Source organism: Amphiura filiformis, chromosome 15 (assembly GCF_039555335.1).
Source record: "Amphiura filiformis chromosome 15, Afil_fr2py, whole genome shotgun sequence".
NCBI classification, from domain to species: domain Eukaryota; kingdom Metazoa; phylum Echinodermata; class Ophiuroidea; order Amphilepidida; family Amphiuridae; genus Amphiura; species Amphiura filiformis.
Genome location: NC_092642.1, coordinates 2,632,011 through 2,758,938, shown reverse-complemented (window position 1 = coordinate 2,758,938; position 126,928 = coordinate 2,632,011). Strand labels below are relative to the sequence as shown.

General features: G+C 37.2%; 1 protein-coding gene across 3 annotated transcripts; it reads right to left on the bottom strand.

The window, feature by feature from the left end:
* Positions 1-55,066: 55,066 nt before the first annotated feature.
* LOC140171145 (2-oxoglutarate dehydrogenase complex component E1-like) lies at positions 55,067-125,145 on the bottom strand. 3 transcript variants are annotated; one of them, XM_072194330.1, is made up of 23 exons: positions 124,148-125,145; positions 118,633-118,824; positions 99,935-100,034; positions 92,182-92,259; positions 87,110-87,210; positions 86,226-86,392; positions 83,076-83,222; positions 81,139-81,229; positions 79,657-79,836; positions 78,773-78,901; positions 75,371-75,550; positions 73,806-73,958; positions 71,892-71,994; positions 69,932-70,054; positions 69,129-69,279; positions 67,739-67,866; positions 66,485-66,663; positions 65,511-65,582; positions 64,666-64,794; positions 63,082-63,154; positions 60,819-60,988; positions 59,941-60,089; positions 55,067-59,391 (listed from the first exon to the last, which is right to left on the bottom strand). In XM_072194330.1, the coding sequence occupies exons 1-23, from the start codon at positions 124,187-124,189 to the stop codon at positions 59,292-59,294; spliced, it is 2,937 nt and encodes a 978-aa protein (XP_072050431.1). In that variant the 5' UTR covers positions 124,190-125,145; the 3' UTR covers positions 55,067-59,291. The 3 variants fall into 3 exon arrangements, with proteins under 3 accessions (XP_072050431.1, XP_072050432.1, XP_072050433.1); XM_072194331.1 differs by lacking the exon at positions 92,182-92,259; XM_072194332.1 differs by lacking the exons at positions 92,182-92,259; positions 99,935-100,034; positions 118,633-118,824; positions 124,148-125,145 and adding an exon at positions 115,666-115,905.
* Positions 125,146-126,928: the final 1,783 nt, after the last annotated feature.

The following is a 126,928-nucleotide window of genomic DNA, read 5'->3' as shown; positions in this document are numbered from 1 at the left end:
GTACCAGACAGCTATAACGTTCACGGTACTGGTTGAACTTGGCACCATTGGTCATTTGGATACTTACATAGAAAAGACAAGTTGTTAAATGTCTATGGTTTGAAGCTGTTTGAATGACACCAAATATGTAACCCTCATTCCACTCCCATCCCAATGACAAAAGGCTGAAAGTATTTTTGTTTATTAGTTTGTTTAAATGGTCGGTCTGGGCAGTTTACACTCGGGTCTTGATGAAACTAGACTCAAGTTAATTGCTTAAGCCAAACTAAAATGCACATGCTGACCTATACTAAATGAAAAGCAACTGGCCTGAAATTTTGAGAAGAAATAAAGATCTAGGAAGAGCAAGCCACTTGACAAAGAAATCTTACCTTATTGTACTATATATCACTTCAAGAACATAATAAATACTACAAAAGTCAAACTTCGATAAAGTGACAGTTCATGACAGTCCTTATAAATTTCACAATCATTAGTCCATAATGTTATTCCAAACTGTTGTATATAAATCCACTTATATCCAAGAAAATTGTCATTATTTGAACATGAATTCTGTAATGAATCAGTTCTGCAGCACTAATATTTTATACTAGTCTAGTTACGATCCAATTTTATTTCCATAGCAGACTTTCATATAAGCCAAAAATCACAGCAAGTATACTTCACAAAGCCAAGTGTCCTGTCTGAGTGTAGCACAGAGAATTACATACAACCGACCCAACGCTAACAATCGCTAATCTCCAACAGAAAAGTTTGATCAAAACACAGTACGCCAGTGACGCTGCCTTGTGACTCGTCATGCTATAATTGGATCATGATGCCTGGACCGGGGCAGCAGTTAGTTACGAGTTTTAACCGGTGGTGGCTAGGCTTGGGCAGGATAGCCATGTACCATGGACAGGAAGCTTTAACTTTACACCCCAGCCTTGTTAATACTAACCGCACTCATAATGATTCAGTATGGGTACACTACGCTCAGGGACATTCCCTGGAAGTGAACACATCAATGGATGAAGGAAGCATGTGGTTGGCTTCAGGTGTTAGAAAATTGAAAAATTGCAGATATTTCTAGAACTACCTTCAGGGCTCGAAAAATGTTAATTTCCCGGGAAGCTAGCTAAATTTCCCACAATTTATAGCATGTTTTTATATACAAAAAGACACAATTTCCTCCAAATACCAGAATTTCCTCCAAACACCAACATTTCCTGGGAATGAGCTTCCCCAATTCCCCACTTTTTCGAGCCATGACTACCTTAGACATCACAAAAAGTCATTAATATCAACTATAGGGCCTAATCTCTACTGATTTGCGTAGCCAGTCATCAATATCATCTATAAGGCCTACTACTTTCCACTCAGTGGCGAAGCCATACTTTTCAGGCGGGGCAAGACATGTTGATGAAAATAGTCAAAAATGAGCTAAAAAGTACATTATTCATTCATTCATTTCATTCGGCTGCGAAGCAGGCGACTACAAAGTTTCTCCATGTACTACGATTTGAAGCCAAAGTGGTAAAAAAAATGGCATCTGGCAGTAAAAAGTTGTCAAAGTCCCCAACAGTTTTTGCACATAAGACAAGTAGAATTTTCTTTGCCTTCAAGGTCTTCTATTACCATGCAAAAGGGTGTAAAGAGCACATATCTTCTGCATAGTTTATCTTCCTGCATCCTCAGGATATGTCCCAGGAATCGTAATTGTCGTGACTTGACAGATTTGATAAGACTAAGAGGCTCAGTGTTGGTGATTGTATAGATACTTTCATTACTGACATGGTCAGTGCGCTTGATGTTCAGCATTATTCTGTAAGATGATGTACCAAAAGCGTTGATCTTATTTTCCATGTCAGTAGATAAATTGATGCGGATCACAGAAGTACATAGTGATGCACATTGATGTGATCTTGCCTAAAGTGGCAAGTTTTCCGTGATTTAAAACACTTGAATTCCGCAATTTTCCGCGGGTGGTTTTAAATACTAAATTACTGATGAAATCTTCCACACGGAAGATGAAACGTCTAAAACGTGAGTAAATTTATGGACTTGAACAACATAATCTGATATTTAATTTAATTGTATCAGTCCTGATGAACTTATTCAAAGACTAAATTCTGTGATTTTCTGTGATGTAATTTCAATTCCGTGTTCACATTCTGTGATTAAAAATCACATTTCACAAATCGAAATTAAACATAAGTGTATGTCTAGTCACCAATTTACAAAAGCAGTTACTTGCATTATATTTTTAGTTGTTTTAAGGTTGATATCTTTGAAGACAGACTTCATTTTCATCATTTGTACCTCATATTTTCATTATTTTTTGTTCATTTTTATTTTTCTCAAGGAAAAACATGTTTTCTGTGAATTTCTGTGTTTTCCGGTTTTTTTCTTGAATTCCGTAGATATTTCTGTTTTTCCATGACACAGAAAGTGGGTATGGAGTGTTTTGTTTCTAAGATCTGTGACCCTGTTGACGCTTGACTGAAGAAGTGCGTCACACGCTGCGACTTCTGCGTAATTGAGGGCATAATGTCTAACGCATGACATGCAGAACGGCAGTACCCACAAGATGGCAGATCCGAGGAAAAGGCTGATAGCCTCTATTTTATTAAATATTCTTTCCTACTTTTAACAGCCTATATTCTATAATAAATCCCACTGAAATTAAACTTACATTCAAATGATATGACATACAACAGTTGAACCCTTCTTTATTTCAAAATCAGTCTCAGTGACAAATGATTCAGTTGCCTGACACTCTTGCTACAAGGGGAACCTATCATCCATGAGGGAAAATGTTGGCTTTTTCTTTCCTGTTGGGAAGTTACTAAAAACAAAGTTTTTACATAGGGAGGTACATTCACTGATACAGTGGCGTGCGCAGCACATTGAAAGTGGGGGGGGGGCAGGTTGTTCAGTTCCCCCAAATGGAGTCTGATTAGGAGTGTAAATGAGCGGAATGACTGATTTCCCCAGAATTTCCCCCAAATGACCAACAAATGTGGGGGGCATGTGCCCCCCTTTGCGCACGCCACTGCACTGATATATGGACAAGACATTAAGGTACTGTGCAGATCAAAATGACACGGTTCTTTCAAACATGCCACAAAATCATACAATAACTTGAAGCAATAATATCACATTTGCTCACAGCAAGGCCCTCAATTTTTCCCTCCTTTTTTGGCAAGATTGTCATGCCCAATGGTCTATATGTAAAATACCCTGAGAAAGACTAAACCTGAAGTTCTTTAATTACAGTAAAATTTCCAAAATTTCAGTTGACTCTGACATTGAATCTGCAAGAAAAGTTATATACACAAACATGGTGAAGTCCCGGGTGAAGTCCCAGATAAAAAATCTCAACTTTTTTGGAGTAAGTTGGGGAGATGTGGCTGTGGATCAGGAAAAGCCTCTTTAAGTTCCAATGTTCATTCCAAATTAGTTCCTTTAGAGCTCTTTAGACTCCTAATTCCACTAGACCTTGTTCATTCCAAATGCATTCCTTTTAGACACCTTGTTCATTCATAACCAATTCCTTTAGATATTTCGTTCATTCCCAATCATTCCAATTCAGTTCCTGCAGACCTGCCCAGTCATTACAAATCAGGTCTTTACGCCTGCTTTTTCTTTCAAGTCAGTTTCCTAAGTACTACTGTCAAAATTGGTGCTATACCCCTACAAAAACTTGACTGCCACCCCCTGCGAGTTTCATTCGCAATCATTCCCAGTAGCCTAGGTCATCATGACCTTCAGAATGTCATATCTAATGATCCCTTTCTCTACAGGTCCATGTGTTATTGCATTTGTCATAAGATTACGTAAATGAAGACCCAAAAGGATTTCTTTCTAAGAATGGCTGAACACTGGATGTTGCATCACTGGCTGTTGAATGATGTAAACAAGACATCAAAACTTAAAGGAAAGTTTATGCTCATGTCTTATGGCTTCTTATGATCATGTACGCATAAGTTAGCAGCTGAGGGCAGGTAGTGGTGGGGTGGTCAGTCCCTTCAGTCAGAACCCCAGCCCTCCTGCTCACTCCCATCTTCTCTCATGAACTGTCTGTATGCCAACAAGATTAGACCATATGATTAGACTTCATAAGAATCAGGACTAGACTTGTATTCTTATGCATAAGAATAAGAATCATAAGATACATGCTAAGACTATGCCAAATCTTTTTTATTTCACACATCACTGCCGAATTGAACTATATCCCGGAACATTTAATTAAGCCTGAAAGAAAACATACCTCTATGAGACGTCGCCAAAAATATATGTGACACGATCTGGTCCATGGGGGCCAAAGGAGACATTTTTGAAAATTGAGTTACTGTAATTATTACATTATACATACAATAGGCTATCATTTACTGAATACACCAAAGGTCTAGTATACTTGGTTCTAAAGTTATGAAGTTTTTAGATGTCTATTTTCTTATGTATTTTATTGTTTTTAACTACATATTTGTACCAATATTTCAGTTTCAAATTTGCCACCTTTGGCCCCCATGGACCAGATCGTGTCACATATAAATCCTCTTTGCGCACCCACTACCCTCTGTGGGTGACCTCATCTGAGGAGTTGCAGAGTATCATAGATTAATAAACACACAGATTGGAATTTTCCATGCCTGTGCCCTCTAACCGTATTCAAATTCAGCTGATGCCGGTACAGCATTCACACCTGGCAACATCGCTCATCTTACGTGTGAAGTTTCTTTTGTGTACGCTTGCGCTATTTGCGCTATTTTTGAGTTTGTTCATGCGGTACCTGACATTGATCCTCATAGGCAATATGCCATGATTCCATGGTATGCAGAGTATCAATGTCAAAAACTCTGCCATGTTTAATTTGCATGTATGTGTCACTCATGGAGGCAAAATAATGTACCTCCTGATTTACTTGATAGGTACCTGGCAAACTTTGATGAACAGAGTGTACTTCTTTGCATTCTGTGTGCGTCTATTGGATTTTGCCGATAATGTTTAAGCTTAAAGACACCAATTACTTATAAATATTAGTTTATAATTTCCCACCAAAACGTGATCCTAACATTCCTACATTGTATGTGCACTCCTCGTAAGTTAATTATCAAATCCAAGGATGCTTGTTTTGTTATGTTGTCACTTTGACGTAAAAATAATGGCGATTTGAGGCATTGCCTAGCAACGCACTTTTAACAAGCTCCTTCAAGACAGGTGATGGATAACAAATGACCATTATCAATTAGTGATTACATAACATTACATATTACTTCCAAACAATTCAATCATTTCATGAGGTAATACATAGGAAACGTTTCCTATTAAGCCTATTGTGATGTCATGAATTTAACTATTCTACGTTTATAGGACCTTTGGACATCCAACATATCGATTTGAACATACTATTGGTCTGGAGAGGAGGCATCTCTGTAGACCATAAATCTATATGACCTTCAACCAGCAACGATCAGCCAAGCACAAAAAGTTGTTTAACGCATCAAGTGTAATGTGCAAGCAGGAGGAATAATTTGGTATTATTCTTGATTTAATTTGTTTAACATAGGCCTACTGTTTCTACTGGGACCGTTACTGTATATTCCTCTCATTACCCATCAACAGCCTTGCTAAGTAGAAACACACTCTTCATCACAATAGAAACAAGCATGCAAAAACACTATATACAGTCCTTAGAGTTTTACATATTTTCACAGATATCATAATTTCCCACACATGACTTGCTTAATTTGATCATATCAAAATATGATTTGAGTTCTGTAACAGCTCAAACCTGAATCATAATAATGTCAAAATGAATCGTGTAAAGGTGCTAAATGTTAAGTTTTGTCATAACCACATCACCAAGTCAGTTTAATATGTGACTCCTCGCCACAACTGAGCCCGGATGTCGCCAATCATCATTTTTGAGATATTCAACCAAAATATTCTGCTTGAAATTAGCTTTAAAATGATGTATATCATGTCTATAGTACTTGACATTTAAGTAGTGAAAATCAATAAAACAGTCAATAAATCCTTTCTTTCCTATTGTTTATTGTTAAGTTCGATGGAGCATATCTCAATAGTGGCACTGGCGACATCCGGGCTCAGTTGTGGCGAGGAGTCACATATGTTATATTAAGTTAAGGTAATCAATTGTGACACATACAGATAGTTGATTTGTGGTAGGCACACCCAACTTGTGTTGCCAAATTGCACCCTAGTCTGGTCTTTGTAAAAATTCTTTTTTTTTTTTTGGTGGGGTGGGGTTGTTGTTCATGTTCAGTGGCTTATCAGGATCAGTTGTCTGAGAGAGCAAAGACAATGATAATTCCTGGTGGGCATCATTTTTGGTCATGTGTTACTATTACAAGTGTGTGTGAAGCATACAAATTTTTGCACACTATTTTGTAATTGACCACTTTGCTGCTGTTGGTGGCGTTTGGCTCCAATTATACCAGAGTTAGCTAAGCGGAAAACTGAAAGCGAGGCCAAAGATGTAAATTACATACTACCATTTGTGCAAAGTTAATTTGCCAAGTAACTATAAGGACTATCTAAGCTGATACTTGGTGCATATTTAATACAAGTACAATTGGCCCTAAGAAAGCGACTCAGTTCTTGAGTTCGAGAGCTATGATGTTTGAAATCAGCCCTTGCCTGATCTCTCTGACAAGGAAAAACAACAGGTTGACTATCATTATTTTTTACGACTGGCCATCAAAGTCCATGACGTCTGGGAAGTTTCTGGGAAGTCAAACTCTCCAATGCAAAATCATGCTAGAGTTTTTAGACAGAAAACAGATTAAAATGGTGCATAAAATTATTAAACCTCTCACATCTGTAGAACAAAAAAAAGAGGAATAAATTATGAAATCTGTTATTATCTCATCATTTTTCCAATCCTGTATAAGGCCTTGATGTAATATCCAGAAACAATGATCCACTGATGATTCACATTCATGTCCTATATACATCATGACCATGATTACAATGCAAAATCACATTAACAAGATGTACCTGTAGTGTTCAACCGGCCTAGTTGTTGCCACTAGCACCTGTACCTGATCATTGCTTAACAAACCACTAATCCTACTGCCACCATGCAGGCTAGTCTTAATGGTAGCCAACAGACCCCCATCATCAGCCACCATGCTGAGTGTGTGTCATGAAAGGCATGCTCTATCTATGATTTCTCAAAGAGGTTTTTAAGAGTTTCCATTTTAGTGAATTAAAGCCATATTATAACATTTGCTGAAAAGAACGCAATTCTGGTTTTTACACGATTGTAATGTACTTAGTCAATAAAGATACTCTGCAAAAATCAAGACTTTAGGTGCTGTAGTTTTGTCAAAATCTGTGATTTTGAATAAAACGATGGAACCGGCGTTTTATTATTACGATGGAAATATTAGTCGAACACGTATGCACAGTACGTACAGTACACGGCGTGCGGGATACCGGATACACATACACACACACCCGAGGATCGTACCGTAATACAACCGCGGGAGTAACATGCATAGGCGCTAGTAGTAAATTCAATTTTCTATGCTTTACCTCACTTGTTCGGCTCAAAATTAAAAGGGACATATCTGACAGTAAAAGCTAACATTTTATGGAAAATAAATACTAATCCATTTTTACAGAAATGTTATAATATGGCTTTAACTCAAAATTACATTTGTTTCCTCTTCCTTTGTGCACATATGGCCTTTAACAAGGACCCTTACAACCAGAATAAGAAGTACTCATGTTGTGAGACACAGCTCACACTGGCAGTGTCACAGACTCCTCCTCCAGTGGGAACAGGTGCATGTCCAGGCTTCAGACCCAGGTTTACGCAGAAAACGTGAAAAATAAGTTTATTTTGGGCACATTTCAGCAGTCCCCTGGGTATGCTTACAGAGATCCCATGCACTTAGCATGCTTAGTACCACTCAAAAAGCTTGAAACGTGTGAAAAAATTATGAAATAGTGCTACTGGGCTTAGCTAGGATTTCGCAAGTACCCGTCATATTCACCAAAATTGCCTGTCTCATATTTAACCCTCAAAACCAGACCTCTGCATCTTCTGGGGGTTCAGTCAGTTCAAATAGCTATTTCTTATAGCCTTGATTTACTTGTCTGATCTGGTTTTGAGTTCACAGAACTTATTCAAGCATTGATTGAACAAATTCATCAGGATCGGTAGAGTAAACTAGTAACCAAAGTTTGTAGTATCTGATCCAGATATAATGCACTTACTGTGTATGTTTCAGCAACCACTGTTGCCTTTGTCAACATTTGATGAGGAGTGACTGCAATCTATTGACAACTCTAGTGTTGGTTGTCAATAGATTGCAGTCACTCCTCATCAAGTGTTGACAAAGGCAACAGTGGTTGCTGAAACATACACAGTAAGTGCATTATATCTGGATCAGATACTACGAACTTTGGTTACTAGTTATTCAAGCATTATTTTCAGACTTGAGCATATGTCACAGGCATTAATGTTGCCTGTCCCAGAAGCAAACTGCCTGTCCAAAATCACGGCTTGATAGCGCATCAATTTGTATTAAAAAGTCTCAAAATAAGTCTGAAAGTAAATAAAAGTGCAGAAATTGGGACTTTAAAAAAGCAGGAATTCAGGCAAAAGAAGAACAATTAAGTGGCATCTTTGAATTACTTGCAGGCCCCCGGGGTTGACAATTCCTGGGCATGCCTATGGGTAAGGTGAGAGATCACAGTGAAGATATGGTACAGAATGGCAAATGTTTGATTGAGAATGAAGGACATGCACCTGCTGCAGAAGGCTAAAGGTGTAGGCCTAAGTAAAAGAGTGTAGGCCTAAGTAAAAGAGTTTTTCTAGCTTTATGACTTACAGCGTGTTTATACTGATCACCTCTCTGCGTACCGCGAATTCACCTCCACCCGCATTTTAATCCTCTCCCCTTCACAGGGTCATTTCTACTGCCCTGTAAATGCAGGGTAACAATTCACTACCGTATTTAGTGGGGAAGGCGTAAGTCCAGAAAATATTTTTCATGACCTTCAAGTTCAAGGTCAGATTTGAATGCTTATGCTGTATTGCAGTATGCTCAATTCCTGTGTCACCCACCAAGATCTGTTTCTACTGAGAATGTTACCACAAATTCACCACTATTAACCACCTCAAAAGGTGGTTGATGGATTCACTTGCATCACCCTGTATTCCCCTTCACCCTATCTGTTTCTACTGGAGCTGTTACCGTGTATTCCTCGCATCACCCTGCATTCACTCGAACTCACCCGCAACCGCTTGCTCAGTAGAAGCACGCTGTTAGAGAAGCTCCAAACGAAAATAGTAAGAAAGAAAATTCTGTCTGGGTTGATTTTGTCTTCATGTTGAATTAGGACATTAATCATCTCTGCTAATTATTACATAAGTGCAATTTTGATTCATTTCAAGGTAGTCTGAGTAAAATTTCTGCTGGTATATCTGAGTGAATGTTCTTAGTCATCCAGTAGTTTCAAACAGAGTTTTGGAATTAAATCTAATACTGGAACTTACTTTTTGCAACTTTAATCAATACATGCCTTAAGTGAAGATAATATTTCATACACATCATATTCATCATCATCTTTGTCATAGAGTCATAAATCAGTCTTATTATAGACAATGATTAAGGTATGCCTGCCAGTGTCTCTCTCAATCTGTGCTAAGTGATTGGAGATGTCAATTCCTCACAGATCATGATGTGGAAGCCATGGTTATCCTTGGAGGATGTGCCAGTGGCTGGGGTAAAATCATATATGATTGTTATCATCAGCAGGGTTTTATTTTCATCCCAAATATAGCAAATGATTAAGAGGTGGTTATCACAATGCCCCTTGTTGATGATTGGAGGTATATCGTACGATTTACATCATTATTAGGCCTAAAAAAATAGTTTTTATTGCCCATAAGCCCTGGAGTACTAGAATTTGAAAGTGACATACCTGTGCCTACAGGAATACAGCACTAGGGATCTATCGGTATAGGATTATTTTGGAAAATAATGGGGTCATTCAGTGTGGACCCAAGAAAATGGGGGGTCATTTAGAATGGGCCACTAAAATTGGGTGCCATTGACAGTGAAATATAGCTTTCTGGGCAAAAATGTGCACAATTTTGTGAAAATTTTAAAATTTCAAATGGCGTCCCCCATTCAGGTAACCTCATTTGAAATTCACACTCCCTGTGTGGAAGGTCATGTCTTCCATGGGGAGGGGGTGTATGGGATTCAACTGGAATAGCTCAATATTTTGTACCAGAAAGGAGTGATCTTTGAATGTGTTTGGTACAAAACTCATACCCAACAACTTGAGGTAACTTTTCAATGAAGAATATTGAACTGTGGCTACCACTGGGAATGAGACTGTAAGCCATTTTGTAATTCTAAAAGCTTCTAATCACAAATGCTCAGAACTTTGATTCAATTTGTTACAATGATGGCCATGTGAATGAGCTGTGATTCTTCAGGAATTTTACTTTTCATTTTCTATATTCATTAAGGGATCTAAAATGAGCGTTTATTGCATTTCGACAGTATTTTTTGTGGGACATGAGAGCACCTCAGACCTATCAGAATTGCATTCTGAATACTGAAGCATGTCTTTCTGATATCAAATAATTTTCATTTTTGAAAAAATCACAATATAATACAAATTTTATGACAAATTATAAAAATTTGATATTTTTCAAATTTTTGATATATAACAGTCCTCAGTAAATTATATAAATCTAATGATATATTCTTAAAGTGTATGTAGCAGGAAGGAAAAGCCGATGGTCAATTGAAAATTTTGACATTTCATATTGAAGAAATAAATTTTTAACAAAAAAAAACCTAATTTTTTTTGGTGTTTTGGGAAAAAAAATCCATATCTTCAATCTGAAAAAAGGTCAAAATTTTCAATTGATCGTAAACTTTTCATCCCACCTACATACACTTTAAGTATAAATCATCAGATTTATAAAGTTTACTTCAAGTACTGTTAAATATCAAAAATATCAATTTTAATGATTTGCCATAAAATGTGTATTAAATTGCAATTTCAAAAATCAAAATTATTTGATATCAGAATGACATTCTTCAGATTCAGAATGCAATTCGATATGTCTGATGTGCTCTAATGTCCCAAAATAAATACTGTCCAAACATTCATACCCCAGCCCTTAACATGATCAATAATGTTAACAGCTTTAACCTGGCTCAACCAATTTTTAATTTGTTAAAGCCCTAACCTTATGCAAGACATCTAGACCAAACAATATTTGAAGCATTTTTTATAATGTGCAGTGTTCACCGCAATTGAAATAATGTGCATGTTCCATGGTGTTTAATCTCCCATCAATATTACCTCAAATGCACAATGTTCTGAGATCTATTGAGATTGCAAAAGTACTTAGTATGACTTATAACATGACTGGTAAAGTTTAATATACAAATGTGTTAAAAACCACATCAGCTCAGCTGGTAGATAGTGATGAAAGATGAATAAAACCTTACGAGTAAAATCATAATCATCATTATATAGCTCACAATCACTGGCATCATTTATCATGGTTACCGGTGTCACTTTGAAGCCAAATATAGAAAATGATTGGGTCATCACTGTGGGTTAGAGATTGTATCTGAATTCTTGATAGCAAAGATATTTCTGTGCATTCTGGTAACCTGTGCACATGTCGCTCCCGGGGGGGTACTCAAGTTTGGTTTTGGTAGGGACGTGCCGCTGAGAATTTGAAAGTGGACCCATAAATATACCAATTTTTCAAGAAATTTGGACCCATTGATATACCAAAAGTCAAAATTTTCGGCCGAATTTAACCCAAATTGTCTTAGTTTTACAAATTTTCCCAAAATTTTGGGAACATTTGAAAATTTTCGCTAGATTAAGGAAAAATTGGGCTATTTTCCGAGCAGATTTTTAAAAAAGGACCCATTCATATACCAAAATATGCTTTGAAAAAGGGGTCATTGATATACCAAGAGGCTGAAAATGCTACCCATATTTACTGCACGTCCCGTATGGTCATTTGTACTGAGTACCCCGGGATGTCGCTGTTGAAAAGATAATTGTAAGCTATTGTATACTCAGGTTGAAATCATGCTGGTTGGATTTGCTAATCATTATGTTCATCACTGTAATATATGTGACATGATCAAGGGGAATGAGTCACATGTCGGCCCTGGTCAAAAATGAGTTTTACGCCTGTTTCTAAAGAGGACATTTAGAGCTTTCAGAAACTGAAAACCCCGTGTTGATACGACTTTTCTTTGTGAAGTTACGTCAATTTATCAATCGCTGAAAACAATATAAAACAAAAGAATTTGAAAACTTTCTTTGCCAATATCTCAAAATCAATATTAGCGACATCCGACTCATTTCCCTTGATCGTGTCACATATGAGGTGATAAAACTGTGGTTATTTTTACGTGATTGCAGCTAAAATTTTAAAATCTAGTTGACTCCAAAAATTTGTTTTTTAAGGTTAAAATGACCAGATATGAGGTTAATTAATAACTCTCAGAAGTAGGCCTACTTTAACTTTTTCATTTGGGGGGGCAAACAGGGGGCAAGGGTTCAAAATGGGGGGCTCCAGCCCCCCCTGCCCCCCGCTGGTTACGCCACTGTCCAAAGTGATCGTTGTCACTGCCTTATTTAAGCCCTTAATTCAATTAGATGCATAATTATCCACATTTGGCTCAAATGGATGAGATGATTTGTCATAATAGATCAATGGTATACAACTGTTGCAGCTTGAAGGATTACCGAGTGAAGTGTGATGTGAGCATGATGTGGGACCTGCAATAAAATACACCACAAGATCCCATCAGGGACCCTGAAGAGAGTTCTGATGGACCTTGCATTGAAGCTGATCTATTTTTTCGTTCATAATAAAATAAATAAATAAATTTTGGATTTATATAGTGCCTTTTTCCAGATCTTAGAGGATTCAAAGCGCTGTAATTTTGCTGCCATGGTGCATCATCACAATCAGATCGCATCAACTAGGCCACGGCGGGTTGCAGCGCAAACCTATCCGCACTTAGATTGTAACATCTACCAATTTTCTGTGCAGCTCCCCAAATTCGATTGGGTGGAGGAATTTTTTTTCTTGATAACCAAACAACTAATCAACAATTTTTGAAAGCAGGAGGAAACCGGAGACCCTGAAGAAAACCAGCGAGAGCGAGTATGGAATCGGGATAAAACCAAGTGCACATACAGTTGTTGGGCATGGCCAGGGCTTGAACCCGGGACCTCGGTGGTGCAAGGCGAGGGGACTACCAAGGGAACTATCGCTGCACCAACCAGTTCATGAGCTATGTTGCATCTAATTGTAGTAACCTGTTCTAACACTGAAAGAAAGGGAATGCAATCCAATAAGAAATTTGCTCATTACAAGTCACACACACTGTAACTTGTTAATCCCAGCAAATGAGGATCCAAGATTTTCCAACTGAGGACAGTCAACTTGGACCTATCTAAATGAGGACTTTGCATACCTGAAAGAGCACTAAACCATGGACCCACTTGTGGACCCACTTGAAGCCTTAACACTCGGGTGAGACCTGACCCTATGTCGACAAACATGACATGGACTTATATGTATTTGTACATAGTTTGGAATACGCTGGTAGGGACAGGGAACTGTGCACATCTTCAGCTGCTGAGTGTCCTTGGTTATCAAGTTATTTTTCACCATACACACTAAAAACTACGGGGTTATATTTTCCGTGGTCATTTTGAATTGACCACGTTTGGGGTTATTTTGACCCTTCAAGGGGTTGTACTGTTTTAATTTGACCACATTCACGAGGTCATTTTAGCAATGGCGAACGTGGTAAAAAACTTAGTGGTCATTTTGCCGATACCGTCGCGCATTGATATCAGTTTCAATCTTCCGCTTTGAAAATCTCAATTCATAGATGAGTTTAAACATGAGCTGCAATTAATGTTTTTTGATTAATAAATAAAACTAATTTTTTGACCGAAGTTACCCAATTTGTCAACTTTATAATGACTTGCATTTCGGAACTATTTGCACACACGGTGTGCATCGGCTTCCCATGTGACATCAGCGCCATATTTGTTCTGATTGTGCAGCTCAGCGGATTGTCGTGTGTACTTGTCTGCATGATGGAATATGAAAAGTTACTTGAAAAGTGAGACTGCAAGGATGCATAGACCCTTGTCTATGCACGCAAATTCATTCCAATTTCATGCTGTCGTGGCCGGGTGTCTTGGCTGCAGTTGTTATAAGCTTATATCATGTAAGCTTATAATGCGTGACCTGTCATAGGCGATGACTGACTGCGTGTGAGTGTGATACACAGATGCATTTTGCAGTTTGCTGTTTATGTAATGTTTGCTCTGTGCAGAAACACACTTACAGCATGACGATATTCAAAAATCCAAACAACCCCTAAATGTGGTTATTGAGTAACCCTATTATAAACAACCCTTTCAAATGGGTCATTTCATTTGACCCCGAAATGAGGTCATTAAGTAACCCAATAAGGCAACCCTTTTGAAGGGGTCATTTCATTTGACCCCGAAATGTGGTAATATTTTGACCCCAATGGGGTTATTATTTGACCCAAACACGTAGTCATTGTAATGACCCCGACCAATGGGGTCAAAATGACCCCGTTAGTGGTATGGTGTTTAGTTGATAACTATGCTGGGGTCAAAAATGACCCCGTTTGGGTCATTTTTTGACCCCGTAGTTTTAAGTGTGTAGACCCTCATTTGCATGTTTTTACAAATGCATCTCCACACACAAGAGTGACTCAAACCAAGAAAGCAGAACATGTCAACAGCATACAGAACTGACCAACCTGTTGTGACTTATCTTCAAACCAATCATGACTACAAGACAAGTTGGCACGCCTCCGACATTTGGAGGTGTCATATTTGATACATTCCAAGGGAACGTACATCACCTCCTTCATCTAAAGTGAGTCATATGACTTACGTCTTTGTGGTCAACAATCCAGTCTCAACATAGGAAGTCAATGCCAAATTACTTATCAATTGACAACGACCAAATGATGCACTCACCTTGTAGCTATTATTCTTGGTGTGATTTTCGTTCAAGTTATGGCATTTGTCATGATTGTCTTTTTAGGCAGTTTTGGCAGAGGCCAAGACAGTATAAAGCTTGCAGCAATTTTTACAGCAATTGTGTAAAACCCCTTCAAGTCTGGGGTTTCACACCAGTCATTTGTCTCAGAAAGAATAATATATTGCCAACTTACAAATCACATGGGCACTATTACCCTTCTTACAATGCTCCTTATTGGTTACTTACATGATGTAATCATCTGAGTAACCAATTAAAATTGAGTTTTTAGATCTCAAATATCCTTCAGTCCTGCTAACCATTCTTATCTCTGATTGACTCAATACATGATGTAGCCCTCTTTGAAACCAATCAAAGTACTTCTAAGATGTCGATAATTTGGCTTAGTGCCTATGGCAATAAACACTAACCAACTAGTGATCTCATGATTTTGGTGTCTGCCTTTGGTGTACGTTTACTTACAAAAATAAAAGAAGATGATAATATTCTGATAACACTAACCAACTAGTGATCTCATGATTTTGGTGTCTGCCTTTGGTGTACGTTTACTTAAAAAAATAAAAGAAGATGATAATATTCTGATAAGCAATCAAGTTATAGCTCAATTGGTAATTAGGCATTTGACTTTTGGGTTTATGCCTGAATGTATAGTGCACTATATAATAAACCACTCCACTTGTTTAATTTGATAGGCATTCAAAGAAACGTTTTTTGACAGATCATTTCTCTTAATGCACCAATGCATGAATATGTGTCCCAAAAGGGGTTTCTCCATGAGGATTGATTTTCTAAAGGGTAGAGACCCTTTGGAGAAATAAAAACTGTACTAAACAGAAAACTGATGAGGACACTAGATGTTCAGACAAACACTTTTATCACAGATCATTTCTATCAAGTACAAATGTATAAGGCATTCAGACAAACACTTTTATCACAGATCATTTTTCTTATGTATAAATATATCTATATATGAGGCATTCAGAGAAACCCTTTTTTTTTAAATTCCAACAGATCATTTCTCTTAATGCACCAATGTATGACTGTTACTAATTCTAAAAGCTTATACACCTACTGTGAGGATGGTGTCCCAAAAGGGTTTTCATCACAAGGGTTGATTTTCAAAAGGGCAGAGACCCTTCAGAGAAATGTGTAAACTGCGGAACGAAACACTCATCTCCATGCCAACTTGCCAAGACATAGAGTCCTTGTAGAATATGGATCCATTTCCTGCTGCAATCAGGGCAATTGGACACATTTCTCCTAGGTGTGTGGGTTAAGGTGATTATGACTGACATCTACCCACAACCACAAGTTAACAGATATAGGAAGTGTATGCCTGTCAAATTACCAATCAATTAACAATTTGGCAAATGACATGATGGAGCAATGCTCACAGATCAAAGTGTACATCTCTTTTTCATTGCCATTTGGTCCAGACTCTCCCAGCTGTATAAATTGCTGTGGAGGTGCACAACTTCTCCTGCACAATAATATACAAATATTGACTGCTATGAGGGGCATGGTTAAGATTATAGGCCCAAGGTGATCTCAAAACCATGCTATGACCCTAGATCACCTTGGGCCTATAATCTTAACCATGCCCCTCATAGCAGTCAATATTTGTATTCTATGGGTAATTGCGCCCTTTAAGCTCTTTTTCATTCCGAAGACCTCCATCAATTTCTATTTTTTGTTCTGGAGACGCACAATTTGATCTCAATTTTCATCTAAATACACTAAAATTAGCTTCAAATTTGAGATCCAAACATTATTTGCAAGAAAATTTTGGAAATGTTCGCCAGAAGGGTACTGAACTAGTTAGTTCTGGAGACCCCATTCTATTTCCCCAAACTCCAGTCCAGAGCCCGGATTTTTGAATCAGGGCAGCACTTGCCAATGGACTATTCTAGGTGATATCAATACATCCTCTATGGTTGACATAACCTTAATCTCCCAAACAGGGGTGTAGATTGCAAATGGAATCAATTATTCAGGTAACCCCATTTGAAATTCCTACTCCCTGTGTTGAAGATTAAGATCATGTCTTCCATAGGGTGTGTATGGATTTCAACTGGATTTAGCAGTACCTACTGCTGGACTCACCTGGTAGGCCTGGGTTGGATTTAACAATTGGTTTTCTAAGCTGGGTGCTTCTCCAAACCTTCATCCAATGGAATGTGGCTTACAAGATAGTGTTCATGAGGCATGCAATGGTCACCTTCAAATAGAAGAAAAGAAATATAATTAATAAAATGATTAACTCTAATTTTCTTTTTAATTGCAAGTGGTATCTGGTTATTGTTCTTCTCTCATTCAAAAATGATAAAAGAAATAAACTATAACTAAATGAAATACAAAAGGTTAAGTGACATTGGATGTTATCAAATTGGACATTTTTGGATCTATGACCTCAGCTTACCCCTTACAAATTAATATTTTATGTCATCGGAAAGTGTGGGTTGAGTCATGCACATAATCAAAACAAACAATTCAGCGAAATTCAATCATTTGCAGAAGAAATGTGGAATTTTGCCCATTCCTAATATCCTGCAATAAACATGTAGTTATTAATGTGGTAAGAAACTTCTTACTCCTCATTTGTTTTCATTTAAAATACAAGCTTGTTTCGCGCTATCGTTGACGTACGTACATTGTATGGACACGGCATTCCAACTATATGATGTATAATAATGTATAGGTACGTGTATAACGTGAGCATGTGGCAACAACATTCTGCACTGTTTCATGTGGATACATCTGAAAAATACTATATTCTATCCCTTTGTAAAATCTGCTGTAGGACAATGGGACCATTATAATCATAATTTGAACCCTCTTTCTTCAACAACAACAAAAAAAGGTTTTCCCGGGAGGTTTTCAAGAACAAAGTTCTCACCAATCAGGCATTTTTGCCTCATTGAAACGACCAACCTGAATACACACATACTTGGGGAATGGAACTGTAGACTAGAAAAAAAAGGAGAAAAAAGTGAAAAGAAAAAATTGTATAACAATTCAATTGCAGGTGATGATGACACATTGAACATGACTTTTGAATTCTGTTTTTAGTCTTAATCTTGTCAACTCAACAGAAAACTTCACCTTTTACCGTCTGACGTCAATTCCTAAGTACAATACCTCTGTGTAACCGCAAAAACCTTCAAAATGTTGCCAAAAATGCCTCATCGCACCTTAAAAACCATGCCTCCAAGTGTGATTCTCACGTAGCTTGCTAAAACATATAAGACTCCAGGGAGAGACTAGTCATAGAGTTGTTCACAAAGTTTCTGGGGGTGCATGTCTTCTCTGTTTTTCATCTTGCTTGGTATTAAAGGAGCATTCAATGATTTGATATCACAGACCTAGGCTTTGTTTCCACTTTCCAAATGTGTGGGGGTGCGTTTGTAAATGCCTCCAAACGAGGACCTACATATGGATACACACCATAAAACGAGGACACACCTCCAAACAAGGACGTCCTCGCTGTTACTATGACCAGGATGACGTAAATGATGCAAATATGCATATAAGATAGCATATAAGATAGGTCCCCCATAGGGAGTATAGGACCGGCACAGTTGGATAGTAAGTTGTCTGGTGTGTCTGTGTGAGGTCCACGGTGTGTCGATTAAAAACAGGTGTTTGAGTTCTCGGTTAGATCCTCGGTAAGTCGAGGTCCTCGTTTGGAGGTATTTACAAACAGGTGTGTGTGTGGGGGGGGGGGTATTTGTGGGGGTATATTTGAGGATGTGTGCATTTACCAGAGGTTTTCAATTCCAGTGATCTATCTAGAACTAGTTTTGACTTACTTACCAGTGATACCATTCCTGTGATTTGTTTTAACAACAACTAGAATTTATATTGATTAAAGTGAGATATACTTTAAAAGATCCCATATAGCTTTGGGAAAATGTCAAAAGGTAAAGTCTTATTCAGATTCCCTTTTACAAATTAAGCGTACTGCTAGCCGTCCAGCGCGTATTATTTGCACAAGGTCCAATGCACACGCTTGACGTCGAGCGCGTATACGCGATGGTTAAGCTGTCGAATGAAATCTGAATAAGACTTTATTTGATCATGGCCACTGCAAAAGAGGGAGAAACATTATAAGGATCTCTCCTTTGAATCGCATAAATATAACACAAGGTATATACTGTTCACCATTGAAGTGTTACATGTAATGGTCGAACATCACTATGTCAATCAAGATCACTTTTGCGTCCTGAACCATGATCAAAATGATCGCCACACAAAGTCTGCAAAATATATTAACAGCACTATTCAAAAGGCATGTGATCCTGTCACCAGATGATAATGTTACCACTTCGCTAGTGACTTCTAAAAGGAAGAGGCTAGTCCACAATCCAGCATTAAATCTATTATTTTATTTACACAAAGTTCAAAACTTGCCATAATGGACCTTTAATGGAAGTAGCGCAAGCCGTGAAGGTTGTTAAACACACGTGCATAGAGTTAGACAAAAATGACAATATATTCTTATCATCACTATAATATATATGATAAAAACCACAATATGTCCTAATATAACATGAGTCATGTAGATGTGATAGTTAGCTTGTGAGCATGCAGGGCGTGCAGGTAAATCATGGCATAATAGATAACATCTATCAGGTAAGGCAAGGGCGTCCAACCTTTTGGATGCGATGGATGTCTTTGAGCTTCATTGTCAGGCTCTCACCTCCCATCTATACAATAAGCACGTTGATTGAATTAGAGTGCATTTTGTACAGGCACAAGTCCACAAGCCTCAGCACACTTCTACAGGATTGTGCTGATCACTATAGGCCAAGACACACCATTCCATATAAACCATTTAGTATCTCTCTTTCAGGTAACGCCAAGCAGCACTACTGTAGTCGTCATCTTCACCAGAGTACACCATCTAGCTTGATCCAATGCCAAGGGTGTTGCCTCATGCATTCCAAAACCAGCTTTATCTCATTAGTCCAAGATGTTGATGGATGTCGCCTTCCATGCCTGCCTTACATAGCTCCTTGCAAAAGTTGTTTCTCTACTCGTTCGTATTTTCTGATAATATGGCCAAAGTATTATAGCTTTATCTCCATTATGCTATTTCTGATGGTTAAATGTATACCTATCTTATCTAGGATCCAAGGGTTTGTTTCCGCCGGTCGAGTTTTGATTTCATCCCTTACACACACATTCCTATTTCCACTTTACACCTACACGCACCCCCATTACCACTTTCAAATATCTTATAATCAGCCGATATGTTCATCCCGGGATGTTCATATCGGACATATAAAAATGAATAACATGGAATTGCATGGTAGCAGCAGAAGAACCTCTTAAATGCTCATGTACTGCATCTTATCAAAACTTGTCTTCAATCAATTAGGCTAATTAATAACAATAATTAGGAATTATTACAATTAATTGCTAGCTCAGTGAGAAGAAACAGATACCTCCTGCATTAGGCTGCCACCACCTTGTATTATTACGAATATACAAACATAATGAAAACACCAAAGGCCTAGCATACTTGGTTCTAAAGTTTTGTGATATTTGTTTGTTTACCCAGGTTGGTCCGTGAGGGAAACAGGGGGGAGGGCAACGTGCTCCGGGCGCCTCCCTTAGGGGGGCACCAAATTGACCAATTCAGCATCGATTCTGTGCCCCTCCAAGCGATGAAGCACAAAATCAATTGAAAGACCGATATTCAACTTCTAGTAACCAAAATTAATTAGTGGTAGGTCTTATTTGTCCAAACTTTTGCGCGCAATTGTTTCAAGAATTGCCAGCATCTAAGATATTCTGGGGGGGGGGGGCAATTTTGTTTCTTGCCCCGGCGCTACCAACCCTAGTTACACCACTGGCGTAAAGTGTGAAAATAAACGTAGCACAAAAATTTCAACCTTACAGTAGGCATTTTGCACCCAACCCCTTCATGTGAACCACTGTGGCATTTATGATCATGTTACTCTGCATGATGGCAACAAAATCACTTAATTGGTTTGGTGCATGAATTCAAATTATTTGATTTTATGGCCATATTTGGGTGCACATAACAGACTATATTTTGCTATTTTTGGTAAATTAATGATGTTTTGCAGAATTTGTCTGCCATTATAGTCTGCAGTTTTGTAACAGGTAGAAACGTGTCTGTACCTCAGAGGGCTATTTAAGTTGAAATCCATACACCCCCTATGGAAGACATGACCTTAATCTCCCACACAGGGCCAGGGAGTGTGAATTTTTTACCTGAAGCTACCTGAATGGGAGATTCCATTCGAAATCTACACCCCCTGTGTGTAAGATTAAGGTCATAAAATAAATAAATAAATGTAGATATTTATATAGCACTTTATGCCATAAACAGCCTCAAAGCGCTTTACATTTATTCCGCCGTCATTAGATTATGCCGGATCCATGTTTGCTGCCTAGAAATGGCGCAGGGTTCATCAGTTCAACGACTGTGACTACCCCTAACAGCTTCCCATTTCACCTGGGTGGAATGAGGCAAGCGAGGCAAAGCGCCTTGCCCAAGTGCGCAACACGGTGGTGGGACTGGGACTCGAACCCACGCACGTCGAGCAAGCTCTCGGATTATGAGTCCAAGGCCGTAACTACTGAGTCACCGTGTCCTCAAAATGATTTCCATAGGGGTGCATGGATTGCTACTGGAATAGCCTAATTTCAGCAATATCTCAAAGTTCTTTTGTGTGAAATAAAAGTAAATTGAGCTAAGAACAGGAGAAATGGGACTCATGTGCAACAAAAAGGGAAATCTGCCATTATTTGATTACAAATTGTGTACTGCAATCAAGTAATGTACATTGGTGTCTCTGTAAGCCTGAAATATCACATTGCAAAAACAGTGTCCATGTCCACTGGCGTGTCCAGGATCTGTTCCTGCGGGAAAGGGGGGGGGGGGGCTCAAAGGGGCTTAATGGCTAAAATCGCCAAAAAACAGCTAATTTTACATGATTTTTAGCAAAGTGTGTGGGGCTTCAGCCCTCAAAGCACCCCCCTGGACACGCCACTGGTGTCTAGAGATCAAATAATGTTTTAAGGCGGAAAAGTGAAAGCCCCCCTCCCCTGTGCAAAGTCTAGGCAGCCCCTTGCCTCCCCCTTTTAAAGTTGCCTTCCCCTTGTCCCCTTTGCTACCCCCCCCCCCATGAAAAAGTCCTGGCTATGTCACTGTTTGTCAACATGTTTCAAACCTATTTAATATCAGATTTAGTTGTACAAGTCCAGAATTTTACTCACGTTTTAGACGTTTCATCTTCCGCGTGCGGAAAATTTCATCAGTAATGCGCCGATACAGCTGCTGCATCACCTCTGGTCCTCCTACTCTCATCCCCAGGGTGTAGGCACATATTCTTTGAGTCATGTATACGATCAGCTACTGCAAACAACTACACACCCTGGGGATGAGAGTATGAGGACCAGATGTGATGCAGCGGCATTACTGCTGAAATCTTCCGCACGGAAGATGAAACGTCTAAAACGTGAGTAAAATTCTGGACTTGTACAACTAAATCTGATATTAAATTTAACTATATCAGTCCTGATGAACTTATTCAAAGAGATGTTTCAAACCTAGACACACTAGGCATCAAATTCCTGAAAATGTTTAGCATTTAAACTTGTTTACAAATTGAGGACAAGGTGGTATCTACTCTTTATTCCAGAAAAATACACCACTTAATTTTTGTATTAATAAAAAATATCATGTTTTGCCGAATGAAAATGTGGGGGGGGCAAGAATTTTTCACCGGGGGGAGGGGGCATCATCCCTCTCCTTGGCTATGTCACTGTCAGTTTATCATGCAAAGATGGTGGAATCTGCCCTCCCCGGTTGTATTTGTTACTTATTTCACATTCTAAAATGTTATTGATGATGGAGCAAGACTATGCAGCAAGTAAGACTTTGAAGAGTTTGGATCATGAGGTTCTGTCATGGAAGAAGAATAGAGCACGAAGTGCGATGGAATTGCAACTCCGATCGTTGATGTGAGGTCAGAGACGTCAACACTTGCAACATGTGGACGTAGGTGGCAGCATCATTTTTCTTTAATTAGCATAAGTCTCCACAGCACTACGCATATTTTTTACGTAGCTTTTAGTACTATCGTGGTGGCAGCAGCATTTTTCTTTACTTTTTCCAATATGGCGCCGCCCGTGAATCAATTTGGTGCCTGTTGTCGACGCCATCGGACGCCATTTCAGCGCAGGATAATACACAGGGAAAGCCGACACTGTCGCCACCTTTTTGTATTGCGCTAGTATATGAGTTGCAACGGCCTGGTTCTGTTACCTCAAATACAAGGGCATTTGTAACTACAAAGCTTTTATTATTCATGATCAACCACTACCCTTGGGTTCTCAGTGCCTTACTGGTTCCATTTCCATATCCCTTATACATTCAAATGATGGTAAAAAAGGAAGGGGTTCAGCCTGTCAGTCAAATTCAGACCTAAATGGTTGTTTTGAAATTACAATCCAGACTCAACATGAAGTTTCATCTAGATGGACATGATAAAAATAATCCCAGAAGCTTATATCTGTAAGAAACAGACCAGGGAAAATAGGTTGTCATTTCCAAGAACAAACAGTCTTCAACGCAAAAGATTTACAACTTGCCTAAATACCATCTTGGTCACGCTTCGTAAATTTCACACGGAAACAGACTGACAAAACATCCTCCACTGGGATAGCCTACAACTACATCCGTCTAGCCAGTCGCATATAGGCATCAAGTAACCACCAATCCCTTCTCTTAGTTAGCTCGTAAATCTTACTCAATTCACGCCCGGCATCCTGATACTGCCCCGTCGTAACAAAAGGAAGTATAGGATAAAATAGGTTGGAATGAGGGCAGGCAACTTTGGAATAAATGATGCCTACAAGGCAAACAATAACATTTTGGTTTTTAAACAATTGTACTCTATTTGGGTCTTTTTTTAATCTAGTAAAATTTTTATTATCATGCAAAAAATAATGAATAAACAAAAAAACAAAAGACTGACCAAAAACATTTAAAAGTATATTTAAAAAATGCAAAATCAATAGAAATTAACTCAGTGCTGCACAAACTTATATTTTTTCAATATAATCTTGACCAAAATAAATTTTAAAAAAATGCATTTTGGTTTTGCCTTAGAATACTAATCCTTGACATACTGGCTGTCCACCAAATTCTCATATTTCATCTTAAGGATTTCAAACTTAAAAACAGAAGATTTGGCAAAAACCTAGCTTCCCTACAAAAATCCGACTGACCTAGATTTTGCATTTGGCAATATTTTGTTTGTTTGATGGATGCATGTAAAATCAACTGCTTTTTATGTGGGAAAATTGAAAATTGATTGATTTTGACCGAGTAGAGCAACTGAATTTTTTCAGATTTAGATGCTTTTTATGGTAATTTACAACAAAAACAATGCCTGACTGTCCGACCGTAGCGGAAAGGTCCAACTGTCTGTAGAACACGTTTTTTCATTGTTTTTCATCATCCATATTATTGTACACTTCCTTTTGCTCTCCTAATAGTTAGGATGATAGGTCTAGCTGCTGGACTTAGGCAATATAGTAGGTCTACATCCTGCCTGGCTTAAGTTTGCACCCTTAAGCAAGAAATGTCTATATAATGGTCCTAGGAACACATGGTAGCACAGTAACCATGGTAACATAGGTACATAATGGTCAGATTCTAAGAATGAATCATGGTGGATGCAATGAGTGATGTCATATTAAAGGGGGATACAATGATCAGTCAAATGCCAAACGACACTTTCTCTCACACCTGCCAGTCCACCACTTTTATAATGAGTTTGTTTATACCGATACGAGTACCTTCATCACTAGCAAACTTGTGGCAAATATATAAGCTACAACAGTAGATTCGTCAACAGGTAAGTCCCAGCATCACCCATCATTAAGGGCCGATTGTTCCATTAAGGGGGTACTACACCCCTGCCCAATTTTGTGCCTATTTTTGCATTTTTCTGAAAAATTATAGCACATTGGGGACAAGTAAGATATGCATATTATAGGAGCAAGGACTGCAACTACTGCACTGGAAATTTTATTTCAGCACAGACAACAGTTGTGGAGTTACAGTCAAAAATGAGGAAACCAATATTTGATCAATAAATCAATAACTACTTGCTTTGAGTTGCTGAATTTTCAGTACAGTAGTTGTAGTCCTTGCCCCTATAATATACATATCTTACTTGTCACCAATGTGCTATAATTTTTGAGAAAAATGCAAAAATAGGCACAAATTGGTCAGGGTGTAGTACTATAAGAGCAACAGATATTTTACGGTCTTTCCTGTAAACATGAAGAAACGCAATGCTGCCGTGATTTGTTAGACCTGCGTGCACAATCAAACCTCATGAATATGTGAGAATTCTAAGCAAATAGTCTGTAGTGGTCTGTGATTATAACTTATCCCTGCAATTATTAACTTTATGTGAAGACTGAAGGTTTCAGTTGCAACGTTGGTTTGTCCGTCAAAAATAGGTATGTCTGGTTGACCAGATTTAAATCAAATCTTAATTTCAACATACCCAGATGAATGAGAGTCTACACAGTTTGTATGTCAAGACACTATCTCTGATCTAGGTAGGATTTTTTCTTCAGTTGTCCCTAGATAGGAAAGAAGAACAAAAACCAAGAAAATCTGCATTATACGTTGCTATCAAAGTTTTAAAAAAATGAGCTGCTGGAAACTGCTAGAATATCCATGCACAACAAAGCCTGTTTAGTAAAATTGACCATTTTTAGTTCAGTAGCCTTAGTTTTCCATCCCAGTAAAATCTTGCTAAGTCTTGCTTATAATTTATATCAAGTACATCTTTAATATACAGTCCAGTCTCCCTTATCTGGACCTCTTTGATTCAGATCTCTATCAGGCTGATTTTTGATCTCCAGAAGAAAATACATTTTCAATAGTATGACACCTTATTTTTATGCTTTGAGGTATTGGACAGACAGACCTATCATTATCTTCATTTTCAGTGTTATTTTCCCATATGAAACAATTTCTTGTTGTCCCAAGTTCAACACTAATCACTATGGACATTCAATACAGAATTAAATATAACTCACGTATCCCAAATTTTGCCTAAATCCTGCCAACTTTTGCTTGGTCAAGTCATGGCTGGAAAAGAGGTTGCATTCAAACAGCAGCAAACAATCAATGCAACCTTAGAAACATTAATTACTTGTAATTATACCTCAATGAAAGATGATTAGAAAGGACACCTACTCTCTTTGTTATGCATTATTCAAGATGTAAGGATTTATTATTTTGTTACGTAAATAATGTCATTGAAAGAATTTTGTTCAACTTGGTGATTTAATGTATCAGGTTAACAACCCTTTTAGCAGCTGACGTCATATTCTTACAAATAAAGACAGTGTCAATGCTTTATGCTATGATCAGCTCGTATAGGCAAGAATTATTTGTTTTTTGTTATTACGCGCATCAATAATGTCCCAACTTGTGCCTGTGTAAGTGCATCTTAGTCAAGGAATACACAAAGCATGGTTCGCGTAGGTTGTGCGATGTACGCTATTCTAAATCAATCCATGATGTTGTGAGTCCCGCCGATTATGAGCTGATCAAAGTATAATAAGGGGGTATATTTTGCATGATGCTCAAATGCATCAATACGCATAATACTTTATTTCACCTCGAGTTTATGCACTGCTGGTAACCACAAGCGTGCCGACACGTGTGCTGACAAACTGGTCTTGTACGCATATATATACACATGAAACGCAACTGGAAATGAACTGCAATTCTGCTTCAATTGAGCCTTCATATTGAACATTTTTTCAACTAATGTAGAAGTTCAAAGAGTGTCCACCAAATGCCTTCATTTAGTGCTCATTTTGTAAAATTTCCAAAAACTGAATGGGGGACACATCCACCCTCAGACACCCCCACTTTCACATTTGCATTGTTTAATTATTAGCACATTGTATGCTTGTTACAAAAAAAGGGAAATTCTGGATTTTGATGGATTTGTTGAGGCCAGGAAAATCTCTATAAATGGAAGCCTACTGCAACAGACCATGTCATTGAGGATATTATTACAGCATGGTGTTAAATTAGGAAATACTGGCATGGAGCAGACTTGAGCAGAGATCCTGTTTTGTCTTAAAACCATGTCAAATTGCAAAAGTGAAGGATAAGTCATTAAAATTACAATTAGGTCTTTTGGAAATGAACAAAAACATGATGATTATATTAGGCTGGCGGGTAAGCATCATTAATTGAGTCCTGTTTATCAGGGACAGTCTGTGAAGCTCAGTGTTAGAGCACTCGCCCGACAAGCGAGAGGTCTGGGGTTCAAGTCCCCGCACAGGCAGGTATGTCCGGAGTTTTTTCTCTGTTATATCTGCCTATGCATGTTATGTTTCCATTTGTAACTTCACGTTTAATTGTGCTAGTGTGCGATGTGTAATTCTTCTTTCCCTTGTACAAAAAACAAGGACAACAGCAGTATTGACATAGCTAAAAGAGATATTACAGTTTCATGTAAAATGTCTCATTTTATCTTTAATACAAGGCTTTTGGCTTAACCACTAGCAGGCTTCGTTTTTTAACCAGGGATATATCATAAGACTATCATATCCCTGTTTTAAACAACAGCAGAGCCATTCCATGTCAACTCCAGGGATGTGCACCGCAGCACCTCTTCAATTTTTTTCTTTTTCTGTGTGGTGGTAGATATTAATGAGAAAGTACAATCCTGAAAATTTGAGCTTCATACTCCATTTCATTTTCCCGTGGCATCAATTTGAAATTTAGGGGGGTCAGCGTAAAAAATATGTCGATGGGACTCGATGACTTTGCTTTAAAAAGATCAGTTAGGTTTGCCTACTCACATATATGTCATTCAAACCACATCAACAAAATGAGCATAATGAACACATGGAAAAAATGAATGCTCAACTTCAAGCGGTTTTGGAGATATGGCTTGTCAAAATTTGGCCCAGGTCCCCACTTTTTGCTCTCTCAAGTTGCGTTGTTGAATTAAAAGCGTTTTGGAACACTCATATTTGACTTTGCAAAAAAGATATTATGCTGAAAAAGTACTAAACTGGGGTGACTTTTACCCAGAAAAACAGAATCTGGCCTCAGAAACAGTGCATCTTATCTACTTATGGGTCTCTCAAAACCTTGTTTGGTTTTGTCAAAATCTTATTTGTCAAAAACGAAACAAAAAGAGGTTTTGAGAGACCCATACCTTCTTCAGTAGATAAGATACAATGTTTCTGAGTCAAGATTCTGCTTCTCTGGGTAAAATTCACCCTAGGTGATACTTTTCAGTTAATGTCTTTTTCGCAAAGTCAAAATATGAGTGTTCCAAAACGCTACTGATTCAACGACGCAACTTGAGAGAGCAAAAGGTGGGGGTCTGGGCCAAATTTTGACAAGCCATATCTCCAAAACCGCTTGGAGTTGAGCATTCATTTTTTTCCATGTGTTCATTTATGCTCATAGAGGTATGCTAGAAATGATTTTCAGCCAAATTTGAGTGGATGACCACTGACCAATGCAACCAACACATTTTGTTGATGTGGTTGGAATGACATATATGTGAGTAGGCAAACCTAACTGATGTTTTTAAAGCAAAGTCATCGAGTCCCAAAGCCAATATCTCTCAGAAATGTTGTTCAAGTACATATTTTCAACATACCTGAAGTTGATGGTGGGGCAAAATGTCTGATATTGGTTTTCAGGGGGGTCAAAATGTACAAAAAATGTACAATTGGAGTTTTGCATGGGTAATATCTCAGCTAAAAGTATTCTAATAGGCTCAATATGGGATAAGAGTAATGTCCTACCAAAGGGCTCTGACTGGCAAAAAAATGGACAAAAAATTATTTTTACCTTTGGAGTTCTGACCCCCCGAAGTTGGTCCTGGATGGACGAAGTTGCATTTTGAGGGCCCTATATCTTTTAAAGTAAAGGGGTCATAAGTTTTCTGATGCCAGATTTGAATTCTACACAAAAAAGTACCCCAGGATATATACTTTTCAAAGTTGTTGGGGTTCCTTTATACATTATGGACCTCCAAACATCGTCTTTCAAGCGTTGTGACACATTTTTACGCTGACCCCCTAAATTTCAAATTGATGCCACGGGAAAACGAAATAGAGTATGAAGCTCAAATTTGCAGGATTTTACTTTCTCATTAATATCTACCACCACACAGAAAAAGAAAAAAAATGAAGAGGTGCTGCGGTGCACATCCCTGGAGTTGACATGGAATGGCTCAGCAGGCTTTGTTAGCACATATACATTGTATTCAACCAAAGATCTTATACAATGAGATAAGACACTCCATACAATTAACTAGGCAAAATGTGACTCTTGCACTGTCCTCACATCGTTAATGTGAGGACAGTGCAAGAGTCACATTTTGCCTAGTCTCGGACCAGACTGTGGTTATGAACGACGAGTGTCAGAACCACATAATTAACTGGTTGTGTTGGAGACTAGCACGAGAGTCACATTTTCTGTCCTCCGGAGTGTCGCGGACTTGATTCAACTAATAAAGATACAAAAAAATTGAATTCTGGTGACTTATACGATATTCTGAATGAGCAAATTGCTGAATGTGCCTTTAAATTGGCCCTGACCATGAGACCATATTGTACAATTAAATTCCTTTAATTGCATAATCCATGGTTAAGGATGGCTTAATTTTGAAGTAAATTGGTTCACATAGTACTTTATGTCCAAGTCTCTTGGTTAGCGCTAATTGAGTTTGCGGCATGGGTATTATGATTGACTTCCTGTACATTGCTTCAATATATATAGGATGATTTCAACCCAGTAGTTTTCACAACCTTACCTTAACACTTGATCATAACCCTAAACCCTAATCTTAACACTTGATCATAACCATAAACCCTTGCACTAATATCTTAAAATACTGCTATAAAAGTGTAATTTTAGTACAAGTAATATTTCACAATGTGCTGATTTTGAATTACTTGAGTTTTCTCTACATAACAGAATTTCGAAAATTAATGTTACGCAAAAATTTCCACTTATTCTCAGAGCATTAGACACCCACATGGGGATTCCAATTGATCTTGATACAGTCAATTAATGCGTTTTGTTTTAATTATCATGTTGTTCAGTTGCTAGGTTTAAATTGAAGAAGGGGCCCTCTTAAACATCCAGTCGACAGGTCAAACCCGCAAAGTCCATCAAAGTTGTTTTAAGGACAATTTGCCACTTTCCTACCCTAATCCAAAAACTATGATCTACTTTTAATTGATGCAAAGAGAGTCTTGGTCAGCCCTAATTAAGTTTTCAACATGCTTACTACAACATCCTGCAAACAGTGCCCTACAACAGGTCAGCGATAGATCAAGTTTAAAGTGAATCAATTTCTTGTCTGGATTTTCACCCTTCAGGCTATTTTCTAAATTTCAGTTATTAAAAGGTCTATAGGGTATCTCACTTGAGCTCCACCTCACTGCATAAGGCCACAAAAAGAACAAATTTCTACGGGCAGATGGTCCGTCAGGGATTTTTAAATTAATTTTTTCTGGAAGAGGCTAAATGACCCTAAAAAATCAAAAGCTTTTATGAAAATTCTGAAAATCTGTTTTGCAAAAATATTATTGCAAACATGTTTTCTGATTTTTTTCTTCAAAAACGTCAATCCACTTTGACCAAAAAAACGTAGCTAAAAAAAAGCAAAATGCAAAATCTGGGTACCTGCCCTCCGAAATTTGCATTATAATACAATAAAACAGATGATAGGTATGAATGGTTGTGGAATCCAACTAGAGACCTGTCCCTCTGTCACTTAGAACTCTTCCATTTCAATTATTATACCATTCCAGTTGAGTTTATTTGATAGGGGCTATAACTTACATTCACATTTTTGGGTAAATCCCATAAGTCCTGCTAGTGCTAGGGTGAAGCGTACTTAGTATCATCATCCTGCTATGTTTCTGTAATTTTGAGAACAAAGAACAAAATATGGTTCAAGCATGCATCAGTTATGTAATCACCCTAATTATTATTTATTTTTCCCTTTAATTTATCGCATGATCATTTGTTTGGTGAATAAATATCTTTAAATGCATGCTTGAATCAAAATAACTTATCGTAGCAGGCTGACGATATAGGCCATCTCATTTGTTCATATTATTATTTTGATAAAATACAATCACCAAATGTTCTAGTATGTATGAATGGGGTTTCTGTCTTGGGCATCATGCAATCATGCCCACAATTCTATTAATGAACCCTCAATTAAAGTACAAATGAGCTATTAAATAGCTTCATATATATTAAAACAGTCCAAGAATTCATAATTGAATTGACACTTCAAACTGACTGTGACTTCCTATTGGCATTTTGGTAACATTTCATATAATCAAATTAGTTGCAAGTTAACATTTTGATTGTTATACTAGGGGGGGGGGGATCCACATGGTGTACTAATCCACATCAATGTGGTCTATTTTTTAGATCAATGTGGACTTCCCAGCAAACACAAAAATGTTTTTAAAACATTTTAAACAAGTTTAATATATTTTGGGCTTTGGTTTAGGTAAAAACGGTTTAATAACATTAAATGTTGGGTTATATAAAGGTCATGAAATGTTTTAAAACGTTTTGTATGAAAACACACTAAAACAATTGGCAGGCTTTGAGTTTTTAAAAATTGAGGAGTGTGATAAATAGCACTCCTCAAACTTGTGAGGAGTGCTATATTATGAATGACGAGTGTGATTATGATTAAATGTGACGTAAGTTTAAAGATTAAGGAGTGTGATTGCACTCGCACTCCTCAAAACTCAAAGCCTGACCAATATTTTTTAAATGTTATCAAAATGTTATTGTAAACTATATTTTGCAAATATTTTTGGCCAAATATTTTGTCAACACTTAAATAACATTATGTTAAAATATTTGCAGTAGGTTATAAAAAATGTTTTTGAATGTTATGAAAACGTTTTATATCATTTACATACCCTTTATGTACATGACATAATCTGACATTTCAATGTTTTCTGACAACCTTTTATAACCTTTTGCGACTGATGTTGAAAACGTTTTGTGTTTGCTGGGTTAGTACGCTTTGGGACTGTCCAATCATTGATGTTCATGGTGCAAACTTCATACAAAAATAATAGCTTCTTACTTTAGAGCATGAGTTCATCCAAATAAGTGTTGTCATTTGAGTAACAATTATGCTGAAAAGGGAGCCCTTCTAAGCTAAACATATATGTCACCTCCAATATTAAAGTGCCCCCCCCATGCATTCACAGCGCAGTGCAGAATTGCTTTTCACCTGTTTCAAAGCAAATAAGGCTATTCCAGTTCAAATCCATCCAACCCCCGATATAACCTTAAACACAGGGAATGCAAATGGGGTTCACTGAATTGGTCACAGACCCACGGTGACTCCATTTGAAATCTTCACCCCTTGCGAAGTAGATTAAGGTCATGTTTTCCATAGGGGGTATATGGATTTCAATTGAAATAGGTGACCGCGGCAATCCGGGTACTTATTTTACATGACGCTACAGTGGCTTCACTTACACTTTTCAACCCACAATAGATCATGGAGCAGAGCGACTAGTTGAAGACTTGTAGCAGAGCTGACTCAGATTGTTTACATTCTGTTTTGACCTTAAATCGAGCAAATTTCTGGCCCGATTTCGGTAAAATAAAGGTTTTAACCTTTAAAAGTATTTAAAAATACTTGGCGAAAATTGCATTTTAAGTGAAGCTGAACGCATGAACATTTAGAGGAGAGTCTTTATTTTTGTTGTTGGCTGGAGGCCCCATGTCGAAAAGTTATAGAAATGGTAGTATTTTGAAAAGGGACAAACTACAGAAAACTACAAATTTTACTTCTGAATCCGATTTGTTGTCAACGGAGGTCAACGGCTTGTGACATCATTCCGGGGTCACCTATAGCCCAACGCTAGCCATGAAAGTCCACTCTGATGCGCATTAATGCGAATCATCTGTATCGTGTGACCTCAAGTTCTATAACACTTAAAAAGCCTCCTTGTGATGGATATGTTCCTGTTAAACTAGTTAAACTGTTGGTCTATTGCTAACATATCACAATCAAATTGACACATTTAAAAATGAAACCATATCAAGCACGTATCAACTCACTTGTCTCAGACGTACACTTGGGAAGATTGATTTGATTTTAAAGGGGTACTCAGCAATTTGATGCAAAAATAGTTTGCCTCATTGCCGATGGGACTAGTTGGGGTATTGACTGAATTAAATACATTGCAGTTTGAATGTACCGTACTGACTCGAGTATATAGTCCCACCCCATTTTTGGGGAACCTTTTTCAAAATTGGGGGGTGCGACTTTACTCGAAGGTGGGACTATACTCACGTCAGTACGGTAATTGGAAAAGTTCAAGATTAAATCCAGACTTGTACTCCCCATGTATGGTATATTCAAAATTGGGTTTACGAACCATGAGAGTGTAGCATTATATTCAGAGGGGATGTATTAAGTACACTGCAAGATTCTCATCTGTGTGACGCCGATGTCACATCAATGTCACTCCATCGGAAACTACACCTCGGTTTTCCATATCGCCGGTCCGAAATAGCCGGGTAGCCAGCCTCCTAGGTTTCTACAGAGTGACTTTGCGGCGCGGTGACTCCGCAGGAGAGTCACACCGGTGTGACTACGCGACTGGGCCTGCCGGTGCTCAGTACCGGCGTTTTGGGTTGCCGGTTTTGCTTTTATTGCCATATTTTTTATATTCTCTTGATTTATTCAAATAATATTCTTTATTTCTTGCTTTTTTTAGGGGATTAGGGAGGGGGAAATTGCAAACTGGACTTTAAAAATAAGGGAAATATTAGATGAATAAAATAAATTTGTTAGTAAAAGAAATGAACATGATCAGTAAACAAAGTATAATTCAATAAACTAATATGATGAATAAAATACATTTTTGTTAATTGGTGGTTATTTGAATAGCTAAATAATTACAAAATTAAGAAATAAATAAACAGGAAGAAACCAATAAACAAAGAATGGAAGAAACAAAGAAACACTTCAAAAGAAAACAACTTGACAAAAATTGCAAATAAAGAAGTTAAAAGTAGGAATATTATAAGAAGCATGTAGGCCTATTGATGAATTAAAATATTAAATGCGTAAAATAAATAAATAATTATAACAATAATAATTCATTACAAGCATTAATATTTGCGTGATAAAAAATAAGACACAATTTCAAACTGCAATAGGACCTATATTGATGTGACACCGATTTATAGGAATAATTTGATAACGTAAAAAAATCAACATGAAAAACAAATCAAACTAATAGGCCTATAAAAACACCATTTTGAAAAACGGAAAAAGAAAATAGCACAAGCCAAAGTTTTGCATAAACTTACGGCAGTAAAAGTATAAATTTGCAGTAGACCTTTCAAGAAAGTGACAAGAAGCAAAACAAAATGCATGCTAGGCCTATAAATCAATTTTAAATATAACAGAAAAATTCTTGCTTCAAAATAAGTAAAGTTTTGGCAAATCAAAATGTATAAATTGAAAATGCTAGGCCTATAATAGGCATACTTAGCGAAGGCCTTTTTAAAAACACAATTCGTTTTAAATAAAAAAAGTTTCAATAGGCCTATACGTTATCATGCAAAATATGAAAAAATAGGCCTAATTTGATAGCAAAACATGTCATCTAACCACTGAAGTAAGCAAAGCAATGATAGGCCTATAAGTTTTGTGGGAAAACAAGCAAACAAATAAACAAAATAAAAACGTTTGAAATGAAACAAACAAATAAACCAAGAACAAGAACTGCAAATAAAACACACACAGTTGATGAGATTATTAAACAGGCAGCACGAAAAGAATTAAAATATTATAAAAGAGAACAATAAATAAATGCAAAAGCACGATAAAAAAAACAAAGACTGCAGTAGAACCACAGACCCATTGCACATGCATCAATCAATTAATTATAAAACCAACTCATTCCATTTATGAGCGTACATACAAGCAGTAAACAAGCATGATACGCGTATTTGTCATCATCAGCGCGTATTTGGTAGATATACGCGCGCGTCCCCAGAGTGTTCGAACTCATAACAGGGTTCGGTCAACGACCTTTCGGCAGCGTAGTCACCTTGAAGTTCGCCGACTGGGCACCGAGCAGGCGACGCATGGGGCACTGGATACGGAAGTCACTTTGATGTGACTACAAGATGTGGACCACTGTCAGAATCTAGTCGCTGGTGTACATCATGAGTCGCCGATGCGGCATCGAGCAGGTAACACATCGGAGGCTAGCAGTTGTACTCACTACGTGATGACACTGCTGCATAGTACCCTACTGCCTTGTTTCCGATGTAGTCACTCTCCTGTAGTGACTCTGTCGGCCACCAGAGGGTAGGTTATTCTGGAGTGACGGCGGTAGTGACTTCAGAGTTCCAGTGCGATGTAGTCACTCTGCCGCCAGGAATTTTGCAGTGTACTTGTATTTTGAAGTGGATGTAAGGGTAGATTTTTACGCGCATACATGTACATCGGTTAGGATGTCAAGAACTTCAATTATCACAGGGACTGTCTTTTAGAATTTGCAGGAGAACACGAAATAGCTCTTCGGTTCATGAGAGGCCGTCGGTAGAAAGAAGGTGTTGGCGAAAAATAATTTGGGTGATCAATGGACTCATATTTTACTTTGCTTATGCACGGTGCACGATGATGAAAGAAAGAATGAAAAATTGTATAAAAATCCTTTTTTTTTTTTTTTGCTCTTCACTTTTTCAAACCATTGAAAAAAATTTGGGGCAACAATTTACAACTTCTGTTGGCAAAAAATATTTCCGTCGGTACATTTACAAGTTGTGCCCCCTCGGTTCCAAAATTCTGGCTATACCCACTGCCTTTAAACATTTCACAAGCAAATTAACACATTAAAACTGAAACAAGTTGACTATGTATATCACAATGTACCTCTCAAGTGTATACACGTGAAGGATTAGTTCCTGTTAAACTAGTTATATGTTGGCATATTGGGAATAGTCCACAAGATTAATCTCAAAATATCTGAAACTTGCTCACTCTGCACATAGGCTGGCTTACACATCGTCATTTTTGTAATTTTGAGAACAAAGTACAAACTATGGCTCAAGCATGCATCTAAACATATTTATTCACCAATTTTTGCACAATAACAAATGATAATGATACAAATGAAAGGGAATAATCCGAAATAATTAGGGTGATTACATAACTGATGCATCCTTGAACCACATTTTGTTCTTGGTTATCAAAATTACAAAAAATGACTTAGGCAATTAGCGTAGCAGGCTGACGATATGTCATATGCTATTAGTGTTAGTTCATTATTCAAAGAGCTGGATTGCAGCTGACATTCCTTTATCTATCGATAAAAAGCTAACTAACTACCTGACTGACTGACCAAACGACTGCCTGCCAAATTAATCAATCATCCAAATAATCCAACTAAACAACAACAAATCAAGCAAACAACAAATAAATGATAAGGGCAAGGAGCATAAAGTAACTGCCTCAAATAATCACAACTCGTCTTTGTGACAGTTTCTATGTTATAAAAGGTTTTACACAGAGACACGGTGGCCTAGCGTTACAGGCTCCGACTTAAAATCGGAGGGTTGTGAGTTCGAGCCCCCAGGTTGGTGCTATCCTGTTGTGCTCTTGAACAAGGACCTATAACCTTTGTCTTTCTACACCCAGGAGTAGAAATGGGTATTGAAACCTTGTGTTATCTGCAAAACCCAACTTATGCACAAGCACAAATACATGGGAGAGCATGCATCTTTTTTCACAAATACTATCAGAACTTTTGAACCAACTAATTGATGAAGTTCGGGAGCCCATAAAATGAAAATCTACACTTTAGGGCTTCTTTTGATGTATAAAATAGCATCCTTGGATCAACCACAGTCACACAATCGTGCGCTGAAAGTATTACTTTGAGTATTCTTTCAATGGAGAGCAATGGCAATTTGAAAGATTTGTGCATGCTTTAGCTATGACCGGCATTTTCGCAAGGCAGAACTCATGAACTAAAGGTCACATGAACTTCGAGAGTGCTGAAAATAAAGCATGAAATCATGCAGATTGCTGTGATACAAGACTTATCCTCATTGGTCCAATATTTCCGACGCAAAATGGAGTTAAGAATGACAACCCAATCACAGTTTTCCATTATGCAGTTGTGCTTCAGTGTACACAGTACTATCCCGTGTCTACTCATATTACAAGGTCAGTTCTCTCTTCCACTACATGCGGCAAAAAGACTAACTAAAGAAAAAAGGGCGGGGGAAGAATAATTATCAATGAAAAAGGGCGAAAAATTATGGAAAATTACAGAAACTATACCTTTTTGACTGTCAACAGGGCAACACCTGTAGGCGGTGAGGGTAATTAGTGGGGGTGTAACACCTATAAAATTTTACTTGAAAAATTTTTTTGAAAATATTTTTAGCTCCTACCCCCACACTTTTTAGATTTTCGAGAGCTGTCCTGGCTGGAAGAAAATTGGGTCAACCTTTTCGGGCTGTTGCTGCAAGGGGCGGCAAAATTAACATTTTCTTTAGCCCCCCGGGGTTGGAGCGGCCACAGTACGCCACTGCACTACACACAACATAGTGGTCTGATTTTCTGTCTGATATAGGCCAAAAGTTTTCAATATGGAAGGTAAAAACAGACTCAATGTACAGGAGGAGTGCTAGTGACAAAACCAGAGTCTTGCCCAAATGCCAAGAAAAATAGATGGAACTTTGGCCTATGAGCATTGCTCCAGCATGACTTTACCTTTACATTACACAGAAGCATTTTACATGATGCTGGGATCAAGTAAAAATTTCTAGGAGAGGCAAAACTGCTAAGTTGCCTATGGCCTTCTCCTAACTATAGTGGAAATTTCAATTGCATGAACGGATCCTGACATAGCGTGATAATTATTTTTTAACACGGAAGCGAATCCAACCATGCCAATACACTTGTGATTGGTTAGTATTGTATCCAAGGTCGTGCGTTCGCATTGTAGTTTGAAATACGGGATATACGATCGCGGTTTGGTTCGAGTACAGCTGTTAAAAGCTGTGTTCATTCAATTGAAATTCCCACTATAGAATGGCTTAATTTGGAAAATGGTGTATGAAGCATGCAAAAACCTGTCAATAAAGTGCTAAGGCCTCAAAAGTGAGGTTAATTTGGAATAGAAATAGACTTAGAAGGAAATATGAAAACCACAAATTCTATTAAACTTGTTATCCTGCTATTTTGGCGCATCCTCTTTCTAAAAGTTAAAGCAAAACAAATAAAACAATTGATAAAAGGGGTGGAAGCAACCAACAACACTTCCAAAGTAAATTTGAAAGTATTTAGGCTTATTGACTGGGTGTGCCTCTGGCCTTTGTCTAACTAGAATGGCCTAATTTGGAGCATGCAAAAACCAGTCATTTAAGTGCTAATATGGGCTCCATAGAAATAGACTTAAAAGGAAATAGGAAAACCACAAATATTTATCCTGCTATTTTGGCGCATCCTCTTTCTAAAAGTTAAAACAAAACAAATAAAACAATTGATAAAAGGGGTGGAAGCAACCAACAACACTTCCACCAAAGTAAATTTGAAAGTATTTAGACTTATTGACTGGGTGTGCCTCTGACCTTTGTCTAACTAGAATGGCCTAATTTGGAGCATGCACAAACCAGTCATTTAAGTGCTAATATGGGCTCCATAGAAATAGACTTAAAAGGAAATAGGAAAACCACAAATATTTATCCTGCTATTTTGGCGCATCCTCTTTCTAAAAGTTAAAACAAAACAAATAAAACAATTGACAAAAGGGGAATAAGCAACCAACAACACTTCCAAAGTAATTTTGAAAGTATTTAGGCTTATTGACTGGGTGTGCCCACCAAATACAATTTGTTGTGAGCTTTTGAAATTACATTTGTAGAGGAATAAAAAACTCATTACTGTATTGAGTTTGAGATTGTCATGATATAAAAGTTCCTCTGTATTGAGTTAAAAGTTCAGTCTTCATAGCAGGAAAACTTCTTTCCCGAAGGCACCATACCAGCAATGCCTAGAAAAGTTGCTATTTGCTTTGAAAAAAGACATATTTTTTCAACAATTTCTGTTTCCAAAAGTTTAAACCGACTTTCAGCACAAAATTTCCCTTACCTTGAATTTTCGATGTGTGACACACATCTTCATCAGAAGAAGTCCTAAGATGTTGTGATGTCAGTTTAAACTGCTGGAAATTGTTTATTACCATCACGTATGAACTTACATTTGAATAATTTCTGTGATTCCTTTTGTCCGATCAGCACCAGATCAATTGATCTTCCTTTTTATGCGCTATTAATCAATCAAGGGCCGTATGGATTTTGATTGACTGTAACATCAGACGCATAAACTAGTCTTTTTAATTCTGTGTTTAATTATACCTACCAGAGTTGACACCTTAACACTACATAATTTAAACAGCAAAAGGCAGCAGCTATTGTATTTATGACTTTCTTGTACTCACATGACGACTTACTACCAACCAATTATTCAGTCATTAAAATAGTACCCCAGCTAGGTAACTCACCTGTTCCAAACAGCTAGCGGAAATATTGGCTACGACATATGGTACTGGATCCGTGTCTATTGTACCCAATAATAGATCACAGATATATAAATACACCTTATAATGGTGTTATATATTCTTCATCATAGGCTCACAATGGAGATCCTGGTATGGGCACTTTGACATCAGCCTGTAAGGATAACGTGGATATATAAATACATTTTTATGAGGTCAAGTTTGGTATTTTTACATGTTAGCATATAGAACCACAATTCTTAGTCAGTGGGAGTGGTCTATTAGTAGACACATAATTGGATTGGACAATCGCATGATTTTGGGTGTTGTCTATCAGGCGGTAGACGACCCCACGTCATCATGAGTGTTGATAACGCGTAACACGCTCATAGAGGTCTTGCGCGTATGTATCGCGTTGTATGCAGAGATGCAGTGCGGAGTACTCGCACGCGCTAGCAGTACGCGCAACAAAAGATGTGAAGTTGTAAACAAGTTTCGTTCATTTTAGAAAAGGGGGAGTTTTTATGACGGTAACTTAATTTTTCCTTTAAACAATATTTTACAGTTATTAAAATAATATTTAGCTGACTAAGAATGAGAATAAACGATAGGAATTTTTATTTTGCCTATCCTCTACCTATGATAGACGACAGGTAGGTCCAATATTTTTATTGCAGTGGATGCCGGCTGCACTACTCAAAATATTGGACCTGCCTGTCGTCTATCACACGGTAGAGGATAGGCAAAATAAAAATTCCTATCGTTTATTCTCTAATTCTGGATGGCCTTGAAAGCTCTGAAATATACAGTAAACATATAGCAAAATAATGTGTATTTGGGCTGGAAACACAAATTTTTAAAATGATTTTGTCCGTCCATGACCCACAAGCAAATATACGTGAGAATCCCTGTTCTACACTAACATGCTAATAACCTGCGTTGATTTCTTAAAAGATCTGCAATGAGAGTCAAAATGTACTTTGGTTGCAAAGTTATAAAGAGCTTTTACAATACCAATTTTCTTATGTATTAATTGTATTTTATTGTTTCTTTATTCTATTTTGCCTGTGTCCTAATATCACAATCACTACTTTTCATCACCTCCCTTTTACAAGCTGGTAAAAACATTTGAAAAAACAACAATTAACAACAATTTCTAAGAAAGTCTAGCAAATTGCAGACAGAAAGCTACCCAAAAGGTGAGCTATTTTAGAGAAACAAGATTCGTTTAATATAACAATTTCTAAGGAAAAATATTGAAATATTTGCATATTTTTGGCTTTTTAATAGGAAAATCAGAATGCATTTTGTGTTCCCAGTCTGTGCTACATTTGCAAACTCATTCCCATTCTTATCAAAAACAATGTTACTAATTTTACAAATAGTTTGCTAAAATGACAATTCATCTTAGGTACAACACTGACTGTCATAGCACAAGTGGAATGCAATGTGATCTATTTCATCTTAGGTACAACATGACTGTCATAGCACAAGTGGAATGCAATGTGATCTATTTCATCTTAGGTACAACATGACTGTCATAGCACAAGTGGAATGCAATGTGATCTATTTCATCTTAGGTACAACATGACTGTCATAGCACAAGTGGAATGCAATGTGATCTATTTCATCTTAGGTACAACATGACTGTCATAGCACAAGTGGAATGCAATGTGATCTATTTCATCTTAGGTACAACATGACTGTCATAGCACAAGTGGAATGCAATGTGATCTATTTCATCTTAGGTACAACATGACTGTCATAGCACAAGTGGAATGCAATGTGATCTATTTCATCTTAGGTACAACATGACTGTCATAGCACAAGTGGAATGCAATGTGATCTATTTCATCTTAGGTACAATATGACTGTCATAGCACAAGTGGAATGCAATGTGATCTATTTCATCTTAGGTACAACATTGACTGTCATAGCACAAGTGGAATGCAATGTGATCTATTTCATCTTAGGTACAACATGACTGTCATAGCACAAGTGGAATGCAATGTGATCTATTTCATCTTAGGTACAACATGACTGTCATAGCACAAGTGGAATGCAATGTGATCTATTTCATCTTAGGTACAACATGACTGTCATAGCACAAGTGGAATGCAATGTGATCTATTTCATCTTAGGTACAACATGACTGCCATAGCACAAGTGGAATGCAATGTGATCTATTTCATCTTAGGTACAACATGACTGTCATAGCACAAGTGGAATGCAATGTGATCTATTTCATCTTAGGTACAATATGACTGTCATAGCACAAGTGGAATGCAATGTGATCTATTTCATCTTAGGTACAACATGACTGTCATAGCACAAGTGGAATGCAATGTGATCTATTTCATCTTAGGTACAACATGACTGTCATAGCACAAGTGGAATGCAATGTGATCTATTTCATCTTAGGTACAACATGACTGTCATAGCACAAGTGGAATGCAATGTGATCTATTTCATCTTAGGTACAACATGACTGTCATAGCACAAGTGGAATGCAATGTGATCTATTTCATCTTAGGTACAATGCAATGACTGTCATAGCACAAGTGGAATGCAATGTGATCTATTTCATCTTAGGTACAACATTGACTGTCATAGCACAAGTGGAATGCAATGTGATCTATTTCATCTTAGGTACAACATGACTGTCATATCACAAGTGGAATGCAATGTGATCTATTTCATCTTAGGTACAACATGACTGTCATAGCACAAGTGGAATGCAATGTGATCTATTTCATCTTAGGTACAACATGACTGTCATAGCACAAGTGGAATGCAATGTGATCTATTTCATCTTAGGTACAACATGACTGTCATAGCACAAGTGGAATGCAATGTGATCTATTTCATCTTAGGTACAATATGACTGTCATAGCACAAGTGGAATGCAATGTGATCTATTTCATCTTAGGTACAACATGACTGTCATAGCACAAGTGGAATGCAATGTGATCTATTTCATCTTAGGTACAACATGACTGTCATAGCACAAGTGGAATGCAATGTGATCTATTTCATCTTAGGTACAACATGACTGTCATAGCACAAGTGGAATGCAATGTGATCTATTTCATCTTAGGTACAATATGACTGTCATATCACAAGTGGAATGCAATGTGATCTATTTCATCTTAGGTACAATATGACTGTCATATCACAAGTGGAATGCAATGTGATCTATTTCATCTTAGGTACAATATGACTGTCATAGCACAAGTGGAATGCAATGTGATCTATTTCATCTTAGGTACAATATGACTGTCATATCACAAGTGGAATGCAATGTGATCTATTTCATCTTAGGTACAACATGACTGTCATAGCACAAGTGGAATGCAATGTGATCTATTTCATCTTAGGTACAATATGACTGTCATAGCACAAGTGGAATGCAATGTGATCTATTTCATCTTAGGTACAATATGACTGTCATAGCACAAGTGCAATGCAATGTGATCTATTTCATCTTAGGTACAACATGACTGTCATAGCACAAGTGGAATGCAATGTGATCTATTTCATCTTAGGTACAATATGACTGTCATAGCACAAGTGGAATGCAATGTGATCTATTTCATCTTAGGTACAATATGACTGTCATAGCACAAGTGCAATGCAATGTGATCTATTTCATCTTAGGTACAACATGACTGTCATAGCACAAGTGGAATGCAATGTGATCTATTTCATCTTAGGTACAATATGACTGTCATAGCACAAGTGGAATGCAATGTGATCTATTTCATCTTAGGTACAATATGACTGTCATAGCACAAGTGGAATGCAATGTGATCTATTTCATCTTAGGTACAACATTGACTGTCATAGCACAAGTGGAATGCAATGTGATCTATTTCATCTTAGGTACAACATTGACTGTCATAGCACAAGTGGAATGCAATGTGATCTATTTCATCTTAGGTACAACATTGACTGTCATAGCACAAGTGGAATGCAATGTGATCTATTTCATCTTAGGTACAATATGACTGTCATAGCACAAGTGGAATGCAATGTGATCTATTTCATCTTAGGTACAATATGACTGTCATAGCACAAGTGGAATGCAATGTGATCTATTTCATCTTAGGTACAACATTGACTGTCATAGCACAAGTGGAATGCAATGTGATCTATTTCATCTTAGGTACAATATGACTGTCATAGCACAAGTGGAATGCAATGTGATCTATTTCATCTTAGGTACAATATTGACTGTCATAGCACAAGTGGAATGCAATGTGATCTATTTCATCTTAGGTACAACATTGACTGTCATAGCACAAGTGGAATGCAATGTGATCTATTTCATCTTAGGTACAATATGACTGTCATATCACAAGTGGAATGCAATGTGATCTATTTCATCTTAGGTACAATATGACTGTCATAGCACAAGTGGAATGCAATGTGATCTATTTCATCTTAGGTACAACATTGACTGTCATAGCACAAGTGGAATGCAATGTGATCTATTTCATCTTAGGTACAATATGACTGTCATAGCACAAGTGGAATGCAATGTGATCTATTTCATCTTAGGTACAATATTGACTGTCATAGCACAAGTGGAATGCAATGTGATCTATTTCATCTTAGGTACAACATTGACTGTCATAGCACAAGTGGAATGCAATGTGATCTATTTCATCTTAGGTACAATATGACTGTCATATCACAAGTGGAATGCAATGTGATCTATTTCATCTTAGGTACAATATGACTGTCATATCACAAGTGGAATGCAATGTGATCTATTTCATCTTAGGTACAACATGACTGTCATAGCACAAGTGGAATGCAATGTGATCTATTTCATCTTAGGTACAACATTGACTGTCATAGCACAAGTGGAATGCAATGTGATCTATTTCATCTTAGGTACAACATGACTGTCATATCACAAGTGGAATGCAATGTGATCTATTTCATCTTAGGTACAACATGACTGTCATAGCACAAGTGGAATGCAATGTGATCTATTTCATCTTAGGTACAACATTGACTGTCATAGCACAAGTGGAATGCAATGTGATCTATTTCATCTTAGGTACAACATTGACTGTCATAGCACAAGTGGAATGCAATGTGATCTATTTCATCTTAGGTACAACATTGACTGTCATAGCACAAGTGGAATGCAATGTGATCTATTTCATCTTAGGTACAACATTGACTGTCATATCACAAGTGGAATGCAATGTGATCTATTTCATCTTAGGTACAACATTGACTGTCATATCACAAGTGGAATGCAATGTGATCTATTTCATCTTAGGTACAACATTGACTGTCATAGCACAAGTGGAATGCAATGTGATCTATTTCATCTTAGGTACAACATTGACTGTCATATCACAAGTGGAATGCAATGTGATCTATTTCATCTTAGGTACAATATGACTGTCATATCACAAGTGGAATGCAATGTGATCTATTTCATCTTAGGTACAACATTGACTGTCATAGCACAAGTGGAATGCAATGTGATCTATTTCATCTTAGGTACAACATGACTGTCATAGCACAAGTGGAATGCAATGTGATCTATTTCATCTTAGGTACAATATGACTGTCATAGCACAAGTGGAATGCAATGTGATCTATTTCATCTTAGGTACAATATGACTGTCATAGCACAAGTGGAATGCAATGTGATCTATTTCATCTTAGGTACAATATGACTGTCATAGCACAAGTGGAATGCAATGTGATCTATTTCATCTTAGGTACAACATTGACTGTCATAGCACAAGTGGAATGCAATGTGATCTATTTCATCTTAGGTACAATATGACTGTCATAGCACAAGTGGAATGCAATGTGATCTATTTCATCTTAGGTACAACATTGACTGTCATATCACAAGTGGAATGCAATGTGATCTATTTCATCTTAGGTACAATATGACTGTCATAGCACAAGTGGAATGCAATGTGATCTATTTCATCTTAGGTACAATATGACTGTCATAGCACAAGTGGAATGCAATGTGATCTATTTCATCTTAGGTACAACATTGACTGTCATAGCACAAGTGGAATGCAATGTGATCTATTTCATCTTAGGTACAATATGACTGTCATAGCACAAGTGGAATGCAATGTGATCTATTTCATCTTAGGTACAACATTGACTGTCATAGCACAAGTGGAATGCAATGTGATCTATTTCATCTTAGGTACAATATGACTGTCATAGCACAAGTGGAATGCAATGTGATCTATTTCATCTTAGGTACAATATGACTGTCATAGCACAAGTGGAATGCAATGTGATCTATTTCATCTTAGGTACACATTGACTGTCATAGCACAAGTGGAATGCAATGTGATCTATTTCATCTTAGGTACAATATGACTGTCATAGCACAAGTGGAATGCAATGTGATCTATTTCAGTCAAGAACATAATCTACAGAATTAGTTTATCTCAAACTGATCTAATGTAAAGTTGAATGCAAAATGTCATCTTATGTACAGGCTTTATCCTAGCAAATTATGCATGTGTTCATAGGAACTTTGAAATCCTAAGTTTGGGGTTACTTTAAAGCCATAATGTATGATCCAATAACATAAAATTGGTTCATTTTGTTTAAACCTGATATTTGGTATATGTAACATGATCAAGGGGAATGAGTTGGATGTTGCTTATATTGTTTTTGAGATATTGGCAAAAACAAATTCCTTTGTTTTATATTGTTTTCAGCCATTGATAAATTGCTCATAACTCCGTAACCAGATGTCCGATTTTGATGGGGTTTGCATCAAAATGTAGCATTTGTAAACTGCCAGAAAATGATGTAAAAAACTTCTTATTGAAAATTGCTGACATGTGACTCATTCCCCTTGATCATGTCACATATTTGTAATATTTACACTTGTTCCAATTTACACCTAATTGGATTCAGCCAAATTCATTGCACTTGTAGGATAACAGAGCAATATTGAATTAATGTCTTAATAAGATATTAAACCCTCATAGAACAAGATGTTTTGTTCATTTTACCTCATTATTTTGGCTCAAAATGACCAGAAAACCTTCCTACCAGTTTTTACTAATATTATTTCATAATTTTGGCAAAGAATAACGTAATTAAAATTTGACCGAAATCATAGAGTATGGCTTTAACTTCAGTGTCCTCAAACAAATGATCATGTGCCCTCATTTGGGTAATTGTTTCTTGCTCCATCTGTTGAAATAATTTGAGTGGTCTTTTCCTTTGACTGGAAATAAGATTACTTGATTACCTCCGGCCGCAGTCTTAACCAGGTACTCACTGCTGGGGGTGGGGGTGTGGATACTTGTGACTGGGATGTACGACTCAAGCTTTCGAACCCATAACCATTTTAATTTGAGCAAAAATAGGAACCAATATCTAACAACTTTCTGAAAATAGTGCCTCATATCCAAGTAACATGTTTTTCACACCGTAGCGGAGAAAATTTAAAAAGAAGACCCATATCTAAGAATTATTTTCTTCAAAACATAGACCCATATCTAATGATTTATTGTGAAAACCTTACCAGTTGGAGCAGTACATCCCCTTATGCCGTTACTATGTGAGTACCCCCCCCCCCCCCTTGAGCTCACTGGCTGATTCCTTTAAATGGAAAAGGGGCACTACACTTGGACACTGCTGGTAACTTTTTATAAGTTACTATAAAACTTAAAAATTTCAATTAAATGAACACAGCTTTCAACAGCTGTATTCGATCCAACCGTGATCGGATATCGCATATTTCAAACTACAACACAAACGCACAACCTTGAACACAATAATTGAAATACTAACCAATCATGAGTAAGTTGGCATAGTTGGATTCACTTCTGCATTAAGCACACAGTTGAACACGCTGGCGTACATCGCGCAGTGTGCGCAAAAAATTGTCAACCTATGTCAGGCTGTGTTCATTCAATTGAAATTTCTAGTATAGCTGGCAAATCTTTTGGGGAAATTTTGACGACTGCCCTTAACCTTGAAGTATGATGTTCTCATGTGAAAGTGACTTTGTAATATATGAGAATCCAAGTACATGCGATTTGATCTGAATACAAGTAAGCAATCATCAGGGGAGTCATTGACAGTATTCAATGTCTAGACATCACTGAGCTAGCTAGATGCTGATTCAATCACAACTCTCTCCCTTACTCTCTCTCTCTCTTACTTGATCTCCCTTGCTCTTTAAGTCCATATACTTCATTAACACAGCATTATATATAATGCAGCCATGGATCCAGGGTGGTCAAAGTACGGGGCGGAGGGAGCTGATTTTGCCAAAATATGGGTGCGGCACGCCCCAAAACACCCCTGGATCTGCTAACGATGTTACCATGCTTTTTTATATCGCAGCTAAAAAAAGTCTGGACTCTTTAAATTTGCATCTTTAAACTTGAGCATTGCACTGGTCAGTTGGCACATGCTATTGGCACAATAAATTGCAGAACACAAACTAGCACGCACTTGAAATCTCAAGTTTGCTAGGTGTGCATATAGCAACACGCAAATGACCTTTCCATTGATGAAATTTTTCATTGCATAGGCATTCAAATCTGGATAAAATTTCATCGCACACCATGATATCTCAACAGAGAATACATCAGGCATAACGCAACTCAACTATTCTTTGCTTCATCTCAAGCTCAGTAGTGATGTCAATGCTTTTTCGCAGTTGCGTACCGACAAACCACCCTTGTAAGTGTGGGTGTACACTCTGTTCGATTAACACACACGATTAGATACTGCGCCCAGCGAAATACGCACCTTGAGGCCACCCAATATATATCTCCTTCGCACTTGCCCTCTCTCTGACATGATTTTTCAAACCTCCTATCATCGTTCTTATGTCACAAATGTCACACGATCTGGTCCATGGGGGCCAAAGGCGGCAAATTTGAAACTGAGATAAAGGTAAAAATATGGCGTAAAAAAAGCTATAAATACGTAAGAAAATAGACATCAAAAAACTTCATAACTTTAGAACCAAGTATGCTAGACCTTTGGTGTTTTCAGTAAATGATAGCCTATTGCATGTATAATGTAATAATTACAGTAACTCAATTTTCAAAAATGCCTCCTTTGGCCCTCATGGACCAGATTGTGTCACAAATACAAAAATACACACGGAAACTTGACTTACATAGAAACTTGCAATTTACCTGGTATCCTGAAAAGCTATTGAACTCTGTCTTGTCTTCTGATACTCCTGCTCTATAATTATCTTGATAGATTGACGGTTGCTAATCACAAGATCTTCTGGTTACAGTCAAATTTTCCTGTGACAGAAATGGATTGGTCGATGTTCCACTGTCCTAAACCAATCAGCATCTGAAGACAAAGAGGATGAGTTACTGATTAAGCCAAGAAAATCTTGTGCCTTAGCTGTAAACAATTGGTTTGGTACAAACATGCCTAGTCCCCTATTCAATGTGATGTCAATCAGTTGAAAACCCTGCAAATAGTAATGAAAATGTCCTTGCATGTAAAAATCAATGCAAAAAGGAATGCCTATGACTCACTCTGACACAATATTTTGTGACTTTTTCTTTTAAGTTCATGTTTTTTTAAAAATGATATCAAATTCAAAACAGTATGCCACCCATTCAATCAAGTTATATTAAAGACAATGTTACAAAGAAATGTGCTATTCCGGTTGAAGTCCATACACCCCTATGACAGACATGACCATAATCTTACACTTGAAATATGAATTTCAACTGGAATAGCTCAATGTTTTTGATAAAATATGTTCAAGGAAACTTGTGACTAAAGATTTTTTGTACAAAATATTCTGCATAACTGATCAACAAGCATAAATCATGCATGGGTAGTAGAACTTATATTTGAGAGTAAGCACGGCTAGGTCATGACCCACCCTCAGACCCGCCATAAGCAGAGCAAGTGAAGCAAGCAGAGCATCACACATGTTGCTTGGGCTGGCCTGCCCATTAAGAGCCATCTGGGTGTACTCTGAATCCCCCATTCCCACCTTAACAGCTCTTAACACTGGTTGAACACATACCCACATAATGAGGTCCACTAATTTTAGTACATTTGTTGACTGAAGTTTATTGACCTGTGGTACTGAATATTATACCATTTTTGGGCCCATAGTCAGTGTTCTAAATACAAGGCTCAGGCCAAAAGCCCATTAAATCACTGTGTTCAAAAAACAGGCCTCAGACCAAAGCCCATTAAATCACTGTGGGCCAACCAATACACATGCCACCCTGTAGGCCCACAGGGCCTGTGATATTTATTTTGTCATCAAAGTAAGCAAAACGAACTCAATGCCGACTTGAACATCAATCCATGACATTGCCTGTTCTTGATTTGTGAGTTTGAAGATTCGTATTGCGGCCACCTGCACAGGTACACCATCGCCATGGTACCTGACTGGTGCACACAAAGTACCTACATAGTACCAATGTTGCTACTGCACAGGACTCACCAGTAGTGGTACTGCACTGGTACTCCCCTGGTACTACACAGTACTAGCCAAATAGCGACAGTGTACCTGTGCAGGCTGCTTCAATAGGAATCTTTGTAGTGTAAGTATCACAAATGTGGACATCACAAATCACAAATGTGTACGGTAACATTAAAATTTTATAATTTTAGTTCTTTGATCATTAATAATGGCCCATATAGATTTCAAACCAAAGAGAATGAATGGCAATTGAAAAATTTTCCTTATTTCAGTACTTCTCATAATGAAATATCCAAACAGATTCTAACCTTGAGGAGCTCCAGCTGTATAACATCCTCGCCCGAATACCAGACAGCAGCTTGACAAGGTGACACACGAACTTGAAAACTTACAGGCCTCTTCTTGATTGATATACCTTGAAAATCAAATCAAAATTAATTGAAATAATTAGCAATAAACTTGGCCTAACCTTTATTACACTAATCACACCCACTATTACCAGGTAAATGGCATATCTTAATCAGTTGCTATGGTGATTTGATATACAAGTTCTATGCTTTGGGAATGTTTATCTCAAAGCCAAACTACAGACCCCACCCCACCAGTTTAAATATTATTGCTTCCTCTGAAACTATTGAATTTGATTTGAATCTATAGAATATCCAAAATCAAATTCATCTGGAAATAATGGAGAGAAAATGTGACATGACCAAGGGAAATGACTCAAATGTTCAATATTGGTTTTTTTATCAGTTACTAGTCCTTCAAATATGCTACAGTTTGATGCAAACTCCACGCAAATTTTACTGCTCATTACACCAAGTTATATGTAACTTTATCATTTTCATTTGCTGAAGTGAAACAATACAAAACAAATTTGAGCACCTGTTTTGTCAAGAACTCAGAAATAAAATATTAGTTACATTAAGACTCGTACGTCTCCCTTCATCGTGTCACATATAAGTTGCAATACTGCAAGTCCTGTTCATATATTTGAGTCTGATTACCTTGGCTACTAAATTTGACTTTATGTTAATCACACACCCAGCAACCAAGAACTATATGGGCTATACCAGTTGAAATCCATACACCCCCTGAAAGAAGACATGACCTTAATCTTCCAAACAGAGAGTGTGAATTTCAAATGGGGTTATCTAGAAGATTAAGGTCATGTCTTCCATATAGGGCCTGGGGTATATGGATTTCAACTGGAATGAATATGCCAAGGGTACACAGAACAAATGAGCACAGAGGGATGTACCACAAACATCGGTTCAAATGTGACACGATCTGGTCCATGGGGGGCCAAAGGCGGCAAATTTGAAACTGAGATAAAGGTCAAAATATGGAGTAAAAAAACAATAAAATACATAAAACAATAGGCATCAAAAAACTTCATAACTTTACAACCAAGTATGCTAGACCTTTGGCGTTTACAGTAAATGATAGCCTATTGTATGTATGATATAATAATCACAGTAACTCAATTTTCAAAAATGCCTCCTTTGGCCTCCATGGACCAGATTGTGTCATAAATGCAAATTTTAAAAGCTATATGGATGCAGTCTTCTCAGATGAACCTCTTTCCCAGCAAACACAAAAATGTTTTTTAAAACAAGCATGTTATAAACACGTTTTGGTTTTGATCGAAACATGTTAATACACTACAGCAACATTTTAAGAATATTGTCAAAATGTTGACAAAATATTTGTTGGCAAATACATTTGCAAATATTTTGTCAACATTCAATAACATCATGTCAGAATGTATTGCATCAAGTTTACAAAAATATTTTCTGTATGTTATTAAAATGTTTTATACCCTTTAAATATCCCGACATTTAATATATTTGGAATAATTCTGGTATAATAACAAAAATATAGGGTGTGCAGGGTAAACAAGAATTGTATTGAAAACACATGGTGCACAGGGTAAACCAGAATTGTACCAAACATTTTCGTAAAATGTTTGGTGTTGGCTGGGTATTTACCTTAATCAGCTCAAGATGAATGTCCAAGATTTTATTATATCATTGTTATAAAAGTGTTAAGAATAACACTCTAGCAAAGATCAGAGTACTGATATGACTGTCATGCCCCTTGGATTGTAAGCGGCTGGTTGTCCGGTCAGCCTTGGGTTATTAATTAGTTATATCCTTTTCCTTGTCTCTCAATCCACTAAAAACAGCTGAAACTTGTCACTTGTTTCTTTTTCTTCCTTGGCCTACTGGAGGGAAAGAATACACTATGTGCTTGTCATTTGCCTCTAAATACTGTGCATTATTATTTCATGATCCCCCTACTACTCATGTACTATGTAGGTCATTTGGGAGTTGATACAAGTTAAGCATATCGGAAAATTTGAATTTGTGGTAGAGGACAAAATGTGTATGGGTGTGACAGATGTACTTTGTTTTGTAAAATGCATCCCTTGGTATCTTCTCTTTAGCTTACATATTTTACTTTTGACTTGATGACTTGATGAAACTGGTAATTAAGTGAATCTAACATTTTCAAATTTGCAAAAAACTGAAAGAGAATTTCTCCTTTTTTATAGGTACATGTTGTATTTATGGTTCATTCAGAGAGTTTAGTGGAGGATTTTGGAATTAAAATAAGTTCCAAATTGGTTCAAATTCAACATTCATTCCCATATGTGACTCAATCCGATTCAATCCGATCAAATTTAGCAATAATAAAATTGAGATATAGGTAAAAATAAGGAGCAAAAATGCAAATGGACAAGTATATAAAAAGTTGATATCTTTGCAACTATGTATTGCCAGGGATTGTCATCTCAAGTCTGCTTTGTTAATGACAAGCAGACTTATAGGGTGGAAGACAGGCCCGTAACCAGGATTTTCTTTCTTTTCAGAAGGCACCAAGTCAACAATGCCTAGAAAAGTAACTGTTGCTTTTTGACTTGTAAAAAGTACGTACTTGTTCCCCATTTTCTGCAATTCCTTTTCCCTGATCGGCACCAGATGAAACAACCTTCCTGTCATCCAAACAAGGGTTGTATGGAATTTGATTGACAGTAACATCAGATGCAAACTAGTATTTTTAATTCTTTTGGAGCAGACTGAAGAAATCAAAATTTCAGAAACAAGGATGACAAATCATGTGCATAACACAACTAACTAAAGTCTATATACCTCCAGTCACCGGCACTAGCTTTGAAGTTCAGCGTGTGCTGCGTTGGCTTAGAGTTCTTTCTTGCGTGTATATACGCGCCACTTTGATCGAGTGCGTAAAAATATGTGCACGCACCAAGTAATGCCAAAGCTAACGTAGAACAAGCTGAACTGAACTTCAAAGCTAGTGCCGCTGACTGGAGCTGGAGGTAGATATATGGAAAATATTAGCCTTTGGGTCATGAGATAGGAAATATGGACTCCCAATCTCAAATGCCACTGAGGCTTGCTTGGTTGCTGTTAGACATTTCTTGTGTTCACTGTGCAAGTGCACCTCCAATGACAGATACATAATTCGAGTAATTTGGAAAGACCCATTTTGTTCCCCTGTTTTCTGTCATGAATTCACGTTGCAACAAGGTGAGGCCAAGCCAATACAGACTTTATCAAAAACATTTCCAGTAAGGAGGATTAGGTCAGGGGTGATTGCAACCACCACACCTGTCCCCTGTGAAGAACGTTTTTAATACCAATTTGTACACATCCTGTAAGTGGGCGGCATTTTGTGGTATTAGATCTGCCGGATCCACACCACATATACATCCCACTATACATTACTGTGTAAAATGGCAGCATTTCATATGCAATCTTCTCAGATACACTCCCCAAATTAAAGGATCAAAAAATTTCATTCAATATTTTTCAAAAACAAAATTATCTTTCAAGTGCCAGATGAAACAGTCATGACGAGACTTTTTAGTGTTTAGTAGCTCATGGACAAGGCTACATAATATAAAAAGAAATTTCGATTAGGTACAAGTATGGTCAAGAAAATCTGGATGAATTTTTTGATCCTTTAATTACTTTGAGGTGTATAAAGCGACTGGTTGCTTCAAATGGAAATTTTTAAGGCCAAAATCTAGGATTCTAGGTAGTCATAAAGGATGGAAAAAAATAAATGGTGAAGGCCTACATTTTTGCACACAACCCATTGGTTAAATAAGGTTGATATTTTTGCCAAGTCCTAAATCCACTTTACTATTAGTGAACAAATTTGCATCTCTAAAAGACTCAAAATGTTCCAAAAAATGCAACAGAGAAGGTCATTTCAACTCAAATACGGTAGTCATGGAATAGGCTCTTATTTATGACTTTATAACAAATTTGTGCCATAACACACAAAGTTTCCCACAATAACATTTCCTCAATTTGACCCAGACAACTGCTGCCATTTCATGTCGTTTGCTAGGTTATTTAAAGCCATATTGTAACATTTCCATAAAAAATAGATTAGTATATCTTGTCCATAAAATGTATGCTATTACTGTCAGATATGCCCCCTTTTAATTTTGAACCAAGCAACTGAGATAAAGCAAAGAAAATTAGAATTTACTACCAGTACCAACAATGTCACCAATGCATGTCAATCCGTTGGTCCTGCCCTGGCACGGTCCTTTGATGTGTGAATGGCCGTCCCACCCACCATGTACATACTGTGTTATAACATCACATACATGTTCAACTAACATTTCCATAGTAATTATTAAACAACGGTTCCTGCGCTTTATTCAAAACTACAGCACCTGAAGTCTTAATTTTCGCAGGGTATGTTAGTTTAATAAAATACATTACAACTGTCCAAAAAAAACAACTGAATTTTCAAAAATATTGAGGACATCCTCCTCAGCAAATGTTACAATATGGCTTTAATATTTAGTGGTGTAGACTCTGCTTTGCATGACACAGAATACAAATGACACAATATTATTGTACTCTCCTCATCCTCCGTTATAATCCAATTTTATTCATTCATATATTCTCATTCATTCACACACCTCAAATTTCAAATATCATAAAATACTTTGAAGGTGAGTAACTATGGTAACGACTGTACACATATTTGGTATTCCTTAGCGATGACATCAAAATTTGGAAGTTCCACATGTATTAACATGTATTAATACGCCAAATTTGGCAACCTTGCCTTTGGTTGCCGCTTCAGTTTTATGTTAATTCAACACATTTGCATTATACACACAAAGAAATCCTAAATTCACATTACAGTGCTAACATCTAAAACAATCCTTACTGTTTTGATTTCAAAATAGGGACAATTTATGCTAATATCTCCCAAGTGATCGTCTACCAATTATGATCAAAACAAGGTATACATGCAAGCATGCACAGCAAGCTAATTTGTCTCACAATTAGTTACCTGTTTATATGTACAGCATACATAGGAGTGCATGTTATTTTGAGGATTACAATATCATGGGACGAAAAATTCGGCAGTCCTTCATTCCCTATTTTCTTTCCATTCTTACCAAGTGGCTCCAAATCCAATTTCAACAATAACCTAATATATACAGCTTTTTCATGTTTCAAACGCCATCAATAATCTTTACCACTTTTTCTCATCATTGTAACTTTGCAACTTTGAAATCCGACTGTCGACATCCTTTGGACGATAGCTGTGATCATGTATTGTTAAACACCTAAATCTCACTAGCTACAAAACTAAAGTTACGGCTAGTCTCAATTTATTTGTATTCAACTTGGCTAAAATAATCAAACTTTACTTTTTGACACAGATAGGCAGGAAAATATTGCTATGATGAGAACTGCTATGTATACTAAAAGCACCACAGAGCAGAAGATTTGGCAATATTGACATGATAGTACATGTACTATTTGCATCAAGGACTCTTTGCAGCATAAACTTAACATACAACTTAGATCCAATAGGTTTTACATAATACAACCACATGGTGGCAGTCTGCTACTACTAAGGCTCTTTGCAGCATAAACTGACCATAGGATTTAGATCCAATAGATTTTCATAATCTAACCACAGGGTGGCAGTCTACAACTACTAGAATACAACTCTATATCTTCTGTTCACCTGCTGTGGAACAAATGTAAAGATTGATGAAGCCATGTGAAAATAACTAGTATTGTTAGGGATGCAATGTTTTAAGTATACGCCTAGAAAACAATGTTATTTCAACCCTTTTCAGGTTTTTATTACCGAGATGGCCGGAAGGGGAATCAGAATTGTAATAGAACTAGTAACATTTGAAAGCCTTCATCAATATGTCCCTTCACATAATAGCATACTCAAACAACCTCCTGTTCTTACCGGCCAACAAGCACTAGAAAGAGAATTTTAAGTGCATGTATATCTGGTTTTCTAACATGCAATTACCACTGTCTTTTTTTATTTGCAACACGAATGGATCATACAATCAATTGGTGATCAACACCTTGTTCTAATCTCATATAAGATTAAGAACTCCTTGACGATTTACCATAAAAGTACTTAAAAACTCCATCTTTCCACACAGTTTGTTGTTTAAATAAAATATTACAGATTTTCACTCAAACATAGATTGGCATATATCCATTTTGAGTAAGAAAATTGACGTCAGTTTTGTGAATTTATGATTTTTACACATAGGGGTGCAATAACAAATTCTTTTGCAACAGTTCAACATGAACATTTGATTTTGCAACATTGCATGTGTTTGTGCAAACTTAATGGAATTGTGTGAAATTTAGCAATTGAAATTAAGTATTCAAAATGAATATGCTCTGTCACCACTTTCATTCCTTTTCAATAAATCGATTATAACCAAAGAACCAAAATTTCACAAATATACAACTTAATCAATAAACATTTAAAACAATGCTTTTTTTCACTATACAATGAAATTAAACTAAAATTTCTGTGGAAGAAGAAGAAAACATACAATAAATATTTCAACAGAATAAAGTGGTTAAAATTTGATAAAATAATACTAGTATTCATTTATCCTGAATAAATAAATTTCAACAAAAATTTCACTCTTTTTAAAGCAACGACAGTGACACTACAAATGGACTTTGTTCATAAATGTTTGATTTTTTTCTTTCAGTATATAGTATTGAAACAATCAAGATATACAATTTCTCATATGCAGCATGTTGACACAATTTTCAATAATACTCTTTTCTTAATTGAAGTCACTCCATTTGTTTACATGTACATTGTCCTTGTTATTCGCCAGCGAAGTGGTTACGTAACTCCCTGGTAACTGGATCACGCACCTTTTGGAATTGATAGTGTATGTCATTGTGTTGCGATCATTTCGATCGTGGTCCAAAACTCAGAATCGTGATCCAGTTGGCATAGTGATAAATGGATTACACATAACACTTCGCTGGCGAATAGGCAGCAGATCAAATTTTTTCATAGTGTTTCTTTCGTACATTGAGGCCTACCACTAAAACAAGTTTGTTGTCAAATTTGATGTTATATTGCTTCAGTGCTGTCGGATATTTAAAAAGCAATAACGTGTATAACAATGTCCCATAGAATAGTCCATACTGCCGGAATTGATGGTACACCACTTAATACCACTTTTGTGTTTACACCATTATTAAGATACAGTCCACCTGAGTTAATGCAGATTAGGTTAGGTTTACATGCCAATTATATATATTCTGTGTTAAATGAAACGTATCTCGGATAATGAATATCATTATGGTAATACGAAAAGCACAAGCTTTCTTCTGATTAATCATAAGGTAAAGTGTGCGATGAGGCTTTTGATCGGGTCAACCACCAGTAAGCTTGCTCACAGGGCAAAACACAACAGATCTGAAACTGTCCGAACATGAAATACTAACGTCTAGAACCGAACAATACAGAGAAACAGATAAAGGTGACTCAAGACATTCCGCCATTTTTGTTAAGGCATAGGAGGAAAATTTGGGGGTGTTCATATCTTGCCAGGATTGCATTATGAACTAAACGCTGCTTGGCGCAGCACTTGTAGACTCGGTGTAATGTGTGATGCATTGACTGCACCAAGGAGTAGCACAAGCGTGTATATATCATAAAATTTGACACAGAATTTATTTTTGTTGTTTCAGTGTGCTGTCTGAAAGGACCTGAATACCTCCAAATTTTCCTCCGGGCTGGTGGTGTTATTATACATGGTGTCTGAATTCACCTTCTCAATTCCACTACACAGGCAGCAGCCCACATTGTATAATTTTTACTGAATGCATCTGTTTTTTCAGTTTACACTTACTTGTGCTTTTGAGGTCCTACGTCACCCTACACAATTCTGGGAACTGCACTTTTCTCTTTTCATATTGTTCAAAGTATTATTTAAGATTTCAGTTCAAAGGGCACATTTGTTGTTTTTAAATTACTACATTATTTTAAATCACAAAGAAATTTGAACCGGGAAGCAAGCACAAAACTTGTGCTGGGAAGCAAGCAAAATTCCATCTTAAAAACTTGATATTAAACCCATCTTCACTATGTGGTGATCAATATCTACTTCTGCCTGACAGATATATCCCATTCTTTTTTATCAAATTTCACATAAAAAACTTTATTTGTTTCTCATAAGTGCCTGCATCCATCATTTGAAATTGTCAAAACCTCCATTGCCCATACATTTATTTCACAAATTGCCCAGAGTTGCAAAATTGAATTGTTGTGACTATATTTAATTACATGTATTAAAATACTTTCTGACAAACCAAACGAAAATCCCAGACTTAATAAAGTACACAAAAAAACATTCTGCATATTTGCAAACAAACTCCCAAAATGTCTGTGAAATCAACTCTCTTTTAGTATAGGTTTGGAGGCTAGAGATAGGGTAGGTACTTAAGGCACAAAATAAGTTTATCCGCTGAAGTCAACTTATTTTGCTACATTTCACAACATTGTCACAGCAGCAAATCTGTTGCATTCATTTCTTAAACGTCACCAGGACATGAACACAATGTGATATATTTATACATGTGTGAAGAAGAAAAAAGAAATTTAGTGACTCAATTTCACATATTAACGAATCTTATGGAAATCCTAACAATATCGGACTATCAAATACAACATTGTTGCCTATGTATCTTTCACAAAATCAAATAGAATTTTAACACTGAATTAAATTGTCAAGTTCATCTGGGCTGATCCTTTATTGATTGATGTCTACAGTGCCATGGCTTGGTCCATGAGTGCTCTGAACTCCTTGTTATGTTTACTCTTGTTGCCGGTGGCTGTTGAAGCAGACACTTGTCTTCCAGCATACCTAAACACAAACAGATGAGAATAGTTATTAAATGATCGAACCAATGAAGAAAAATTAATTTGTGTACATCGTGGAACATTCAACTACGCTTGTTACTTTGCGACTAATCATGCTAATACACGAGTGTACAACGCTACTCTACACATCCATATTGGCGATCTCTGCGAGGTTATCTGCATACAACAGCTTACTACGCACAGCTACGCAAAGAGTATATTCCACGATGTAGACAAATTAAATAATTTTTCTATAGCAAGAAATAGCAAATAAAAGAGAGAGAAAGAGTGAAAGAAAGACAAAAGAATGAACGAGTTGAAAAGAAAGAAAAAAAGAAAGGGGAGGGGAAGAGAGGGGAGGGGAGGAGAGGAGAGGAGAGGAGAGGAGAGGAGAGGAGAGGAGAGGAGAGGAGAGGAGAGGAGGAGAGGAGAGGAGAGGAGAGGACATCAAGAGTTCAAATGCAAGCCTGGTTGAGGGTTAGGGTTCCAATTAAGATGGGATGGTATCCCCCATTCTGTCATTTTGAATTGACAAGGTCAAAGGTCAACTTACCCACATGGCTTGCCGGTGGCAGTCTGCATTCGGGTCTGCATGAACGCATAACCCCCTTGGTTCTTGTGTTCCTCCTGGGCGTACACAATCTTAGCATTAGGGTACCTCTTGGCTTCGGTGATTACTAGGTCATATGGGAAGGGGAACATCTGTGGAGAAAGAAAGTATATGTGTAAAATGATATAGTTATAGTGGTGTGCGCCCATAGTGTATTCAGTAAGGGAGACCGACTGTGATAGCAATTTAATGCAAATTAAACCTGACATGTGATTAAAAATGTAATTCAAATAAATAAATGTATTGCTTGTAAAACAAAATGTGTAACAATATAAAAATCTTTTGAACAATTTTGTCATTCATTTTTAGCTTGTGAATATCGCCTTTTTTATTTCTCAAATAAGAAGCAAAATTAGATAAAACTGCTTGACAACAAAATGTGCAGCCAACAGGAAACTTCTTTTCTTCAGCCTTTAATCAACATTTTTTCTTCAATTCTCAACTTTAAAACATCTACTCCAGTTGAAATCCATACGCCCCTATGGAAGACATGACAATAACCTCCCACACAGGGAGTGTAGATTTCAAATGGAGTCACCCTTTCAGGTAACCTCATTTGAAATTCTCACTCCTTGTCAGTGTTTACTCAGAGGCCGTATGTCTCAATTTTGGCCCAGTGAAAATTATTTTTGGCGCAAACAAATTTGCAATACTGTATTACAATTAACCAATTTGGGGAATTACTGAGACAAAATTGGGCCAATTTGGGAAGAAAATGTTTCATTTGGCGCACCCAATTTCCAGAGAGAGTAAACACTGCTCCTTGTGTGGAAGATTAAGGACATGTCTTCCATATATTAGGGGGTAAAATCCCAACTTACCTGCTCTATCCTGGCAATAGCAATCTGATCATCCAAGTCTCTTTCGTTCCTCTCCTTCAACAGTTCATAGTAGACTTTGCCAGTGCAGAAGATCAACTTCTTCACATTCTCAGCATTGTTGTGGGCGGGGCTGCCCTTCGTCTCATGGTACATACGATGGAAAAAGGTACCTGTAGTATGCAAATATATTTAAGTTTATTGAAAACTCTCATTGGATATGAAATTACACAATAACATTACAAAATATAGAAAGCAACGGTTCCCAAACTGTTGGTCGTGGCCCTTTGACTTCGAAGAATTTTTTATTTTTTTAAATTCATTTTCGTGCATGAAATCGTATTAGTCATGTAACCCCATTTTGGTATTAAAATTACAAATAAAGTTATTCTGACAGCCGGTCAGCAATATAACTTGACAATCAAGGCTCCAGCTAGCCTGTAAAAGCTCTGCGTCCGATCGGACTCACAACTGTAAAACCTGGTCGATAAGTTTTAGGTTAAAGGTCAATAACTCGTTTACTGATTGGTCCATGTTACTAAAATATTCTTTATGCAGATGAAGGTTCAGAAAATAATAAAAATATTAATGTTATTTCATGGGAAGTAAATTGAGTAATTAAGCTTAGACTTGATTTTGATTTCCACTCTGATGCAGGGCATTGATGCAGCTTGCTCAACAGTGCGTCCAACAATAGAGGCCGTCAGCGTGACGTCATATGCCGCCATCTTGTGGGTACACACTGCGATGGTCGTTCGATCTCCATGAGTGAACAGCAAAATCACCGCATCGCCCTGCGTGTTGTGTCTGATGCATGAACACGCAGATCGTTTGTACCCACAAGATGGCAAAAGGCTGACGGCCTCTATAGAAAATTGTGTCCTGAACGCACCTTAGCGGGAGCCTTGTTGACAATTATGCCCCCCTCCCTTTTGGAAATTTTACCCGATACCCCACTGGTAAGTTCAGACAAGTAACAGCATTTGTATAATGCTGTGGGTCAATAAAATAAGGAAATTCACACATTGAATATTGATAACTATGTAATTATTCTTAGCTAGAATCAATCATAATATGTGTACATCCATATCAAAATGATGCACTTGTCGGCTGCTACATGTGTCTCATTTCACACAAAAGCTAGGAATAAATACCAGACTCATCTCAAGTGGAGGTCACTTCAAATCATCCCCAAGTCACATGATTTAGGAATATGTTCTCTGTATTCCTAAATCAAGTGACTTGAGGTGATATGAGGGGACCTCCACTTGAAATGAGTCTGGTATTTATTACTAGGTATTATGTAAAATGAGATGCATGTAGCAGCCGACAAGTGCATCGTTTTGATATGGATGTACACATATAGTGATGGCACCCAATACTTTTAAGTTTTTTGTGCCAAATTTAGCCATCTTCAATATCTTTTAAAACAAAATTCTGGAAATACAGGAAATAGTTGCAAACATGAATTAAAGTTTTAACTTCAACACTACACTATTTTTTGCTCACCTGGAACGTTTTCACTAGTCCGACTAGCGTCTTCAGCAGATGGTGATGCTGTGTTGATATCTTGTCTACAATCGGGATATCTCTCACTGATGACATCATATGATTGACAGAATGACGTCATAGGATGTTACGATGTAGCGCCGCCCCCTGGGCATCAGCAAGTTATCCCAGATAGGTTCTATTTCTAGTCCTTGGTCACGATTTAGTCTTGGTCATTCTGTCAATCATATGACGTCATCAGTGAGAGATATCCCGATTGTAGACAAGATATCAACACAGCATCACCATCTGCTGAAGACGCTAGTCGGACTAGTGAAAACGTTCCAGGTGAGCGAAAAATAGTGTAGTGTTGAAGTTAAAACTTTAATTCATTTTATCTACTACTACATATGAATATCCACTCGTATAGTTGCAAACATGTTTTCATATTGCATTTTTTAAACTTGGGATTCAATAATGCATACGCTGAGATGCGTCCATTGCACTGGATCAACATTTAGCACAAGTGCATTATTGTGTCCAATCTGGCGAGCAACAAGCGATCTGCATTTATTAACTTATTTCAACCACGAAAAAGAGTATACAAAATACAAACAAATTTCGGAAATTTTGATTCAAGGAAAATGAAGCAATAAGTGCAATCATACAAAATTTAGGCACTCCATGTATTATTCTGGGGCATGCGGCCCCTGTCCCCTCTGGCTATGCCCCTGCCCCTCCCCCTCCCAGCCATAAGTATAAATGTTGTTTTCCTCACCTTCAGTGAACTCATCAAATGACGACTTGGCTTCAGGAAGTCGCAAAAGACTCTTTGGTGTGAAAATGATCAGCTGTGAGGGAAAAAAGAAAAAAAGGATATCAAATAATATGGTTAAAGTTAAGGGGATAAACCTGTGTTCACAGGTAGCAGCGCCCATCTCTCTGTTGAAGCAATTGGTCCAGACTACTCTAAGAAATGTTCCTGCGGGGGTATTGCTACACCTCCACAGCAAGTCTATTACCTTCATGGCATTGAATAAAGCCGGTACCCATTTGTACAAATGGGTGAAGTGAGACAATAGAGCCTTGCCTATGTGATCAACACTTTGACGCCATAAAGGACACTCGTGTACAATACCATTTTTTTTGTTCCAAGTCACTCCTTGGAAAATAAAAGCTAATAAACAAACAAGGATGTTAGTAGGCCTGAAGACTGTAAACTACCACTTATCATTTCATGAATATGAATTTCAACATAACATTAAATTACACTTTGCTCATGAGTGACATGTTCCCAAATCCCACCTTTACAAATCGGTACTCTATGGGGAATACAATACGTCCAAACATTGCATCATAGAGCTGGAAGTAAAATTACTGTTATTATGAGTCAACTTATCCCAAATAAGTGCAATACCAATATTTTCAAGCAGACATTTTTTAACCGTGTATACAACTCCTGGAACAACCTCCCTGCTGACGTTAGGAACGTTCAAATTTTCAAATATTTCAAATCCGAGCTCATAAATTACTACATCTCAAATTCACCTGTCAGTATCCATAAATAACTTCATCGGGATTGTTCATAATTCACAATTTGCAAATGTCTCTTCTGTGCATGTCCAGGAATACTTCGGTATGGAGGTCTTAGGGGCATGTCTCAGTGGCGTTTCGTGCTGCACCGTGGTACTTTCTCAAATTGATGCCACCAACATCAAGTTCCAGCAGGAATCGGATGAGGAGTGTGAGAGTTGATCAGTCAATTTGATATGGTGCTACGGTGTGGTGCGGAGCGTCATTGGGGTGTGTAGGGGATCTTTGTGCCGAGGTGTTCTTGGATTTATACGGGGGAACATTTGCAAATTGTGAACTTATCAGTTTACCTACTTATTTCACTAATGCTTATTGAATTATGCGATGTCTTTACCCTATATTTGGCAACTCAATTTTAGTATTATATTGTATTTTTAATGTATTTTATAGTGTTTTTTAAAAATGTGTTTATAATTATGTACTGTGTAACTTTAGTTCTTTTATTTTGGTGTTCATCAACCAAGTACTTTGTATCTTTGTTGTAAGCTATAGCATATTTAGCGTAACACAGTCAAATGAAAATTAATTCCCCAAATGATTAGACTAAGTCCCGATCTGACCCGATTGAGGTTATAACCATAGTTCCCTCCATTCCTACAATGCAAAGTTTGCTCAAGCAGACAGTCATAAACAAACATAGCACATATATATGAGACTAGCAAGTGTTGCACAGAAAGTGCAGTGAGCCTGGAAAACATTTTTTGATCAAGATGATGCAATCCGTCATTGACAGCTAAGAAAGTGAAAAAAATTATTTTAGTGGACTTACAGGTTTTCTGAATGGCAGCTTGATCTGACGCCTTAGCACATGGAAGAAGTTGGCAGGGGTACTGCAGTTGACAATCTGCCAGTTGCACGCCTCCAGCTGATCAATGACAAATGTCTGCGCATCAATGTCCTGGGGAAAAAAAATTGAAACAATGCAATGCATAATTAGAATATTTTATACCCGTAACAGTGGCGATCAGTCACAGATTGATAATGTTTGTTTCAAGCAGTGAAATATTGCTAATTCTTGAACACTTATTGGTTCTAAGTTGTGTGATATGACACAATATAACACGGTTCAGAGCGTGCGAGTCGACGCGATACATGTATGCACTATTTTAACCAATCGGAGGTGCATAGCAAATTATCTCATATAATGATGTCGTCCGTGTTATATGAGACGATAGATGCATGACAGCGGCTAAAAACAATACCTTTATTCTCCAATTTTCAAATGAGGATTGTGTTAGCATTAGGGTTATTGTTACGGATAAGTTAGGGTTTAGGTAATGTTAGAATTAGAGTTATGGTTAGGTTTTGGGTTAGGGCTCAAATTAGAGCTTAGGTTATAGGTTAGGGGAAGGTTTAGGGTTAGGGTTAGGATTTATTACTACGTTATTGGGTTTTCGGACTACTGAACATCAGACTATCAACTGTAACCGATGCTGTGTATGTTCCGATAGAGGTGAGGTCCTAATTGGCTTATTAAATCAATATCAGTACCTCATTTGTTGACCAAGCGCATAGGATCACATGACCCTGGTGTGACCGGTATACACCGGATGTACTTCTGCAAGTGCAATGGGAACTGTATATATGATAAACACTTATTTCTCCAATACTTACTGGTAAAGCATCTGGGTCATCATTGCACATCTGTAAAAAGCGTTCAGGTCTGGCGCTAGAATGCTCTGGACCCTGATGAAGAAGAAGAAATGAAAATAAACTTTAATCACTGGTACATTATGTCATCATCTATTGGCCGCAGCCAAAGGGATTAGACCCAAAGAAAGCAGACTCGGCTATGTTTGCATGTCGCTCATGGATGGCAAAATAGTGTACCTCCAGATTATGAATATGCAAGCCAACTTGTTGCAAATATTCCTACTTAGATTAATAAAATAAATTATTAATATCGAGCAACATGGAACATTTACATATTTTGGACCATCCACTACAAAAAAATATGGGTAGCCAAATTGTTCTCAAAATGTGCTTTACAATGACATATTACATGTCCATGTTGCTTCTTTGCAAGGTAGTAAAAAACCAGTAAAAGAGTTGAGAAATCTTTTGTTTTCTATTGTATTTTGAGAAGTTCAATGGACCATATCTTAAAACAAGCTGTGCTAATATTACAGCCCATTGGTGATGGATGATCATATTTGTTAATATCATGGTAATTTATTTATTAAGAGAAATTAGTTTTCACCACAGAATTAGAGAAGGAGAACCGGGACTCCCTATACCGCCACATACAATTGAGCCGTTAGCTATATGGGGAGAAAATTGGGGGTATTCTGGTCCTTGCAGACGGTGTGTGGAGACGAACAAAAACAATGCTGCATCTCTTAGTACTCGCGTGCAGATCCCATCAAGTGTGTCTCTCAAATGCGCTCATCATTCATGTCACGCTTGCATGACAACGAATGCCTAGAGCGCAATCTGATTGCCTCAAACGCATGCCTGTATCAAGGTGACAGTCAAGTCCTGGTTCTCATTAATTCTGTTTGTTTTCACATATTTGTGGAATCAGGAATGGAGTCATCTGTATCCCATATGTATTTGATGTGCAATGAATGCAGTGTCTTAATCCTTACCATTCCTTCATATCCATGTGGTAGTAACACTACAACTCCTGTCTGTCTGTGCCACTTAGTCTCTCCCGCAGACATGAAGTTGTCAATGATGCACTGAGCTGTGTTGGCAAAGTCTCCAAACTGAGCCTCCCACAGGCACAGGGCAAATGGACTCTGCTGGGAGAAGCCAAGCTCAAAACCTGTTAACAAAAAAGATGGATGATATCAACAAATCAATATTTATTGCGAGTTTGCGGCATTATTGAACAGAGGTGGTGAATTAGTTTTTACTCAAAATTGATCAATCATAATAACCCTAACCCTGTCAGGTTGGTTTGGGTGGGGTGCCCTATGTGTTGCCCGACCCAGGCCCATTCCAGGGGAGGTACCCAGGGTGTGGGACTTGAAAAATGAAACGGGGCTCTGCACTGCAGGTGTGTTCAGGGGAACTCATGCATGATTTACCCTGGGGAGGAGGTAGGGGAAGGAGGGATGCTACTGTTCAGTCAGCTGATGTGTGGCGACCAGTGCCTCAAAGTTGTCTCTCCCAGTGAATTCCCTTCAGACAAAGCTTGCTAGTGCTATACAAAGTGTGCATAGAATCGGTAACTATAATATGTAATAGAATAGGAAGTATCAAAACCAATTAGATACTTTTCACTGACCTGACAGTTTCGAGTGTCATGGGCGACATTCTTCTTCAGAGTGAGCTATTTTCACACATCTTCTCCAACGAATTTTGGCCTGTAGAGGGCGCACTACTTGCGGAGATGATTGGGTCATAGATGTGACTTAGAAAATGGGCCCCTCGTCTCTGTTCATCACTTGCAGGGATTAGTAGTGCACCCTCTACAGGCCAAAATTCGTCGGAGAAGATGTGTGGAAATAGCGCACTCTGAAAAAGAATGTCGCCCGTGACACTCGAAACTGTCAGGTCAGTGAAAGTATCCAATTGGTTTCGAAAAATGAACGTTGTATTCTGATTTTCTGCAAACCTGATGAATTTATTTACAGACCAATAATATGTGATGTTTGGTTGTTGTTGTTGTTTTTTCGATCTGGCAGCGGTCACTTGGAAAGAGCCTAAAATGATTTAGATGCACTTATTCAATCATATGGACAAAACATGGACTTCTGCAGTCGACCCGAACAAAAATACACACGATTAGCTTAATTTTGATACATGAAGCAACGTAATATTTTACATGTGGTGTTTTGATACAGTCACAAACAGGGGTCTACGAAAGTTGCCCATCCATTTGTCCTGATCCTTACCTAGTACAGCATATTCTGAGAGAGAACTGTTGGTGACAGTGTAAGTAGCTTGTGCACCAAAGATGTTGTTGAGTGGTCTAAACGTCTTCTTGTCCGTCTTCTGGTCATGCAGTACATGATGACGATGGCTGTACAACATAAATACAAGATAATTAATTAAGCATTTGGTGATATGTTAGGGGGGGGCTGATATTTTCTTCATAAGAACGAGATTACAACTTAAGTTGTCTGATATACTAAATTAGGGGTGGTTAAAAAAATTATCACTAAAATGGGTGGGTCATGAAGCTTCCTTTTTCATATAAATTTGAAAATGGGTAATTTAAATAAAACTCAAAGCTTTAACAGGCGCACTGGCACTGGGTCGTATCAGTGCATATCTCCAATAGATGCCACCTGCACTCCAGTAAAACTTGTGTGAAGCAATTCTATACAAGTACTCGGTAAGCTGTTCCCTTTTTTGCATCCCATGGTGTATAGTCCCTTTGCACAGTCATTTCACTATGAGGTTCATCTGGCAAAATATGTGTCGTTTCCATGTACGACTTTCATGCGCATGCTTCCATTTTCCCTTATACCTTGTGTGGAAGAAATATGCAGGACGTTGCTTTGATACATTCGATTGCACAAAATTGTTTTGCCTAAACTGATTATGGGTTATGACATATTGGCCTGAAATTACTATAATAACATTAATTTGGATTCACACCAGAAGCCAAACAGAACTCCATTTGAATCCAGACACTAGACTAAATTCCTTGTTGTCTACTCTGCGCATGTATTTATATTATGCTTGCAGTGACAACTGAAAACTTACCGCTCGTATTGTGTCAGACTCATGAAAATATTCTCACACAAATTTAGTTGTGCGCCATAGCGCGACTGCTTATCGGCACCCGTGTACGACACCGTTGTGACAAGATCTAAAGTTCTAAAAATACCGTAAACGTTCGCCTAATGGCGCTATGGACTCCCTTGACATAACTGCAATGTTAGACATAAACCTCCCATAAAAATCCCACCAACAAATATGGGCACATACCCTTAATTATTGTTAGGATTGTTAGAGGAGGGAGTTCTTTATTTGTACATGAAATTTATCCCCAAGGCAAAGGAGCCCAGGGGCGCCATTAGGCGAACGTTTACGGTATGTGCTCAAAAACAAACAGTCAAAAGATCAACTTCAACACAACTGTGTAGTCTCAGACAACCAGATTCTGGTGGTAAAGTCTGACACTTTTGTAACGCATACATTTCTCAGTCGTAAACACAGAAAGTTGACGAATGAGGGCGGCGTGCAGTCTACCAGATACCAAGCACAAAGCACAACAAATTGGCATTCTGATTGAAACATGGTATAGTGCTGTGTTGGTATTATGCAATAACTTACCTGAATGTGCCCCTCTCAACATCCTGCCCGCTCAACCTGACATGAATTCCTTCTTTTAGTAGAGAACCAAAGGCAAACGCCTCCCCCAGGGCCCAGTCTGCTTCCCGCTTATTCACCATGTCCATACGTCCTCGCAGGATACGGACCAAACCTTTTGAAGGAAAGAAACAGAAACCAACATGATATGATCACAAATCATTTTAATTGGACAGCCAACCAATAAATAAGATACTTCAACCTGCTATGCAATTTACTCCCCAATCCAAATGAAAGGAGGGGGATCCAATATCATCTCCTGTGATTTCCACCTTGGGTGAACGACCTTGACCCTACTCTCCATTTGTGGAGTTTCATGCCATTATTTCAATCTTTAATGACATGAACCAAATCTGTATATCGGTTCTACAGTCTGTCCACATAGAAGTACAAAGTAACTAGACCTCGGAAACTGGAGGTATGAGAATAATAATTTCAGTCCAATGCGTTTGTAAATGCTTCTTTGGCGTGCCTACTGCTGCATGATTTCTATATGCCGAGCGCACCACACTCTTTACGCGTCACAGTTTTTAGCAAGCAGTGCGTGTGACGCAAAGCATCGACCCACGATGGCACAGATTTGGTTTGTACTTCTATGTGGATAGACTGTGTGCATTTTGACAAATTAAGTACAAAGCATCACAGCCCGTGACCATACATGTCACATGACAGTCATAAGGTTTAAAAGTTTTTTTCTTTATTTAAAGAAAAGGTTCTTTCTTTATTCAGTCAATCGTTTCACTCTTTTCTCTCCACATTCAACGTACCACCATGGATTTTGTAATCCTCAGGTGGAGTAGAGAACTTCTCTCCAATCAATTTCAGTGTAGTCTCCTCCACACCTGTGCTTGGGTAAGTCATCTGTACAGGTTTCACTCCTTCAAAGAAATCTGTTGAAAACAACCATACACACATTTATATTAGTTACTGACTACTTTGGCCCAAGACACATCTAATAAACCATTTAGCATCATTCAGGGACACAGAACCCTAATCAGTCTACATATAGAACAACCATCGCAGCCAGGATCAGCTCCCTGAATTTTGTACAGGTAGATTGGGACAATACAGTTGGAGGGCCATTCAACTTTGACGCGCTATTATTAAACTGTACGCTATGAATACGCACACAACGAAAATTTAAATTTGCTTGGTTTTGGTTGCAGTTTTAAAAGCTTCCAAAATTCGCTCTACAACTCCTAATAGCTATATATTTTATATATAACTAGAAGAAAGGCTTTCAACATTCCATATATGTTCACAAAAAATACCGTAACTTTGCAAGGACTATGATATGGGCACATAAATACAAATTTTTGTCATGAATTGAGATTTAAGAGTAACAAACACTGCGTTATTTTAAAAATGGTGCGAGTTCATAAATCAGGAATTTGCATATGATTAGAAACAAGGCTTATTATCCTCATATTAAAAAATCAAGATTTTTGGTTGGTTAAGACAAAAACCTGCCGGGATGAAAAGGGTATTTTACAAGACGGAAAAATACCAGTATTCAGTAGGCCATGCGACAACAACATTGAGAAGGTTCATGCGAGCAGTGTTACACTGCTTGCAGCGTATTTCACTGAACGCAGATGAATGGCGCGCTTAGGCGCAACAAAGTCGCTGCAGCGTGTACTCGTTCATGGTGTCAAGTCACGCGGTATTGTTATGAAGTTGTTTACTTAATTTTAAATCGATGGGCCTAATCTGGGTAACCAATTTAAACAATTATAACAACTTAGAATTTTAAGTTCAAAATTTGGGACAAAGACTAATCGATAGATAAAGGTTGTAATTACTTGTCTGGCTAAAAATTAGAATGATTAAAGCGTTAAGACAGAAAATATCCGGGTTAGAAGTCCTTAGCAGCGAAAATAAATTTGAAGGTAAAGCAAAATCAAAAATCACTTAATTCTAACGACAAAAGTAGACAAAATGGAAATCAAGTAGAGAATCGTGAAGATATTTTCAATACAAGTTATTTGTAAATTGCCCAAGATGATTGGCTACACATAAATACGATACATTTCAAATCGAAATTTTCATGAGGAAAGGTAAAAAAGCATACCCAAGAGTGCGTATGCGTTCATTTTTGCAAAGGTCGCGTACTTTAATAATTTGACCTTTAACGGAAAACGCGCATGATGGCCCTCCGACTGAATAAGCAGTAAGTTCTGTCCAGGGAAGCCCTGATATGGTAAAATTAAAAAGTCTTTCCATTTTCAAGTTTCATAACTTCACTCATAAATTGAATGAGAAAAAAATTAAAGACAGTGCACATTTCTAACTTCATATCAACCAAAATGTTCAATATTCTGTATGAGATTACAGATTCCATTCCCAATGGTGGCAACTTCAGACTTCCACTCTGTCATGGTTTATTTAGAATTGCACATAATCCAACTCTCAAATCAGAAACCTTTTATATTTATAGCAGGGCCAGTAAGGCAATCAGCCTTTTCGAGATATGGCGGTCACAATAGGATGGCGCTGCACGAATTAGGTAAAGTCTTTTGAATTTGCCATGTCCTACCCAGATTGAAGACTTCCCTTTTTTGTGTATGCCATACTTCCAAAAGGTTAATGAAGCCAAATTTGTTTCATCTTTTTATCGACAATCAATGCTTGCCCAATCCTTACTATTTTTGAAATATGAATTATAGGACTTTTGTTAATTGTGAAACATTGAAATTTGTTGGAGTAAGTTGATGGGAGATATTTTACCTGGCCATGGTGAATCTAACCAATCAGATGACTTGAAACTGGTGACGGTTTTTGCTTTTGCATACGCATCCTCCAAGATATTATGATAGCTGGTCTGCTCCTCCTGTATTGATAGAATGGTATAAAACCACAAATATCATATTATAGGACACTAACCTCTATTGTCTGTCCAAATAACTTAGACACCCGGTTTTTAGGATATATTTCGAAAAGTTCTCACATTGGCAAAAAGTCATGAAAGAAAAGTGGCTAAACACGATCAGACCTAACAGAAATTATTAGTAAAGCAATAAAAAAATATTCTTCCTTGTCTACTTTTATTCAATTTTGACCAATTTACAGCAAGATATCTGGGTCCAGCCGAATATTCCTAATGACTTGAAACTTTTGATGGGATAATCTATTTACTGTAAGGGGTGTTTGAACATTGTAATCATGCATATTGATCAGTGATTCCTCCCTTTTTTCTTTTATCCTTTTCCTATTTCGCTATAATGGCGGTCTACTCAAATGCATTCAACAAAAGCACGTTTGCAATCTACATGAGAGGTCGTCCACACGATAACAAAATACACTACGATCAAATAGGTTGATGACAATATTTGATTGAATGGACTACACTGTGCCATGATTTGGTGAAGGACACCGGTTCAAATCCTTTGTTTGGAGCCAATCAATAATTTCATGCACAACCTCTATAACTCAAAAGATGTCACAGTTGGTGCATTATAACAAATGATAGGGCAAGTTACTATGCGTCTGGAGTGTATTGTGAACTATACTCCTCACCAATAACATCAGAACATTCATATGGCATACAATTTGTATTTTCTTAGAATTGTGCCATGCCAAGCCAAAAGCATGCACAGAAGAAGATTCATATACCAAGCCGAATTGTTGTAATTGGTTGAGGGACAGCTGGGATCACTGATTTAATACACTAAGAATAAATATATGCCAAATTAGAAACACTGTCTGCATTTTATGACCTGAATTATATTTTTCATTTTTATGAAATGTTTTTGGTGAGGAGTATAATTAATTTACTATTCATCCATTCACTATCCAAAATCACCATACCTACAAATCTGTATAATGAGACCTTCCAAAATAATGGTACCCAACTTCTACCGGATTATTTTTAAAGTGTTGAGAAAAACCTTCCAATTTCAATAGAATTTCTGGTAAACTCTCACTCAATGCTTTGGAAACACAAAAATCCCGTTAGGTCTCTGCGTAATGTTAACACTTGTCTTTCATGACTTTCTTTGAAAGTGTATATTTTTTCAAATAAGTAACAAAAACTGGGTGTCTAAGTTAATTGGACAGACAATAGTTAGAAATTTAAGCTGAATTTCATAAGACCACTTTGGGCCTATGAACTTTTATTTTGTTTTAAAAAAATAGCCCAATTTCGATCAAGGTGTGCCTGTGCTCTTAGTTGGCCAGTCTGAGCACCAAAGTGAAGAGCCATGATTTGGTATGACCACATTTTTGACATCTTCACGGATAATGAAGAAATTTGGAATTTGACCCAAAAAAATGGAACTACCACCATGGGGAAAAATGTATCATAATCTTTGATACCTGTATTATGATGTAGTGATAGCCAGATTTCATGAAATAATTGTGCATTTTTGTATTATAGCCCTTTGTGATAAAAAAGTAAGCCCTAAATAATTACTTACAGACATAGGAAGTCATTGACAATGTTGGGTCCCAAAATTTGGGGAAATTCAGGAGGACCAAATTTGCTCATAGCTATACTCATTTTTGCCCTACATACATGATTCACCCCTAATTTTTTAAGTTAAACAATTCACTTTTAATGAAAACAATTTCGATTAAATAAAATCCCACTCCAAATTGATCTTGCCTACCAAGATTGCAGGCAGGGTTCTAGCGAATTCTTACCTGGAAATCTGACACATCTAGCACTCCTTCATTGATCTTCTCCTCTGCATATATGTCCAGGAGTGCCTTGTGCTTGCCGATCTTCTGGTACATAAGAGGTTGAGTGAACATGGGCATGTCCATCTCATTATGGCCGTTTCTACGGTAACACACCTGTATTATACACCAACAGGGAAAATAGTTATGGATGACAGTATTATTGTTGTTATTATTAGTAGAAGTAGTAGTATATTATTATTATTATTATTATTGTTACACATTTATAAAGCGTATAAACATAAAGAACATCTCAATGCCCTAACAAGCAAATTAAGGAATATTTGTGTGTCAAACACAGAATTAGAGAAGGAGAACCGGGACTCCCTATACTGCCACATACAATTTTGCCACCAGCTATGGGGAGAAAATTGGGGGTATTCGGGTTCTTGTCGACGGTGCGCGGAGACGAACGACAACAATTCTGCGTCTCATCTGAAGCGTCTTATTACTCGCGAGCAGGTCGCATCAAGTGCGTCTCTCAAATGCGCCCTTCATCCATGTCGCACTTGCATGACAACAAATGCCCCGAGTGCATTCCGAGTGAAACCGAATACCCCCAATTTTTGCTCCATGCCTGTATCAAGATGGCGGTCGAGTCCCGATTCTCTGTCTTTAATTCTGTGGTGTCAAACTAAATATAACCCAGTGTCAAACTTTCCCTTCTTGACTTGGCTACAAGACAAATTAGTTGAACTTTTTTTTATTATATGTATTGCCATGTCGCGTATGTGCAATGCATTGATGAAACAAAACAGGCCAGATGGTGTGAAACTTACCAAACATATGCAGGGGCTGATAACACTCATGATCCTATTATAGACAACACATGCTTACAACTGACACTGAGCTTCAAACAGGTTACACACCTACCATATTAGTTCCATTAACTGCCCAGGGCGCTTATGGCCCGCATTAACTAAATCATTTTGGTTGGCCACTTATTTTTTACATTGCTTAGGCCAACAAGATTTAAAGAAGGCCCCCAAAAAAATCATCATCAGTGTGTCATGTTTCAGACCATGATTCAGATTTGCACGGGCAGTTAATAAACTAATATCAGTTTGCTTGTTGTAAAGTCACTGGGTGGGCGGCAGTTAATAAACTAATATCAGTTTGCTTGTTGTAAAGTCACTGGGTGGGCGCTTATAGGGGCATGGGCGGTTAATGGAATGAATACGGCACTTCATAAGTGATCAATAAACTAATATCAGTTTGCTTGTTGTAAAGTCACTGGGTGGGCGCTTATAGGGGCATGGGCGGTTAATGGAATGAATACGGTACTTCATAAGTGATCAAAATACTTTGTTCCAAGGTGTGGAATGAATGTTTAAATTACATGGGACACCAAATGACCTGTGGTTTCACTTCTTATGCAAAGATATTTTAATTCTGATATATTTCATGCATACAGCTTTTTGTTTTTTGCTTGTTTGTTACAGCTGGAAATTCTTCAACACTGGTCATAACAATATAATGTTTCAATAAAACATTTGTACAAAATCTGGATGCAAAATTGTACAACTTACCAAATCAATGACAACATCTTTATGGAACTTGCAGCGCCACTCTGAGGCTACCTTGCACACGTACATGACTGCCTCCGGATCGTCTGCATTCACATGGAAAATTGGTGCGTTGACAACACGGGCAACGTCGGTACAGTACATCGACGAACGCGAGTGACGTGGATCGGTGGTGAACCCAATCTGTAATGCCATAAAAAAGATCATACCAACATTTCAGCAAACTAATAATGGCTTCTGAATAAGTCCTTTGTTATGAACAGTGGAAAACGCATATCTGATACCATTCAAATTTGGTCTCGGCTAAAAGATGCAGAGGTTCATTATTTTCGTTTGTGTCAGGCGGCGGATGACATGATCGAGCCGGCAACTCGTGGAACCGCCCGGCCGTATGGCATTTTCCATATACTCGGTTAGTTTTGTGGGGTTCATTATCGAACCCCAACGGTTTTAGCTTGTATTTATATTATTTATCAACATAGGCCTATTTGTTTGTGATATTTCAAGCGTTTTAAATTTTCAAAATAATCCCATTCAATTACACGGTTGACGATGAAAATTTACTGAATTTAGGGAATGCACGTCATACACCACCTGGTTTGTGTGTGACAATCAATATGGCAGATTTTCCATCATATTTGTGGAGTTGGATTTCTGGTGTATATCTACAGTATAACACAAAAGGGATACTTTATACAGGGATTAAAATTTGTATCAGGAATAAAATGTATTTGAAATTCTGAATCCCCGTCTTTAATTACATTTACATAATGTTACTATGTATACGTAGCTGTGTATAATGAAAACAGTGACTTTGATTTCCAGATAAGACACACACACATGAATTTAAACACAAACTGTGTGTACTCTATAAATCCACCATCAACCCCAAATAAATGATTACTGTATAAGTGGTAATTTCGCGAGGGTTTTATTTTCGCGAATTTCGCGATTAGAGCTCCAACCGCGAAAATAACACCTCGCGAATATATACAATAATGTATTATAAGTATAGGGAAGGACTGGGCAATCACGAAAATAACATTTGCAAAAAATGTGTCTCTCACTCCAAATCGCGAAAATAACTGTACGCAAAAATTACCACTTATACGGTACCATTCCTGCTTTGCAACAACATACAGCTGTTTGAACTGTGCAACACGGATGAGGCTACTGAATGTAGTGTAACCTGTGTTACACATGACTGACTCACACACACACAAATAAAGAGGTGTATAACAGTTGTTTTCATTTAAAATTAAACCCTAATAATAAATCTTGCTAGCACTGTGTAAACAAGCAGACAGGTTTGGCTGATGCAATCACAACCAAAAATAGAACTTCTCTGGATTCAAGAAAAAAACAGCACTATGGGGGGGGGGGGGGGTAAAAATGAAAAAAAAAAGCACAATCCTAATCCTTTAATTTTAACTACAATCACTCAACGAAAAAAGTCCTTGGGAACGCTTAGCACACTCTGTCGAAATTCGTGCAGAATTTCTTATGTTCATGGAAATGACGTATATTGTGTTTGGGAAGAATCATGACATCTACAACAATGATTTACCCTTCCCCTCTCCCCATCAAGCAATGTTGGAACCGGGGTTGGAACACATTGGGGAACCGCTGAAGACATTGGCGTTTCTCAACATTGCACGGGGAGAGGGGGGTGACAGTTTTCCGTTATTTACATAAGCGTGCCCAAGACTTTTTTTCGCTGATTGTAGTAATAAAAGTCAAATCTTTAGATCAATGAGAATTTTTGGGAAAATGTGGCAAAAATTGTACGTTTTCATACAATTGCAATCAAAAAATTTAAAGACTTGACACAAGTCAAATCCTTCAAAATCTTAAGTATACGCCAAAATATTACCATTTTAATATCAAAATCATACTGTTTTATGTAATTTGTAATATAGTTTGTTATAAAATAGAATAGAAAATGTTTGCTAAAGACTTGAGTGCAGGAGGCTGAAATCAGACTTTGTACAAGTCTTTAGAAAAAAACAAAGCCAAAATGCATATTTTTGGTCCTTATTTCAAAAAATTATCCAAATATTAACATTGTAGACGTTTATTGGTGCTTATTTCCAATTAAATCTGTCAGGATTGAGCTGTTTTATTAGGTTGTCAGTGTGACATCAATTTTAGTCATCTTGTACCTCAATATAACTACCTTCAAGTATAAAAGAAATCACATAACCTATGAGTACACAGATTTGCACCAGTTTTTACCCACAAGATGGCAAAAGGCTGACTGCCTCTATTCTTTTGCTGTCATTTTTGCCATCAAATTCAAGGTTTATGGTCATCAAGGTACCTGTTTACACTTAAATGTGAGCTGACAAAGGACAAGGTCAGAAAGGATAAGGTCAGCTACAAATAAAGTAATAGGTAATGGGGCTACACATCCTGCACAAGAACAAACAAACATAATGCGGAACAGTTTTTATATTTTTTGTTATTCCAAGAACTGCTATACCCCATGATAAAGTCAAGAGACCAGTGGAATGCTAGACTTATGTGCAATCAGGTATTTACAAAAAATTAAAACATGTTTTTACATGTGAAAATTTCAAAGCAAAAATTTGGTAAAATTTTGGGCAAGGCTTGGGTATCGAGCAGCTGGTTTTTGTACCCGGGTATCACAATTTTCGAGCCGGACTTCATTTCCCAGGTATTACTCCCAGCCTTACCGAGTGCTGATTTTCTGATTTTAATTTGATTTATTTTCTAAGACAGATGGGGTATGGGAAAAAAGAGATAGAGGGATGCAAATTGATGTACCAATTCACAAATTCGATCACAGTAATGAATAGCTGCTCTATGTATGTAATCTACTTATGGTCCAGGAGCATGTTCAAAGGTCAAAATCTCACATGTGCACCATAAATTGGCCATTAGATCAGCAGAGCTATTTTTAAGATATGGACCACTGCATCTCTGTTTAAGCAACAGAAACTATAATTTTAATTGAAGGTTATGCGAGGTCGTATTGAAATTACAAAATCAAGTGCCACAGAATGGCAATCTTTTAACCTAATGGGTATTGCCTTTTTTACAGTGCTTCAGATTGGTTAACAACATGATATAATCATCTGAGTAACCAATCAAAATAGAGCTTTTGGATCTCTTAGCACACTTAAAACCCTGCAAGTACAGGTATAGATCGGCTAACATATATCCTCACTTTAAATCACTTCATTGTGGGAAATTGAACCAGAATGTTAGAGAATACCAAACAAATCCCAACTCTAATCCTAACCCTAATCCTACCCTAACTCTTACCCTAAATCTTAATCCTAACCCGAACTCTAATCCTATTAGTATTTTGTGCTCTCTTACACTAAGGATAAACCTCAACTTGTGAGTCACTTTTACGTTGATAGTCACAAAAAAGCTTACCTGGTTGTTCACAACAATGTGTATGGTACCATGCGTAGTGTAATCGGGCAGATCTGACAAATGGAACGTCTCGTAGACGACACCCTGGCCAGAGAACGCTGCGTCACCGTGCATCAAGATGCTCATCACCTGCAGAGTGAAACAAGAGATGGTGTTTTCGTAATTTTAAAAAGCAAAAATGCAATTCAAAATTCAACACCAGTTGTGTTGCGCTTTATTTTAAGTATGTATCAATTGATGGAACAATGTGAATCATATTGTTTGGGATGTGTTTTGGTATCGTATCCCTAACCGTACCGTGTACTACAAAATACTACTTGATATATGCGCTGTTCGTGCGTGCATCCCACATGGTGTGATGACGCAATTGCCCTAAGTGATATATAGGCACGGTTTCGCTGGCCAGCGAAGCCCAAGACCGTGGCAAGGTGTCGCCGACCGTGTGCTTGGCATGCGAGGGGTCTTGGGTTCGAATCTCACCCAGAGCAAACAGCTTCTTTCTTTTCTATCTTTATTCCTTCCCTCTTTCCCTTCCCGTCGCCAAAAAGCCCTGAGGCTGTTAACGTTAGTGGTATCTTATGCATACAGCTGCTTACTAATATACTATTGGATGCCACATGTGAAATAATCTTTTCTCATAGAGTCTTTTAGACGTTTTCTCTTACAAGCCAACTGATCTTTGAAAGTTGTTCCATTAATTCTTGTCCTCGTTTACAAGTTGCCCTTTCTCCCCATTTTACCAATCAAATAAACAATCAACAAATTGGTCGATCTATCAACTAATCAATCTATCAACTAATCAATCAATGAACCAATCAATCCATCAAATTATCGATCAAATAACAAAATAATCAACCAAATAATCAATCCATCAATCTCCTTACCTGTCTTCCAGAGGGATCCCCAAGGTAGAACTGTTCTGCTCTGGTCTTGCCCTGTACAATGGGGTCAACGGCCTCAAGATGGGATGGGTTGGCACAGATAGTCAAATGTACCATCTTCTTGTTCACCTTGTTCTCTCTGGTGATTGATGCACCCAAGTGATACTTCACATCACATGAGCCCTGCAAAAAATAACATACAATCCAGAAAAATGACCTTAAAGTTGACAAAATAACTTTCCGAGATATTCCTGATTTGAAATCTTTATTTTATACCCTTTAATAATCATCATACCACATGTTAAGATGGCTCCTTGCATTGGTTTTCAAAAATCAATATTAATTTTATCCTCAATTTCTTTTGTTTTCTATTGAATTTTGTCATGTTTAATGGACTGTGTCTTCTATAGTGCCCTGGCAACTTGATGATATTTTGTGGACCAGGCCACATAGAGAGACATCATTAACCCCCATGGGCTGAATTATTAGTCTCTAAGAACAATTTTGATTGGTTACAAAGAGAGTGTATCATATTTTTGTTTTGTAAATAACCAATCAAAAATGCTGTAAGAAAGAGAATTTAATGGTGGTAAACTATAGGTGGACCATTCAGTCACTGAAGCTTTTACATGTTATCTTGAATCAGTTTATCAGGACTAAAAGGATGCCACCTGAGCCACTACTGGGGAAATAAATAATTCTCAGACACATTGGTACGGCTGCTATCATTGAATTTGGAAACTTGGGATTCAACATCGCGTTACGTGGTTGGTCAATTACACAGACTGGCCATGTGTACATTAAAGCATCATCCGTTTGTGGTGTGCACCCATTGCGTTCTAATGTACATGCTCTGCCCACAGAATTAGAGAAAGAGAACCGGGACTCCCTATACCACCACGTACAATCGCGCCGTCAGCTATGGGGAGAAAATTGGGGGTATTCGGGTCCTTGCCGGCGGTGCACGGAGACGAACAAAAACAATTCTGCGTCTCGTCTGAAGCGTCTTGGTATTCGCATGCAGGTCGCATCAAGTGCATCTCTCAAATGCGCCTAACATCCATGTTGCGCGCTTGGATGACAACGAATGCCTCGAGCGCATTCCGAGGGAAACCGAATACCCCCAGTTTTTGCTCCATGCCTGTATCAAGATGGCGATCGAGTCCCAATTATCCTTCTCTATTTCGGTGGCTCTGCCCGAAAATTAATTATACACCTATCTTTGTGGAATCCTGATTTAATGTAATAACAACAGGTGTGTGCAGTGCAAATATTCAATTTTGAATCATCGCATGTTGAGAGCCGGCCGTTTTTATTCGTTTTTAAGGTCATTATGAGTTTGTTTTAAATAAAACCATGTGATTCGTGCTTGGCGCAAGGCACAATGTTGTGATTGCCGGAGACATCCTTTAATTGCTAAGAGAATTAAAAATATTCTATCATGTAATTAACCAACCAGAGGCAAGTGTAACTTTCCATACTTACATCATCATCTGGTTTTACAGAGGAGTCAAACTGAGCAAAGATCTCATGAAGCTCCTTCCTGGCAACGTTAGCAAGCACATTCAGACGACCCCTGATGTAAACATACAAATCAATACAATCAATTATTAATCAAGTCAATCATTACTTGTCAATCATAAAATTTAATTACAATTTGGTCAATTCACAATAAGATGCGCCTCCAGCAGTTGCTAAAGTTTGTTCTGCTTATAATAGGCAAAATGAATAAGACTCACAACACCGTATTGATATAGAATGGTGCACTTTGGCGCAGCACTTACGCTAGTTGCGTTACCAGCACACGCTTATATGAATTTACACGAGGGTGAGTTGGGACTTAATTGACGTGCAATAACAAAAACCGAATAATTTTTGCTGAAACAAACTTTAGGGGGAGGACAAATATGCAGTACATCATGGGAAAAAGTTGACATCCAAAGCCCGCATAATACGAATACTACATAGGAACATAATGTCATTGTTTGTGTAAATGTCAATATAATTATGTTATATGCAATTGCACACTTAATTTTGGTAAATCAATTTTCTATCGATTGATGACACAGAATCCTACATGGAATTCTTTTCAACATAATTATTATTATCAAACTAGCATGAAAATCCAATGGTGACTAGAATGGCGATGTCAACCCTGGAGGTCAAAAATGGGACTGAGAATCGCGAGAAATAGCCATGTATCTATCATTAAAATGCATAGATCACATCATATTTTGTAAAAGCAGAATAAATGTCATCATAATCATAAATGCCATAATTCAGGAGTATTCATGCCACAGATACCCCTATTTCACATTTCATCACATAATTTCTACATACAAATTTAATTAAAAAACATCACTGCTTCCTGGATATTACGGCTTGTAAACCTAGTTTTCACAAAAGCAAGGGTGACATTTAACAGGCTACTTCTTTCTAAAAGGTGAGCCCTGGCAAAAAAGCTGTTCATTTCACCCATGTTTAAAAGGTTTGACCATATCATCATAGGTTTGTTGATTGGACGCGACTAACACTCTTTCTAAAGTTTCAAATCCTTTGATTCAAATACTCATGATACATGCAGTCAATTTCATGTGCCCATGAATCATTGACACCACAATGTTTTCATTCCAGGAACACTTCAAAATAAATTTCACCATGGAAACATTAAGTGTATTCATTCAAGAGGCTAAATGTTTCACTACTTAGGATTCCACTTAATTTCTCAATTTGACATATAATATTAGACCTGCACCCAAACAGGGAACAAGTCAAGTGATGGTAAAAAAAATGCATTCAAATTCCAAACAAATTGATTTTAATATTGGTTGAGCTAAACAAAATTACGCATACTGTAAAAATGGTTATTTTCGCACATAATTTTTGCACTTTGCTGATTTCGAACTACTTCACCTGTCTTTACTAGATTTTAGTTTTCGTACATAAAAAACTATACATAAGAGTATTTTTGTGCATTTGTTTTGTAATTTTGCAGCAGTGCATTGAGTGTGAAAATGGAGGAAATGTTTCAATTTTTTACAATATGAAATTTAAAGTATTTGATTGTATGTATTTGATGTTGTACAGTGCTTTCACAGACCCACATCTTGCACTTATAAAATGTTATTTTTATGAGCTTATTATTTTCGCAAATTTCACGCGTGAAACATGCATTTGCGAAAAAAACAACACGCACAAATATATTTTCTATATAACGTTAAAATTATACTTGACATAAATTCAGCAAAATTAACCACTAATATGAGTTTATTATTTCCGCAAATTTCTAGCGAGGAACGTGCATGTGTGAAAATAACAATATGCACAAATATATTTTCTATATAACGTTAAAATTATACTTGACATAAATTCAGCAAAATTAACAACTAACACAATTCCAAATAACCTCAGAAGTCACTCACCTGTGAGGCATCCCCATGTTGAAATCTTTCACACCAAGACTGCTGCACACGTCAATGATGTACTTAAGGGCTGGAATCAGCACCTCGCAGCCCTCCAGGCCAAATCGTTTCTCCGCTGGGTACTTTCTGGCCAAGAACTCCTCAAACCTGACAGAAAAGTGGAAAAAGGGTTGCCATAAGATTCTAATTGTGGTGTTGTATTGTGCCCTTGAGCACCCTTTGAAATTGCACACTGGGAGAACAGGTATGCAGCCAGCATGCAGATTCCATGCTAGTAAGACAGGGACATTCACTGATTGATATTGGTCTGTTCTTTCATGAAATATTTCCTTCTTCTTCTTCTTCTTTGTGATACTGCACAACGTCCCTTATGGAACTAGCTCAATGTTGAACCTTGCATGGTTTCTTTATTATCCTATGTTAAATTATCTGACATATTTGTTCATCCGTATTCAAATCACTGAAAGAACTACTCCTGATTCTAGAAAAATACAACACTATTTTTTTTTTGATTCAAAAAATATTATCCTGTTTTGCCAATTGAAACATAGATAAGACAAAAAAAAAAAAAGAAAGTCTGTCTCAGACACCCGCGCGCATTGCTATGTGAACTCCAATTAACGCTTAGCTTTTTTACCAAATGTGTCTGAGACTTCTTTTTCTTTTGGCCTTAATCGTAATCCTTTAGTTAGTTGTAACTGGCAAGTTAAATTTTAATGTTTGGCCAATTTTTGGAAATAGTCATTTTACACAGGTTTGGCATCATTGATATATGATATTGGCATCCGTCAGTCTTCGCAGACTATGGAGTAGCGCCGTCTGAGGTAGTTGGAAAGCATCGTCTTGTGTGGCTGAATAGACCAATGCGAGACTTGCAGATTTTGTTGCAGACCTGGCATCTGAAGACTGATGCATCTGGTAGGGTTGGTTTGAATGCTTCACACTGACTGGCTTTGCGCCTTGCTCGTTTTTCATCAGCAGCTTTCTGGATAACGTCTTCTCCCCTTTTCAGGCCGTCAGAGAGATGTTGCCTCCAAGTTTTTCTGTCACTAGCAGCAGATTCCCAGGTGACCCAGTCCATGTCAAGTGCTTTCAAGTCACGCTTACAGACATCCTTGAAGCGGAGTAGTGGTCGACCCTTTCTTCTGTGTCCTGAAGATAGCTCTCCGTAGAGGAGATCCTTGGGAATGCGACCATCTTCCATTCGACTGACATGTCCTAGCCATCGAAGGCGACGTTGACGTAGTAGCGTATACATTGATGGGATACCCGCCTTAGACATGACTTCATTGTTTGTGACCTTGTCTTTCCAGGAGATTCCAAGAATGCGGCGAGACATCTCAGGTGAAATACTTGAAGCTTCCGTTCTTGTGGAGAGTAGGTTGTCCATGATTCACTACCATAGAGGAGCGTGCTGATTACACATGCCTTGTAGACCGCCATCTTTGTTGTATTGGTGAGCTGCTTGTTCTCCCATACTTTCTTAGATAACCTGAGAGAGTAGAGGCCGCCTTGCCGATCCTTTTGTTGAGCTCAGCGTCCAGAGATAGATTGTCTGTGGCAGTAGAGCCTAGATAGGTGAATTGGTGAACTACCTCAAGTTGCTGATCACTGATGTGGATTGATGGTGGAGCTATAGTGCCCTGTCCCATGACTTGAGTCTTCTTCAGACTTATGGTTAGGCTGAAGAGGTCGCAAGCTGATGCGAAATGATCCATCAGTTCCTGTAGCTCAACTTCAGAGTGGGCAGCTATCGCAGCATCATCAGCGAATAGCATGTCTCTAATCAGCACTTCCCTTATCTTGGTCTTGGCCTTCAGGCGTGCAATGTTAAAGAGTTTACCGTCAGATCGTGAGTGGTACACTCCCTCTGTGGTTGACTTGAAGGCGTGCTTGAGTAGCAGTGCAAAGAAAATGCCAAACAGTGTTGGTGCGAGTACACAGCCTTGTTTTACTCCACTTTTGACACCAAATTCTTCAGACATTGAGCCATCGAACTGAACAGTACTCATCATCCCATCATGGAAAGAACGAATTATGCTGAGTAGTTTAGGTGGACAGCCAATCAGAGGAAGCATCTTGAATAGACCGTCCCTGCTAACAAGATCAAACGCTTTAGTCAAATCAATGAATGCCAGGTAAAGGGGTTTTTGCTGCTCTCTGCATTTTTCTTGCAGTTGCCGTAGCGAGAAGATCATGTCAATTGTTGATCTCTTGGAGCGGAACCCGCACTGTGACTCTGGATATATTCTGTCAGCCAGCTTTTGTAGACGCAGTAGAACTATGCGAGCAAACAGCTTCCCGACTGTGCTAAGCAATGAGATGCCCCGGTAGTTGTTGCAGTCACAGCGATCTCCTTTGTTCTTGTAGATTGTGACGATGTTAGCATCTCTCATATCTTGTGGCAAACTCCCCTCTTCCCAGCACTGACAAAGAAGCTTGTGGAGTGGTTCTAACAAAGTGGCCTTTCCGCATTTGATGACTTCTGCAGGTATGCAGTCCTTGCCTGGGGCCTTGCCTGATGGTAACTTGTCTAATGCTTTGTCCAATTCTTCGATGGTTGGAAGATCATCCAGGTGGGGCATCACTGGGAGACGTTCGATAGCGTCTCACTGCAGCCAACAACATTCTGCACATATTCATATCAATTAGATTGCTCTCAGTTTAGTGTGCACCAAATTATGATCACTCAAACTAGTGAGAATTTTCCTTTTTTTAGACGTTTCTTAAAACCATATACGTAAACATTCCGGTCAAGAGCAGCCCTCCAATTAAAACCACACAATGGGTAATGAATCAAATCCTATAAATCACTCTCATAATTAAAGCTGGAGTACAATGAACATAATCCTCTCTCCATTGACAGTGACTGGGTACATTGTTAGGCACCTGCTAAGGTCAGCAACTTGTATGCAAGACATAAAAATGGTCATCTGTGCAAACCACCATGGGCTATTCCAGTTGAAATCCATATACCCCTGTTGGGTGCAGCACTTACACAAGTAGCGCTTTGCGTAACGTGTGTCACTGACGAGTGGTTATGTGAATTCACGCTCTATTACGATACGTACGCATATCACCTGGTTTTCCAAACGTTTCCGACGTTGATTTGAAAAGGTCTACTAGTATATGACAAATAGTGATACATACTTATGTGAACGTAGCAATCTCTCCAGAATCAGTCTCTTGTCCATCCTGGTGAAACCGTACTTCTGATCTGCTGGCCAAGGTATCTCAAACTTCTCCCGGATCCAGTCACACTGTTTACGATCCACAATGTGCATGTACTCTATGCCCATCGTGTTACAGTATACCTCCTGCAGTAACAAAAACTTAATTCATTAGGTTTGTAGAAACTCATGATACATTTCATCTTGTCAAAACCAAATATTATTTACTGACCTGACAGTTTCAACAATCTTGGGTGAGGCCATCTTCGAGTGATGTTTTTTGATCCAACTTCTGTACACCAACAGAGGGCGCACTAGCACCCAGAAGCGAATCGTATACATGACTAAGAGACGAGGGGGCAAATAATCTCAGTAATGTTTGGTTTTGCGAGATGAAATGCATAATTATTACATGTCAAAAACATTGGGCATAGTTCAAAAGCCATTGGGCTCACACAAATTATGTCACCGTTGGCTTTCTGATTCAACTATTTATAAGACACTATCAGCGATTCACAGCGGTTTGTGTTAAAATGATGTCAAAATGTTGTAAAAAAAATGTCAGAAATCAATTTTGCTAAATATTTTGCCAACAGTTAATTAAAATTATAATAGAATGTTTTTTGGGAAGTTTTTAGAAATGCTTTTGAATGTTATTATAACATTTTATGTCCTTTATATACCCTTCTATATAACCCTAACATTTGAAAAGTTTTCTAGCAACCTGCTGGGAAGTCATGTTAAAAATATTCTTATCTATACATCTTTGTTATCATTATGTGAACACACCATGATGTAGGCAATACAATGATACATCACCATCGCTTTAATACAAATATATTCCCCATCACCCACTCTACATACCTCAAGGCGTTTGACAATGTCTTTCAGCGGCAGAGCATCTACGTCACCCCCGATGCAAGTTGTTCGAGGAAGCGTGAATGTTCTCTCCATGTCCTTCTCATCTGTGGATTTAATAATGGGGACAGGAAGACGCCTGAGTACCATTGCAAATAGCATTCATGTGTTTTAAACACATGATTAAAGCAAAGCAGTAGCACTGCAAATCACATGCTAAATCATTAATCAAATCAAACTCAACTATAAAATTATCAGAAGTCAAAGAGTAAAAAGGTGAAAACGTCCAAATATCTTAAATTATTTCTACATAAATTTGAATACGAGATGGCATATATAAAACCAAACATTTGTTATTTTTGAGTACTTTTTAAAAACTCAAATCTTATCCAGAGGTTGGAATAATTTACGTTTTAAGTTTTTACCATGTAACTTTTATTGACACCACAATTGACAGCATATATCAAGCAAAACATCTTTGAAAAAAAGCACAAAGTGCATGAATAAACAAATTACAATTTATTTTGGTCTTTGAGACATCAAATTATTAATCCGTTCAAACTAGCAATCCATACAAGCAGTGAAGTATTCAAAAAAACCTTTTATACTTCCATGCATGACTGGCTGATAAGTTTTAAAAGACTAATGAAAAAATCTACTTCACAAACAAACAAGAGAAAGATATTTACAGTTTGGCAGTAAATAAAGGCAATGAAAAACAAAGCATATTTTAAGGGAAAATATTCAAATATTCACTGTCTGATACTTGTATAATTCTATTTTTTTCCAAAAGAATAATAGGTTCATGTAAACAGATGAGCCGCAAGCGAATATTTGGTGTATTTGGATAGCGGAAAATATCATGACGCATGACTTCAAATTTAAACAATCAAATTCATTAATTAACCATTATGTTATGTACCCACATGAATTCAAACTTCCATGACGCACAAAAATATATGTGACAGTGATACACCAAGATTGAATGGGTTATTGGGTTATGATAAGGTAACCTAATACCCACAAATTGTTTGGTTAAGTTTGTTATCAAACATTATATCATATAATATAAATATAGCCTATAATATAGTCAGTAAAACCATTGTAAATAAGTATCAGTACACCCATTTCTGAGTTCATGTCCTTAATATACGTACCTGAAACCATGTTATGTAATATGAAACCTCCGACCAACTACATTTACATTATAATTAATTAATAAAAACAAGTACCAATCAGAGAGGGAGTTTTCTGAGTGAGAAAGGCTGGTGTGATGAAATTAAATAATATAGTAACAAATGTGAAGAAAACATCTGAAATTATACATGTGAATAGAAAAAATGCACATGCAAAGTTTATTTCAATATTTAGAAAAACTAATTAACATGAAGTTAACTAAGTGTCAAAGACATCACAGACTATATTAAATTCAAAGACAACTGATTAAGAAAGTCTGCATCTTGATCAAGTCAATTAAGAGCCTGAACAAAATGGTATCAAAACTATATTTCTGTAGAAAATGATGAATGAATTAGCTCCACCCCAGAAGTGTTAATCCAACAACATAAGACAACTTGATTAAAAAAACCCTTCCCAACACGCTCTGTCCCTGTTCAGTGCCATCTGACCCACCCCTTCCCCTAAGAAAGCCAAAAACAGGGGTCATACAGCCTGTTGCAACTTGGGACTCCTATTTGAAGGTGTCACAGTCTGAAAGAACTGTGCCATGAGCTCAAGCATAGTCTTGCCAAAGCAGGCTTTTTTGGCAGGAAAATCACACACACCCGCACATACAATTATGTATGGTTGTAGCACCATTGCTTCCCCCGTAACTTATGATTTCTAGTTACCACTCCAGAGTGTTGATCATATATGGATGCACCACCCCACAAACCCACCCCAAACAAGTATACCATGATCAGGGGCATACCCAAAAATCTTCAACCCATACACAAGTCACAAGGAAGGGGTGGTGGCAGAAATGTGCCCAAAATATGCAGATTTTTTATGTTTTCAGTATAAACCTAGTATGTTTTTGGTGTAAACCTGGGATGCTTGACCCCACAAAGCCACCCCCCACTCGGGACGCACCTGAATATGTACAAATAAACTTTTCCTAGACAGGGTTGAATTGTCTTCAGAGATACAATAAAATATGGGGCAAAATAACACCTCAATCAAATTCAAATGCTTTAAAATAATGTTATTGAAATGCATTAACTTTTAAATTGTTATGTTTGAAAAATATATACCATATTCCTCCCAATATTGTATTTTATATAATTATGGTATTTGTATATATATATTTAAAACAAAATTTTGAACAAACACTTCAATGGCAGCATCATAAAACAATTCAGTTTTGCTTTTTGTTTATACTTCATTTCATTTGAAAAGACGAGAATTGCAGAAAAGCTTAAATGGATCACAGAAGGATTTGCAAGAGAAGTTGCCACAGCAACACATAATTTAAAATACAACTTGAGCTACAATTCCATTTACTTCATTATAATATATCTTTCTCCAAAGAGACAGACAATTTTACAAATATAAATTTCTACATAGATGGTGGTAATTTTTTTTTTATCCGAGGTCAATTGAAAACTCGGCAAAACCTCAATGCCAAATCAAAATTATAATAAAACCCGTAATCACAAAACAGTCAGTAAGCATCCAGAGTTTGCTTAAAATGCCATGGATTCCCAAACTGTGCTCATTCAAATTGCATGATTCAAATCGGCAAAAGTGCTACTTTATTCTGATAGAGAAAATTCAAATTGAAGGTGACAATCCAAATCACTTTCAGAGAACTGAAAATTGTAGTTGGCCTTGTCAGCAGCTAACACAGTATGTTTGCATTTGCTATGCCATTTATACAAGCACGATTTGCAAGCTCTTAGAAATTATCACAAAAAGGTGTGCCGTTATTGTAAGTCGGTGGCTATAATTCAAGCAGTTTGGCACCATCTATTCCAAAAAATACAAATTTATCCAACATGTTCTATGAAAAATGCACAAAAATGATATTTCCCATTTTCCAATAAAACAAACCTTAATAATAGTGCCCCTCTTGAATTGAATGCCATTACTATGCATTTTCTCTGAAGAAAATTACGCTGAACTTCATAAAAAGATTTTTGCTTAAAATGATTTTCTGTGTATTTGATTTTCAACACGATGCAAATTTATTACTGTAACGACCATGCTGCTTTATTGAAACATAAAAAGTGAAATTATTCTAACATGTTTATAAATATCTCTCAACTGCGGGATCTTTGCTTACGATTTTGTGTGTATTTGGCACTAAACTATGCAAATTTATTACTGTAAATCAACCAACCATGCTGCTTTATTGAAAAATAAAAAAGTGTGAAATTAATCTTACATGTTTATAAATGAAAGGGATTTTCTGCATCAACGTTTGTGACTATATAAATATAATTATTAGTTATAAAGCTCATGCTACAAATAACAGTGCAGCTATGACAGAAAGTAATCACAGCTTTCAAATCAGACTATGGGAAATATGTACATTTTGTAAGTGCATTACAATCCGTTATAGTTAGCTGTGCATCAGTTTCTAGCTGTGTCTACCGTTACAGAAAGATGCACACAAAAAATCAACAGTGAAATAAATGTTAGCCTTCTTAATAAACTTAGGGCTGTCAATCAGTAGTTTGTATAATTTAGACTGACCATTGATCAGCGTATTAACTGACCAGGCCATTTGTTACACTGGTCATTTACATGAATGTTAATTAACAACCAAATTAAGCAACTTGTCAAAGTTATGTTTATGACGAAAATAATTTACCGTTTCTATGATTATTAATGTTTGAAGATGCAGCTTGTGTTTATGATAAATTCTAAAATATGTTGGTTAAGATTGGTTTTAAGAGATTAAGCTTTAATGCATCACAGACCATCCATAGAAGGGTGGCTACTAATGGAGTAAATACAGTCTGGATGCACTGGATTTCATACAGGAGATTTACCAGCGATATGATCCCGGGATATGATTGAGGAAGTACTATGGATTTATAGAGAGAAATCCATCAAAATTTACAATGACTAGAGTCAAGACTACACGCTCACATAAATTCAAAAATTTCAAAAGCGCAATTTACATAGGTACAGCGCCTAGCAGTTGGGCGCATTTGGGAAAATGTGTCCCTAAAAGCGCCCAATTAGGGTAAATTTTGGTGCATTTTGTGAAAAATTGGTATACTAATGGGTGGCAAAACAGCCAAAAGTAGGTATAGAGAAAGTCAGCATCCGAAATCCTGCGTGGCACATCCCAGCAATTTTGTTTCGAAGCCCCCCCCCCCCCGGGTGTGTACGCCATTCTACATGTATATCAATCCACGATGTTATGAGTCCTGTCTTTTACGAGCTGATCAGAGTATAAGGTCTAATGACAAGGATATAATTTTTACATAGATGGGTCATAGCACTCATGTCACTCCCGAAGCACATAAACAAAATATGTGACCCATCATATCAAAACTAACAACAATTTTTATGAAAATACAGAAAATAATAAGGAATCTGAATGAGGTGTTACATAAAAGCAGCTCTTCCACCTTGTTTGGAAATCTAAACTTTTATTTTTGACAACTGCTTAATTCAATGCGTAGGATTAACAGTAGGGCACATCTTACTGTAAGCACATTCAAATGGGGTATTTTCCACTTTTTCAAATGCTTCAGGACCACTTTGGGAAAATGACAGCCCTAAGACATGGATTGAGTTTTGAGGCATACAAGTATAATCGCACGCCATAGCCTAGATTACACTGCTTGCAATTAAAGCATGATTTACAGAGTTTAACAGTGCTTATGAAAAAAAAAATGCATAGGAGAGTGATTTGAAGCGCTTCTAGTAGCAGCCCCCTAAATATCCTCAGGAGTGTTACATGTAACAAACTTGGAATTTATATAAAACTCAATCCCTGTAATCATTGAACACACACACACACCAACATCCAAACCATATCATCCAATAATAAATAACATGGTCAGCGGCAGCAGTCAGCAGGTTCTGCAGCAGATGGTCAGCAATGATCATCAGCAACTCACCCAAACCACTGCCTTGATCGTTACTTAGGAGTAGGATGGCGGAGGCATGTTGATCTTCTAGCCCGTGTTTTAACTCATCTGGGACAAGTTACAAGAAATCATGTTTTAACAATGTACACACTAGTTAGATAGTACTCAACATGATAATTATTACACACCAACCTAATTCTTGTGATTGGTCAAATTGCAATCACCAGCATTGTACAAAATATTTTAGTCTAGCCATAAACCCCATGGGCACTACTGCCTTTCTTACAGTGCTGCTGATTGGTTGGATTATATGATATAATCATCTGAGTAACCAATTAGATCTCTTTTTAAAGTAATGTTAAGTTAAGTTACTTCAAATATTCTTACCATATCTCTGATTGGCTGAATACATGATGTAACCCTCTTTGTAACCAATCAAGATGGTTCTTACAGACCGGGACAATTCGGTAAAAGCTTTAAAGCTAGCTAGCCACTTCCCACAAAGTTGACAAATTGACTGCAATTTCATCAATCACAAATAGCTTATTATTATACCATAATCAAGAAATGTTCTTTTTTTATTTGTTACATGTAGTTGTTGGTTTTTATTTAATGTCCGTCTTTCCCTAGATCTGTGTGTCACAGTCTGCAAAACATTGTTCCATCTCTCACACACGTTTCATTTAATTTTAGTAAGCAATCTAATGTGTCCCATGCATTTCTACCCAACATTGTTTCACATTTAAGTGAAAAGCTTAGCTTTTGTTCTTGTTAAGTCAAAAGTTCATATATATGGTGGCTCACTTGGCAAGACGCATAACGGAAGGGTATTCTGAAAAAAATCCTGCACTTTGGTTTTTAGATACTAAACGAATATTAAATAACCTACACCTAATATAATAAAAAGTACTATTTAACAAGGATTTTTTGCCAGGGGTTAATTTTGGCGGTTAAGACAACCACAAATTTAAAACCCCACAAAAATATTAATCAACTCATAGGCTGCAATATTTAGTTCTTCGAGTGCAAAAAATTTACCTAACCAAACATAAATGTTGTATGTATTTGTACATACATGGCTTTTCTGATTATATCATATTTTCTACCCACTTTTAATTATTTTGCGACATGATCATAAAATTCATAGAATAATGGATCCCGCACTTTTACAGCCAAGAAATTCCGGTTTCAACTAGTCCCAGCCACACACAGGCTTATCAAATTGCTATATTTTACCGGTATTATTCATGACCATGTGGGGATTGGCAAGCTTTTCTTTGTAATTAATAACTTCCCCAATATCGGGCTTGCAGAAAAATCTGAAAATCTATCCAGTAATAAGTCATCCCTCATTTGACACATTTCTAAACTATTTCATTGACTGTCTATGTGGGTGTCTTATACTTGACCTCTTAAATTATAATTACATGAGTTCAAAAATAGTTCACAGCTAACTGAGGGCACGTGAAACATTCTGAAAACCCATGATCTAACTCTTGCATGTTCAGTTCTATTTGAAAATAGTCAACAGTAAAAAACATGACCAAATCCAGATAAAGAACTCTCATGAACGTGACAATGTGACAAATCAATGCAGTTAGTGAGCACATGAGATAGTGGACACTGGACAGTCTATGACAGAACTTCTCAAATTATGTCAATTATTGCATCGTGTATCTCCCAAGATTTCTTTCCTGTGGGTTATTAATTTCCTTGTTTCTCAGAAAGAAAATTACTATGACAATTTAAAATTGGATGAAGTCCAACTATTTATTGTTATGATTCTGTGAATCTTCCCATGTTTTGACCTTACAACTTGTTAGTAATAAATAGTATTATGTTGTGCAATCTAAAACTATGTAAATGGTATAGCTGTGTTTGATTCATGTGTAGATATGATAAAGACTATGCAAGAGTAAAGATGGAAGATTTTCCTGTTCAAAGAGAGAAGACCCTTTTCTTGTACAAGAGAAGATCCATCTCTAGTCCAAGGGAATACTCTTCCCTAGTCCCAGGTAAGAGCTATCTCTGGTCTAAAAAAAAGAACCTTCTCATGTCTAACAAGAGATCATTCCCAGGTCCAAGATAAGAACCTTCTCAGTTCTAAGAAAAGAACCATCTCTAGTCTAGAGAAGAGTATTCTGTATAGAAAACCCATCTCTGGTACATGTAATAAGTTCTCTGGTCTAAAGAGTAGACAACTGAAATGAAAGGAGATCATACATTTCCTCAGTGACCAACATAATAACTCCCCCACAGCCCAATTATCAATCAGTCATACCTTTACTTGACTACCACACTACCATTGCATGGCAAATCATTTTATTTTTCCTCTACATCAAAAGCCATGTTGATTAAAATAAAGACAGTCAAATACTGTACTTACATAAGGTTTTTACACCTAAACATCTATTTTAAGGACAAAATAACTTGTTTCTGTTTGTTTGAACTCTACCTGATGACGTAGGCCTACTCACAGAGAAACCCTGGATTCTCTTTGCTGGAAGCCATAAAAATTGGTTGTTTTTGGTAGCCAATCTAGACAAGGTTCATTTGAGCGTGCCATTGTCTAGCTACAGCGTCCGATTTATCCAGTATCGCATGGCAAAATGCTACACACTTTTGAATACTTGCGAGGCAATTCTACAAACGTGCAGCATAAAACTGCGATGCAAAAAACTCATGTGATCAAAAGGTTTCAATGACAACCTTTAAGTGGAAAACTACAGAAATACACTTTATCAAAATTTGTTTTCCAAATAATGCTCACAAAATCAACAAAAACAACCAATTTATAGCACCCAGGAATAATTTGTGCACACACCCAATGATCACTGAAAAACTGCTATGCAAAATTGATAAACTGCTGTACACAAAACAAGAAGTGCATAGCAGTTTTTGCGATGCAAAAGACATGCTGGAAATCGAACGCTGTCTAGCTAACTGATGATATTGTATGAAATGTTTCTCTCATGGATTCCCACTGCTGGACGCCTTTCCAATATAATCCATGTAGTTTACTTGCATGTCATACATAAAATGCCATGTTACTGGTATCAATGGCCTATCACTTGAGTGCATTCTCTTTTGTACTCCTATACTCATATCAGAACCTGTATGAATCTGTACTTCTTTCCCCAGTAGTTGAGTCAAAGTCAAAAGAAATACATAAAAGATAATCCAAACTCCCTATACCATCATGTATATAATGACACCGCCAGCCATGGATGCTGGAGAACATTTTGGGGGCATTTAGGTTTTTGCAGACAGCACATGAAACGAACATGATAAATCTGCCTTTTGTTGTGAACTTTTTCGAAACAATCAATGCATTGTGCTTTGGACAAATCGCAAATAATTTTTCCTTCGTACCTGAACAAAGATGACATGGGAGTCCCAATTTTACTTGTTTTTTTTATTTCTTTTATTTGCACTCATAAATTCCTACTCCTAAAGAGGCTGGCGTGGCCACCCATCAAAATGGATCTTCCTTTTATTTCAGTTCATCTACATGTCTTTGCTAATGAATATATTTTAGATAACAAAACATGACATTTAAATAGACACACACAGTATCCAGGGCATCAGAGTTGAAATATATTGCATAACATTTTCATGGTTCAAATAATAAGACTGTAATAACAGAGAATATCTTTTATGTACATTGTAAAAACTACAATACAATCTCATAATTGTTTTGTTTCAAATCTGTAACATTGTTTTGCTATGCTATACCAGCTTCAAATATGCCCTGAACAAATCATAATGAAGTTATTATACAGATTACAAAATGTGCGTATACATGTACACCTGGCACAAAACTAAAAGTAACTACTAAGTTGTTCAATTAAACAAAAATCTGAAATATACATTTTGTTACGGAAGATGTCGTCTGTAATTTGACACCTCATTTGTGAAAGTTAAGCAAAAAATATGTATATCGGGACAGAAAGGTTGTTATCATCCTAATTAAAAATTTAACTTTCTGAGATTTTTGGTAGGATGACACATACCGCATGTAAAATGATTGTTATGCATGAATAAACAACATTGAATGCACACTCTCTGTGCGACATTATACCCACTGCCTAGTGACTATCCATATTAGAGTCTATGGCATTAAACTGCAACTTTTGATTTGGAAGATTACAAACTTTCTAGCCCAATATCTCTTGTCATTTCTTGGTCCATTTTCACAAATGAGGTGCCAAATTAAAGAAGACATGCATCTTCCGTAACTAAATGCATATGGCTGACTTTTTTTCAGGAGCAATGGCGGCTTATAAAACCGAGTACTCATTGTTTATGCCTGGTGTACGAGAAGTGATATATTGTTACATTCTGTGAGAAGAAGTGATATTGTTAAATTCTGTGAGGAAAAGACAGAATAGAGGACATAAATAGAGATGATAAAAGAACAAGGTTAGTATGAAAGTGCAGTGAACTATTTGTATTCATCTCAGTCCACAAAAGGTAGAATTATAGCAGCTCTATCTAATAAGTGCAGTGACATATATCTAAATAGTAATCACTAATAGTATTAGTTGTGATTCAAATACAGCAAACAGCTGCAATCACCAAAAGGATTTAGTTATATTAGGCATAGATGATCACTGTGAAAAGTATGATACTATTTCTGTGAAAGAAATCTGAAGAATTAGTAATGCAGTGGTTGATAAATGATACATAGGCTGTGAAAGGAAATACAAGTTGTCAGTGTAATCAAAGTTGACAGAGACAACAACAACAACAACAACAACAACAACAACAACAACAACAAATAAACAAACAAACAAAGGCACTGTACAATATACACCACAAAGTACATGATTATATAATGTAGACTACGAGAACTTGGAAGGGGACCTGGAGATTTCATCAGTAATCAAACTTTTATTTTTAAATGACGTGATTGATTTTATTTTTGTAACTTTATTTTTCAAACAGCCATTCCAGCGGAATTTGTTCACCGTTGTTGCAAATAGAGATTAGTTTTTGCATGAAACCACAGATCTGCGATGGAACTGATTTAAATGCACAATGAATTTTGTAGACAGAATAGACATCTGATACCAGATTTGGTCCAATCAGGCTAAAGTCAGCAATAATGAAACTGAGATATAGGCAAAAATAAGCAGATAAAAACAATTAAAAAAACCTAAGGAAATGGTTGTATGACGTATTCACTACAACGGCGAGCGTAGACCTCATTAAATCACAGGAACAGGAAAAACAAGGGTAGTCTTTTTTTCCCCAAATGTTCACAGTGAGGTTCTGGGGTAGGGACAGCCATATAACATATCACAATATGTTGGCATGTTTATCACTCTTCTCAAGCAAATCAGTCGAAAGTCAGATATATATTGATTTTCAGATAGGCCCTATAGCATATTGTTTTGGAAACACTTCAATGTTCATATCTTTAGAACTAAATATTCAATTTCAACCGGGTTTTATGCAAAATGCAGCTGCGCAAATGCTTATACACTCATGTAAAAAACAGAAAACGGAATATGTCTTACTTCAGACTGATTTTGCTTGATCACACCACATTTTAAAGACTAAAAATTGGCATGGCTTTCACTCATTTGGCTAATTTTAGTTAATATTAAAAGTGCTTTAAAAAATTCAAAACTGCCAAAATTTATGTTCTACTGGCCCTACTACTGACATGTACTATTACCATATCTGATCATGAGTTATCAGAATATGCAGGTAAGGCGATAAAAAAAACCCTATTCTATGGGTGGGCGGACCTTTCAAGTAGGTGCATGTTCTCACCATTGATGGTTTGGTGGACTGTCATGAAACATGATGGATGTAAGCGTGATCCTAAAAATGCCTTTCACTCAAACTAATTACAAGACCTCTTCTACATCGAAGCTGGCTTTCCCTTTTAAAGGGAATTTTTATTTTAGTAAATGACTCTAAAAATCACAAAAACCTGTAAAAAATGCTTGCATTTTTTCAGTCAAAATAGATCCAAGCACTTTTTGCCCCCCAATGGCTGATTTTACAGGCACATAATACAGCAAATTAAACAAAAAAAAATCCCAAAACGGACATACTTGGGTCGGTTGAGCCCATAGTACAGGGAGGTTTTTTCATCACCTAAGTATGGATTTGGGGGGGTATATTTCCATCTGTGAATTATTTGCCTAACAACTCCTTGGATCCAGGCCATCAACAAATGAATGTATGTGACATGTATGTTGTGTTATTGTGAAGCATTGCCATGACAATGCCCTCACATTTATTGGCGACCTACTTTTACTTTAATAGGCCTACCATAGGCTCTGTATTCTGATTATTGATTGTGTATGTTAGTCAAGATATATTTCCAAACAATAAATTTGGAATGTAGGCCTATATAAGAACATTTAATAAGATTAACCTAGTTTTAATGTTGCTTTTAACTCTTTTGAATGAATGAATAATGTTATTATATATATGCCCAGGTGTATATAAGGCCTACATGACAAAAACTATTGTGTGTTCTGTTAAAACCTAGTTCTTTTATGTTTTAACATAGTTCTATTATGTATTCGCAGACCAGCCGTTTGTCTGAAGGCCGGGGTCATTAGTTTCAAAAGGGTTTAGCGGATTTTAAGGTTAGGATTAGGGTTAAGGTTAGCATTAGAGTTAGTGTTTTAAAAGTCAGACTCCACAGATTCAGACTCCCCATCGCAGCGTGATGCGATGCTTTTAAAACATTGCATGCGCTTTGAAATTAAATGTACATTTTAATTTCATCACACGATGCTGTGACGTTTTAAAAGCATGTGGGGTCTGCATGTGGAGATTGATTCAGATGTCAGGGATAGTGTTATAGGGAAAGTGTTATGGTCAGAGTTAAGATTAGAGTAAGGGCTGTGTTTAGGAATACCTTAGGGCCAAAAACCATGGTTCAACAATATGGTTAACCATGGTTAAACCGCACATTTTGACCATTGTTTAATCATACCAACCGTACCTAATAAGGCAGGGGCTTGATTTGGATGTGCGTAGCGATTCACACTGGATGACTTTCTTTTTTCTTTTCTTTTTTTCGATTTGTAATTTTTTCATCAATCTGGAGAATCCCTAGACCTAGCTAGAACCAAATACTAGTATCATTTGTGGTTGATTTTTTAAAAATTAATAAATAAAATCACCATCAAATTAGACTTTTTGTAAATTGTGTTCACTTCATAATCTATTCAAGATTTAAAATACATATGTCCTGTATCCATGTGTTCAATTCAATTAACTCTAATAGACACAAAGAAAAAAGTTTATTTGCTGTTAAATAAAGAGGCATTTCATGATCCACAGAGTCATCCCCAACTTTTCCTAAAATCATCCCAGGGCTCTCACATGTTTTCTCAATTTCCCTAGCAACCACAAATTTCTTCATTCTTAATGTCATCCTGACCCTCTTTCAGCTGGAGAACATTTAGGGGTTCAATGACCTATTCAAAACCACAATGACTGGCTCCCAACATTACATGTGGATTATTTTCAAAAGAAACTAAAATTGAATTTTGGGTTCGGTAGGATTTCTTTTTTAGAAAGAATACACAAGACACACATAAAGCGAAAAACAAACATAAAACATACATGCATTACAAGAGTTTTGGTGCAGTGCAATTGAATGTTTAAAGTGAATTGAAGTGAAGTGAAGTGAAGTGAGTTCGGCCACCATGCACTAGCTATACTATATGAAAGCAGGGTGCGAAAAACAAAACACAAAATTAATGGGAATGAAAATCGGATATATGAAACTGGAAAAAAAAAATCTTACCCAAACTGGTATATTTTTCGATGGTCATTTCTTCAGGCATTGCATGATCTGATTGTATAATTCCAAGCGGATCCGTACTAGCCACCTCATGACCCCGACACTGCATTGTTATCAATACAAACCGTGGCAGGGTCAGCGGAGTGTTTTTCATTCAGGGGTTTTGTATTTTGTGATGACAGGCGGTGTGAAGCATACGTACGGACAAACATAAGCACGCACGCACGTCAAAGCAGGTGGAGGTTGCAGGCACATGAGGGAATGTAAAAGAAATAAGCAGAAAAAGTCAATTTCTTATGGATTCTAGTACTACAATAAAGCATCTAGATGCACCATCTACCAAAGCTATTGGAATCATTTCCTTCTTTTAACCTTAAGGCGGGTCAGAGGGGAATATGACCTAGCGGTGTTTGCACTCAAATATTGAGACAAATAAAGCTGACATACGAGAGGAATGGTATGGGTTCTATATTATTGGCCAAAAGTCAAAAACCGCAAGACCTGGCAAATTTGTTGCTTACAACAAGAGCTTTTGCTATGCCATGGATTGGAGAGGAGAAAGATTGTGATTGCAATCAAAGAGTAGAGTTAGGATTAAGGTTAGGGTTAGGGATATGTTAGTAGTAGGATATTTCTAGTACAGTGGGTGCTGGTCGGATTAGTGTTGGGCTTGGCTCTGCCCTTGACTGAACAATCACACTATTTTTAGTACCTGTTAAGTTGTGCACAGTGCTCAAAGGTACAACTTGTGCTTCGGACATTTAAACAACATTTCATAGGTGATCCCTGGAAATTTATAATAAAAACTTCCCATAAAGTAATTACCCCCATCATTACAAGATAATAACTCAAAATCTATACATCCCATTTTAAAACTGAAATAATAAAAAGAAACCCAGTTTACCCAGTTTTGTTCTACAAATTTTGATGCCTCATTTGCATCAATAACCCAAAATTTGTTGCCATGGTGACCATTTGATTGAAAAGGATGCAGCTTCAAAACTTGCACCTAAACCCATTGAAAATGTTGCTTTTGATGTTACACTTACAGTGCTTGGTTGTCACTGGTCACCACAGGCCAATATGATGTAGAATGTATGGGTACCACACAGGAGAGAGAAAACAGAGAGCATACCACCAGTCAAAGTCCTCGTGTATTGTATACGGTGAGTTCTCGCATATTCATGAGGGCCGATTGTTCGATCGTGCCATGTCAAACAATCACGCCAGCGCTGCATGCCTTCGCGTATATGATAGACCATGAAAATACGCGGTAATTGCGTAGCAGTCTCGCTTGTCGCATTTCATGGAACAATCGGCCCTCATTATCGGATGATGCGGAGACTTCGACTGGTGGTACAGGCTCTGTTTTCTCTCTCCTCTGTGATGGGTACACTCAGAGAAGATTTATAGGCGATCCCATGATACTAGTTCCAAGTGAAACATCGGGGTACTTGAGAACCAGTCTACTAGAAATTTCAATTGAATGAACACAGCTGTCAACAGCGTGGGGATTCTCTGCATACACTGTGTGATGAACGCCTGCGTGTGCGTAACATGAAAGTGAATCAAACCTTGCCAACTCACTCATGATTGGTTAGTATTTTCAGTATTGTATCCATAGTCGTGCGTTCACGTTGTACTTTGAAATACCCGACATACGAAATCGGCCGCATCACGTACAGCTGCTGGCAGCTGTGTCCATTAAATTGAATTTTTTCCTTTTAATATACCGATTTCTTGTACTTTCAGACTTTTATTCCTCATTCAAATGTGGGTCGATAGCAACAAAAAAGAGCTCATGAACAGGGTACCGATGTTCTTTTCAGGGATCATCTCAAAATGCTTATCGACCCAAGTTTTGGACATATTTTGAGTGTTTGAAAATCGCGTCTTTGGAACGGGAATCAACAGTGAAGAATTATGTGACACTCTGTGATTACTAGACTGGTTCTCAAGTACCCGGATGTTTCAGTAGTATCGTGGGACTGCTTATAAATCTTCTCTGGGGTACACTGGCTTGAATTGCTTTTCGCTGCCAATGATTCTGCATCTTTTGCATTCAAAGAGTCAATATGGCTACAAATTTCGACCATGGATACAATAATGAAAATACTAACCAATCACGAGTGAGTTGGCAAGGTTTGATTCACTTCCACGTTACGCACACGCGGGCGTTCATCACACAGTGTACGCAGAGAACCACCACGCTGTTGACAGCTGTGTTCATTCAATTGAAATTTCTAGTAGACTGGTTCTCAAGTACCCAGATGTTTCACTAGTATCATGGGATTGCCTATAAATCTTCTCTGATCCAGACATGCACAATTTGCAGTACTTAACTGGTAACTGTGATTCTTTTTGCTATTTCAATTTAAAAATTTGATACAAAGATTTTGAGTTTTTGTCTCGTAAATAAAGGGAGTAATTATATTTTGTGATGTGTTTACTTTTTAAAAATCTACCAAACTTCTGTCACATTACAATGTACTTTTTCAATATTAGTTTACACTTTCCTCTTGAATCTGAAAAATAAAATGGTCATTGCAATATTGTGTCTTCTCCATATTTTAAAAGCAGTTTTCACATCATATTTATGATGCTACGCTGGCATGCAATGCTAGGCAAGGGAAACTCAAACAACATAGCAAACATTAATAATGATACATGGATCCTATTTGAAAGCAAACCTGTTTATTGACACTTTCAGATTATTACTTCAAAAATCATGCATGCCAAATTAAATGACAAAGGCTATTAAATCTCCTACATAAGAAAAAGGCACTGATTAAAAAGCGAGAGAGAAACATAGTGCGCAGAAAATGAAAATGTCAGCAATAATGTACCGCGCATTGAGCATTGAATGTTTACCAGCTGTGAACATGGTGATGTCAAGTCTAGGCATGCACAATGTTGGTCAGGAACGACTGGACTTAAAATCAAGATTTCTGACCGGTTTTGATCATTTTGCAGATCTCTGCAAATGCTTGTACATGTACTTGGCTAAATACCGTACAATGGACATGTTATTGTAAATCCAAGAAAGAGTGAACACTAAGTGCATATACAACGGCATATATATGACATGTCAGAAATTTTGATCATCGTGCGTATCTCTGCATATGCTTGTACTTGGCTAAATACCGTACAATGGACATGTTATTGTAAATCCAAGAAAGAGTGAACACTAAGTGCATATACAACGGCAATATGACATGTCACAAAAGACGGGTCAGAAATTTTGACTTGTGAGGTCAAAAACCTGATGCGAGAGTCACTGTGCATTCATTGACAATAACACATGCAAAGAAAAAGAGTATTAAATTAATTACATTGCAATATCCTGAAACAAAAATATTATGGTTATTACGACATTATCATTTACATAACATGACATAACAGCTTTTAGAGACAAATCTGATAGTACATGTTGTACCGGATGGTTATGTAAAAAAATCTAGATACAATCTACACCAAAATATCCTGTTCAACATGCGGACTAGCCACGTGAATTGCTTGGTTGGTTTGAATTTTTTTTTTCTGGAAGCTAAATGACCCTAAAAAATGACATTAAAAATATCCATAAAAGCTTGAAAATCTGGAGAAAAAAAAACTAAAATTCTTTTGCAAACATATTTTAACGTATCTAATTTCATCATACGGCTAAAAAATATCCCCAAAATGCAAAATCTAGATTGATCGGGCCGGCTGTAAAACATGGCGCCTTTTTTGTTGCCTACAATTATTTTTTAATCGGGACATCACCATTTGGCACAAGTTTGCCGTCCTCAGCAGCACTGAATGCAGTGAGTTCAACGCCCAGCAACAGAAGTGCTGGTAACAAGCTTTTGTTCATTAATTTCGCCATTCCATTCTAAATGTAAACATCTGGATCATAAATAATATCCATATTTCATACGCACATCACTAACACTTCCATCATCCCACCATCCTTATCCTCAACGGATTATCAATCCACACACTCAAAGACCTCATCAAACCAGCAGAGATAATACTTCCCTGGGATGCATTGATTTATAAATGTAAGGAGCTTATTATTGAACTATAAGCTAAGCAGCGACTTCATAAACAGCGTAATGCGATATCAATGCAGCAGTCATTACAAGGTAATGGTCAGAGCCTTGAAAATAAACAAAATTTATCTGGATAGTGCATACATAAAAATTAACATTTGCATGATACAATCATCATGTAATTATGTGGTTTTTTTCCCTCTTTTTTTTCACCATTGTGGGATAGCAGTCTTCCTGTGTAACTGCCTGCGTCGAATTGTACTATTCCAGATGAAATCCATTACACCCCATATGGAAGACACAATCTTAATCTCCCACAAAGGGAGTGTAGATTTCAAATGGAGTCACACATTTAGGTAATCCCATTTAAAATTCACACTCCCTGTTTGGGAGATTAAGATCATGTTTTTCAAAGGGGGTGTATGGATTTCAGTTGGAATGCCCATTGATAGTGACCAGACAGCAAGCAAGTTCAATATACTTATATCAGCATACAGTAGGAAATAAACTCATGACAGCGAAACAATGTGCTCTGAAATTGTTTCATTTCTTTGGTCAAATAAATCAATATCACACTATCAAAGAATATTGTACTCGCTATCAATCAGTCTGTGTTATCCTATTCAGCATTGAAGAAGCGCAATATGTCATTGTAAGTTAAAACGAATGCAATAGTCATAGAGGGTACTAAACGACCTTTCTCTCGTCTTCTCATTGAGCATCCATTAGGGTAAAAATGCATCGGGACACAGTGCAAGTACGTTATGAATGCACACACGTTTTATACATGCAATTCCTGGAACAAATTAAAAGCCGATTGTGATGATCATGATGATAAAGCAGGTCTCCATCTTTTCTAATCTTCAGGATCGTGCTCAGAACATTGCAACATTGTCAGCATTCATAAGCCCAGCAATTTATTCTTCTACATCAGAGGTTGCTACTGAATTTGGATAATTTGGATGCTTTACGTCATCATGCTTTGTATAATTATTACATTGATGTAAATCATCATCAGATCATTACCCACCCATCATCATCAAATGTCATCCTCCTCCTCCTCAAAGACCCAATATTGATTACACCCTGTTTACACAGAGCATGAAGACGAGTTTAGTCAAATTTGAATTTGACTTCATTTGTGCATAAATAGGGTCGCCACGTTTTGAACTCGACTTCAGAAGTCAACTTCAAATGATGACCCACAGCAACAAAGTCGACATTTGCAATGTACACAAACACATAATCAGAAGTCGAGTTCATATGATTATTGAAGCATTGTGAGTGACCAACATGATCAGTACATGTAACTAACCACTAAGTTATCTCACTTTTGGTATTACAGGCAATGCGTCAAGTAAACATCGTCAAAATAATATTGTTTTTGCCAAAAGCAGCTCATTTTACATGCACACAGCCATTTCCACATGGTTTTGTACAAAATGAACGGAATGCCCAAAAGTTGATTCGTATTTGCGATCGAACAATCAAGAGAGGGAATAAAAGTCGAATTCGCTTTTTTTTATAAACAATCATGTTTAAGTTGACTATGTTCTCTGCTTAGTGTAAACACCCCGTCAGAAAATAATTTATGCTAATCCTTGGTCGCAATATGAATTTGATGTCAAATTTGAAGTTGACTTCTCTCTGTGTAAACAGGGTCTCTAAACTAAGTGATGTCACCGGAAAAGGTTCTATCACATATGAAATTCACAACAACTCGGCACAAATATATTTGGCTGTGTTATGTTGTATCTCCCTGGCATTGACACAAGTTACGATAACAACACGAAGTTCAAAGTCCATGCTCAATGTGTTGTTGTGTACATTGTACATGAGCCTACCAATTAATTGTAAGGACAAACAAGAGGATAGGCATTCCGAATATTGTCTTATGGAATTTTCCACACTAAATAAACCATAAATAAATTCATTACTATGACCCCGTTTACACAGAGCCTGAAGTCGACTTTAGTCGACTTTGAACTCGACTTCATTTGTGTGTAAACAGGGTCGTCTCATTTTGAATTCGACTTCAGAAGTCGACTTCGAATGATGACCCAGAGCAACATTTATCGAATTCAAAGTCGACTTCAAAGTCGACTTTTGCAGTGTAAACGAACACGTAATTAGAAGTTGATTTCATGATGGTAATTTGAAACATGAGCAAGTGATGGCATAAAATTTTAATTCACAATTGGTTTTGAAGTCGACTACCGTGTAAACACCCCGTCAAGAAATAATGTATGCTAATCCTTAGTCGCAATCTGAATTCGATGTCGCAATTGAAGTCGACTTCTCTCTGTGTAAACGGGGTCTATGATCATGGTCTTCTATTAAAAATCTCTTTACACATGCTAAATTTAGATGCTGTTTTGACAATGCACTTCAACATATTTTCATTTCAGATCTCTTCAAAGTATCAGTTGTTTATGCACCAGATCATGACTAAAGCCCTTTTACAAACAAAACCTCCCACATGACCAACGGCTCTTTCGCATGACCTATTATCAATAACTTCTTTCATGCTGTACGTCAATGTATTGAGTATTAACACATGGGCTTTACGTGCAGTTCCCTAGGATTGATTGCAGATAGAACCAGGGATGGCACCCCTTTTTTCCGAATAGCTCTGAATTTAATGTGGGACAGGGATGACTCTTCCTGTACTCATGTACACGGGACCACATGACTCCCGAACCACAAGATGCCGCACATACACTACCTGCCCATGCTAAGCAGTATAAGTTGGTAAAAAGAAATTCTACAATTATATTCTCGCAAGTAACTGAACATAATCGCAAGATTCCCATCCTTACAGGCACATACTGGGAGAGGAAGAGAATTCTCATCTCTGGCAGACTCAAGGCTTGAACCCTCTACATATCATTTTCTCCTGGCCGATAATGCAGTGCCGTAGACCACTTGTCCTTCTCACCTCACCACGCCCAACTGAAACATTCTTTTCATTTTCCACCTGAGAGCAACAATGTTATATGATTAATGGCTGCCTGAATAAGACCAAAACAATTGGTATTATTTTGCCCCATTTATTTCTTAAAGAAAATCTTGCTGCTACATGCTGTTGAAATGCAAATTTTTGAGGACCATAAATTTTAGCCCTATGTGAGCTCTGCACAGCTTTATCATGAAAATGAAAACATGCAAAGTGTTCTTGTCTAGGATATTCAAAATTGTAAATGTTAAATTAGGCAAAATAATTCAAAATCGGCAAAGAGCCAAAATTACACAAATAAATTTACCACCTTTGCATTAGCCTGCATTTTATACCTGAAAATTTTATGGAAAAACTTGAGCTTCATATTAATTTCAGTCAATAGGACCATTTTATGCTAGCGGTATCCAGTTTTCACAAAAATTACAATTAAGAGCATTTTATTACAGAGAGTCACAAACAGGATGTTCTGAAAATAGAGAATTGACTTGTCACTTTGGAATTCTGAATATTGAGATGGAATGTCTTCCTCAACATTAAAAAATAAAAATATTTGATTTTTAAAAATGTGAATCAACTCTTTATTTCAACTGGAATGTTCCGCTTTTCAACTGTACCCATCAAAGGTGTTGAAGCAGAACAAGCCAGGAAGCGCCTCTCTGTCACTGTGTTTACATTATTATTGCACAGTCATTATTAAATGTGCTCTATTTCATCAAATCCCTTTTCCTAATTGAAAAAAATGCAATAAATATCGACATTTCTTATTGTTTTAAAACCACCTGGTCCCATTTTTTAAACTATAATATAATTTGTTAAAAAAAATATTAAGTCCATCTCATCAGATGATTTCGTTTAAATATTTTGGTTAGAATTTGTGACTGAAACACATTACTGAAAAACATTATCTCGAATTGTGTGAAATTTTTGAAATTCTATAAATTATCATGTGACAGTGTCATTGAATTTTTTCTTATTATTTTTAATTTTACCAAACAAAATAACACATCCATATTGGATATAATCATTTGTATCCCCGTTTGTATCATTATCATGCAAGCACAGGAATGATACCCGGCCACAATCAGGAAATAAAATATGCCAGCAATTTTGGGATATATAGCAAATGGATAGGAACCATTCATTTCACACTTTACACTGCAAAGGCTCAGGCTACTTGTGTAAGTTTAGCCAAACATTTATCAATAGTCAAAGCGCTTTTGAATTCATTAACAGCTTTTAAAGGGGCAAGTTTACAATAGCCTGTGAGAGAGCATTTTGTATTGAGTATGTATTTACACAAGGATGCAATATATTGTACACTTGGGTGTTACCCTGCTTGCCTTGTAGTCACGTTTCAGTAGGTACTAGTGATTTCAAACAAGTAAATTCTGCATCTAAGAATTATATAGGTACGTACATACAGTGTATGAGATTGTTGCCATCTACATTAAGTGTTGGTACAATCCGGTTATCACTATGTAAACTGTATCATATATTTGAATCCCGAACCTCAATCAAAATGATCCACACAAAGTTTACCGCTTGCATGTACTATGATTAGGCCTGTGATCCAGGGAGTTGCGTAACTAAAAATCTTATCAAAATGCCAGCATTTATAAAATAATGGAGGGAAAAATAACGAAAACTTTTATTTTGACACATGTTATTGACATTAACTCAAGAACCGCAAGGGCTTTGATAGGACCTGGTATCCCTGAGCTATGTTTACATCTATCCAGTAACTACAATTCAAGTAGCATGTATACACATTAATTTGATTAGATTCACCTGATTTCTCCACAGCACTGATGTACACTACTAACAATGGAACATTCTTCTTACATAAATACCAGTTAATTTGTGCACCTTTGTGCATGGCAGTGTGGCCAAATATACATTTAGATGTATAAATGGAGGTATATAGGATTTTTTGTGTGGGGTGGATCTTGAAAAAGTGGACTTTTTTCGGGGGCTATTTTATGAAAAGTGCACCTTCCCAAGATTTGGAATTGTTTGGGGGACTTGTTTTTAATACTTTTGCAAATTGGGGTTGCAGTTACCCCCCACCCTTCATACAAGGCTGGATGCATGTATAATATGTTTTGACTGCAAACCCCTTGCATTGCTGCCCCCCCCCCCTCTTTATAATTTTCACAAAATATGACATGTTATCCGACCTATCTTTGGACACTCCAGACAGAACATTTCAGGAATTAAATTATCAGATTCCCGCAAATTATGGACACCACATTTAAAAAAGACATCGCAGTGCCACTCGCAAATGGATATATTGCTTTTGAAATGTATGGTTTTCAATGTATATGTATATGTATTCACCAAGGTTTCATTATCATTGAGGTATAGGACTTTTTATATACGTATTCCACTGTTGTATTTTTATGCATGTGACTTAAAATCATACACGCTATACATGTATCGGCAGTATCTTCAATTGTAAGCATTACTACATTGTACTCCATGTATGAAACATACTAAAATGTGCTCTACGCTATACTGTTGAAGTTGGGTATGTTTTAAATATATGTACGCCATCTTGGATTCTACAGCGATCCCAGACAGCGATCAATACAAAATGGCACATAATGTATCGAGACATCTGGAATAGGCCAGACAAAATATTGCTCTCTAATGAATCATTCTTTTCATGATTTGTAAAGTCACACAAAGACTGTTGCTGGCTTCACATGAATTGCTCATTATGCATTAAAAGGGGACACCTTGTTCACTAGACAGTTTTCATATTATAATTACTTTATTAACTCCTGAAACGTTGCCTTTGACATGACATTTTATGAGATTTATACACAATTTAGAATTGTGGATGTTCGTTAATTAGTTGGCTGGTTAGATTATGAGTCTGTTTCAAGTAAGATTTTATTTGAATACATTATTTTTACTTCATAATCTTAATAATTTTCCAGGGATTGAGTTTTAAGGCGTGCGAGTGCGATTCGCACGCGCCGCACGCCTGAAAATACGCCGAGGTGCGATTTTTAGCACACCTAAAAAAAAAAAAAAAAAAAAAAAAAAAATTTTTTTTTTTTTTTTTTTTAAGTTTTTTATTTTTATTTAGAAAAATTATAAAGATTTTAAAAATTATAAATTCATGTTCAAAATAGGCAAATTTATAATTGATGTTCACATTACAACCTATTTATGAAGTAAAGAAGCATACAAAACAAATGCATTTTAAAATCATTCATAGATTATTATGTGAACATAATTTACAAATTTGCCTATTTTAAACAAGAATTTATAATTTTTAAAATCTTTTGTAATTTTTTTTTTTAAATTAAAACAAATTCCAGGGACATTCTAAAGTTCCAGGGACATTCTAGGGACATTCTAAATCCAAAAAAACTAATTAAAAAAAAAAAATTACAAATGACACTAGCAATAAGTCCAAAGTCCAGGGACATCTATGCAGTATACACCATTCATTACCCCAGAGCTTTTACCATGGCCATTTAAAAAAAGTACATGTATGTTGTCACAATTGTTTTAGCTGAAAATGAAATCATAGTCATACACCAGTTTTGAAAAAAGCACACCTTGGTTTATTTAGGTGTGCGATTTGCAGCACACCTAAAAGCACACCTCGGGTTATCCAGGGGTGCGATTTACAGCACACCTGTCACATTGCAAAACTCAATGCCTGATTTTCTCTAGCTCTCATTCTTCTTTCCATCTTTCATTCAAGGGTAAAAATAAGCGTGCTCTCAGGCTCTATTTGTCCACCGGTTTAGCTTTAAATATTAAAGCTCCCTGTGAGTGTCTTCTATAACCCGGACAGGGAGCTGCTTTTAACCTGAAGCTGAAAGTAGCAATTTAACTGTCTCCTGGTCAATATATTGCCGCTCATATTTGCATGCATCAGAATACATGTAGCAGAGTAAGCAAAGTAAGATTTTTAATACTTGATTATTTGTGGAATAATAATGTACAACTCTTGATTGGTCTCAAGTAGCCGCAGGTTCACACAAAATCCACCTCAATCCTCTTGTTTACAAGTACCCTTGCTTTCATTCTTCATATTCCCCTTAAGTTAAATCTATAATTGTCCTATCCTAGTATTTTGTTTCTTCTCACTATTGTTCTTTCTTGATCAATTGTAGGCCCTATGTCTATTATATATACAACTTAATTGTATTTCTGTATATGACTTAATTGTATGTCTGTATGTCTAGCTGTAGGTTTATTTTGCTTTATGTGCCATGAGTGTCTATTTATGTGGGGGGGGGGGGGCTATTATTATCATTATTTTTAAGGTTTCTTTTTGTTTCTTACTTTCCTGTCTCCTACCATATTTCCTTTAAAAGTAAGTTCCTTCATTAATTTCCCCTCTGTTACCCCATCATACCCGCAGCAAGCAGCTGATACCATTTCCTGAATCACCAAAATATTGATCCCACACATCAATATACCTTCCTGCAGACTTCCTCTACTTTCTTTATCTATCTTTGTATCATCTTCTTCCATTCCCTACTTCACACCCAAAAATCCAGGATTTCAAAGATGGTCAAATATGATCAATGTATCAATGCTATAATCGCCATTCGGAGCCTAATCAATTTGTGTTGTCAGTTTGACATTCGCTACAACATAAATCATGTGTCATTAATCGTGTGTCATCTTAATTTTATTTTCACACAGCATGTTGTTAGGTAACCAATTCCACATGCTCTGCTTTCGTTTCTGTGGCATCTTTACTTCTGTATTACCTTTTTACTTGTAACAATTGTGTTGTGATGAAACTCAATCTGAATTTGAAATTTGGCGATTTGTACCTAAAGTACTAGGCTGATTATCTAGTGGAGGTTTGCACCACTCAGCTCTGCCCAAGTCTTGTGTTTCTATAGTGCAGCCTATAATACATGTATGTAGATTTTGTTTTCCGTGTAAGTCCAATACTACTTGTTTGTTGCTCCTTTTCCTTTATTAGTAAGATACATGTCTACCAGCCGACCCTCCAAACTAATCGATACCATTTCCTATATCAGGTAACATTGATTGTCAACATCAATACACCTTTGCGGGAGACAGACTACATAGACTGCTAACTCAACTGATATTATGGATGAGCTCGAAAGGAGGGTCAAGTTATCAAAAGCTAATAACGTTCAGGCCTCAAATGTACCTTTCCCCAAACAGACATGAGTAGTCGGCTTAAATATTCGCTAGATATTTCACAGTTCATTTCGTGGTTGGATTTTTTACATTTCATTAACTTCAACTGACATCTGACACAGATGTCTTCTTTCCCAGTATTTATGCGATAGACCCAACATTGCATCAATTCCTTTTAATGTCATTAACGGCACAGTGCATCCTTCAACACACAACGTCAAGGTTTTCCTCAAATCTATGTTATTGTTATAAATCACATTCACTGAAAATAGAAACTTGCGACTTTGCCGAACCATGTCTGTTTATTTCCTGTTTCAGAAGTGGCATACAATTTTCATCTTGAAGGATATGTTGATCTATAAAATTGACTTTCATTAGTTATAGTCAACTCAATTATACATTAATTAATATATCCCTACTAAAATGAAATATTTCATTAAAAATTACAGTATGCAAATATTACTAGTGCTTTGGCACATAGAACATAATATTTCTGAATGTATTTTAGAAACAGTAATATTCTAAAGTCAACATTTGACTTTAAAACTTGCAATAAAAATTTCACATCTGTGAAAATTCAACCAACTAAATGAGGCCAGTTGTGCCTACGTGCAAATATATTTCGCTTCAAGAAATGACGTACAATATCACCTAAGTGCAGCTAGACTTGAGCAAAGACCCGCCCTTACTACATGTAGCTGCATAGTGGGCAGTGTAGAGACTTTGCTCTTGAGACTTGCACCTGACATTTTCACTGGTATGCCATGATGTAAACAGAGTCGCAAGATATTAACGTATACTAGTCCAGAGAATTCTACATGCTTCTGGGACTGATCCTATGATAAAAGCACACTGCAAGTCAAATTAATTTACTGTACATACTCCGTGTATCTTGCATAATATTTGTAGAGCTTTCTGAGAGTGACAGAGTTACACAATCTGCTGTTTAGTTATCTATTTATTTATACTTATTTCGAGAAACATGATAAAAAGACAGCTATTTATATTTTGCCTGATTGAAATATGTAAATTTGGTGCTACTTCAGATAAGGTACCATCTAAATTTGCATTGCAAAGCGTATGCAGGCATTTTAGTTTTAGTAAATTCCTCTCAGCCAATTCTATTCCTAGATCGGAATGGACACAATAGGTTTTTTTAAAAGAAACTCATCAGCAGCCATTGTAGTAGAGGTTTTGATTTGCTGCATTATTGTATTCATTTGATCTATTTTGGTTATTTCTCAGTCATCAGCTACATTTTGCTGTTCTTAATCTTAAATATTTTAGGCTGTTTTATCACACAAACCATCTCAGCGTGCATGCATTATTGAGCCCAATTCTCTCTCAACAAGTGATAGGCATCAATTTATTAAGCTAATGGTTTACTCTGATGGTTACTCCTTTGGTTTCATTTCCTACATTGTATGATTGTACATGCATCTAATTTTAAAGAGTCACACATCAATGACTGCTTTCATGTGAAATGTTTTAATCAAAAATAAATGAAGCACACAAAAAATCTACAATAGATTTCTTCATGATCACACAGATTCTCAGCGAGATACTTTAAAAATGAAATTTTTTGCAGAATATTAATTTTCACGAGCCAACCTAATAAATAAAAATGCAAAAATTTGTTCTAATCTTATCTTATGTAACTTGAAGTTGTAAGAACATTTAAAATTGCAAATTTAAAGTTAAGCAAAGTAGCTGAACATCGGCAAAGCTTGAAACATTTCGCCTGCAAAAATTACCATTTTTACAGTACCATTTTTACAGTAATGTGATCTATACCCACATGTCATCAAGATCATGGTTTATGTGTTGGACATGTGGTGATGCAGTCACGTAGCTACTGCTTCCAGGAAGTAAAAGGTTGTTTTAACTTGTTTTGATGTCCAGGGTGCACTACTAAATAAATGTCCCATTGAAATACACATGAAAATACAAGAAAGTAAGATTGTCTTTCTACCTCATGTAACAATAATTTTAATATTTTGATAGAACCGATGTCTTAAATAACGATTAAATTTTTATTTAAGTTTGACCAAGTTAAACAAGTTAAAAAAAAAAAAAGTCGAATTTGAGAGATACGAACCCCTGAACAACGCCATCCTGAATTTCAGCTGACACTCACGCCTCCTTACCAGTTCCAGTTATGATATTGTTCTGAGAGCCTATCACCCATGCACATTCGATTTGGAACATTTTCTGAACAGATATGTAATGTTGAGCTCCTATTCTATTGTTTTTATCAAAACAACCAAGAGTCACTCAAATTCGGTTCCCTCAGGACGCCGATATATTTCGCATCTAGGCGCTATTTTTACTGGGACTAAAAAGGGTTAAACCAAATGTAGAAGAATTTAGTGTAGTGCACCCTTCAGTACAAACCCAAATGATTTCATGGAAGCACAGTTCAATAACCTGAGTTAACCTCGACTCATCAGACAAATCCCTAATTTTTGAAGTCATCGCTCTTTTTCAGGTCCTCGCTATATTCTCAGCTCTATCATGTACAAAACTCCCTCGGTCCACCACCACCATGTTCCTCATTTTGGTCGCGATTAAAACAGTCAGTATTTTCCAAATAAAATTAAAAGTGCTGGTATTTAATTTTGAAAAGGCTATAATAATATTAAAATTACTAATTGCAACTTAAAAGGGCATTTTGTGATCCACACTCCTTAGCATCACCCCCCCACCACTTTTCTCAAAAAAAGTTGAGATTTTTATACCACTAGAAACCTCTGGCTACATAATGTTCATGTACAAAAAATTTCTTGCAGATTAATTTGTTTAGCAATGATATCATGAAATTTGAATTACATTCTGCTACACCAGAACGAAACTTTTTGTGGTACTGTGCGGTATCCTTCAGAATCTCCTAATTGGAAAAAAATGGCCTCCTCCTTTCTTCAAGCACTGTTGAAAAAGACCGAAAACTACTTACAATGCTATTTTTACATCGAAGAAAAAAAGAGGAAAAACCTACCTCCCTCATCAATTCATTATCCTCTGGACAGGACGAGAACCAAAACATTACGGCCTTATGCAATACCAATATAACATCCTGATTCCTGAGGTTAGGTTTACATGTATGTATCATTATCAACAACATAAATAGAGTACTGTGACCATCGTATGACCCCATGTACAAATTAAACCTTCCTTTCAATCATGGGACAAATGACAATGAAACACTTTTGGTACAATGTACACATTTGTTTCTGCGCCTACATGTAACTCAAAAACTGCTTTGGAAAACAACAATATTTTTCCTTACTCCAACCAACACGTTGTGAAGTATCGCTACTTGTCAAGTTGTCAACATGTATTGATCTACATGAAGGGTTCGTTCACAAAACAAAGTGACCCACCCATTTAGGCATTTGATACACACAAATGTAAGTTTACATACATGTACTTGTTTTATCTTACATATTTCTTCAGAAATAATTGATTTTTTAAAATAAATGACATTTTGTGATTTTCTCATCCACCATTTTCTAGCAACTTTATTCCAGCTTTCTCAGTTATTTCAAAAATCTCCCTCTCTGAATGACTTTTTTTGTGTGTGAAATTATGTTTACCAAAATTGTAAAACATTGGATCCAGACTTGGAAACTGTCCCTTTGGTAACACTGCAATATCCAGGGGTCCACTCAGGCGATGTGATGCGCTCAAGCTGTCCACAAACCAAAAATACACAATCAAAACTTAGTAAATTGTGGTAAAGTGCATCACATCATAAGAATTTCATAATTGACACTTTGACTGGAATCCCAATAGGTGTATTTATCAACCTGACATGGAATCAATAGGTTATTCGTTTTTCCTTACACCTAACATCTAATTGCTCCTTCAACCAGGGACGTGACAATTCCCTAATTGAACATATTATAAGTCCTTTGTGTTACCTGTTAAGAGATCATGAAGAAGTAAACATATTTTTCTGGTTGCACTAACATAGCAATGTATCAAATTGCTTGCGCAAGCCTAATCCTGCAGAGCATACACATGATACGTATACTGTAGGGGTGTTTTTGTGGCATGTTTGCGGCGCAACTGTGTAATAGAACAAGTGGGATATATCTGCGACAATTTTTTAGGAGGGCTAAAATTGCAAATATTCATCCCATTTGACCGACTTTCAGACGCTTGGAGTGCCTGAACATTTGCTAAATTAATATTATCCCTTTAAATGCTAAAATGGACCAAAATTTGCTTCATTTTGGGCTCAAACTTGCAAAAAGGTTGAAGGAAAGAACATCACAAATGTTGGTCAATTTTTCCTGGTATTCCAAGCAGGGGGGAGAAGAACCCCCTTTCCCTAGTCGGTATGCCACGGAAGTAAGGTGAAACTATGTCCATGTCGCCTATTCTTGACAACATTCACATGCTTCAGTGATTCAGCAATTCACTGCCAAGTTACAGAAGCAGAGGCAACTCATTTAAAGCACAACTTTAGCCTACATTTTGTACTTGACAGAAATGAGGTTCAGGAAAATATGCGGGAAAAGTGGGAAAAAATATTTAATGAATTTGTATGCCTTTATTGTAAGCTCTGCTTTGTATGGGTCATGAACTAACAGCTCCACACATTGAAAACAATTATCACTTTTTTTCTTATAATTTACATAAAGTCAAGTCAAATTTCGACTGAACAAAATCTATTCACAACATACATGTAGCCAACATGTATGTACAAAAGAGTTATAATTTCATCCTGATTTTGAATGCAAGCAAGTAGACCTACATACACTAGACGCTCTACTCTACGGCTGATTACAAATGTGTGACTGGACTCATAAATTAAGGGCAACTTATTTTTAATTACTCAAGTATCTAGCATAGAGGCTACTGTCGTACTAATTGATATCCGTGTACAGGAAATGTGGCCCTTGAAAAATAACGCGACAATGGGCTATTCCACTTGAAACCATATACCCCTATGGATGAGAATCTTAATCTTTCACACAGGGAGTGTAGATTTCAAATGGAGTTACCTGAATGGGTGACTACATTTGAAATTCACACTCCCTGTGTGGGAGATTAAGATCATGTCTTCCATAGGGGTGTATGGATTTCAACTGGAATAGCCCAATGGTCAAGGCTGAATACCTGTGTACAAAAATAGCTTGATCTGAATACCAGAAATGCACATGACCCAAATCACGTAGGACAAGTACTGTAAGCACCATTCCAAATTCTTTCACGTTTTCGGAATTGTCACAAGGCCAAAACTAGTTTTCAAGATCCCTTTTTTTGTCACAAGGCCAAAACTGGTTGTTGTGTTATTATTTTCAAAGGATTTTTGTTTTTCCTACAGTACCTGCTTATAATTAAAAGAGGTTTAGAGGTTTAAGCAAAATTAATGTATTTCAGCTCCACTCATTTTATGAAATTCCTTGTTTACATACATGTATGTATTTTTTAAATGTCACCTAAACTGTGAATGAAGCCCAATGTGAAGCTCAAGGATAGCTAAAGCAATCCCTAAATTCTTTGTTTAGAATCACAAAAAGTGTCTGTTATTATGTTTTAAGATTTGTCTTTTACAAACACAGAAACTTATTTGACAGTTGAACCATGCTCTGTTAGATATGTGTAGCAACACAACCCGGTCAGCACTATGTGTAATGATGTCGCTATGAAAACTGAAAGAAAAAAAACTTTAATGTTGAGTACATGTCTACAATAAGGATGCATCACATACTCCTGCATTCCCAATTCTACCCTCACACTTAGGGAGGGAAGAATTGGACAATTGCTTCTTAGCATGTTTCTACTGAGCAGGGCGATGCGAGGCATATGCGGCAACCCTCTAGAAACAGTTGACCTTACCGTCAACCACCTTTTGAGCTGGTAATACACAGGTTAAGTAGAAACGACCCTGGTGGTGACACACGAGCAATCAAAATCTGAACTTAAAGCAGCTTGAAGGTTACAAAAAAGTTTTTCTATACCTCCGCGCTCCCAAATATGTGGGTAGTGAGCTGTTACCCCACATTTGCAGCACGACAGAAACGACTCAGCTGACGATGAGAGGATTAAAAATGCAGATGATTATAGCAGAGACACACAAACAATTTATGAAGTTATTACTTTGTATATTTTTAAGAATTAATTGTATCATGTAGATTTTGTATAATTGTATTAAGAGTAAGACTGACTGGGAATTGCACGCAGCACATGGGTAACCCAGAATTTGATAAGTCAAGCATGAACTTTTTTAAATGAAAAGGAGTCTACTTCTGGTAAATATCACACTTTACGCAAAAATACACTTGGTGGCTAGGGGCAAATACGCCATCAACCCTGTATGAAAAAATTCCTTTAAAAGGGAGTGGTCATGCCATATGGACATTGATAATATTGATGTCATCCAGTTTGGACTTGAGCAACAAGGCACAGCATCAGAGTGGTAGCTTGGCGGTATAACTTAGTACAAACATAGGCAAGGTGTCCGGTGAGGAAAAATAAAACAAAAATGTGAAAATATAATGAAAACTGGTACCAAAGAATACAAAATTTGTCTTGCAATTGACGATACAGACCTGATAGGCTCTGATAATTGTCTGTACAGCTAAGTGGTCTTCAATCACCATCCTGTCCAATGGAATTTGTTTGGTTACAGCGCCCTCTATCTTCTCAGTGACTGGGTACATGGACTTCGTCTCTGGAGGTCTTGTATAGGCCTGCCCAGGTACAATGTCTTTCTCCAAGTTGCTGAAGAATGTCTGCCATGACTGAAATGAAACCACATTGCAAGAAGTATGTTCAGTTTGTTGAAACTATAATAAATTATATTATAAAGCATTGACAAAGATGAACCATTACATTGCATTCAATGGGTAATGATGGTAATGGGAGACTTTAATTTCCCCCACCCATATAACATACATGCGTCATATTCAATCAAAACTTGTACAAATCGCATCTACATAACATATTTATTTTATCAATGAGGCAACATCAACGGCCAAAAAGGAACAGGGTCACCAGGACCCTGAGAGCAAGTTCAGAAGTATGTTACTGCATGGAAGCGGCCATTGACCCTGTCATCGCGTATCCAGGAACTACCGGTCGCTTAGGCGCACTTGAATGCGCCACATACGCGTTATTGATCGCGTAGGACGCTTGTGCTGGCGACGTGTTCGTTAGCACCCCAGCGACCTCCCGTGTGACTGTTGCCGTTAGCACCCCATGACAGCTCCCATACATGTGTCAATTTGTGATTCGCAGGATCTTATTTTTCAAGCTCTGTGGCGTGCAAATTTGGCTGGTCCGATTTTTAGAGTGGGGGACCTGGGGTCACATACAAGATTTGATGTATTTGGTCTTAATGTACTCTTTATTTCTTCACCCTGCATAAGCAGTGCTTACACACTGATTTGTCTATTGTGGACATGAGCGGGGGCACCACCCCACCCGCATTGTGTATTCTAGCCACATACTTTAAAGTACTATGTCACTTTTGAATTTCGCAAATTATATTTAGAGATTACTGCCCAAAGCTCATGAGCCCAAACTAGAGAGAAAAATAAGTTTGGAACCTTTTGGAAGGGTGTTGAACTTATATATAGAGAGGCTTTCTTATAACATACCTTTAAGCTATAAGATTAGAAAGCAGAATCTGACATTTCATTTTGAACTGTTAAAAAGGGCATTTCGTGATCCACAGCATCATCACCCGATTCACACCATTTTTCTCAAAAAAAGTTGAGATCTTTATACCACTGGAAACCTCTGGCTACATAATGTTTACGGTACCAAATATTTCTTGCAGATTAATTCGTTTTAATAGCAAAAATATCGTCAATTTTGAATTTCGTTCTGGTATACCAGAACGAAATTACATAGTGGCCTATGAAGCAAGTGTAATACACATAATCATGCATATTTCGCAATCGCAAAATTGGAATCAACTGAAATTTTGGGAATAAGCTTTTTTCGTGGATATCTACTGAAAAATGTCATAATAGGTAGATGCTAGGATCATGAAATCCTCCTTTAAGTATGATTTACTGCTCTTAAAATAATGAGCTGGTCTACTCTCACTCTCACTATTTATTTAAAATTTTATTGTATTCTTGCCAATGGGGTAGCCCCGAGGGGGGGGGGTACTCAGTACAAATGACCATACGGGACGTGCCGCAAACATGGGTAGCATTTTCAGCCTTCTGGTATATCAATGACCCCTTTTTCAAAGCCTATTTTGGTATATGAATGGGTCCTTTTTTCAAGATTCCAGAAAACAGCCAATTTTTTCTTAATCTAGCCAAAATTTTCCCAAAATTTTGGGAAAATTTGTAAAAACTAAGGCAATTTTGGTTAAATTCGGCCAAAAATTTTGACTTTTGGTATATATCAATGGGTCCAAATTTCTTGAAAAATTGGTATATTTATGGGTCCACTTCCAAAATCTCAGCGGCACGTCCCTACCAAAACCAAACTTGAGTACCCCCCGGGGGTGTAGCTTCTTGCTAGTTTCAGATATTTTTGTTTGATTTTCATGTAGAGCGCTCTGTATATGAAAAAGTGATTGCTGCTTATAATTTAACTAATTAATGTACTTCAGCCTAAAGATTCAGGTGAAGATTGGCATTTTGCAATTGGCTTTGTAGATAGGCAGTGCTTTATTAGATAAATTATTGTTGTCGATACAGTCGATGCAAACTGCGAAATAAATGGCTGTCTCTGTACAAAATGTTAGAGAATACACCTCTTGAAGGTAAACCTCCAAAAAGGCTCTGGACACGGACCTTTGATTTTGAGATTCCTAATGACCAGACCATCACAAGTGACAGTCTTTGCTGCCATCACAGGAAATAACCATCTCATTGGACCACTTTTGGCCAACCAGGGTTCGGGTTTAAACCGGCAAAACCTCATATACATGTAGCCACTCAAATATTAAAAAGTAACACAGAAAGCTCATAAACCTTGCTATATGTATACAAACCCACCCAAGCCCAACTAGCCAAACACCCTTGCCCCAACCCCCAAAAGGGAATTAGGGGTGAAATTGATTTCACCCCAAAATCCGACCTATATTTAGCTTTTAAACTTAGTAAATGCATGCATTTATTAAAATAAAATTTCAATTGCTTTTTTTTAGCCTCATCTCATCAAAATGGCAATTTTTATGGCTAATTATAGGAAGGAGAAACCTTTCACATAATTTTGGAAATTAAAAAAAAAATCTAAAATTCTAAAAATACCCAAAAAATACCTTCAAGTGCAAAAGCTTTTTTCTTCTGGGTAAGAATTTTGTTCTTACATGCAACAGCTTTTTTCTTGCAGGTTAGAAATTTGATAAATAATTAATTAATAGGCCCATGCATGCATTTTGTATATGACCTATATTTATCAAATTTCTAACCTGCAATAAAAAAGCTGTTGCATGTATGAAAACAATTCTTACCCAGAAGAAAAAGCTTTTGCACTCGAATGTATTTTTTTGGTATTTTTAGAATTTTAAATTTCCAAAATTATGTGAAAAGTTTCTCTTTTATTTTGTTAGCGATAAAAAATAACAATTTCGATGAAATAAGGCAAAATAAAGTAATTAAAACGTTAACACATTCATGCATTTTAAAACATTAAATATAGGTCAGATTTTCAGGTGAAATCAATAATTATTTCTCCCCTAATTCCCTTTTGGGAGTAAGGGCAAGGGTTTTGGATTAAGTTAAAGGTTAGTTGGGCTTGGGTGGGTGTATATGTAGTATTAAGTTTGGGGGTGGGTTAGAGTTTGTGTAAGGGTAGGAAAAACATTTTAAAATAAACACAAATTTCGGCATGGGTTTCGGTATTGATTTCAAACCGATATACATTTGTAAACCAGGAAATTTGGTAAATCGAATATGCCTATTGTCAAGCTGAACAAATGTACACTTTCACTGTTTCTGAATTTTGAAACATGCTTCAAAGCAAGTGGACTAAAAATGATACAAATCATTTGTTTTGTCATACATTGTATCAGTATACTCAAATAGCACAATATCGGTGATTAAATATACATTGAACAGCCATATTTAGCATGGTGGCCATCTTGGAAAAAATAGTAAAAAATTGAAAAATAGTAAATAGTAAAGCCCTGCCTCCTCCTTTTTTGAAAAAGTCCGGACGAGAAACTTGTTTCTTTTTTTACTTGGCCTAATTTGTTTTGAGATGAAAAAACTGAACTATAAATCACTTTTTTAGTTTTTGCCAGTTTTACAAAACTGGCAAAAATTGTTTTTGCCAAGCGGTTTAAACCGTGTTTTTTTCCACCTGTATCAAAAACCTGCAAACCCTGTTCCCTGCAAACCCTGTTGCCAACCAAAACATCAATGGCAACTTGTCATTAATATCAACCGAGAAGTTGTACTAGAACTTATTTCTTTATGGACACTCGGACAGCAATGGAACGGTTCCATTCGGAGAACCTGGTTTATTCAGGATGGATGGCATTCAGGCTACACATCTAGGCACACTGCAGTCAGCAATCAGTTACAGGAGTCGCCTGCATACATGTATTGTTTGACTGGGTATGCAGCAATACCACTTTTGGAATTTTGGAAGCAGGCATTGCCGTCTAGATTTTAAATAGGCCCGTTATCGATTGTCGAAAGTATCGATAGTCGGAAAATTCATTCCAACATGTCGGTACACTCAATGGTAGTATCGATACACAAACGATATGGCACACAGAGAAGATTTATAAGCAGTCTCATGATACAACTTGAGAACCAGTCTACTAGAAATTTCAATTGAATGAACTGCGTACACTGTGTGATGAACGCCCACGTGTGCGTAACGCGGAAGTGAATCCAACCTTGCCAACTCACTCGTGATTGGTTAGTATTTTCATATTGTATCCATGGTCGTGCGTTCGCGTTGTACTTTGAAATACGCGACATACGAAATCGGTCGCATCGCGTACAGCTGTGTCCATTAAATTGAAATTTTTACTTTTAGTATACCGATTTCTTGTACTTTCAGACTTTTATTCCTCATTCAAATGTGGGTCGATAGCAACAAAAAAGAGCTCATTTGAACAGGGTATCGATGTTCTTTTCAGGGATCATCTCAAAACGCTTATCGACCCAAGTTTTGGACATATTTTGAGTGTTTGAAAATCGCGTCTTTGCAACGGGAAGCAACAGTGAGCAATTGTGTGAAACTGATAGACTGGTTCTCAAGTACCTGGATGTTTCAGTTGTATCATGGGACTGCTTATAGTTATAAATCTTCTCTGGACCCACACCAGGAGCTAAATATTACCACTTCATTCTTTAAAAATAGTTTTATTGCCGATATCAACAGAGAAATACCGCGATCTTCTTGTAAGGTTGAGTGGTAATGACATGGACATTCCGAATGAAAGAATCATGTGAATTAGACATCTTTATTAGCTTGTTTCGGTGTTGAAAGGGATTCAATTTCATGTTTCACCGTTGTTCATCACTGATTAACAACTCGCGTCCGGCGCATCTGTGTGGTTTACTTCGCGCGGGCAGCTTAAACCACTCAGACGACGCGGACGCATCGTTGTTTATCGGTGATGAACAACAGTGAAACATGATTGAATCCCTAATTCAAACATCCCATGTATTGGCGGGTAGCCTGGTAGCATGTCAAATTTTTAGCCCTGTGTACAGCAGCAGTATGCATTTTCCACTTCCACTCCAGCAACCCGTCCAGCGATTCAATCATCGCACTAGACTGGGTTGTAGTGACCAGGAAGAGAAAAAACAACTATGCTTCAACAGGGTACTACATGCAGGGTTCGAATTCGTTTAAAAATTTTGCATAGCAGTTTTTGGTTAATTCATCATAATCAGGATACTTCCGTATAATGCTAAAGCACTATAAAAAGTGCTACATGTAACCAAATGCAAAATTGGGTAACAGTTACTTCAAAATATGGAGCAAACTGCTATATGCGATACAGCCGAATTCAAACCCTGACTACATGTACATTTCATTGAAAAAATATATTCCATTTCTCTCATGAGCTTGACTTGATATTTTGAAGCAACACATTCCATTTGAATAGCTGGTGTGCATCAAGTAAATCCTCACCTTGTGCACACTGTTTGGATCTTCTCGCCATGATTCATACATGGCTTCCTGATAAGTTGAACTGTGGCCATTGAGAAAAGGTTCTGAGGCCACAGCTGTTGATGGTGCTCCTGGAGCATTTGTCTTTGTTGTGTGTAGGCCCTTTTTACGGGGCTGCCAGGGGTAGGCCAGATGATGATTGAAACGTCCTGGTAACAAATTTCGACACCACTGGATTCTTACCCTGCGTCAACACTGTCTTAATTCCGTAACGATACATTTTCTGTTCTTGTCCTTACCGCCACTGACCGGATTGATTAATAGTCTGTCTTGAAACCGCCACTGACCGGATTGAAATAATGTCAGTCTAGGAAAAGGGTGAAAAATTGACGGCTCCAGCTTTGTGGCAGACAGGGCCTGGCAAGAAAATAACGGACTTTTCGCCCGAATTTCTGTAGTATAGAAGTTGTAGATAATCACACCAATATGCTCAGAATATGAGCATATGCAAATTGCACTTCACAGATTTCCACCACCACAACAAATTAATACATGTTAGGACGGCGATATTTATTGGCACGACAAAGTTGTCTTAAAGTTTGTACATACACACACGCAAATTTCACTAAAAGTACCAGCTGTTGTTTTAGTCACTGCTTGTTATGTTGATTCCACAACGAATCAACTCGTCAGTTGCAGCTGATAGATCCTTGATTCTTGATCTTGACAATTGTTTTGGTTGAACGATGAAAGCCAATGCAAATGCAATGGTCAACAATGATGCAATACTGTGATTTAGATCGCCGGTCGCAGAAACATTTAAACTCTTCTTACGCTGAATTTTCGACGATAGAGAGATCAATGTTCGAAGAGAAGTTTGAATTTTATTTAATGTAAACACTGTCACAAACACACATATGTTTTGCTGGGAAATATCGAGTTTTTACGTGCGATACTGTAGCATTTTCAGAGCATAACTTGCATCCCGCGAATACAAACGCAGATCTTAGGAATATTCCAGTGACCTTTGACATTTCTGGCCGACGTTAGACTTTTTCCAAGTACAAATGTATTTGTCCACCAGTTTATCAAAGTAAAATATTAAAAGATCGAATAAAATGAATGCCAACATTCGGTAAAAAATTAAAATACTTCATAATTTTTGACGAATCCTAATATGATCACATGGATCCAGATTAGCCGATAACACAACAGTGCGGGGAGAAATTCCATACAAACATTACACATCTGCTCGGGCTTTGCTACAAGACTAACTCTTTCCTCCAAATAGCGACGACGTGGAGGGTGCTAACACAAAACCCAGGTGATAGGGTGAGTGATAAAACCATAAATCGATTATAGGATAGGGCTAAACCAGATAGGCCTAATCCAAAAGACACTATAGGCCAAGAGAGAAAAAGCCCCCCTCCCCCACACACACAGTGAGACACTCAACACAAAAGTTGGTATAAAGTTAAACCATGCGTAGTTACCAAATCTTTCAGCTTCTTTCAAAGACCCAATTAACTTGGCAATTTTTTTTGTCAAATAGGCCTAGGGCCTACACCTTTTCCATGCAATAGCCTACCGAGGACACAATTTGGTCACAAAAACCACTTTTTTGTACTCAAATGTAGGCCTATTATATAGGGCCTAAGTTCATACGTGATGGGACGGTGATGGTGCATGGTGATAAACTTTTTTTTGTAGTTTTCAATGACTAGAATTTCAAATACCCCTTTTCAAATGCCGCGTTTTTCCAAAGTAGGCCTAGGCTACCCCACAAACTCAGTCGCGGACAGTGCAAAAAACGACCCCTTTTCCGCGATATTTGGTAACACGCATGGTTACCAACTTTTGTGTGCTGAGTGGGGTGGGTATAGGGGTGGGCATTGGCGTAGCGTCATAGGGGACGTGCCCCCCTCCCCCATCAATCTCAAAAAAAAATTTTCATAGGAAAATGCCCCCCCCCCCATCAGACCCGGTCCCCCCATCAGACCCGGTCCCCCCATCAGACCCGCCCCCCATCAGACCCCCCCAATATATGATGACCCACGCGCGCTACGCCTCAAAGTCAAACTTATATAATTGTTTCTGAATAGAAATAATCTTATTTGGGGGCAAATATTTTCAAGTTTGAATCATCATCAAAAGCTAATCTATGAGAATTTGACTTTTCGAATTGGAACGGGAATTGGAATCGATTTAGTCAGAGATCCCGATCTCTGACTAAATCCCTCATATAGAACACCACATTTAAACTTGGCTTAAAACATAGATAGATGGTCCATAAAATAAAATGAACAGAAAACTCTCCTGACAGCAATTAGGTTTTAAGGATCCAGAATTTAACCAGGTCTTAGTATAGTCATGATCATAATGAGTGTCCTCAATTTAGGCTTAATTATTTTAGTTTATCGCATCCAGAAACAAAAAAAAAATCGCATTTGATGATTTTAAAGATAGGCCTACATTTTAAAGGCCGAAAGGAGGTAGGCCAATACTATAGGGTTAGGTTTTTGCAATAACGTGGACAGCGGACTAAAAATGGAAAATTGTTACTCTCTTCAATTAGAGTTAAAAACTCATTCTTCAAAAGAGTGAGAAAAGTGAAAATCATTTTCACTCCAAAAGAGTGGTAACCTCGCTTTCAACTTATGCCATTAATCGAAAAAGAGTAATATCTCTACCTTGAAATAGTGGTGGCGACTCTTTTAGGAGTGGCTTTCACTCTTTTAGGAGTGATTTTTGTACTCTTCTCACTCTTCAAGATTGTAGCTCTTAAACTTAACAAGTTCAAGT

Coding starts and splice junctions, on each gene's coding strand:
- LOC140171145 (XM_072194330.1), bottom strand. CDS start 124,189: ATGTATGAATCATGGCGAGAAGATCCAAACAGTGTGCACAAG. Junction 92,260..99,934: donor CGAAAAATATACCAGTTTGG/GTAAGATTTTTT, acceptor AACTTGTCCCAG/ATGAGTTAAAACACGGGCTA. Junction 65,583..66,484: donor CACATGGATATGAAGGAATG/GTAAGGATTAAG, acceptor CTTCTTCATCAG/GGTCCAGAGCATTCTAGCGC.